Source organism: Perna viridis, chromosome 10, assembly GCF_037379345.1.
Source record: "Perna viridis isolate PV_CMFRI_1.1 ecotype Kerala chromosome 10, ASM3737934v1, whole genome shotgun sequence".
Lineage (NCBI taxonomy): Eukaryota > Metazoa > Mollusca > Bivalvia > Mytilida > Mytilidae > Perna > Perna viridis.
Genome location: NC_142454.1, coordinates 5,441,358 through 5,557,640, shown reverse-complemented (window position 1 = coordinate 5,557,640; position 116,283 = coordinate 5,441,358). Strand labels below are relative to the sequence as shown.

The window sequence follows — 116,283 nt, the reverse complement described above, 5'->3', positions numbered from 1 at the left end:
GGCAAAAGCTATTTGATTTTACTGTACCCCTAAACAAACGATTTGAATTCAATATCTATCCATCTATCTATCTATCTATCTATCTATCTATCTATCTAAAGATATTGAATTCAAATCGTCAAATATATATATCAATTTGATTTCACTACACCACTAAAACAAGCGATTTGATTTCCCTACATTCCTGAAATAAACTATTAGATTTCAGTAATCCCAGAACCAAAAGAACAAACTAACATCACACCCTAATTTTTTGTTTCACTATATGCTGAAATAAGCATTTATCCCGCTTTTGTGCTTTAAATTGACACACTCCTTATACCTGACTTGCCTCATGGTAAATACCAGTTTTGCTAAGTGAACTCTTCTGCTGAATTTTGTATGTATGATTTTAGTTCCTTTATGTTCTTTGTTGTGTATGTCTGTTTCCATGTTTGGTGTTTGTCCCTGGATTGCATTCTTTTGATTGCAGCTATAACCTTGGTGCCCTTGATTACTCTTTTTAACAATAAAGTTTAATTTCTGTGATCATAAAATAGAAGCTTTCATTTATACATAAAGTACTGTCCACGATAAGTCTTGAATAAATGATACGGATAACATGTTTAACTATTTCTCAATAATTAAAGACACTGTGCAAAGTTTGAATAATACTGGTTCTATGTTTGTTGAGTTACAGATTATATAGTTAATCCTCACCTATTACAGATTATATAGTTAATCCTCACCTATTACAGATTATGTAGTTAATTCCCCACGTATTACAGATTATGTAGTTAATTCCCCACGTATTACAGATTATATAGTTAATCCTCACCTATTACAGATTATATAGTTAATCATCACGTATTACATATTATGTAGTTAATTCCCCACGTATTACAGATTATATAGTTAATCCACAGGTATTACAGATTATAAAATTAATCCTCACGTATTACAGACAGGTAGAATCAAGCAGCTTCCAGACCTGCTTTCACCAGTTGTGACACTGGTAAAAATGAATGAAGAACAAAGATAGTTTTAAGAATTTTATTTTTCTCATTTTTATTACAAAGTATAAAATAAGGAGAAGTATTTACATAATACAATGAATGGATGGATTATTTCCTCCTAACAAACAACCGCTATTCTCTAAATATAAACAATATTGCAACTTCATAAAAAAAAAATACTAATTCAGCAGGGGAAAAATGTTAACAGTCTATTTATTGATAGACTGTATCATTATGGTATAAAGCAAAAACTTTACAAAATTAGTCACAGATAAAATATGATGTTGATTGGTAAAACACGCAGGTTTATGAATGTTTAGCTGTGACCCCAACATCATATTAACATTCACAAAGGGCACTACTAGTGTTCAATCTTTTTATATATGATTTCTCAGACTTTGTAGAAGAAGTAAATTCATTATTTGCATAATTCAAGGATTTTTTTTATCTAATATAACTTCAATCACTCTGTATAGTCGGCGTCACATAAATAACATACTGTTAAAATTTGAATAAAAATATTTTCTACGACTTTATTGACACCTACCGTCGTTTAAATTGTCTTAAATGACTTGCTCATTCGTTTAGCCAAACGGCTTCTCCCTAAACATTGAATCGTTAAATTCCGGTCAGATTTTAATTCTGGGTGCCAATATTTACATTGTAAAAAGTCGGCCATGTTTACAGTGATCGGGTTGCTAGGAGATGTTGTTTACGTTTAAATGGTTTGTCCAAAAACCGAAGAACCCAGAATGCACTTCGGCGTTATTTCGGATATCTCGGATTTATTTTACGCGAACAACGTACAATACCGAGAAGTTGATCAAGCAGACGATTGTCACCGGAGTTCGACAGGAACTTACGAACTTCGTTTGTAAACAAATCGTCCCGTAAAAACCAACATGGCGGATATTAGTATGGGATTTTCCCGTAAGGATTTGTTACGCATGATTTAAGCTTATAAGCGACTTGTTTTTGAGAAGCTGTTTGGCTAAACGAATGAGCAAGTCATTTAAGACAATTTAAACAACGGTTGGTGTCAATAAAGTCGTAGAAAATATTTTTATTCAAATTTTAACAGTATGTTATTTATGTGACGCCGAGTATAGTAATGTGAAAGGTTACTGGAATTTCAGGTCTTACATGTTTGGAATACATTTCTACACATTTAAAAAACTGAAATGAACAGACCATTAGACAAGGAAATCATGTCATTTTTGAAATGCTTAATCCCCTTCTCAATGGGGATAACTTAACCTGCCTTTGCCACTGGCCAATAATGAGCTTTACAGTTCATACAACAATGATGTTAAGGCAATAGAATTGGTCTTCTCATGTTCAGATAATAATCATCTGATGAACTTCCTTTGGCAGTCAACTGAACAAAGACAAAATGTATACTTTCTTTCTGACACAGATTTTAAAAACCTATTCTATAGAATGAAAGAAAGAAAGTTTTAACACCCTTATTAATACCCGAGATAGCCCATCAGGTGATAACCATCTAAGCAAGGGTAGACTTTCCCCAGAACATTATCATTGCTTGAACTATCATATACTCATAAATCATTTCAAAAGAAGAGAAAAGATTATTTATGTAATCTTTTGAATTTATCAAATGACACTAGATTTTTACCTGAATAGTTGGGGTATATGTGTTATTAAAAAAAATCTTCAAAAATTACATTGGAAATCTCACTTTCCAGAACATTTATAACAAAAAAAATATCTTTTATACCCAAAATATATCAATAATCTCTGTAACTTCTACAACTTTTAAAAGAAAACTTGTAACATTAATACAGAAATTATGTCAACTAAGGCAACAAGTAAATTTTTTGCTTCACACACAGGCAACTTACCATAAAAAAGCAATTAAAAAAGGAGAGATATTTTATATATTTTGTAATCATCGTAAAGTTCTTGCATTTTTTATATTCAAGGAGTAAACTCTCATCTCCACATTAGAACCAAAAACAAAGGAAGTTTACATTTGAACACATCTGGTTATTCCTTGAAACAAGTGTTCAGCATTCAAAAATTTGAAATAACTAAATAATGCAAAATAATTAATGATGAAATATGTGCTTGGTCTGAATTGACTTGGTTATGCAGAACGGGAAAGCCTGAGAAACAAAGAACGTTTTTTTCTGGCCTTAATAACCATTACCTTAACAGTACAAAACACTGGACTACAGGAAGTATGAAACACTATGACACCACTTTGTACATTTAATTAATCCTACTTGCAATGGAAAAATAATTTACTATTTATGTACAATATATACAATTGTTTTGGTGGAAGACTTACATTAATTTGAATGCTAATGCTTTCAATCTTGCACAAATTATTAATAGAATTCTAGTGTACATAGTTTACAGGTTTCACAAACTATAATTAAAGTTTGCCTACAAAAACTTATGTCTTCACCCATTCAAAGGGGTATCATAAATCATAAATTCATGCACAACTGTATATCATGTCCTAACTACCTACATAGTTTCATGAAATTTGGTGAAATAGTTTCCACGGAGTTGCACTTATAATAATGTAAGACAGAAAGAAGGATAGTAAAAACAACATGACCATAACCCAACTAAGAGGAAAAAATAACCCAACAAAGAGGGAGACATAACCCACCTAAGAGGGAAAAATAACCCAACAAAGAGGGAGGCAAAACCCACCTAAGAGGGAGAAATAACCCAACAGAGGAAGACATAACCAACCAAATAGGGAGAAATAGCCCACCTAAGGGGGAGACATAACCCACCTAAGAGGGAAAAATAACCCAACTAAGAGAGAGACATAATTTGACTAGTAGATGTAAATTACACGAAGATGGCAACAATTCTCCTTAATTATTACTTAAATTACATTTCCAACATGTTTCAGGGTAAATTACTGACATGGCATAAGATTTCTCACAAATTTGGTAATCTCAAAAATACTTAAAACTTTTCCCATAAAATTCCTCAGATATTTAACAAATTCAATAATAATGAACTTTTTGTGATGTGTTGTTAGAAGAAAAACTTAAAAAAAAATTCTATACACTTATAAAACAATATTTACATTTCCCAATGCCACACAAATCACTAGTTCTTTTACAGAAAAATCAGTTCTATATGCACACTGATACATGTACATGTACCATAATTTACAAATTAGTAATTTAATACAAAAAATGGTAATCAAGCCTTTGAAGTACAAATCTGTGCATTAATACCATTGATATGATTACTCCAGGTATGATTCGATGTTACAAATGATATGTTGAAAGTGTAACAAGCAAACTCACTTTGAGCAAGATTTTAAGCATCTTGAAGATCTCTCTAGATAAGCACCTTCAATGTGAAAGAAATACATGTACATTGATTGAAAGACTTGAAATGATGTCACTTTGAAACTATTATTTACAGAATTATATTAATAGAATTTGGATGATCCTAAGCTTTTCCCGGAACTTATATAAACTGGATTAGCGGAAGATGACTACTTGGAGAAATGTAGTTCAATAGTCAACAATCAATGAAAAACAAGATTGGAAAAGAAAAAAACATTAATACTGAATTTTAGGTTTAAAAACCTTTGTATTCTGTTACTAATCTGAAGCTGTCATGTATCATGTATCACTGACAACTTTGACACTTCTTGACCAAAATATTTAACAGCTCTGGAAAAAATCCTTAAGAAAAATATGGAAATAATATCTACAGATGAAGTTAATGATCATTGCACATAATAACTAAACTAATAATTTGTCAAACAACAAATGTAAACATTGATTAAAATGTGACAAGTAAAATTTAAATACACAACTTCTACAACTTTAAATCCCAAAGTTTTAAGATACAACATTTTGGTCCCAACAAAGAAAAGTGTGAGTTGGTGAACTCTTGTCTATTTTACAACACAACAAATGTTTAAACAATAAAGGCACTAAGTCTCAAAAGGCACTGAGAATATAGTTATATATTGGGAAAATACAGGAGAAAAGAAAAGAAAAGAAAAGAAAGAAATGAAAACAAAATAAAACAAAACAAAACAAATAATATTGTTTTTAATGAGAATTCATCAAATACAACCAAAATTTTCTTATCAGACATGATCTTATGAGAGCAACAAAAATGTTGAAATTTGTAAAATTGCAAGAAAACTAAAGACTATCACGTTTAGATTGAAGAACATAAAAAAAAACAGGAACAACTACCATTATGCCTTTAAGACTAAAATAACAAGTTAGCACTTACATTTTATAGCACTAAAGACTGGATTAAAAGAAAAAAAAAAAAAAAAAAAACACAAATAGCATAGCAATGTGCTTATCACATGCACCACAAGTGTAAAATCAAAATTATCTCCCTTACCATATAATCAATTACATAAAATTTACATATCATAACTATCAGCCTACTTTGAAATTGGTAACAATAATATGAAGGTATTTTTTAATTAGTTTTTTTTAATTTTAATTAACACTAAACATTAGTGTTTTAATTAGTTAAATTATTTCATTGAACTGAGCATGTGCTTATCTTTAAAAACAAATGGAAAATAAATTGTATTCACCAACAGAAAATGATACTCTGTTTAATGATTTTAATGTAGTGCTATCCAAAGTTATTTAAAGTAACAAAACAATACCAGTCACTGGATATTTTTTTTCTATATTAAAATCTCTATTAATACAATGGTAAGCTAATAATTTACATAAACACTTCTCATAATACTGAGTTTATACCTAGCTGTAAAAAAACTTGATGAGGGTGTTTTTTTTCTATATTAAAATCTCTATTAATACAATGGTAAGCTAATAATTTACATAAACACTTCTCATAATACTGAGTTTATACCTAGCTGTAAAAAAACTTGATGAGGGTGTATAGTTACCACAGTCCCAATATACAGGTCAATCACAATTATTAGGTGTTTAGTAAATTTGTCTTTTAAATCTTTAATTGGCAAGTGGCATGGTATTATCTAAGTTAAATTTGCATTGACAGCTGCTTTTAAAAAATACTTTTAAAAATGAAGATAAAAATGAATAACAAGCAACTTAGTGATCATGATTTGAAAATTATAAAAACAGTGAAAACCCTGGTAAATTCAAAACAATTCAACATAATTACCTCACCATGTAACAGAGACCTCAACAAATACATACGCAGTATAGTATGATTGTTATTGAACAGTAATTTTATACTGCATTAAAATCATACAAACTCTAGGGCATGGAAACATTGACCTGTTGTTAGTCCTTAAGACATATGATTTATAAAGTGAATCAGTTTCATTCTGTCACTATAACATACTGTGAAAGTATCATTGTTCCTGATATACCAATTTTTGTGCTTTTCTTTGGGTTTGGTAAAAAAAGAAATTTGGTGCCCAATGAAAATGAAATTTTCCATTTCATGGTATGACAGAGTTGTCAAATCCATGAATGCAAGAATCTACAAACTGATATTTTTTTTCCTTAACCATGAAAATTTGTACCCACAAATTAAAGTACTTTCACAGTATTCGAAACTAATCATTGATTCCCACCATACAATAAAATACCACTAATATAGACCTTACCATCTTTATATCATTCACATTTCAAAGCACAAAAACATGATGCACAGTTTTCTACAGTATCATGTCTTGAAACATGCATTTAATTAATCTTTATGGGTATTTTCTTTTTTTTTTTAAATTATACGCTGTTCCACTTAAAAATTTGTCAGACCAAAACAAGATTCATTCCCCCACCTCCAGATTTTTTTCCCTGATTTTAGAACTTCCTTTGCTTATTAATCAAAATGCAAATTAAAAGCTATAAAAAAATTCAACTATAACATTTATGTATCGAAAAGGGTAAGAAGTTGACAAATATATATATATTCAGGTCAGGTTTTAAGATAGCATAGTGTGGGGTATTACAGTAACAAGCTCAAAATTAAAATTTTCTTCATAACATAATCACAATGGTTTGAACAATTTCCTAAGCCCAACCAAAGTTTTACTAGCTTGGCTATCAGACTGTTGAACAACAACCAATGGTAAAATCTATATTTTTTGTATTAGAAATGCTTAAATCTTAGACATATACTATCACAAGTATAATATTAAAATGACTCATCTCTTCATGTCACCAGGAATAAACTGTCTGTGGTCAATTCAACTGCGCTAGTTATCAGTAGCAACAAAATGTTGTAAATTTGACTACTTTTAAAAGTTGACTGTAACCAAATTAAGTTCATAACGCATCATGGTGTTGAGTCCTGTGGTGAGATTTATGCTTCCTTCCTCTGAAGAACCCTGATGGCCACTTCTTCAATGAAGATAGTGACCATTTCCGCTCTAGTCATCTGTGCGGTACATGGACAACACAAGCACCTGCTCGTCCAGTACACAGTGGTGCCATCTGAAATATATGAAAAGATTGTTATTTTAAATGTATTTATTCTTTTAAAATAGTAACACAATTCATACAATAATTGAAACTAGATTTGCTGGAGTAGGTGTCGATTATTGATTTATATTAAAGTTGACAACTCTTACGTTTTTTATATTTAAATTAGTAATTAGAGAAAAGTTTTGTTTTTCAAAAATATTCAAAATGCAAGGCATTGTATCTCTGGCATTAATCAGTGTTAGCAAGTACTGCATAATCTTTTGTTTGTTTTTTTTTAAAAACTTTATTGGACTCTAAAAAATGTGTAACTTTTTTCATACAGCATGTGCATTTATTTTAATGAAATTTAATACAGTGGAGAATATCCAATACTATATTCCAACCTTCTCCCATTCATTAGTAACAGGATCATAGCACTCTACATCCTGGAGATAGGACTGTCCATCATATCCACCAACAGCAAACACCTTGTCTCCTAATACACATAGTCCTACAGCATCCCTTGGGGAACTGATTGGGGAAACCATTGTCCATTGATCACATGTTGGGTCATATCTGAAAAGGAGAACTTTTTACACAACTGAAACCTAAACTTAAAGTATTAAGCCACAACCTCCCAATAATTGATAGAAAATTTGAGCATTCAATTACAAAATATTTTTCTACTTCTATGATCTATTACAATACATGGATATAATACTTAACTCAAACTGAAAATAAATCAAATATGTGTTTCGTTCAAGATAAAAGAAAAATTGTTAGTTAGAGTACTGCACAATATATATATATATATATATATATATAAAGATATGGACAGAAATCTAACATAATACACTATATCAGTTGATTTACATACATTTTTAGCATCCTTTAAATACCTTGAACTATCTAACAGAAAGATAAAATCAAGGTCTCAATACTTTGAATGTCATCAGATAAAATTTACAGTTTAGGTAACAACACAAAGCGTTTTCTTGTATCACTGTCATTATAGGACATGAATTCATTGTTACAGATACATTTTTTTGTATCACCATCACTGTAGGATGTGCCCCATTCTTACACAGATTTTTTTTTGTATCACCATCACTGAAGAATGTGCCCCATTCTTACATAGATGTTTTTGTATCACCAACACTGTAGGATGTGCCCATTCTTACAAAGATTTTTTTGTATCACCATCACTGTAGGATCTGCCCCATTCTTACAAAGATTTTTTTTTGTATCACCATCACTGTAGGATGTGCCCCATTCTTACAAAGATTTTTTTGTATCACCAACACTGTAGGATGTGCCCCATTCTTACACAGATTGTTTTGTATCACCAACACTGTAGGATGTGCCCCATTCTTACACAGATTGTTTTGTATCACCAACACAGTAGGATGTGCCCCATTCTTACACAGATTGTTTTGTATCACCAACACTGTAGGATGTGCCCCATTCTTACACAGATTGTTTTGTATCACCAACACAGTAGGATGTGCCCCATTCTTACACAGATTTTTTTGTATCACCATCACTGTAGGATGTGCCCCATTCTTACACAGATATTTTTGTATCACCAACACTGTAGGATGTGCCCCATTCTTACAAAGATTTTTTTGTATCACCAACACTGTAGGATGTGCCCCATTCTTACACAGATTTTTTTGTATCACCAACACTGTAGGGTCTGCCCCATTCTTACACAGATTGTTTTGTATCACCAACACTGTAGGATGTGCCCCATTCTTACAGATTTTTTTGTATCACCATCACTGTAGGATGTGCCCCATTCTTACACAGATATTTTTGTACCACCAACACTGTAGGATGTGCCCCATTCTTACAAAGATTTTTTTGTATCACCAACACTGTAGGATGTGCCCCATTCTTACAAAGATCTATACTATAGAATAATGAGACAAATCAACAAACCTTTCAGCACACTCAAATCTACTACATGTAGGATTAGTAGCAGGTGCCTCATGTCCTCCTACAGCATACAGGTATCCACCACATGTGGCTACACCCACTCCACCACGTCGCTTAGACATCGATGTACAAGGCAGCCATTTATTGGTGTGTGGGTCGAAACATTCAACTGTCTTCAGACATGAACTGCCGTCTCTTCCTCCCACTGCATACAATCTGTAATATAAAGGAAGATTTAGATACTGTATCTGTGTGTAAATATAATTAAAAGTAACATTTCAAATTATTGGCAATTAAATTCAAAGCAGTTGTGTACACTTTTATTTGATTTTCAATATGTAACTATTAATTAGTTTCCTTTGACCAATGACTTGGTGTTTCTGGTTATTAGAGAAAACAGGAATAAATCATACTGACCCTAACCTAATACTTCATGTTGATGTGGGCACCATATACCTTTACATTATGCAAACTAACTACATCAAGTATATTGTAAATTACTGGTCTTGGCTTTTGTGAAAACCAAATTTAGAATTAGTAATATCTAATAGACAGTAATATTACATATACAGGTATTGATTTCCAGTGATAATATCAGAACTACTTATCTCTTTCAAAAATGCCAATTATATCAACAAGCCATATGTCCCCACATAGGGTTGCAAATGAAGTTGAAGTGTGGAAGCCCCATAACCCATATAAATTTAAAATTGGTCGAAATAAAATATCTGGGCATTATGATGAACTACACTCCTCCAAAATTCCACAAATATCCATTGAGCAGTTTCCAAGAGTTGCGTCCACAAAGTGTCCCTATAGTGTACAATGTACAAAAGTCCTGTAACTCCTGTAAAATTTGTCGAATCAAAATGGCAGCCCAATATGATCAACTACATATGGTAATGAACAATTCTAAAATCTGCCCACAAGTGTAGAAGACAGACACTGGCATTTCTATGTCCCTTTCTGGGAAGCGACAGGGTACAATAATACATGAAGTTGCAAGCATTGTTGTGCTTGGTATACCCTCACTTGTACAGAAAGTTGATAATGTACAGCACCCAAAGTTGCTGTAAACATATGCCCTATCTTTATAGTCACATATCACAACTCATAGGAAACATTTTTGTGACAAAAGTTTTTTCTATCATTTTAAATAGTAAAAAAAGCAAATTTCTATAAAATAGAAGTTGATATCAGAGAGCACCCAAAATAGTTTTCAACATATTTATCTATATAAAGCCACATATCATTTTTGAAATAAATCCACCCATTGGGAGCAAATAAAGTTGTGATGTAATTTGCATAGACAAGGTGATTCCAAAATACCACCCATATGTTGAGTGGAGGTATAATTTGTCTTGAACTTGTGCTATTCAGTAAAATATGAGGTAGCATTGGTTCTTGAGACAAATGTGTAATTTTCTCTGAAACAAAAATCCAAAATTTAATTTTATATCCTAACAGCTTAAAATCATGACTTAACTATGGCATATCTTACTTTCCCAGAAGAACAGCCACTCCCACTGTACTCCTTGAGGTAGACATAGGTGCTACATAACTCCACTGCCTGGCCTGTGGATCCCATCTCTCAACTGTGTTCAGGTAAGACCAGCCATCATGGCCTCCAACAGCATACATTGGTCCCTCCAGCACACCAACTCCTGAAATTATCAGACAGAATAATTTAAATATTAAGTGATGAAGCAATAACTATAAACTTTCAACTTCTTTTAAGAAAATGTAAATAATAGTATTTTAACTAATCAGTGATAAAGTTAACCCAAAAGGACAGACATTACATGACAAGGGAATTAACTCTAAAATAAAAAAAATCAAAACATTATGAGTAGGGAAAGAATATATACATGTTTTAATAATAGATGTAATGAAATATGTTTCCTAAAAATCAAATATATCAAAAGTGGTCATTGATAACTCTGAATATACTCATAAGCATTAGCTTTGTCTGGTTATTTAAATCACACATTACACTCCAATAACTTTCCTTACCTAAGCCATGCCTGTGAGTTGACATAGGTGGCATAAGTGTCCAAGATTTATTTTTAGGATTATAACATTCAACTGTATTTAGTGTTTTAAGACCATCCCTGCCTCCAACTATATACAACTTATCCTCTATGACAGCTACCCCAAACTGAAGTCTTCTGCCATTCATATTTGCTACCTGAGTCCATGTATTGGTTCTGAGATCATATTTTTCAATAGTAGTTGCACCTGGATGTAAATTATTACTGTTAATAGTTATACACCAAATAAACTTTGATTGGGATAAAGAACAGGATACCTATAATCTACGGATAGAAGCACACAAAATGAAATAAATAACACAAAACTTAAAGATAAAACATAGAAACTTAATAATAAAAGAGCAACCTAGACTCCATTAAAAACTGGGAGTACGGACCAGGTGTATCTGAAAGGTATACAACCTCTGCTTTAAAAAAAAAAACACTCCTTAAGTTGCATGTATGATGTCAAATCATGGTGAAGATGGCCCTACTAAAACTACAAACAAATTCATGATGGTGACTGTAAAACTTGTGAAATATGACAATAGTCTTGTGGCGCCATATCTAATAGCTTATAAGCTATTTTCTTTGTAAGGAAATTTATTGAGAGTTCCACGTAGCTTAGACAGGCTCTGGCAAAATGTATGAGGTTTAGTTTAAAAATCCAATGCAGGACCTGAAGGAATGTTGCCACGGAAAAATGACAATTTAAAATTATGTTTTACATAATACTGTAAACCAAACATTATTTCACATTTCATTATGTTGATTCAATTTTAAAGTTTTTTTAACTTTTAGATTAACATTTCTTTATTTCATGAACTCCAAACAGAGCAACTTATTCTCTCTTTTTGGCCCCTTTACCCCTGAACCCCTAGAACCCTAAGTGACAGGCCAGTGAGAAATTGATGTAACTAATAAATCCTTTAGCCAAGTCAATTAACTGGTTATATATTTCCACTACAATGCAAGCAGATCATCCTGCCACACTAGCATTAAAAAATATCACATATGACATTTTTGTTTTTTGCATAATGGTCAACTAACACAGCTAACTAGGGTACTCAAAAGAAATTAAAATTTAAAACCACTTCTTACTATTCAACTATCTTACTTCAAAGTGAAAACTGCCTACATCCTGTAACCATACATTAAATGTATTGTATTAACATTTTTCTGATGCAGTTGGTATATTTTCAATTTTTACCCTTTGATCTTTAGACGCTCTTCCATGGAAACACAAGTCACCTGATCGCAATTCTGTTCCACAATATGCCAAATACTGATAACATAGTGGGTTAAAAAAAAAAAAATGTATCGAAATTGTGTGCCATGTGTTATTTCCTGAATGAAATGAAGAAAATTAAAAGTAGAAAGAAAAAAATTTTACCATGTGAGCTATCTTTTTTTTAAAGATAGTACTTGTTAGGAATACCGACCTTTAGTACAATCAATGCCTCCAACAGCATACATAATGCCTACAGTAGATTTACGAGGTTTTGTCCTGGGACTTTGGAATGATGAGCGTCGCTCTGGTAGTAAGTGGTACTTTAAAGCCTCCATAATCAGAGCTTGACATTCTTTGTCCTCGTGGAAAAATGGATTACATTCCACATTGTCAGCAATGAACTATAAAATACAAATGAACACAATTATAAATCAGATATGGAATCTAAAAAATATCACTGTTGATAAGTTTTTGTTGATCAAAAGAAGCTGAGAAATACTACACTAGATGACTGCACTGATATGAAATATAATTATAGAAATGCCTCTTCAGTAACAGCACAAGTGACCTAATACCCACTTCACATATACAAATCTTTCTTACTATTCCTTATGAATAATCAATTTATAATCCTTCACAAGCAATCTTATTTAACTCATTTGCATCTGTAAATATATCTTAACAACTAGTACATTTGCAGACATTTGTATAGATCCGCGAAAGAAGAAAAAAAATTTATACATGTAAAACTTTTTACATGAATGTCCACTAATCTTTTATTGATTACTTAATATGTAAATGATTCGAAAGGCATCATTAACCGATCACACTAACTCATAAAGCATTCCCAAGAACTTATTGGTTTGCTATTCTATATGATTGTTTTACAATCCATTTACAAATGATTGTGAGTAGTTTATGGTATGTTTTCGATAGATAAACAGATAAACAAAAATTCACACAAACACTTTACAAATATATACAAATTCTTTGCCTACGAGAAAGAAGGTTAGCCTACCGTGCTAGTTGGAGAAGAAATTGTAAGAAGGTTTGGTATAATTTGAAATTTAAAAACATGTCAAATCTTTATGAATGTTCAATCGAAGAATGCTTGTGGCTGTATGGCTGAAATTAATATGAGTAAATGCAACCCTACTGAAAAATTATTACAGTTCATAAAACACTTAAATCCAAATATTCGTAAAAACTTGTAAGTTTATTGTAAACCATTCGTTAATTTTCCGTTAAAGCTTTGACAGAATTGTACTGGCAATTATTCTTAACAATATTGTATGCATTTGTAAATTGTTGAATTTAAAACTGCAATGAATTGTGAGAACAAATGCATTGCATTCATTCTATGTATATTCATACTTGTAACCAATCATAAAGCACTCGTAAATCATTCGTAAAAGTAGATTATAAGTATAAGTTTTACCAGTCTTGTAAATTTTGGAGAATCGTAAGGACTGGTAAGAATAATTCCTGTATGTGAAAGGGGTATTAAGGAAACAGGTAAACTTTTTATCATTTGTTTTCTTTACACAATCTAAAAAGATAATCTTTTATTGATAAATTCAATTTCTGGGGAAAAAAAACACAAATGAAAATCTATTAAAAAAAATTTGGTATATTTAAGACGCTAGTATTTTTAGCGACTTCTTACACTCGTAATTTAAGTACTTTGTATAGGCATATGATTTGCATGATTATATATTTATACTCTATGTAATGCTGCAGATCTGTTAAGTGTTAACTGCCATAGCATCATAGTTCTAGCTTCATACGAGATAAAAATGTAACTCTTGTATATCATACATGTGTGTTCTACGAGTGTTTCTTGCTTGTATTAGAAGGGAAAGTGTTCATGAAATGATTGGTTAGCATTGAAAATCCCATTCAGGCACAGGGGCTTGTTACTAGACTGTACATGTCATATACATTTATCCCGGCCCTGATATCTATGAATATTCATTGCCAGTTGTTCAATCTGGTTCCTAATCTGGTTCCATGGTCAATATCATAAGCGACCCAAAGATGGCTTCAACATACCTCTTTTGAAATATCATACACATGTCTATGTGGTTTTTTTTTGCTAGTATGAGAACAAGGTTTACATTAAAAGATGAAATGATCGGTTAGCATTGTATTTATGTAATATTACTCAGTTTCTAATTCAAACACAGGGGTTCATTACAATGTACAATACATAGGTCATATATATTATCTGGCCCCTGATATCTATATATAGCCATTGCCAGTTGTTCAATCAGATTCTGGGTAACTAAAAACATTCGGGTCATCACGGTTATGAAAGAGTACGCAATCATAACAAGGAAACCAAGATTTTAGCTGAAGTCACCTGATTTTAGAGCACATTGCTTTTGTGCCATTTCAGATGTTGAAAGTAAGCCAAAATCAGTGACAGAGAATATTTGAAGATTAGCGATTTTGATTTACTCCTAGAGATGTTAGAGGGTTTCATATGAGCCAGTCATTAGGACAGGCATTTCTTGCCTATGGAGACATAAGAGGTATTTTCATATGAGCCAGTCATTAGGACTGGTATTTCTTGCCTATGGAGACATAAGAGGTATTTTCATATGAGCCAGTCATTAGGACTGGTATTTCTTGCCTATGGAGACATAAGAGGTATTTTCATATGAGCCGGTCATTTGGACAGGTACTTCATGCCTATGGAGACATAGGAAGTAGTTTCATATCAGCAACTCATTGGGACAGGTATTTTTTAACTGTGCAGACATAAGATGAGATTTTACATAAGCCTGTATTTTTTACATGTATTTCTTACCTGTGGAGACATAAGAGGTAGTTTTATATGAGCCAATAATTTGGACAGGTATTTCTTACCTGTGGAGACATAAGAGGTAGTTTTATATGAGCCAGTAATTTGGACAGATATTTCTTCCTGTTTGCATTGTCATGTTTGGTCCACATCATCAGAGCATGAAATATTGTCTCCTCATCTGGGACATTTAAGTCATCGCTGGCAAGAAGACGGCATACTTCATCTGATGGCAGTAATAAGTATTCCTGATTCTGTATTACTTGTACGAAGTTCTCCTGAAATAAGCAAATATCATTCAAATTCCACTACATGTAAAATTTCTAACAAAAACCAACTGATGAAGAATTTGAAGTTGCTTCATCACTATTTATTTAGAAATTTTTGTTGAACTTAAATTTCTGATTAGTTATAAAATCAAGGTACACATAGCTGCAATTTTCAAGAATTTGTCTTATATTTTAAATTTAAAATTTTGTGATTTTACTTTTATAAAAATTTCTCACATTACTGTGAAACCTGTCCCTTTGGTGTGCCTGGGTTCAGTTCAACAGATCATAATTAACATATTATGATAGATAAATTAAGTTAAAAGTTGAATTGAGTCAGGTTAAACTGTATTTGAAAATTTTGATAAATATTTAAAAAAAAAAAGATGAGTTAAAACATAGTGGTTCTCATGGTATGGATGGATGATCTGGGACCATGAGTAGTAATACAAGACAACTTCACCATGAAATGTGACTTAATGTCTTAACTTAGACAGTTCATGCACAAAGGAAAATAAGTAATTAAATTTTTTTTTTTTTACTACAGGTTCATCTGAAACTCATGAAAAGGGCAACAAGTTCACATTTTTGTATGTAAATGAATCAAGTATGTCCCAAAAGTGAACTAAGAACTAAGAAATTGGGAAAGTGGTAATAAAAACTCACTTGATAAATAGTGTTCTGTAGAGAAAAAAATGGCAGGAAATTTTTTTTAACAGAATGAAACAAAACTGTTTTGATTAATTACATTACTGTTCTAACCTGAGATACAATTCTTAGAGGTATTTTTATTACAAAAATAAGTTTTTGAAAGATTTTAGGTTACTGTGCAAGTATTTATATTCATGAGTATCAATTGTCATAGTTTAAGGGAAAAGCACAAGTTCGTGGATTCTTGAATTCATGGTTTTGATGATCCTGCCATACAAATTAAGTAAATAATCCTTTCTGAAATCAAATTTTGTGATCTACCTTATCCACAAAATCCACAAAAATTGGTACTCAATGAACAATAGAACTTTCAGTATTTAGAAACTGACTCCAAAAAGTGTCATATTAATTAGTTCCTTATTTGCACGATTCTTAGATGAGGTTGTACTTGAAACAGAGATCTATAAAGATTTTTATGCTTATCGTTGATCCTGTTACATAAAATCCATTAATTCTAAAATAGTAAGAGACAAATGGAAATTTAATGAGCCATGTCCTACAATGCTTTCAACAATGTTGATGAATCTATCCAGGATCCATCTATAAATGTCTTATCTTCAGAGAAAATACATCCCTGATTCAACTTCTTTTGAAATGATGGTGGTAATTTTCACATGGACTTACAAGTAATGCCATATTGAGTCATGATAATAATTTGACCTTTGGCATATAATGCTAATTTTTAATCAAGTATTTGACTTCTGAAATTAAAGTGAACTACTGAACACCCACTATCATGTAATTACGTAATATAATGTTTTACACAAAAGGAAGCTTCATACCATTCTATAAACTAATTATTATTACTCAATAAAAATAAAGAAGCCAATTTTATAGTACGCTTGTCTCATTTTAGAATTATATAATAAGAACTGCTATAAACTGCTATTAAATTAATATGAATTACATAACATTATTTCATTTTCTGGGTACAACATTAATTATCTTTGCATGAATTGCCTGAATGTAGCTGAAATATTGCTGCTCGGGCGTTAAACCCCAACAATCAATCAATCTTTGCATGAATGCATAAATGGCATTGACTGTTTACTATTGCAATAGGTAGGTAGATGATCTATCAAATTTCAAACCATTTTTTTTTTCAGGGCATTGACAAGATTCAGGAATAGTCAGCCATAAATACCAGGTTAAGTGGCTTCCTCCTCATACTGTAAGGCAGGTTATTTTGGCTAGTGTAAAATTTGACAATTTTGATGCAAAAAGATTAATGAAAAATTTGACAGATTCTAATTGGGGCACTGAGTACTTAAGCACAGTGTAAATGTCATATGGAACTTATTTTGGAGTTTTTAGACAGACCACTAAAATATGCCAAATTTACCCACCATATGGTATTCTTCAATGCAGAATACTGTATAGTAGGGGAAATCACCTACTTTTGAAAGCATTGTTTTTTTGTGAAATACTTTATAAAATGGTGTGCACCAAGATACAAGAATTTTGGACTAGAACATATTGATTGTGAACTTTAGGATCATTAGAACATGTCATTGCCCTATAATAGTACATTGCCTTTCTGTCCAGGCTTTTTCTCAAGGTTTCGACAATTTGATTCTGTGCATGCTCTCTATAAAAGACATATGCTCCAGGAAGAGTTGTAAATGCTTATAAGCATTAGCTATTACAACAACAAAAAATTCTGACATCTCATTTTGAATGATTGCAGGGAAATTGCTCCATTCATAAAGCAATGCATTAAATGTCAAATTTTATTGGAGTTACCGAATTACAAAATGTGCAATATGCACATAATATGAAGTGCATGTGGCATGTAAGATCTCATTGGGAGATAAGGGCTTCACTTACATACTAAAGTCTCATTCATTGAATTACTTCATGTCATTATTGTTAAGAGTGCTTTAATCGCTGAAGAAATTCATCAAGCAAACACATGCTATGGTGAATTTTACTATGTTTTTTATTAGAAACACATATTGGTGTAAATACCAACAAGATATGACATTCAAATGTGACACATGGCCTGAAACTTACTTTGATTGTCCCATTGTGAAAGTTATATGCAGATATACAGACAAAATCTGCAAGGAATCAAGGTTATTTCATGTCTCACAAATGTACAGAATTGGCCATTCCAAACAATCTTATCCAAAAGCTTTAAAGACCCGAAGTATGTACGATAGAACAATCTAACAGCCTTTGAGACCCGAAGTATAGTGATTGATATGAAACAAAGATTAAAAATATTTAATTCATGAATACCCTACCGGTGCACCTGGTCCATGCTACCAGTTTTAAGTGGAGACCGAGTTGCTCATTTGCTTTTGTTACTTTGTATGATTTTAGTTATTTTATGTTCTTTGTTGTGCATGTTTGTTTTCCTTGTCTGGTCTTTGTCCCTGGATTACATTCTTATGATTACCGCTATAACCTTGGTTCCCTTGATTACTCTTTCTATGACAATAAAAAGAATATTAATGGGTACAAGAACATGCTCCATTGTATATTAAGTTGGTAGTGTGTCCGCCAGTAAGGGTGGATTCCTGGCTGATTCTGTTTTTTTTCTCTCTTTTTTTTTTGAGTGCATGGTCCTTTTACTGTTACACGTCATTCTTATTTGACAATGAAAGTATTTATGTGCCAGTCTCTGTAAGAATCAGGCAGTGGGTGAAACATGGTAGGAAAAAAAAACACTGTTTTGAATGTTTGATTTGACTATTTGCACCATCAGAATCAAGGAAGACAGACAAGATTTTCCACATTACTTTGGTGAATTGAGTTATAATTTCATTAAATACATTATAAATGAGCATTTCAAGGGCATATACCTCAATGGAAAACTCCATTTTCCTAACATGCTATTGAAAAATTTCTAAGCAAATCCAGTAATGTAGAGAGCAAATACTGATTTTTTTTTCAAATAGAGAAAGCATCCTTGAGTTAAATGGGGTTTTGAAACCAATGCATGTTTGTGATTTTCCCATTTTGCCTGATTCTTACAAAAACTCACATATGTATACAAACCTTACCATAACATAGTTATTTGCAACTTTATACAAATCTGTACAACATTGGATTTCAGCAAACTGTCGTATTCCAATACAGTTTGATGGGTGAAGCTGTTTCATAAGAAAGCTGCAGCAAGCCTCTACAACCTCTGATAACTGTAATAAACAGGCAGTGGATAGCAAACTCTCTACTGTATCTTCTTGAAGACCTATCTTTCCTATAAAAGACAAAATAAGATTCATAGAATTTTCAAGTGGTTGAATATTTACATTTCAACAAAAAAGTTTCAAAGTCTTGGTAATTATCTAGTCATGACTACCCTTTAACCAGGTAGCTAAACAATACCATTAACTAAGGTGTATTCCAAATAAACATGACCTTGGTGAGTATTGGTCAAAAAAGGATTGTCTCAGTTCTCTCAGTATCAAACTAGAAGACTTAACAAGAAACATGAAGTTTCCATCCGTAACACATGTCATAATGAATTTCTAAATAGCTTTTTTTTTTGTTTTATATTTAATAGGTTGCTGATACTGCTGATAAGGCAAATTATCTAAATTTTTATTTCATTACCTTCCAGCAAGTTGCCTCATTACAGAAAGACATGTACTACCAATCTTTAACAGTTTCAGATTTGCAATAATCAAAATTTAAACACAAATTATCAAATTATATAAGCACTCCCACAGCTCAAGCTTCTACAATATTGGACAAATTTAATGAAGTCTAAAAACACATCTTTTCAATTTCTCCTGTTAACAACTGAATTCCATATAATTCCATATTTAACCTGACCTGAATCAATTCTCTTTACTTCAGCATCAATAATTCCTTGACGTCACCAATCAATTAATTCAATGAAAATAGTAATACCTGGCAGACCTATTCAAAATCTTTCTCAGAAAGTATTTCTGTGTCAGGAACAAATATACCTGAATGATTATTTTGGAAGTAAATTGGAAAAACGCAGACATTTCTTAACAAGATAAAATGGATATAAAAGTCTAACATACATAATTATGAAAATCTAAATTTACAAATAGTAAGAATTTTCAAAGCTGATTTGTTATACAGAATTTCCTTTTGACTACTGCCTAAATTTTATCATTTCGGTAAATTTGTTATTACTCTTCACTGGTTCAAGTCCCTAAGTTTTCACTACAATGCGACTACCTAGTATATATAATCCAAATTTTTCCTTGACCACAAACACTTTCAGACCTTGTTGGTGATCTGATTGAGATTAATATCACCATGGAAGACTTTTTAATCCACAATTAATCAGCACTTAAGGATATACCGGCTCATATTAAAAAAAAATGTTCAAGTCTAATCCCTTTTGGGATTTGGGGCTGGAGATATGTAGAACAAAAACAAAAAACACAGAAACAATTATGGCTTTCCATTTGTCAAGACCAACATGGCAACACAATTAATATTCTTCATAGCTTTTTTAGATAACCAAAGATACTTGGAGGAGCAGACAGAGAAGCAGTAGTAGTACATGTACATATTACTGCCAAAAGAGAGACGAATAAAAAGTGGACAAAACATCTTTTATAATCTCAACAAATTAAATAGTCTGTCTATATGAAAATACACAAAGCTCTTCTTAGTTACTGTAACCTTTTTATATCTCAGCCAATTCATTATCAAGATATTTACAATCTTTATATTGGAAAAACCAGACAAAATATTTGTTTTATTACCATAAGAACATCAAACCTAGCACCATAAGCAATCCATTATAAACATGTCAATACAAAAAACAGACAAGGATGAAGAAACTTACAGCAAAAACAGATTATCTATACATTGACTGCTGACATATATATTAGTTGTTTTGATGTAGAAAATAATTCCTTATATCATGATGTTTTTGTTTTCAGTTAATACTATAAAGACAGAGAAACATCTATCAAAATATCAGCATCAATAAATAGGTCTAAGATCAGCATTAATCCTCCACTAATGACAAGTTATGATGAAGCATCCATCAAAGTATTAACAGCTAATTAGAAAAGATATCAAATTTTTGTTCCTGTCAGTCCATATAAAATATTGAAAGCAACTTTTAAGTCATAATTGGTATCAACATTTTATGGATATTCTTAGGGTTAAAAACTGAAGTGTTACTGTCTGCAAACCAATTTAACAGTGTTATAAGGGTAATATGAAGCATAGCATAACCTTACAATATAAACATTACAGACCTTTTGTTCTAAATAATAAAAAGTGCTTCATATTTTCTTTATGACTATCAGTATGTAAGAACTATAGACCAAGTATATTTAAGGAATGAATGTTATATTTTTCAGTCTATGAAGAAATAACCTCAATTTCATGGTACACACTAAATAACATGCATAGCAGACTATTTTTAAGTGTACACCAATGGGCATCCAGGTTATTTCAAATGCACAGAAGAAAACTAAAAGTCATTCCTTATAATATATAATAGTTTATAAAAATTTAAGGAATAAAACAACAAAAGGTTGATGATGTCACAGTCACATTACAAAATTTGGTCTATGTGAAGATGGACAAAGTTTTTAATCCCATTTGAAAGTGTGTTACATCTGAAATTAAATTATTACATGATGTCTTTGGTGTTTTACAAACATGTTACAGATTGACTGACAGACAAGAATATATCCCTGGCAAAACTTCGGGTGGCAAGGGATAACGAAGCTTAATCAGGGGTGAATCAAGAGATTTACAAAAGGACGGCAACCTTTTCTTTCTCCACGAACAAGTGAAAAAAATGAGAATTTTTATAATTCAATACTTAGTAAATAATACACATATGTGTATGAATTGAATTATTATTCCTTTTTAGGTATAAGATTACAAGATTACAAGATTATTACAATTCTAAAATTTGCTACTTTATACCACAACAAGACCAAAAGGGGGACCTGATATAAATTTTTTTTCCAGGATTGGTGCAGAAAAGAGCTGACAGAATATGGAAACTTGCTAATTAATAATAAACCACTTTACAATTTTATAAAGCAGGAGTTTGATATTACCATTATAATCCACAGAAGAGTCAATCTAAGTAATGTTTTACCCACAGCTATGAACCTATCAGAATGTAGGATTTTTTAAAGATTGATAAATTCATCTTTATTCATTTTAGAAACTAATTCATAAGCCATTCCCACAGGTAATGTTGGCTTAGCCATTTGTAGAAAAAAACAAATATACATGATGTAACATAGAAATTTATGGACAGAAATCTTTATTTGATTTCAATCCTTCAGAATTGTCTGCCAACCTAAAACTATCTCATGATTTATTCATGACCTCAGACAGAAATCTAAACAAATTATCTTCACAATTGCTTTAAATTCAATCTGTCCTACAATTCAGGACTAAAGACTTTACCGTAATGTTCATAAATTCAGCATTTACCGTGCTATGGTCCTATACTGATTGGTGATTGGAGAGTAGTTCTCACAAAAAGTAGTACTGAAGGATGAAGATCTAAAACATACAAGATAACTGTACATTGACAAGTTCGAAATACTGGTTTTCCTAAGTCAACATAGAAGGTGGGGAATATGAATATTAACACATTGCCCCAACAATCTTACAAATTTTCGTCAAAATTCAACCAATACAATGAGAGGAGATGCATCCCCTGAAATGCATAATATTCCAACTTCAGTGCGTTTAATGTAAATTATGGGTCTGTGACATGTCAATTATGTGATTGTGACATGTAGGTCACGTGCCTGTGAAGTTAATCATGTGTTTGTGACATTATCAGTCACATTGCCTGTGAAGTGTCAGTCATCTGCTTGTGACATGGTCTCTCATGCATAAGCACAATGTACACATCTTTTATATTGTTTTTGATGTAGTACAGATAGTTTTTATCAATTAAAAAAATAATGAAAAGCGTAAAAAATTGAACATATATCCCTTTACTATAATGTTTCATAGGATGCAATGTATGTGCACGGAATGGGGAACTTTGTACATTTCATGATGTGTAATACCTAGTGACAGGTGTAGAGTACTGCTATGAGCAATACTGAGTATGTTGTGAAAAGAACATGAAGGGATAAGTAACGAGAAACAAGAACCAGGAAAAATACATCAAACCACATGATTTCATTAGTATGATTCTTTTTGATCAGTAACTTACCAAATACAAGAAAAGTTCAAACTCATTTGAGCTATAAACATTCCAAATTAAAAACCTGATGAGCCATAAAGCCTCATACATACCATAACAAGGCTGTGATCACAGACAAATTAGTTTACCCTTCTATCAAAGGTCTTAGCAATCAGTGAAACAACCATTAAACATGAGATGGTCTGAGAACTCATATAACCTGTGCCCTAATGAGCCAGCTGATAACTATTACCTAATGAAGCTTACAGTAGTGTCTGGAACTAATAAAGAATCACCATGGCATAGGTATGATTTATTGACGTGAGGGAATAAAGAAATCTAATCACTCAAAGATATACCAATTAAAAACAAAATGGACATACATGTGATATAATTAGAAACTCTATAAAATTATTCTGAAATTCTGGTTAGGAGTTAGGTTGTGAACTCAGTACAGGAGGTTTTAAAAATGCCAATTTTTTTTTTTGCAGCTCCACTCAATAATCACCTGTCAATTGTTATACTGATTAAGTGTTAAAGTAAAATTATTAGCCCTAAAGTTCTGGGTTGTGTAATGTCAAATATAAACACATGATATCAAACACTTGACATTTCCCAGAATTTCCATTTCTTTAAAGTAGTTGGAGGATGGGATATGAAAAAGGGAGACATGTACCCTCCCAGAGTGACTGAGAAATCAAGGGCACCAAGATTCCATCAGAAATCATAAGAATGAAATCCAGGGACAAAGACAAGACATGGAAAATAGACACACACAACAAAGAACATAAAATAACCAAAATAATACTGGTACATACTAAGTAACAAAAGTAAATGAGCAACTCAGACCACTAAAAATGTGTTTTAAAGTGTTTCTACTTTTTTGCTTGTGTGTCAAAGAAAACAATTTTTTAAGAAGACCAATGACAACTTGATAATTATGGAAAAAACATAAATGCCCTCTTTGAGAGGTTATGACATGGTGTGTCAACAACATATTAGAACATCATAACTTATCTTGATCTTTACATTAAGTCATTCTCAAATATGGTACGGATCAGACAAACATTCTGAATTTGTCTTAAGTCTTTGAGTAAAATAAGGAATGTGTATAAATATACCAATCTATTTGTTTAACAAAAAATGCTGCTGTTACCCAGTATTGTCCTATAACACTTTAGTAACTCTGTGTCATTGAATAATCTGTATACAATAGAGAACAGAAGTTTCAAAATTTTATCTTTTTTAAAAACTTTTTAAAAAAAAAGGTCATAGAATTTCCAACAAGAGAAATGATTCATCCATTTAGTGGCTTCTGGCAGATACTTTTTACTATAGTGATGTAATTCCCACTTTTAAAGCAGCATGTAACTAGATATTGTCTCTCATCACAACAGGACTAATTCACATTGAACATTATCCTTGCTTTAGTTCCATTTGAAGCTGACTGAGAGAAAATCAAACTTACTTCAATAAATCTCATTTTGTAGTCAACAACTGATGTACTGAAATTTTCTTTTTACTAGAATCAAGAAAAGCAAGACTTGTACTTATTTTGTTTATTTTATGTTCTTTGTTGTGTTTGTCTGTTTTCCATGTTTGTCCCTGGCTTACATTCTTTTGATTTCCCCTAGAATCTTGGTTCCCTTGATTACTCTTTCCTAAGCCAAAACATTTGCTCCTGTGTTGTACTTCTACTGAAGAGTTTTCTGCACTGTTAAAGGCACATATAGCCTTTACACTATTCATATTAACTCTGAAAAAGACTTGAGTTCCTTATTGAACTTAATGGTCAAACTCAGGAGCTTATAACAGTTGTCAAAAGGACAACAATATAACGAAGAAGAGTAAGACACAAATGTTTGTGAAAAATTAAGATTTCATAAAGATAAAAAAAAATAATCTTATTTTTTTGTGGATTGCTAGATGTGTCCCCCATTGCCCTTATCAGTGACTTTTTATTCCAACAAAGAAGCAAAAAGAATTATTTGAGTTCCCTGGAAATAACAAACAGCTGTACGTCATAAAATTTTCCTCAACCATAATGAATCATTTTTGTGATTTTCTTCAAAACAGAGTATTTTTAACCACAATGATGTAATTCTGCATTTGAATATGAGCAAAAATATTACATTTTTGGGTCTTTCTACTAGCATTTCTCACCTTGGAAAGCAATGAGATTGTCATTCTTTAGACAAAAAAATGTTCTTTTTGATTTTTATAAATGTACGGTAGCAAAAGTTTAAGGAAAAACACTATTCTGTAACAAACAGTTGAATTATTTAGTTTATTAAGGAACAGCAAAAAGTTGTCTGTAAAATTGAAAACAGAAATAAAGAGAGTAAATGAATTTTCTGTAAGCTGAAATAGAATTAGTATGAGTATTTATTTTTTTGTAATCTATTTTATATTAGTGTATTATACTGTAAACATGTATTTTCAGACACACTACAGTCAATAGAGTGACAAAAAGAAATAATTATTTTTCTTGAATTGTTTAAATGGATATTATAAAAACTTAAATGTGGCACATATGTATAGGAGGACATAGAAAAAAGTACTATTAAAATTGTTTATCCGTAGGTAAATTACCCAGTAAATTAACATCCCTAAAACACTAGGATGATTCATCAATTTGGAAACCTAACAGAATTTTACTGAATTATGTAATCAAGTCCTTGTAACTGCTCTGAACAATATTATGCCGTCTCCCACAAATTTATTTTATATCACGAAAGATAAGAAATTTGATTTTTTTTTTCTCAATCTATGTGACATCTGACAAGAATCTCTCAACTTGTTTTTCCAATTTTCATTCTCGTTAACTGAAGTAGAAATTTCTTGACAAGCACTATAAAAACGACCATGGTCCTTAGCATTAAAAAAAATCTGAACAAATACTTGAGAACATTGAATTCCCTGAAAGACTAGAATTATTCAAAAGAGCAAAAATCTAATTACAAAAGAGATGGAAATTTCTTAATCTCTAGATAATGTGATTTGATTTGGGGAAAGCTACTTTCAGATCAAATTTAACCTTATTTATAATGTCCAATGACACATTAACTGTAGAGGAAACAAGACAACAGGTTACTGACAAATTGGGAAAACCCATCATCAACATTCTATCTCTGTATTACTATCAATCTTTAATTTTATCACAGGTGAATTTTAAAGGTACCAGTAAATATCACTTAGCCATCAATAAACTGGTCAATAACCAACTGATTTTCTGAGTTGCGTAAGTTGATAAGCATGCTTGAATGACTTAGAGGAATACTCAGAAAGTTTGGGTAATTCACCCATATTAGGGAGGCATTATATTGAGAGAAATATTTTGTGAACATTTCACTCTTTATACAAAAACATTATTGAAATACAGACCCATAGCCAGAAATCTTTTAAGGGGGCTTAAAAGTGGTTTATTTGGACAAAACTTTCTTGACATTAATAGTTCTTGAACATTTTAAAGCTATGGTTTTAACAGTCTTTAATGGTCTATTACTTATAAGGGTGGTTTTGCTGAAACCCTTAACCCCTGGGCTACAGTTCTGTAATCAATGGAATGCAATAGTGAAGACTTGAAAATTTCATTGTTCATTTCAATGCAAGAGCAGTAAAGAAAAGAAACCTCATATAAGGTGAACTATTTTCTTCTGCCACAGTAAATCAAATGCTTGATCATATGTTCTAGTTCTTCATTTTTTTCCTAATTGAAGGTGGTACATTTGATGTCGTAAGTTGATGTTGAATTTGAAGTTTTCTTGTTACTGTTTTAATAAAACTATCTGAATTTTTTTGTTAATAACTTGTTAAAACAGGTTCCTGTATATATTTTAGGGTATATAAACTAGATATTGATATTTTTTTTTATTAAAACATTGTTGTTATAACAACTTGCCTGACTAACTATTTCATAGACTACAAAACAACTCATGAAATATTCCCTTCATGGAAACGATTTATCAATTTGGTGGCATGGAGCAAAAACTAAATTTTAACTTTTTTTTGAGTGATGTAACTCAGATTTGGTATCAGCAAAGAAATAACATCGTATTATTATGTTTCACATCCTACTCAAGGAAGCCTGACATCAGAGATGAAGTCTTATTCCCTGATGAATTCTCCAGGAAAATTTCAAATTTGTTTCTATCAGTTTTATCTTTGTTATGCCAGAAATTAAATAAAAACTTGTTGACATTAGTAAGGAGGAAAAACCACTTATAGAAAGCTCATCAATTACCTTTAATGAGGAAATGTTTACAGACAGTAAATTCATGACAAAAAATATCCAACTTTTTCTTAAAAGGAAAAACCTAATTGTGAAAGAGGAGAAAATTGTGTAGAGCCATGATTTATTCTTCATTGAACAAGGCTTACAGAAGATCTACATCTTTATCTTGACAACAATATCTTAACTAACAAGCATGCATTTGAAAGACAAATTGTGACAAAACATGCAACACAAGTAGTCACTAGTACATTGACATTTTGTTTTCTATTTTCTAATATTACAAATCCAAAAGCCTTGTAGCTAACAGATTCATATCAAATGCTTATTTTCCCTGTTTGGTAGTCCTTGGACACTTAACTTCTCAGATATTTGTCATATAAAGGTGTTTGTTTTCTTAACAAGGTAGAACCAAACCAATATGGCCTGATTGCATTGTCACAGTAAAGCTTAGAACTATTTCTATTTCCATTGCCTTTATCTCCCTGAAGAAATATCCTGAATCAATTTATCCACTGTCCACGCCAAGAAAACAACAGTAAAACCTGTCTAACACAAACTCTGGATAAACTGGAAACCTGTGTAAACCAGAAATCTTCTCAAGTTCAGACAGGTCAGTTTAAATACTTTTTAAACCTGTGTAAATGGAACACTTGCCTTAATGGATCAAATCTCTCAGTCCAGAAGGCGTTCACCTTAGCCAGGTTTCACTGTTTACATTCATACCAATTCATTAGGTACACATCTATCAAATTCTTAATCTAACACATCTTGTACTATGTTAAGTTATTCCAAGGAAACAATTTCCTTACCAAAATAATCTCTATTTGTATATTGAGTTGTCCAGCTTTTCAATTTACAACTGTTTTCTATATAGAATGCAATGACTCTAATTACCTAACCACAGGACCTAGACTAATATTGTTTCACACAATACAAATGAATCCGAGGACTAAAATTGCCTAGACAAATTGAGCTTAACATTGGGACAAGGAAAATATTTGAAATGAAAAATCAAATTTCCTTTCAAAGCATCAGATGAATGGTCTAAACATCTTCAGACAAATTAGTAGAAATTCTTTAACAAAGAATTGAAACAATTTGTCCTAAGAATTACATTATGGAAAAAAATCGCTAAAATCAAAAGGCAGGATAGTAGTCATTGCTGAGGTATACTCAAAGACCAGGGTCTATTTGTTAAAAAAAAATAAATATCAGTTTGACTAAAGTTATCCACTGAATAAATCTAGTGCAATCTATATCTATGTCTAAATAACAAGGAATGTGCTGTATTTGCCACCAATGCCTGATCTGAAACTCAAAATGCAAAATGCTCATCCAAAATAACACCTTGATATATATGTGTACAACATTTCATGATGTTTGAATCAATATTACAATGTTAATCAATATTACAATGTGTACAATGAGGATATTCTCATTGTATATATACCCAATAAAAGTTAAACACATTTAGCGATAAATGTAATTTACAGACAGACAGATACCTACAAGTGGAAGTAAAGGACATCACCCTTTTCTGCATGGATTTTCCTAATCTAGTAAATGTCTCTTTACAGACTGATGGCTCATCAACCAATCACATAGAAAAATTTCACTAAAATCTATCAAACACAAATATTAGAAGATTGAATAATAATTGATTAGAACAGACTGCATCAAATAATGACAGTGTCAATACACCGTCTGCTTTTATCATATATCTAATGGTCTCAGATGAAATTACGATAATTCTAAATACACGTAATGCATGTACAAAGGAAGAAACCATGCACAGTCTGTCACATAATCAATGATGTAAAATTAATAATAATCAAAAGGATTAATTTTGAAAACAGACATAATAATCCTGGTTTAATATTGATGGTATCTCTCCATCTAACAATCAACCATGTTGTCTGATATTGTTCTCCTTTCTAGCTGTACATTGTAATAAAGGCTGTTTATATCTAGAACCAATCTCCGGGTGGTTCTTAATGAATAGGAAACATTGTTTTTAACATTACTTATAGCAGAAACAAAGAAATATGAACATTTAATTTCTAGAGACTAAAAGCAAGATAAGAAAAGCATCTTTTCATCCATTGTTCCATGGCAAAGAATTTAAAAAAAGAAGTAGACTCTAGGGAGCCAAGATTTCATAAAATGATACCTCAATGTAATCTTTAGACAATTGTTTCACTTTATGGCAACACCCATTATATTGTACAACTAGTTTATAAAGTGTTTTAATGGTATATAATTAGTACTGGCAATAGTGGGTTGTAGATTTTTAAAATGTTTGATTTCTGATTCAACTGCTGGTTAAAATATTTACTGTAATAACCATGCACAGTCAAATATAACTAAAGCAAACAAATTATTTCTAGATATTTAATGTCTAAGTCAACCAAAATAGAATTGACATAGGCATTTTTTGACTTACTCAACCAAAACAAGTGTTGACATAGCCAAATATTGTATAACTAAACAAATATTTTGTTAAGATCGACAAAAAATGACTGATACAACTCTTTTTTCGGCTGTGTTAGACAAAATGTATTTCTCATTGGCAGATAATGCATTGATTGAGATATTTCTTGTCTGTATCAGTCATTAAATGACTATGAATGGTCGTATCAGTCATTATTTTGTTGAGTAGTATTCATTCCTTATCCAGAGATTTTCAATTTTAGATATCATTTTCTCATATGCTTTGGAAAATATTGAATTCATGACTTTTTTTGTTTGTTGTTGTTTGTTTGATGGTATCTTTAATAAAGATTTGTAGAGAAAAACTTCTTTTTGCAAAAAGTTAACTTTTAACATCTGCATATGGAAAGCAAGAACCAAAGATTTGTCTATGTTTTACACTGACAACCAGTTCATCCAATTCAACCACCAATGATTGTACCTAGTGATCAGTGTTTGTATCTCATCAATTTTTAAGACTGTCATGGTCTTATTTGGTCAAACTAAGATTCCATTTCTTTATGAAATGTTATCTTGTATATCTTGCATATCATGCAAATATATTTTTAGAATCTCCAAAAATCTCAGATGGAAAACAAAATACAAGGTACACACTGGCATCATGTGATAGAGAATGTATGATAGTTTAACAGAATTATGTTGAGTAGTCTTCAAAGAGATGCTGCTCATGGCATAAGACAATGGTACCCCCTGGATGAACAATGACTAAGACCATGTTTTGACAAGTCATTCAGATAGAAAAACAAAATAGAAGGCCGACAGTAAATAAATAAATGCACAGCAGTTCAGAACAAGAAATTTTTTTTTTTAACAATTTATAATATATGCTATCATATTAGTATTAGTCATATTATGTGATGGGTAAAAATATTTAATGACTGATCGACTAGAGGCATGATTCAAGTTGATTTAAAGCCAAAAAATAATTATGGATGCCTGTGACCAACTTGTTGATTCACCCTATGAATTGAAAATCCTGAGTAATTCTGACAGGCTAATTCCATGTACCAATTTCGTAATGAAATTTACCCCATCAATCATTTGAATAAATCATTCCCTCAGTGTCTCATGGCTGCACATTTTGAGCAGCATACATTTAATTACGGAAAGACCAATATCCGCTATTTCCCCCACAGAAAGTTTAAAGCAAATTTCCACTATCATCAACAATAATGATGAATTTACATCATGAACAATTCATGTTTAATTTAGGCTAGATTTTTTGAATGCACATTTTGTGCATCGTTCATTTAAATATTGATAAATTAATATCCATTCCTTTCAAAACTAATGAGCTTATATAGAAGATTTATTACAACAATTCAGATGGCTTTGCAGCTCTAAAATGTCACTTAGAGGTGCACATTCTAACAAGTCACACAGCAAATAATTATCTGGTATGCTATATTTGTCAACATCATTAAAGTTTCAAAAACTTTTTAAAAAAGCCTACCAAACTAGTACATTGTAATTTTTTCATAAACGTAGGTAATATTTTATATATTATATTTTTCACAGTTTAATTTGTACAGCTGTTACACCATATCTTATTGCAACAACGATGCATTGATCAGAAAAACAAAGATATGTTTTATTTTGGTCTATTTTAATAGAACTCTGAAGTCAATAACAACTATAGGTACTAAAATAATAAAATCATATAACAAGTCTTGCATTCCACTCATAAAAGTCTACACAAGGGAAATAACTCCTGATTACATTACTATAAAGATTTTTCATTGCATGACAAACAATAGTGTATAATGTTACAAAGGGATGCACACAGACAAAACAATATCCTGTTGTTATAGACATAAAGATGCAAAGAGAATACAATGAAAATTTGTATTGTTCTCTGTACTTTATATCTTTTATTAAAATGTTTTTATCTATATAGAGTATATATGATCATGGAGCATGCTAATGTGTAGATATCTGAGTATAATGAAGCTCATTAAGTCAGCTGATAATTGTGAGAAAATAGTATTATAAATGTTTGATTGACTGGTTGTAACTTAAAGCCCACTTAACTATATCTGTTAAAGACAGTAGCTCAGAAAAGATACAACATCAAACTACGACACATTATTCTGACCCCTTAGTTAACCAACTTAGTATGATAGAAAGGCATTAATTACAAATTTCATTCTCTTACATTACTTGGCTAGGGGTAGAACCAAATGGTTTACCATACAAAAGATTTATATATGATCACATACACCAGCATAATCAAATAGTGACGGAAAGGCTTTTAAGACTGATTAGTTGAAGATGGTTTCTTAATTTTCTCCTTCATCTAATTTCAAAATAGTTTCTTTCCACAAAATAACAGTTGTTCCAAAATTTATTCACAAGACTGAAAAGATGAAAGACTACAGTTATTTTCACTTGATCTGTCTGTGATGGGGAAATGATCTGTTACCAATTAGAAGGGTAACAGACTGTACCAAATGTGCTTAACCCCACAGCATTCTTTGTCCTTCTCCATTTGCTTTATATCACCCCCCTTACACAAATCATATTAATTATTAATACAGGTAACTCATCAGTCAGCAGAACAGCTTCAGATTCACAGAGCATGTCAGAAACATCTTGAAGATTTTCAGCCATAATGGAGAAAACCATTAAAATCTCAGCTTATGCATTAAATTAAGGGAGAAATGTGATTTTCTAAAAAGTTTTTGAAGTTTACAAAGCTAATAGGTTCAAATTGCTGGGATCCTCACATACAAATCATAAGTTAATAGATTAACAGTACACAAACTTATTGTTTTTCGTGTATCTTAGCAAAAACCATAATTAAGATCCACAAGTTTACTTTGCATTAGAAATATTTATATAATATCATCCAAACTTCTAAAAATCTTCACCAGCTGTTGGGTGTAAGCCTGAGCAAACTTAGAATAAAATCTAATGTAAAAATAATGATTGTCTTTCAGAGTTAATGAGGGGGAAAAAGGGATGAAGCCCCTTTCTCTTTTGAAGTTGTCTCTAGGTGGTCAAAGTCTATTTCAAGTTCTATATCCAGTTGTCATTTAAAGTATTTTTGAAATTTCCCATGTACCAAGAAAGAGTGGTCGTATCAAGTTTATAACACCATCTCAAACCTTTAACAAAACTGTTTATCCAAAACAACTAATATTCTGTACTTTTGTTCATAAACCTGTCCTAACCAAACCCTGAAAAATCTGGACTTGTTTAAACCAGGCACTATTTAAAGCCCTCTATCCAAGTTTTAATGTGTTTCGAATAGTAGATTTATATATCTATATGAGTGAAAGCACATCATAATGGGTTTAACTGTCAGTCCTATTTCATTATACAGGCCTACCATTTCCGCTGTCTAAACCAAACCAAGTCATAAAGGGATTCAGTCAAACAGGTTTCATTACATACATGTACCATTGATTCTTAAACTTAGTGATTCTCTATACTTATAAGAACTTCCTATTCAGACACACAATGTGTATTTGATTATTTGCAGTAAATATCCACACAAATTACAGAAAATCCTTAAAATAAAACACCACTTCATTAAGAGGCAGTTTATAGTTATTATTGATCCTTGTAAAGTCAAGGTCATTACAAGCTAATACAATGAGTTTTGCTCTGAAAAGAATGTTTTAGGTTTTTAGACTAATCTTGACAAAATGCTATAAGACCTGTCATCGAGTCATTTTGTAAATATTCAATGTAGACAAACCTGTATAAGCATAGTTAATAATAGCTGCCAAAGATTCGGGGTCCACATCCTTCATGACTATTTCTTCCATCTTGGCTTCCCGTACATCACTAGTAAACATAGCAGAAAAATAATCTGAAGCCGCACTAAGCACCAGTCTGTGGGCCGGAATTCTTTTGTTGCCTGCAATAATGATGACATCACAGAGCTGCCGTTTCCCAGCATACCCTTCAATCTTTTTCATCATCCTCTCGGCATGGTTCATGGACGTGAATGAATCTGGGATGTCCTCCATCCTTGGAGTGTGGTAGTTAGAGGCATAGGTAGGCTGCTGCGCTAGGTACCTGAAAACACAATGAAATGTAGAATTTTTTAAATTAATTTTCTCATATTCAATTTTTTCATGTAATAATATTTTATTCTGTTCAGTCTGTCGTTTACATTAAATATTTGGACCGTCTTTTTTTCCCGTTTTCATGTTCTGCTTATGTCTTAAGATACTAATGTATCTGTATTGTCCTTTTGCTTTATTACTACTGCTGAAATTGTTTACCATCACCATTAAATAAGGAAAATGAAGAGCATATTCCCACTCAGTGTTTTTATTCATCTAATCTAATCTAATCAAAAATAGGTCGTGTTAAGTTATATATCTCCACATATTCATATTGCATACTTGTAAACCTACCAAATTTTAATTTCAGGTTACAATTCAATTTCACTGCTATTCATTTTTGCAACTTACACAATGTCTAACATTTTTTTTCATAATGAAGGAACTTGTGGTGATTTATTTTCACATTTTTCTTGATATACAAAGCTAGCAAAATAAGTATACGCTAACCTACATTGTATTGTGAAAACTATAGATTTCATGTATATATATATTTTCTTAAAATCTTTGATGGGCTGCTTCCTATTTAAATACATCTAACTATGCTGAGATATTAATTTAAAAAGGTAGCATATTTTCAGATTTACTCGCATATCCCTGGTCAACAAAAAGTATATGTATGGTCCCATTATGTTATGACTAAATAGATCTAAACTGAGCATGTGTACAGTTTTTTGGTTGTGTGAAAAAGATGTTTTGTATGTATAAAAAAAAACCCAAAAAAACTTAATCATCTTTCAACACTTTTAAATGGTGTAGCAAGCAAATCCCTGGTATAAGGGTCAACCTCCGACAATCCTGTTAAATTAACTTAGACAGAAAAAAGTTTACATCATCCATTATTATTAAGGACATAAGGGGTGTTCAATTATTAAATCTTGTCTTGGAATAAAGTATTAAGGTCTTGTAGCAGATTCTATGATTACTTGAAACAAATTATGATCAATTATTCATTAAGTGAGATATTTTCATCAGAATCAGTTAAATCAGATCTGTTCTTAATAACAATCGTATCAACATATTGTTTTTAGAAATATCATTGACAACTTGTATCCATAAGTTACAGGTCAGGCCTAAAATGACACTTACTAGACACAATATCATAAGAGATATCAGGACTGGTTGCTACTGGGAGAACAAACTTCAGAAACTACCAATACTTTCTGGGGTAAAGGCATTTTTGTCTTTGTAACAGAAATGATCATAAATATCAATTCAGTATCATGATAAATACTTTTCAAATACAAACTGACATAAAATTTTAAAAAAGAATAGCCTACCAATGTCCACTGCAAAAAAAAGTGTGGAAAACTTTAAATTCACTGATATTTCCTAAATTCAAGGGCTGTCGCTTCCATAAAAATCATTCAACCGTAACCACAGTCAACATTAATCCGTAACTTATAACAGTGAGACTACATACAAAATATGAAATCAATTGGTAAAAGCATTACAAAAAAGGTGTGGAAAACTGAAAATTCACTGAAATTTTCTAAATCCAAGGGCAATAACTTCTGTAAAAATCATTCAACCGTACACAAATTCGAACTTAATCTGTAACTCTTCATAATAAAGCCACACACCAAAAACAAACTTATTTGGTAAAAGCATTACAAAAACATAAATGGATGGATGGACGGACTCCTAGCATTTCCAAATATTAAAACTGGCATTTATAGGGGAAATTAATGTAACTAATGCAGCATTTTTAAAATTTCTTTTTTTTAATAAGGTATGTAAGTCTCGTCACATGACTCCGTGATTTCATGAGAATGGGTCCTCATCTCCCATTCAAATGCATAGAGATTCGTCATTAACATAGCATTGAGTTCAATGTTAAAAGCAAAATATATTTTTGTGAAAAAAATACTGATAAAAAATGACAAATATCTAGTTCTACTGAATAAAAAATGTTAAGAAAAGCATAGAAATAGAAGATTTTGCATAGTGATACAGCGTGTTCATTTCCCTGAAGGGAACAATAAAATGCAGACCGGCCTTCGTATTTCAATATGTTCTACATCTAAAATTCCGGAAGGAAAACTGAAACTAGAACGAGACTTACAAACCCTATTGTTTTTTTGACAAAAATGACAACATTCCAATAATATATGCATGCAATAATTTCTGAATTTACAGTATCAAGAAATAAAATTGATGTTTGACTACAATATATGCTTTAAGAGGATGTGTAAATCTTCAATGATACATACACAAGAGTAGAGGGTGGGAGTGGTAGGAACACACCCATTTTAAAAATTAATAAGATTCTTAAAAAAGTTAGATCTTATCATTAACAATAATGATTTAATTTAGAATATAATTCATTTGAAAATACCCGAGTACAAGCCTAACAACTTGAACAATATGAGCAATCACCAGAATTTCCTATATTCACAAACACACCCATGAGGTTACCTAGTCATATAGTTACTGTGTTGATATGGCATAAAAAATAATTCTATCAAGTGATGTATTTCCAAGAAGCATTATTCTCATGGGAAATCATTTCCCTGTTTATATGGGGAAAAACACAGCTGAACCAAGTTCTAATATAATCATACCCTATAATCAACATAAAAAACAAATCAGCTGTCCAGAATGAACTGGTATAGTCTATGTTTATTTTGATATATCACAATATTAGCTAACAGTATTTAAGTTCATAAAATTCCACACCGCCTCTAAAAGTTATTGAAAAAATACATGTAATCAAATTGTACTAATGACATGACCAAGTGAAGTATACCCAAACATATGTACAATCTGATATTGCCGTAGTCCAAGGTTTGGGACCAACAATATTTAACATAAGACTTTTGAAATTTCATTCAGCTGGGCCCAAGACCTTTATCTGTCTCCATTGAAACTTTATTAAGAACTTAAGTGGACCATTGACTTTAAAGTTGAAAATATTCAAGACCTTCCACTTTCAAAAGTAAATTTGGACCCTGGATATATTTCCCCCTCTCTTCCTCTAACACCACCTACACTTCACGCTCTTTAGACCACAATTGACTTCTGACATTTGATCATAAAAACATATTACATAATTGACACCAAACAAATATAACTTTCTAGATACAGATGAACCATAGCTATCAAAGAAACCTTTTAATCATTTTCTTCTCACAGTGTGAAAGGACAAACACTTGATAACAACAATCACAGAAATAATGACATTCACCATCGATTTTATTACCACAAATTAAAGAAAACTGCAAGTTCAGGTAAAAAATCTTCTAAGTTATCTCGGTCAATGATCAGTAAAAATCGGGAAATTGAGATGATTCACCAAGAAAAGCTGTTGCACGCACTGTTAGGATAAATTTTTCCGATTACTTCATCCTGTGTCACACAGCCAGATAACATTGATCAACTGTTCCCTTTCATTTGTTGAATAGTTTCTCCATGACTTGAATTATTAAGTCATTTTCTCACAACAAAACAATTGACAATGGTAGAAAATCCAATCAAAGATGCATTTAGCACTGAAATATGTAATGACAGACTAAAATAGGAATAACAGTGTCAAACTGTAATGTGACAATGTAATGAACAGTGGCATTGACTCTTGGACAGCAACTCATGACAGAATTTAAAACAAAACTCTCCCTTCCTCAATTAACATATGCCCTTTTAGCCTTATATTTTATCTATATTTGTAAATTTAAGTCATCTATTCTGCAATAACAATAATAAATACATGTAATTCAAGATTTCAATAAGTCAGTTTTCGATGAAGTCTGATTAAATTTGACAAGACTTCATTCTTGTGTTCATTAATTTATTGTTCTTGAATTTTGCAAAATCTTTCCTTCAGAATAAAATTTGAGAATGGAATAGGGATGATATGGAACAACCTAATTGTTCAAAATACTTCTTTTTAAGAGAAAAATGAATATAAAATTACAATACATGACTAGCATAAGTTAATTTTTTCCCATATTTACATGACAAAAATTGAAATATTTTTCCAATACAAAAATTAAATTGATATAGGGTAGGTATGAGGTTTCATTTCAACATTAAACAAAGATATATACCCAGGTTGGTTATGACTCCATCACATTCTTTTTTCAAGGGAAGTAAAGGAAATGCTGATTAGAAAATTCAGATCCATTACAAAAATGTATATTAGTTCTACATATTAATTATGTTCCTGCCACTAAAGATGGAATGATGGGAACCTTTTAAACACTCCCTCAATTCTCTTTCAACATGTCCCCCTTGTCAAACAGTGCTTACAGGCTTTTTGTAGAAATTATTAAGGTAATGTCGAGACAAACAGCATGCCCACAATACAGTTCTCATTAATGAAACATATATAATTAACTCCTCAGAAAAAGAAAATATACTTTTAGAATGACAAACTTTGATGGGTTCAAATCAGTGGTGTGTGTATTCAGATACTGTGAAAGCACTTTAATTTGTGGTTGCCAATTTTCGTGGATTAGGGAAGAAACACTAGCTAGAAGATTCTTGAATTCGTGGTTTTGAGGTTTCCAATATACACATCAATGAAAATTCCTTTTTTCTTCTATCCATGAAAACCACGAAAATTGGTACCCCACGATCAATAATGCTTTCACAGTAACTAACAAAAAAAGGAGGACCAGAAATGGGGCGTAAACTTTTTTCTAAAGAAAAATACGACAAAAACAGGAATCATATTCACTTGTGTTAATAATAAATCTTGCATTATTATTTATTGAGCTACATTTATTTCAGAGTATTTTTCATGCTTTACAAAAATATTATACATTTTTAGAAATTTGCAAGTTCATCAGCAGAAGGAGGCACGCTGGCCCCCTGGCTTGAGTCCTCCAATGCAAATTACATGTAATTACCAGTAACTTCCAAATGCTATGTTGAGAAGTGTATAAAACTTTTATAAATAGACTGCGTCATATATCTTCATAACTGGATTACAACAACCTCACAATTTAATCATACAAATAGTAAATACGCTAATAAACTTAAAGATAAATACAATAAACAACTGATATCTCATAACAAAATTAAAACAATGTTACAGTTTAAACTGTGCCCATTCTTTTTAACATATTATGTAATTCAATTTTTGAGGAACTACCAACAATAAGTTAATATGTAAGTCCTAACTGTATGATTTGTCATCAATTTTTTGTGAAAATGAATACCCATGAAAATGAATACCCATAACTAAAAATGTCATGCTGTGACAAACTTGAGAAATATTTTATATAACTTATATGCCAGTCCTAACCACGCTAACTGTATGATTTGTCATCAAATTTTTGTGAAAATAAATACCCAAAACTAGAAATGTCCCATACTGTGACAAACTTCTGAAATATTTTATCTATATACATAACTCCCATTATGGATTACCTAATAGTACACCTCCTATAGCCAAATAATTTGTCACCCAAATTCCATTAAAATATCTATATAACCATCTCTATTTCTCAGATAAAGTTAAGAAATTGAATTATCTATCCATTTACATACAAACGTCATGTATAGTTCCATTATCTAAAGGTTATTAAATATGGAACCTCTGATATACATATAATATGAAATAGTATATTAGTCCATTACTAAAAGCTTCATAATGATTCAATTACAAAGCAGTTAAACCTTTCGTCAACTGCCTAATAAAAAAAAATTCATACCTCTGATAAAGTTTGGAAATTGTATATTTATCCATATTACAAAGTTTTCCAATAAATTTCCATTACTAAGCAATTATCCACGTCCTAATACAAATCCCATATCCGTAGAACTTGTCATCCAGATTCCGTTACACTCCAACCCTACAGGTGATTTGAGAGCAGCATGGTTTCAACAGCTACTTTTAATGGATAGGTAATACAACCATTGATTTTCAATATAGACAAGAAACTCATCTGTTGCTATTTGTTATGGTAACATTTCTCCTTCAGGGGCATTTTATGAAGAATATTTTTCCATGGACATTTTTGGAATTCTTTTAAGATTGCCCCAGTGCCTTCAGTAGACTAGTAAAGCACACTTTAATATCATCAATATGAAGTCGGTTCAATACACAGAAGATGAAAAGTGCTTTTTCATACATTTAGAAGAATACTTTACGAGACTAATAGGAGTTTTAGGTATGTTATAAAATGGAAATATAAAGATCGTAATATTAATAACATGAATATTTTGAAGTGGGAAAGTTTTCTTATGGTATAATTTTACATTAAAGAAATTTGATTAACTTTTCTTATATCCAAAATTTGTTCCATGAAACTCTTTATTTCAGGGTTGTTAATTAATTTAATAACTCTACCAAAATAATTTATTATTTATTCTTTTTCCTGTCAGAAGACTTGAAAGAAATGTTAGACAAATTTGTCACATAAAAATTCTGCATAAGATGGAAAATATCTATTAAAAACACCCGTACAACTTTATTTTGTGGAGAACATCTCTATACCTTGGAATAGAATAATGCCTAGTTATTCCAGCACAGGAAAACACATATCTTTCCATAATCCTGTCAAATTTGTCACCAGAATTCCTAGAGCACTGACACCTAGTCCAAGACAAAGCACACCATCAGCAACTCATTATTACTTAATTTGTCAACTGTTGATTACATTAAAGCAACACTTTATGGTAGAGACAACCTCAGCAGCCAATCAGAAGGTAGGTGTTCCTTGTTTGCATATGACAGATGTTTTTCATAACATAATGTTTTTTTCCCTTTGTTGATATTAAGAAAGTATGTAATAATATTGTATTGATTTTGAAAACCATCCTTTGAAAAATTCATAATGAAATTGACTACATGAATAAAACCATATGTTGAAATTGAATGGAATCTATAAAGTAGAAAATTTACGCCATAAAACTTTCTATTTTAGCAGAATATAATCTTTCATCGATTGTAATCCCTCTTAAAATTGATAGTTGTCTTTGGAAATTGGCAATGGTCATGATGTAAAACTATCTTTTTTCATTACAATAGTACCATTACATCGTGCAGAGTTCCAAATTAGCAAAGCAGCAACTTAGATTTTTCAATGGGTTTTAAGTCCTTATGCAAAGATGTAAACACTCAATGTCATGGTAAACTTTTTGCAATCCTATATTAAAAAATAATATTTCAAAATTATCATAGCATTGTAACACCTAGTTCTGTGCTCTTGCAAGTGATGTAGGCCTTGCATTAATATAAAACAATACTTGGTTTTAAAGATGATAAAATATTTGTTTTGTTTCAGATATGCTTATATTAAAATATTTTCCATATATACATCATCTCTCAATTGATGGCTATACAATAAAATGTCACTTATTTATTTAAAAAGAGGTAATTAACCAGTCTTACAAATCCAATACTTTAGTACACAATATGTTATTCTTGCAGCCTCCTCCCATCCTGAAAGCATAAAGACTACACCCTAATGAAGCACAACAACAAGCCAATCTAAAGTTTATATTTAATGGCGCTTAACATCAAGCCAATCTCAAGTTCATATTTTATGGACATTAACATCAAGCCAATATCAAGTTTATATTTTATGGAGCACAAAATCAAGCCAAACTCAAGTATAAACTAACAGCTAATGACTGTCAAAGAACTGACAATTTTATCAAAACACAGACACTGGAAACATGGCCTAGGATCATTGAACCAAAATAAAATTCTCTACATCTCCCATCTGTTCAACTACTACTGTCAGCCAAAGGAGCACCACAATTATATGCCAAAGTTTATATAAGGATTGCTTCCCATGCCAAGCTAATTCTCTTCAAAATATCAGCATCAAACTAAAGATAAGTCATGAAGTAATCGATGGGAAAGAATCAAAAATAATATTATCATGACATGAACAAGTAAGGAACACCATAACCTTATCACCAGATAAATTGGAGCCATGTGGAGAAGCCATTTTCCCACACATACCTTCATTATATTCTAATCACGAAGCAAAGAATTATTGAGAAAAAAGTTACATCATATTTCTGTTGGGAAACAGTTGCTTTTGACATAGAGTTATTTAAGTGCAGTTTTGTATTCTTTCAAAGGTCTCCTGTTTTAAAGTACTTGGACACCCAGTCTCTCCTCTGTTTCTCTTACTTTGATGTTTCATTTAAATCTGTATATACAGTTAAGTAGGATTTACACAATGTAAAAAGCCATTGAAAATTTGTGTACAAGGTTTAAATCAAGGTCTCATCAAACTTCTCTGTAAAATGGTCTTGACAGCACTGGTTACTGGGTACACATTTACATCTTTCTCCAGTAATGACCTTATTACCTGTAGTCAACAGACGGAACAATAAGCTGTTCTTTTCCCAAAGTCTTTGTATATTTCTTTCCTGTTGATATTCAAACCAAAGAATATGTGATGCCTCTAAAACCTGGCTGTATCTTTACACTCTGTGAACTTAGAACAATGCTATCCCTTCTTTCTCTACTTGCAAATCAGTCACCAGACCTAATAACTACTTGCTGATTTACTCACTATATCCAACAGACTCAATAACGACTCGTTGATTACTGTGAACTTTGAGCTGTTGGATACTGTGAGTAAACCAGCAAGTAGTTATTTGGTCTGATGGGTAGAGTGATTTACACCAGACTTACTCACTGTACCCACCAGCACTAATAATTACCTGTCTGATTTACTCAGTGTACCCACCAGCTCTAATAACCAATTGTTGATTTACTCACTGTAGCCCCCTCCCCCCCCCCCCCCCGCCACAATTACTACTTGCTAATTTACTAACTGTACCCTCCAGACCCAGTAACTACTTGCTGATTTACCAACTGTACCCACCACCTCTAGAAACCACTTGCTTATTTACTCACTGTACCCACCAGACCTTAAAACCACTTTCTTATTTACTCACTGTACCACCTAATAACAACTTGCTGATTCACTCAATGTATTCACCAAACTCAATAATCACTTACTGATTCACTCACTGTACCTACCAGCCCCAATAACTACTTGTTGACTTACTCACTGTGATACATATCACTCCATTCACTCCATTCCATACATAAAACCTTTATGCCACCAAACTTGAAAAATTAATGAAGTCTGAAAATCTTTGTGGATTTCATAATTTTTTTAAAAGCATAAGCACTACTTATCATAAACCTATGATGCTCTTTCATAGCAAGCATATTTTTTTTAATTCTCAAATCTGTGAAAAAGTTTAAAGGAGGGACGTCTACATAACTAATTGCATTAAGAGGTTAGGATCAGTATTGAGTGTGGCAGAGACGTAAAACTAAGCAGGAGCTTGAAGCAAAACCCTAAAATTGTAATTTGATTTAATCAATTGAACAGTTTAAGAGGAAAAAAGGTTACAAGAAATTACTCACAAACTGAAAAAAAAAACATTATGACTACATTCCCTCAGTTTTACCAGGATATCAGTATAACCATATCAAAAGAAATTCACAGGAGTTGTTTCTCAGTTTGCCAAACTTCTAAAATGAGTAATAAGTAATGTTTAACATTACAACCTTACACATGTTCATTTTAATGACCAATAATTGGGAAATTCAGTTTATGGGTTAAACATCTTGAGGCTCTTGTTATAGTTCTAAGGAATGCTTTTAAACTTCTTCAAGTCAATTAAGCTCCTTCAGTAGCCAGAAATTAAGATTGTAAAAAGACAAAAGAGAAAATATCTGGTAGTAAGTCATTGAAGTGGATAATAAGCAGCATAACGATGGCTACTTAGTACCAGTCACTGAACTGAGACATAAATCATTATGTACTTCTGATCAAGAGGATTCTATTGGAATATCCGGTTTTTTCACAATATAGACTCCATAAATTGAAGAAATAAGAATTTATTTAAGGTTTTTAGGTGGCAACTTGTTGTTTTTTTTTCAACAGAAGAGAAAGAAGTTTATCTAATACTGTTTGAGGCCATACATCAACCAGATAAACTTTCTATCAAAGCTCCATTTCAGATTTAAGGATTATCAGGGTTTGTTTACACTTGTTTTAATGTACATGATTGCAAGAAATTTAAAAGTTGTAAGAGAGTAACTAAAAAAGCAGGAGTCACCTTAAAGAGTATAGGTCAAGTTATTTTCCCAAACCATAGTGATGTCAATGGAAACTCAACCTGATTTCTCCCTCCTATGGCTGACTTTTCCATAAAATTTTGACTGAACAATTCTTGTTTGTTGTTTATACAATGAAACCTGTCACATTTTAAACTTATGTCAAGGATTTGAAAAGTGTTTCGTTTAGACAGGTTTTCTGATTATAGAAAGGTTTCACAGAATTATATACCATGATACCTGCCTATACTGAACCCTAACAAATTCCAATACCTGTCTTAACCAGACACTTTTTAAAGTCCATTTTTATCAATTTATTTTGAACCTTGATAAACTAAACACTTGCCTAAACTGAACCAATTTGAATTCCATAAAAAGGTTCCATTTAGACAGATTTCACTGTAGTATCAGAAAATTGGAAGGCTTTGCGAGATGTTCGTAACTACAGTTCTTTTCTTATATGCAGTTTTGTTTTTCTTTATGAAAAATCTTATTAAATCATTTTATATCAAAAGATATATCTCTAATGATATTACTACTGGAGATCATATGAAAATATCCTACATGTTTGTCAACCTCTTTAATGATAAGTATGTATCTTATGTGCTACATAATATTGTACAGCCAGAATAGATCCTTCATTTAACTAAACCACTAAGAATCATGCTATGATTCCAAGACCACCCATTTTCATTTGGGGAGAGCCAAGAATATGTTGATTTTCTCCTGTTTGTACTGCTAAGTGATTTATGTAGACCAACATTGAAGGTTTTAAGTCAGCTGGTTTTTCTAATTGTTTCATACAAAAATAAAGCATTCGATCCATATTTGACATGAAGTAAGCAAACTAGAATTTTTCTTAGAAGCTATGCCAGCTTTTAATTTAAAAATCAAAATGTGACTTTGGTGAAATGATACAAATTTTGGATGAAATTCTTAAAATTTGTATTATACTTTTTAAACTATGATGGGATTGTACTACTGTTTTACTCTATGAAATTACTGCCCTTGTATGTAAATACCCTGCATAAAAAACAAGCATGAAAGTAATAGAAAGCAGGCTAGACGGACAGAAAATGAAAGAAAAAACTCACCATTGTAAACAGATATCTCCATATCAGACTTACGTGTACATGTATGTGATAATGCTATTAACAAAAGACACAACCTGATACACAATACATGTACTTAAAAATCTTAATCATTAAACATATCTTAAGCCCTTTAAGTACATCATTATAAGAATAAGGACATGAGTAGAGTATACATAGTCAAATGTATTGATCCTCAACTCTACAAGTCATCATGACAATCTGATATAGCGGTAATTACATTGTGTAATACCATATCAGTTACTTTTTAACATAGGGAGGACATAAGTAGTGCATTGTGGCCATTAACAACTGTAAACAGATCACACAGAAAATACCTTAATCATGATCATTTACACACAAAATTTGAAAAATAACATTCAATTTCCAAGGGTGATAACTCAAAATATTAGCCAGTCATGGTTGATTTTTTTACTTGTCCAAAAGGCTCATGGTAGTAGCAACATTTGGTATAAAGAGCATTTTTAAGTTCCCATGTCACTTTGTGTATGGAGAAAAACATGAGTAGAACCATGAGTGAGCTCATTGAGTATTACATCGTGGTTGTGACATGATGAACCTTAAATTAAATGCTCCAGCATTCCAAGCACCTGCCAATAATCAACTTCCTTCATACATTACATATGATGCCCAACCTTCAAATACATGAACTTGTTTAGAATGAGATAAATACAATGTACATGTACAAGACCACGCAATTCTTCCATATCGTTTGGTATAATGAAGTAATGGCTACCCCTATTGTGTACCATTTCCTAAAATTAAACAAATGAATATACAAAACTGCTATACTTTGTGGTAACTAAATAATATGACTTATTTTTCTTGTAATACAAAATATTTTTTAAACTTTATCACAATTCAACTTCACTTTGGGTGTTAAAGTTCAAAGGCAAGGAAAGAACATGTGGAGAACAGCCAGGTACACTTCAATGAGACCTAAATCATATGTAATCTTAAATACTGTTTCTATAATCAAAAAACAATAAATGATCCTTACTTATAATTTCCTTGTAAATCACAACATATATTGGCCTAACATGACCTCAAAAGGAGAATCACAAAAAGATACAAAAGCCTACCTGATATACAGTGTATGTTAATGAACTTCTATAGAATGCACAGTAAAAAGATAAATGTTATCACATTGACACCAAAATCTATTTAATAATCTGAACAGCCACTAGAACTTATCTATTATCTATCATATGTATTAAACAAAGAAAACAAACCTAGATTACATCATAGTATTGTTTACATAGTGTGTAAAGGTACAACATAACAATAAAAGTATGAAAGGTAAACCATTTACATGTAAACAAATAAACAATGCATAGTAAAATGTAAACAATTTACCTGTTACTTATTTCACTACTAACAGATCTTGACAATCTCAAATAACGAGCACGAGAAGGGGGAGGTAGATTCAGGTCGTCCCCCATGACATGCATAAAAGTTCTATTTCAATCCACAACTCAGGAAAATTTTCAAAAGTTATATATGTCCACCATTATTATTTAAACTGATTCACCTCACTTCCCATATTAAGAAATTGATCGCATACTTGAACGATTTTCACCTTGTTCAATGGGTCAAAACATTGAAGTCACATGATCAGATATAACAATAAACTGCCTCAGGCAAAAGGTAGGTAGATTTGCACCTGCAGTTTTATTGATTTCACTTCATAATACACAAACATCAAAAGATCTACACCTCTGTCTAAGGGAGATAACTGATAAAAATCAATATTGTCTGTCACCCCAAGATATAGAGAGACCTTGACAAGAGCTAAGAAAGAATTATTCATAGTTATAGGAAGAAATATTGACTTTTTATTACATATCCTTAAAGGCCTTTAAAGATGATTTTTGTCAATAAATTGACCATTGTCTGAAACAGGCACAACGACAGTCCAAGTTAGCAAGATAGAAGAAGCTACTTAGGAATGCTAATCACACAATTAAGGATTGAATTAATAAACTAAAACCAAGATATCAAGATGACGACATAGATCTATCACTAAGTGATAAAATACATCAACTATTCCTTGGATGCATTGAAAGGTACTTTATCATTGTCATCTAACTTGATCACAGGGACATGGGTTGATGAGATTGAACCCCCAAATTACAATAAATTGTGAGTGATCTTTTACTGCTTTTTAAGGCATACTGAGTTGATAAAAAGTGTTCAATCTAAATACTTTTAACGAAATCAATGACATATCAATTATCAAACAATTAAACTCAAAATGACTAAATAAGGAAATAAATTATTATATACCAGAATGATGTAACACAAGGAATTAATATCAGTGACAGGAAAATAAAGACCCAAGAGAAAATGAAATGAATTTAGAGTAACTGAACAACTGTCAAAGGAAACATCAAGTGATACCCTGCCATGTAAAAGTGGAAAAAGGGGGATGTCAAAATATTCAAAATGGCCCAACTCTACAATTTGGATTTTGCTGAAAATAAAACTCCACCTGTATTTTATGGTACCAAACAACTGTGCAAAGTTATAAACAAATTCATTGATATGTTCTCAAGATTTTATCTGGAAATTGTCAGGGGACAGACAGATGGACATGAAACATACTGAAGGATATCACATAATACCTCTTGACTTTGTGTGGCAGGCTATAAAATGAATTTTTCAAGACCTTGATATCAACCACTATGTAAAGTTTTAGGCAATTCCAATAAGGCAATCTCAAATAATTTTGGTGTGATTCCCATTTTTATTGTGTTTAAGTTCCTTTTAAATGGGAAACAAAAATACAAATTTTCATCCAAAATGAGTCTAGAAATATAGTATGGCATGTTCAAGAACACACTTTTTTTTAAAAGAAAAGTTCAATGACTCCAGAACAAAACAATATGCAGATAAATTGTATTTACTTAAAAGTATACATATTTAGACACAGTCATAGCAAACACTTGTGAAAAGTTTGAAGCAATTTTGATAATTTATTAATTAATTACAAATTTATTTTCAAGATAAAACACACCTTTTTCCAGTGTTAAAAGTTCCACAAAGTGCCTGGTATTAACTATTTTGAAATATTTATATAACCAATGAAAAAAATAAAGGGTTGACTATCATTTGAAAATAGAAGATTTTACATTTTCAGTAAAACAGGTATAAAAGAAATTGTTCCTTTCTCCATTGTATTCTGGTAATCAAGCCTCTGTAATCTATTTTTAGCAAACTCACAGAAATAATGGTCATTCAGGTCTGGCATCAATTTTCTTTCGCCAGAATCAACATATTTAAGTTATTTTTCAAAATTGAAAAGTCATGTAAGCAATAAGCTCTAAGTTAAATGGTAATTTTCAGTATCGAACATCAAAAAAGAAATCGAAATTTTTTACAGGCACAAGTATAGCCTTCATTGGGCACATTTTGTACTTGCTCTCCTTAAATTCAAAAAATCAAATTTTTATTTTCAACAAAAATGGAAGCACTTGATATATTGTTAAAAGAGGGATAACTCTAATTTCTACAGAAGGCTGTACAATTTTATTAACAGTTTAGTAAAATAGAGAGATTTCACCAAAAATCACTATAAATGTAATATGACCACCATCTCATTTAATGGAGTGTAATCATTATTGACTTCTGAGTTGTTACAATACAGTTTTTTGGCAACTGGTTACTATCTGAAACTAATTAGTAAACTATTATTGTTGGAAAGATATTGAAGATAAGCACTTTGACCACCTAATGAGCTGGCAACAAAACATGTTTCCAGCATTTCAAACAAATTAAGAAACTTGGAATATCTTCAAACTTAGTAGAATAACAGTGATTTTTAAACAAATGATCTAGAGTTCAAATGAGCATCCAGGTTTTGCCTTCAATTAAACAAGGAAAACCTTGCATCTGTTTCTTATGTTATGGATGCAACAATAGTTTTGATGAAAACAGTAAAATGCTTTGCAGGGCACAGCTTGATATGACTAAAAAGGTCAAACCCTGAAAATGTAGGACAAGAATGGACATAGCATTGAATGTCTGAATATGGAGACTAAATGTAAAACCAGAATGAAAGTGTTCAAAGAACTTCATAACTGTCTGTGAGACATAAGGAGTTTATACTAATTTAAAGAAAATTCTTGTTTTTTACCAAATTTTAGCACTTAATTTCTGCCACCTTTTAAATCTGTCAAACCTTCCTTTTCTGTATGAAACCTAGTATTCAGATTTTGATGAGATCCATACACTTTTACTCAAGTTTCTGCCAGAAAAGCATAAAAGTTTTGATCCTCTCATTCCTTCATGGACATAATTTTCACCTCAAAATTGTCCCCAGCATAACATAAATGGTGTGAATATTGAGATCCCTACAAATATTATTCATAAGTTGCATAGTTTAAGCTTTATAAAATGCTTGCTTCTGATCCCAGTTTTGACCCCTATTCCTAAACAGTTAGGGTGATAACTCCAAACATGAAACAAAACCTTCCTTTTGTGGACCAAAACCTTATGGTATAATTTTCAAAGATATCAATTAACTTTTACTAATGCTATAATTTGGAGAAAAAAAAAGATGTGCTTTTTACTCTTTTGAGTCCCTAATTCCTCAAATTTTCTAAAAGCCAGTTAGATAATAACCACCAAAATCATTCCCAGTCTGACCCTTACAGTATAGAACATTATGGTAAGATTCCAGAGAGATAATATGCTTAAACTTGAATTAAACAAATTAAAATCATGAAACTTCTATGAAACTCTTGTTTTTTTTGCCCTTAATTCCAAAGTGGTTAGGTCCACAACCTCCTAAATCCATAATAACCTTTCTTTTCTTGTTTAGATTACCTTGTTTTAAGATCCACCAACTGATTTTCTAATTATCACACAACAGGCCTCAACAACAACAAGGATGAAGCAACAGACAAAACAGACAATGACAGTATCATACTATAATTTGACCACAAATATTTTGTGATAGGATAAAAGTCTCATTTATTTCTTCCTATCCCATAATGATCAAGAATTAACACAAATTAGAGGTACTGACTAGTAAATTATATGAGAGGAAATAAACCTTTCACTAACCACTTGTGGTATTTTGAAAATCCTAATTCACACAAGGAGGGAGTAAAGATGGACCTTGACTTGGAAAAGATTGACAATTAAAAGAATCAAGGGAAAAAAATCAACAAACATCTTAAGCTCAAGTATTATAGAAAAGACAAACAGACCTACAAACTAAAAATATATGATGCATTGGGGTAAAAATGGACTAGAGAGATTATCTTCTGAGGGATCAAGCAATTCTTATAAACAATATGATTTAAAAACTGAATCAAATTATATCAATGTATCTAAATTTAATATGGCTTGACATTTGGTATGCAGCTTTTCTACTATGTACATGTATTAGGTTGTGCTAATTATTATCTCTACACATTATATCATACTCATTACTGAATTTACTCACCCCTAAACCAAATATAATGTCAAAAGGAATGACCTTATAAATATAAACTGATTTCAGGGGTTAGGAAGGCAGTGGGCGGCCCAGCCATGAACTATTTGCCCCTTCTGACAGAAAATGGCCCCTTCACATAAAAGAAATTGATATCATTTGTTAACAAAAGGCTCCTTCAATTTTGATAATTTGATTAAAATTAGAAAATGGCCACTTCTCAAAATTTTCTTGCCAAATTTATGTGATTTTTGGGTATTTATAGTAAAACAACAATGGTCTTTGGGTAGTTTTCAGGTGAAGTTTCCATGAGACTGGACCTGATGTTCATAGCAAGTTGAAAAAAAACATTTTTTAAGTTCAATAGAACACCTTTTTCATTTTAGAAGCAGTCCAGTCTTCCTAATAAATCCATTAGCATACTAGCTTAAACCAAATGACAGAAGTTCAAAGCCAAACAGCTATCAAATATCAATACAGAACATAAAGATATCACTCTTGAAATTTAACCTCTGCATTTAACAAAGATAAAACAAAAACAAAGACTCATTTGAATACCAGTTTTTCTTGCTTTCTTTCCCTTTTCCCAGGGATAGGTATAGGATACGAAGTTAGAGGATACAAGTTAGATATGCAGTCTGCAGAGCACTGAGAATATTTTTCAAAAACAATTCTTGATCAGTTGCAAAATTCCAAAATGATTATAAGGATGCTTAAATATAAACAGTGTCAACTCAATGATTAAATGAACAGAGGGTGCAGTCTTTCTTAGGTTTTCTTCTCCAAAACAAAAACAAAAAAACAAAACAAATAAAAAAAAAAACTACAAAACAGAGGACCTACCTTTACTAAGAAATTTGCCATATCCATGTACAAGTATTGGTAAAAAAATGAGACAAAAATAAACACCAGGCTCAGTAATAACAAATATATAAAGCTCTACACAGCTCTACACAAAGATAAAATAGTAAGGATTGCCAAAAGATAAATTTAGTGATTCTACATCAACAGATTCACAGGTGATGGGTGATGGGTAATTAGGAACAAAGTACATAACCTTGACCTACTTAAGAATACAGAATCCTGGGAATTGAAACAGGGGAGGTAAGTTGTTGAATTGTGATAAACCATTAAGTAATTTTAAATTAAAGAAAGGAACAAACATGCTTAAACACTGTTACAAGTAAGACCATCAGTAACCAGCAACAAGTCCTGTCATCTATTTGAGAAAGCTGAGGTTCTGGTTACTGGGAGAAATTATCTATAAAAAGTTATGCAAAATTGAATATAAAACAATTATAAAAGTAAGTTATTTATGGACTCTATCAACTCAGCCACAGGTATTTACACAGATAGGTGATGAGTAATCAATTATATAAGTGCACAACCATGACCCACTTCGGTGGGATGCCAGGCTATCTCTGTTCAAATCTATGGAAAGGGAGATAACTTAATATGATTATCAGTCAAATATATTGCAAGGGAGATAACTTAATATAATTATCAGTAAAATCTACAATTGGAACATCACTTGGCCTTCTCCTAAAAAAAAAAAAAACAAAAAACAAAAAAAAAACAAAAAAAAACAGAAAAAGCCTAATGATGTTATGATTGAAAAATCTAATGCACGGGAGATAACTTAATTCAATCACCAGTAAAATGAAATAAAGGTGAGAAACACTTTCTTGGTGCTTCACAGGTGTCATGAAGTTTTATCCATAAAATAATTATTCATAGATTTTTCTTCTATATTTGCTATGTCTTTAGCATCTGATTATTTTCGGATTATGTGTGGGTTACAAATGGTCCTAGGGCATATACCAGCAACAGAACACATTAAAAAAATTGAAAAAAAACATGATATTATTAAACTCTTGAGACACTAAAAAATTCATAGGTGCTATTTCACTCTTAATAGTTAAAGTCCCTTCAAGCATCAATCCCTATGGCATGAGGACAGATACCATTATACATTTGTTCAATGATTCACTTAAAAAAGTTACAAACATTCAAATTAGATATGGTTATCTAAAATATACTGAAAATAGTTCCTAATCAGCAGAATACATACAAAAACAGATAATTAGCACCAGAAGAATGTACCCTTCACCTTAATTACTGAAATGCCAAAATAGTGTATTTGTAGCAGGAAAAAGATAAATAGCAATTGAATGTGACCCTGTGTTAAAAATATGTACATCCTCTATCTTTTCAGAATTAGATTTTTGTTCATCAACAAAAGCATGTGAACAAATTGTATAAAGATGTGGTCCTGTTATTGAAAGAGTAATCAAGTGAACCAGGATTCTAGTGGAAATCAAAAGAATGTAGTCTTGTGTTTCTTCCCTACTCCACAAAAATTGGTATCCACATTTTAAGTACTTTAACAGTAATAAAAACCTATATAACTTATATACAGTATTGTAGTTATTAAATGCCTATACATTTTAAACATTTTTAAAGCAAATAACAGGCTTAGTTTAAGAATTATTTTTAGTATGTGAATTAAGTTCTCATCTCCTGCATACTGTTGGGAGTTACCTCCCATTGTTTCATACAAGAGTAATCAAGGGAAAAAAGATTCTGGTGGAAATCAAAAGAACGTAATCCAGGGACAAAGACCAGACAGTGAAAACAGACACAAACAGCATAAAATAACTAAAATAACACATACAAAGTAACAAAATTAAATGAGCAACTCCAACTCCACTAAAAACTGAGAGCATGGACAAAGTGTACCAGTATGATCAGCATCCTCTGCTTTTCTAGAAACACTTGCCGAGTTGCTCACAAAAAGTCAAGTCTCAGGTAGATAAAAGAAGAAGGAAAATAATGAGCTTTGCTTAAAAATGTGATATACCTGTCCCATTTTTCTTTTGTGCTTAAATCCAAAACTGCATTACTACAGAAATGTTTTGATGTGACAGTAACATATTTTCATCACATGATAAGCACATATAAACTTAAGGTTTACATTATAGTAGACCATAAATAATGGCAACAAACTGGTGCATTCTGGGAGATCAATAACAAAACGAACATGTGTTCTTCTTTTTATTTGACTTAACCATAGAAAAAACTTAAACAAACTAGAGGCTCTAAAGGGCATGAATAGCTCCACTGGAAAAAAAATCAAAATCTAGTAGCCATACTATTTTATCAACCAAGCAAAACAATGTACACATTAAACATATTCAGGATGGTGTTGGCCACATTTGAACCTAAAAGTTTCATGGGTTTCAGAAGAGAAGATTTTCTTGTAAACTTTACAACACCAAATGTCACACACCAAGCTGAAATGGACCTTGGTTTAGGTGAGCTGAAAACCTAAAATTTGAAAAATGGCATTAAAACAAGCAGAAAATCAACCCTCTCCCTATTTAGTGGGCATACAATGATCTAATTGGATAAAGAATTACAAAGCAATGACAATGACTAGTAAGTACAAATTATTTTGTTTATCCAGTCTATTTAAGTAGACCACTGTTTAAAGGAACCTAAAATATTAGTAGTTACTAGTAAGTGGACTGGATTTTGTTTTTGAAGCAACCAAGTACATGTGGCTTTTTACTTTATCAAAATTACAAACTGCAACCCTCAGAAAATCCACAGCAGCCTCACCTTGTACTGATAAGAAGACTCAGTAGTATGATGAATAACACTGCTACTGTATTGAGTTACTCCCCTTTGTTCATCTATTCAAATTGCTGTTTTAAGATAATTTTTAAGAGAAATTAAACAGCAAGAGAAGCTCATCTACTATCTAAATGGCTTACATGCACTTGCAAAATGCACAATGCAAGCCAAAATTTCCATGTCTTGATCATATCAATTTAAGAAGGAATTTTAAAATAATTTAATGTGATTAAATAACCAATATTGTGTTAGGTACCTGCACCTGCAGTGCATCTCATAAGATAACTCAGTGCATATGATTTAAATTAATAATAAGTTAATACAGAAAAAAAAACTATAAAATGGTTTTACAATAATTATTTGGCTAACATTTCTTATTAAAGAAAAGTGATGAAATTGATAAAGAAATTCTGGCATACAAATCACATAAGTTAGAAAGAGCTCTACTAACTAATGATTTTTTATAACTGAAAGACTCACAAGGCTACAAGGCAAGAGAATAAAGGAGGGGCTGGCAACCACCTGAAGGTAAACCATAGATACTGAGCTCAGAACATATCAGCTAATGTGGAAAGCCGAAAGATCAACTATGGACAAATACAGATGGTAGGCAGTCGTGAAGGCCCTATGTATTTCCAGGAGATAACAAGATAAAAACAGATGGTAGAGTTGTGGAGGCCCTAGTCCCTCCTGGAGATCATAAACTGGACAAAGACAGATGGAAGACTGTAGTGGAGGCCCTAGTCCCTCCAGGAGATAACAAGATAAAAACAGATGGTAGAGTTGTGGAGGCCCTAGTCCCTCCTGGAGATCAAAAACAGGACAAAGACAGATGGAAGACTGTAGTGTAGACCCTAGTCCATCCAGGGGATACCGGTAACAGGACAAAGAAAGATGGAGGACTGTAGTGGAGGCCCTATGTCCCTCCAAGAGATAACAGGACAAAGACAGATGGCAGACAGTTGTGGAGGCCCTAATACCTCCAGGGGGTACCAGGACAAAGAAAGATGGAAGACTGTAGTGGAGGCCCTTTTTCTTCCACACCAAAGTAAATACCACTGACTTCAGGTAACAAACCTAAGTCATTACAGGCATTATGAGAAATTTGATTTAGCCATGCTTGAGTTCCACCTTATTTTTGGTTTGCTCCACATTCTACATTGAAATAATACCATCAAACATACATGTGTACATCTTTATAACATGGTGTATTTATCATTTCATATGCCAGTTGAAGACTCTGGATGTAGGAAATTTCTCACTGTTCATTGAAAGCTTTTTTCACTGTATAGTAGGGTTGTTATCTCTTTAACTCCAATTTCTAAGTTCTTTATAATTTTACCTGTCAATAACCTAACCTTTATATTCCTTTGTGGTAATTGAATTCTTTATTGTGTATGAATCAGCAACTTTGATGATACAGCCAGTCATTTGTTCAATAAATCATTAATCTGTTCATCCATAGTGATACTGTACCCATGAATCATAGATAGATCACATTGATCCCACATATCAAAACATTTCACATCAACTCAAGTTGATCTGACACACAAGATACATCACAAGGTCATAACAAACTTGACACCCCAAAATGATTGATGCATGCTACTATGGCAACTTTTTACGTTTGCATCAATAACCAGAAAGTGCATGAACTTTGCAACTGAACAAATACTCCTCAGATAAAATATTAGTGACCTTTACTGATCTGACTGAAACCATTCCAGTGTAACATTGTGGCAGAGGTAACATTTAATGTTTACCATATCAACAATCCAAAAGCCAATAAACTGTGCATCCTGAACAAAGACTTCAGTTCTCTAAACCTAAGACACAGTAAAACTGAACCATGCTCAATCAGATAGACTTGCTACTAGTCTCTTTTGTTAATATGTTAAGATGTATAGTGAAAATGGTGAATGAATGTTTGAGAGTAAAATGATAACAATGTATTGCAGAGAGACTTGTAGCAAGTCTATCAAATCAGACAGAGTTTAAAAAATAGAACCATATAGAGATAAACACTAACAGTAGTCTGGTAGTCCTGTGCCACCCTAATTTTGGAGAGGACTACTTGAAAAATGTTCATAGTAGTCCATTGGACTATCTAGATTTTGCCTCATTTTTTTTATAAGATCTAAGAACAGAACCGTCATTACCGTCTAAAGAATACCTGTTTTACCTCTGAAGTAGTCCTGCCGACCACCAAACAAATGAAGTTAGTGTCAAATCCTGCCATACATAAAACAATTCATGGTTAGTGGACCATGAAACTCAAATATACTCATAAAGCAAACTTTTTCTGAATCTTGCTAAACATATCAGTATTTTGTTGGGTTTGAAGGAAGAAGCTAGAAAAATTGGGAACAATGCTCAATAAATAGATTTTGTTTGTTTGTTGGGGTTTAACGTCCGAGCAGCAATATTTCAGCTATATTCAGACGATCAATAAATTGATATCCCTGCTCTATTTGAAAAACAAGCACCTTTTGGTCAATGACCTTCGAAATAAATAGTGTTCCCAGATACCTGTGAACCATATTTGATCAAAAACCATTGAAGGATGTTAAGTATGATGATGATGAAAGCCTTATTATACATCAATTGTCCCATAAAACCAGTGTTGTGAGGCCTGGAATCTGGCTAATTTTACTAAGTGTTTTTCAGTCATACTGATTTTTAATAGGTTGTATCATGTGGTAAATGTTAGTTACAAATTTTGTGAAACTGTATACAGAAAAGAAGAGGGACTAGACATAGACCCTAATGGGACTAATACCCCCACAGCCTGTTGAACCCTGTATACTTGAGGACTAATATGGACACATGATTCATATTGGATGAAATTTTTATGGGGGATGAACTAAGCACTTTTGACACACAATTTTGCTGCCATCTCTAAAACACCCAACTCAAAATCCCAATTCCTAATAATATGCACATCATATGGTAATCTAACACTGCATTAAGTTTCATAACGATTCTGCAAGTTGTTAAGAGGGAGTTGCAGACAACACATCAGATCAATTTTTGTAAAAACATAAACATTGTTTGTGGGTGTATACTGTGAAAGTACTATTGTTCATAGGGTACCATTTTTCGTGGTTTTCGTGGATAAGCCAAACCACAAAATTTGGTTCCCAATGAACAGATTTCCATAGATGTGTAAACTGAAAAGCTAAAAACCATGAACTCAAGAATCTATGGACTTGTGTTTCTTCCCTATTCCACAAAAATTGATATCCACAAATTAAGTACTTTAACAGTAATAAAAACCTATATAACCTACATACAATATTGTAGTTATTAAATGCCTATACATTTTAAACATTTTTAAAGCAAATAACAGCCTTAGTTTAAGAATTATTTTTAATATGTGAATTTAGTTCTCATCTCCTGCATACTGTTGGGAGTTACCTCCCATTGTTTCATACAAGAGTAATCAAGGGAAAAAAGATTCTGGTGGAAATCAAAAGAATGTAATCCAGGGACAAAGACCAGACATGGAAAACAGATACTTTCACACATAACAAAGAACATAAAATAACCAAAATAATACAGACAAAGTAACAAAAGTAAATGAGCAACTCGGACACCACTAAAAACTGGGAGCATGGGCCAGGTGCACAGGTGGGGTAAGGGTTTTCTGCTTTTTTAGAAACACCTGCCCAGGTGCTCAAAAAGAGTGAAGGAAAACTATGACATGTTGAACAAATCAGTTTTAATGGTACAAATAGATACACCATAACGATTCATGAGACCATAAAACTTCTGTAGTGTACAACTACTCATCACTACTGACTGAGAGAGAATCTAATCAAGGTATGCCCTACATAACCTCACAGTACTAATTTAAGTGAGCCAATTAAAGATAATTAATGACTATAAGGTGGCCAGAAATGTTGTGGTGTGAATTAAGATTGAACAGGTTCTACCTTTATTACTCTTACAACAGGCAGGGGACCAGTAGATTAGCTCACTAACCAAAAATTTAACTTGTTTGAGGTACATTTGTATCAACTTACTCAAATGTACTCAATACTTTATACCAAGTAGCAAGGTCTAGTTTACTGACTATTTAACTCATAAGTATGAAACAAAGGTTGGTAACTCCCAACACTGTGCAGGAGATGAGAACTAGCTTCACATATTAAAAGTAATTCTTTAATAAGCCAGTTATCTGCTTATTGTACATGAATTTAAAGTTCGCTAAAATATAATTGTCCTTCTGATAAAACATTTAGCATGTGTTGAAAAAACCACCGGAGATAACTCCTAAGGGACATATAGAAGAAATACTCTGTTAACATAATACTTTGTATCAGTAACTACAAAATAAAAAATGCAAACTGTTTTTAACAACAATTATGTCATAACACTGTAGTAATACAGATATATACTGGTAAGCAACGACACAAAAATATAAATTATATGTTTCTATGAAAAATAACTTTTGTGAAATCAGACAAATCATTTCCATGTACAGTAAGAGTGACAGGAATGAAATATGACCTTTATTTTAAGAATTGAGAATGAGAAATGTCCACTTTAGAATACAAAATGAAAATACACAATCCCTTAATCATAACAATGCATTATGATATATTTGTAGGCTGCCTTTGTAAACTTAACCTCAGTAAAATGCACACAAACTAAATTCTTTAACAGGGAATAGTAAAAAAAGTACCAAACTTACGGGCTGTAACAATGGCCTTGTATGCAATGAAATGAAGTTGATCAGAGCCCATGATTTTAACATTTTTGACATAACATAACAATTCCCAAAAATTGTTAACTGCCATACACAGTTTTCCAGCCATCCAGTAAGGTACTGTCTAGTAATTGTCTATTTGAACATTTAGACAACTGTTTCTCTATGTTTGTTATCCACTTCCAAGATAAATCTAAACAAAACAGTAAAAAACATCTCCCTATCTGATACTGAGAGGACAAATACACCTCTGTTATATGAATCATCACAGATATGGTGGTTTAATATTTAGTCTATTTCAAACATTACAGGATATAAAATCACATCAGTAATTGTTCTATAAAAAAATACAGATTTTGTCTTGCTCAGAATACCCCCACTCCCGAAAATTGTACATGAAAAATTCTTATCTAGTGGTATTTATTAGTTAATAATTTTTCGTTATCTGCTATTATTTTTTGAATTTTGAACCATTTTGGAAAACTGTAAGAAGAATGGAAAAAAAAACTGTAGTCATGGTATATATTAAGTAAGACCATTCAGATTGATTGAAAAATTTTTTAGATCATTAATGTTGTCCACCTTGAAAATTAATCCTCTGCATGCTGTAAATAGGAGACAGTTTCATATAAAAAATGAGTCACTGTGCTGGACTTGATGTACCTATAGCAACCATGTTTTTTCCACTTTAAGTATTCAATATCTTAGGTATCTTACATCTTTCAAGTTTTATTCATATTTTTAGTAAACATAAAACCAATTAAAAGGCAATTTATCTTTGTTTTTTTTTTTTAGTTAAATAGAGGTAATTCATTACTCACCATGCCTTTTTCTGTACAGATTTTCTAGGTACAGTAGCAAAGTTCATTCTATTGTACAGAGGTACCTTGACAGTTCCTACTGGATCTTCCCACATTCTTTTGTAATGCTCACCCATCATTCAAACACATATGTCCAAGGGTTTCAAATATGATCTCAAATTTATTGCCTGTGAAAATTTCTTTCCACCACAGCAAGATAAAATCCAAACTCACAATCTGAGTTAACACCAGTAAAATTTCATTTCATCAGATCACAATAAAATCCATATGGGGCCTAGGGTTCTGTCAGATGTTTAGTCTTGAAATTCCTTCATTTATCAAAATCAATAAATTCTGAAATTCTTGCTAAAATCAACACTTGAAATCTCTCTTCATATATCTGATCATTCCTATTTTGCAATTCACATCTAAACTGTCTCACTATCTACAATATGTTGATCTATATACAATTGGTGATAAGCACCATCAGGGAGAAATCAAACAAAGAAAAAAAGGCATATAATACTCCAATCTTTTTATCTTGTATTACAGATCAGTAGATAATTCTCTACACTGTAGTGAAAATTTAGTCAAATCAAGTTCCAGTTAATACACAACTTAAGTGTTAATCCATCACGAAAGTTTTCCCCAATTAAATAATACTCAGTGAAGCATGTATATTTATCAATGACAGTGAAGATTTTGAGAAATGCACACACCACACGAATCACACATTGATCTCATTACCTCACGTCAGACTCACGATCTTGTACCACAACACCTATGCACATGTCTGCAGGTGTTGGCCAAACAATCTATTTAACTATGTTAGCTGTAGCGAAGCAAATGCATTTGCTTATCAATTAGCAATGTGCAGAAATTTCTGGATCATTAGAAATTTTATCTAATTAATCCATGACTAGGATATAATGGAATTTCATAACTCAATTAACTATAAAACCATCAGACTCCATGGAACCAGAATTATATTAGACTTTATGTAAGACTCGAATATAGATATATATGCAGAACATTTTAGATTCTAGTATAATTTGCCTTAAAAAACATCTAAGCCTCACGCTGAGGTCCAGCCATGCATCAGACTTCCAAAATATGAAACTAGTGCACCCACAACCAGCCATGCTTAGTCAAGAAGAACCTTTGTGCACTGGACATTTCTACATGTACACAGACATTGTACCAAGAAAAACTCCAATAAAAAGAAAATAAGCAATCAATCAAAACAAAAAAAGAGCCAAAATGTCAAATAGTAAGATAAGATAAGTAGAATCCTTCAAAGCTAATTAGTACTATCTCAATGAAATAATAACTGGGAAATACATGTACTAAGAGCAGAAACCTATAATGTAAAATCACTTAATGTCTAAATCTGTTGCAATATTCATAAAGTTATCAATTTTTTCCTCCATCTTATCAACTGCATCTTTTGAATGAGTTTCCATTCATCAATACAGAAAGTACAGTTTTATGTAAACATCAGGTCATGTAACTTTAATTACAAAATATTTTAAACATAACTCTTAGCTTGATTTTCATTTTAATTTCCCAACAAGAATTTTGGGAAGTTGAAGTACTCTGATAATACAATTTGTTTACGTTACTTGTGATAGATTGATTAAATGATCGAAGTATAATATCCAATTGACACTAGAATTTCATGCATCTGAGGGTACCAGTAAGTCATTCACAATTCGATTTTTAATAGAAATTGACCAATTTATGCACAATGACCGGCACTACTATAACAGACTGACTAATGTAAAATGAAAATGATTGATTAAATAAATTGTAAACCAAATGTGTTTTCTTACTAGAAGTTCAAGTAAAGCATGGTAAGTGGAAGAGTTGTTGCACTTCTTTTCACATTTTGTTTAATGCTGGAAATCTAACAGTATATAACTACTCTAACAGTAGAACTATTAGACAAAGATTATTTTATAAACCCAGATATATAGGGTATACAGAAAACAATATGTCTTGTGAATAGACAATGGGAAATGGCAACATTCTTGCATCAAAGAAGACTATACAGCACATTCACACACTAATGAAGTTTTATCATATGTAGAGTAGGTTAAGAGGTGTTGGACTGACAGACAGGGTAATTCTTATTAACTTATTCAACTCTTTTTTGCAAATAATAACCACAGTCTGTGCCATATACTTTTTTCAGCTACTAGCTCGTACATTCAATTTCAGTAATTTTTCTAAAGAAGGCAACTGAAATTCTCGGATTCATTAGCCCAAATCACTTTTTACTAGTCTCAAGCTTGGGGCTAGTGGCTTAAGGCACAAACTGTAACCAGAAACATATCAATACATAGCTAAAAATCTGCATGGTATTTACAAGAACATCTGAATTCTAGAAAAGCAACTTCCTTATTCCTACATCATATTCCTGCATTCCCAAATGCCTTCAAACCAATCAATTATGTATCTACATGAGCAATGTTTTACATATCGCCCTATTTAGGTTCAAATATCTACATACTGGTAAGTTTTACAGTCTAACACAAAGAAGGTTAGGTATAAGAAGTACATGTATTAAGATAAATTTTGTCAAGTGCCACAATAATGATTTTTTTAAGGGGGGTGGGTTTGTTGGTAAAACAAAATGAAATGGAACTTTCAATTTTCCATTCACATATATACTACCCTTTTCTAAAAGAAAAATTGACCAACGGAAAATGAGCTGCCTACTGTAGTTTGATAAGATTAGTGTATGGACTGACATACTATGTAAGTCAAAAGATGGGACTATAAAACTGTCTGTATTGAAAGTCTCATAACCACACAAAAACCGCACATACCATATTGATATTCAGGGAATAGAGCTGGTCTTCTCTTGGTTAAATAACAGTCACCTGATGGATTGTTTTAGATAATTAACTGGACAATTAAGTTTTCTCCTACTCATCATCAAGTCAGCCAGTTGTTAAAGAGAAGACCAACTCTGTTCCCTGAACATCATTTATATATACATGTGCTTTAAAAATGTTGTTTGTAGGAAACATTTTGTTAACCTCTGACCCTATAACTGAACTGGTTACTCATTACACATAACTCTTAACTTATGGCTGATTAGCCAACTCTAAATTCTTCAAGAATCAGCAATAAGACAGATACAGATTTATCTAACAACATGAACTGAAAATGATTGGAATATGTTTTTTGTAGATTATTTTTTTTTTGTAAAATCAAAGGTTTGAATTAACCTGCCAATTCAATTCTAATTCTAACTGAACCAAAACACTACTAGCATCTGTAAACACATGCAAGTTTTCCTGTCTTGATTAATGTGTGTACTTTTGATACAAGCACAAAAAAATGCTATCCTACAATGGTATGGCACTGTAATCTGAATCATTTTCATCCATTTCATCATCTGTAGATACTTGGTTTTTGTTTGATAGCATGAATATTAGAAAGTTGATCTCCATAAAATTTTATGATAATTAAGGTTCAAAACTATAAAAGGATAATTCATATTGATTTTGGGGGTTAAGGCCCAATTAGTCTTTGAATCAGGGGCCATAAACAAACACTTCTGATTTCATAGAATTTAAATATATAACTCCAATAAAAAAATGTGGACAGATTTCTTTTAAATTGTACAAGATGCTATACCTCATAAGGAGACTGTGATTGTTTTTTGAGGTTGTGACTTTGGCCAATTAATAAAGGGCCACAACAGGGCAAGAAACAAGAATTTATCTGAATTCTGGGTGATATCTTGATTAAAGTGAATGGATCTCTTTGAAATTCTACTACAATGTACCATGCCAACATAGGAAGGTTGGGATTGATTTTGGAGGTTGAAATTGGAACCAGTGAGGAATTTGGGGCCAGAAAAGGTCAAATTGGTATCATGAGTCAAATGTATAATCACAATAAAAATTAATTAAAGATGTATCAAGTCTGAATGGTGTCCCCATACTTGCCCCAAATGTTCAGGGTTCAACCTCTGCAATCATATCAAGCTGCACCCCATGACACATTTTATTTTAAAAATGAAGATGTACATACATTAATATTAGAGGAAATGAATCCATAGAATGAGGACAAGAATACCCCAACACTACTTCAAGATGTTCAGCAAACAGTATTAAAAGTTTGACCTGAATGACAGCAACACACATACCACATTTACCTTCATCAAATTTCAGATCACCCCAATTTATGGCTCCCATGTTAAAGCTCACAAAAACTGACAGAGGACAACAGCAATTAAAGCCTAAAATGCCACTTAAGATAGGTATATAAAAAATTTCCATCTCAAACAAGATTATGGAAAGGTTTGCTCATATGTTTCTGAAGATTTTCATAATTATTGATAAATTTTCCTACAAGCACTTTGATTTACAGGCTTTCTATTCAGTCTTGATTTCCAAACTATGTTTTCAATTTTTTTTTGTTTTCTTCCATAACATAAGACACCCACAGGGTACTATAAGCAGCTGTTATCACCTGAGTAAGTGAGTCATGGACTGGATGATGATTCCTCCTCAGGAATGCATTTATTAGCATTAAAATCAATTTTCAATGATTATATACAAATGTTTTTTTTCTTTACATAGGTTTTAAGATAAGAGGAAGAGAAATGACATTACTGTTGATACTAATGTTCAAGGTTAAAAGTCAGCAGAAGTTGGGCAACAATCAAACCATTGATCTTCTACATCTTATCTACTTACTTTGTTAATCATCATTGTTTTTTTTTACATTTTGTAACCTTTTTTAACATTTTTTATTCATGACTGTGAGATTTTTGGGGTTACTCAAATCAGATAACAACAGTGAGTCTTTAGTACTTCATAAAATTTGGAAGAATCTTTCTTCACGCAATACTAATTAAAAAACTGTCCTCTTGCTTTACTATACAACAAGAAACACCTTGGTATGCAAAAAATAAGGTTACATTTCATGATGTCTTACAAAGTATCAAGACAGCAAATTGAGAAAATCCATCAAAAAGCCTGCTTGTGGTGGATGGACAGACTGACAGACATCGTACCAAGATAGCAAAGTAAAAAAATTGGTGTGTTCCCATTCCGCCTCAGCTCTGAATTACAGGTGATAAAAGGTAAAAAAGTACTAAGGCGAAATGGGAATTTATATATTTTTCTGTTGTAAAAACAAAGTTAGGTGTTCTCACAATGATTAAGATAAAACAATTAAATCAATTTTTATCATTTTTTTCTTCTTCTTAAGCTATAAATTTTAAGTTTTTGAATACTTTTCAATATAAAAAAAATACTTTTAAAATATATGCAATTTTATTTTTCGTGTATGAGTACATACAATTCAGGGACCAATAAAGAAAAAAAAACAGAACAAAAATTAAGTTCAAAAATGAAATATGATATTTTAAAAATAAATTTAATGAGTGAATATGCACATAGGATTGGATTAAACTAATGAAGTTATTATCAAAGTACTTATTACGAACATGTCATCTTCACATTCTTTATTTATTCGCAAATTCAATAACAATAAATTGACATTATTTATTGGGGAGCATAAATAATTGTTAATTAAATGAAATAAGCTAACCATCATTTAACTAAAGGTTAATTTGCTTATACTTAAAGCTTTGTAACTTGTTGCAATTTTGTCCTTAAAAATTCTATAACAATTCTAACCATTCAAGTACATGTATGCTAGTGTCACAACCAGATATTGTCGCCATCTCGAGTCTTACATATGTACTACTGCAGTGAGAAGAACTGCATCTACTTTGGAGATGCAACCTCGCCATCTTGAAGCTTCATTGAATATTATATATGGCCTATGAACCTTCACAACTGTGCTGCTGTGCTCAGTCTGAAACTGTCTTCCGCTGTTGTTTTTAATTTTGTTCTGCTGGAATCATGATTTATAACGATTTTTCTCAATTTTGTCGTATGTTAATGAAGATTTTAATTTGCCTCTTTATTTCTGTGTATTCAAAAACATAGGACGTGTCAAGATATTATGAAAGTGCTCATTCATATCATATTTTCATATTTAATTTGAATTTTGTTATTCACACTTATTATTGATAGAATCTACCAAATAAAAAAGAGGGGGTAAAGTCCATTCTTAAAAAAAAATGACCAAAAAAACCCAACAAATTCCACTTAATATTTCACAGAATAAATAATAAATGAAATAACCAAAAAAAAAAAAAAACCCATCAAACAATATAAAGATCTACCTATCCATTCTTGTAATATGTGTATATAAAGTTTAATTGTTACAAAAAACACAAAGTAGCACTTAATTACATGTTTACATAAGTTCCCATTTCGCCTTAGTTTACACCAATTTTACTAAGGCGAAATGTGAAAAAAATTATCTACAAAATTTGACAGCTAAGGCGAAATGGGAACAAGCCAAAAAATCCATCAAAAAGCCTACTTGTGGTTAGATGGACAGATTGACAGACACATGGTACCAACACCATAAATCATTCTAACAACAGGCATAGATAAAAAGGACTTCATACTAAGGCATAGGGGCATTAGGCTATAAATATTGACTAAAAATATTAGTTGTATTAACATAGAAATTATTCATCACATAGTTAAATACATTAATGTTAATAAAAAGAATGTTATGTGGCATTTCTTCATTCTACTGATGTCATAACGGTGCCACAATTATAAGTCTTTTAACAAGAACTGCTGAGAATAATAAATTTTGTTGTTTTTTCAGACATAAACACATCCAGAAAACTTTGTCTATACCCAAGAAACATCTTTATATTTTCAGATATATGATAAACTCAGTACAATGTAATAATAAATGTATTCCCTAAATATAAAATTGTTTCTAAGGTGTGGATACCATTTAATCCTTTGACAAAATTGAAGGCATATCTTAATTTTGGTAAATTTATAGCAATTCTTTTGTCCTTTTAATGCTATCATAATCAGAAGTTTTTATATTTTCTCTGATTTGTGATGAATTCAAATTCACAATTAAATCTTTCAACACTTTATGATTAATTTTCAGTTGTATTTAAGGCCAGCTGTATTTTGAGAGCCTTTATCACCTCTTCCCTTTTGCATTCAAATACTTGCAATAAGAAACTTATGACTACAGATACTTAAAACTTCAAGTATCTATTGAAAAATTCTGTAAATTGCTACATAAATCCAGGAAAATTGGAATGACATATGTAAATCCATGACTAGTGTCTCAAAATCTTCTAATACAATACAGTTATTTAAGAAATCCACTATAAATTACATTTGATGGAATACAGATGCACAAGTTTTGCTTCTCAAAATATCAATTTTTCACAGTTTTTTTAGAATTCTTATTAATTTCCAGATTGGCTGACATTTTTTTTTTTTGAGAATCTTTGACAAAATAAATATTTTGTCTAATGATAGAAATACCAGCATTTAAGTTGTCCAGTCATGGGGCATACATACCTTGCATCAAATATGTCGTAAATTTTTTTTTGCCAAATTGCCAAATGGCTCATTTTTAATTCAGTTTGGCCATCAGTTTTCCACTTAAATTCTGTTGTCAAGGAAAGGACCCATTTAACAAAAGAATTTATGATTTGAAAAAATAAAAAAAAACAAATTTGGTATTTAAAACCAGCAAGGGGCTTTCAAGAGCCTGAATCACTCATCTTGTTTAATAGCTTTAGAAGTTATGCAAAACCTAAATATGGTCAAACACCTTTGACAAAACTTGTCATGATACTGAACATTCAAACTTAAATCATCATTCTTCTTAAGTTAATTGAATAACGTGCTAAAAGTGCAAAAAATCATTAAAATTGCAACCAACAGATTTTTTCATAGATCTTTTACATATATATTTTTAAAATATACCTTAATCATCAATCTGCTATTGTTTTGTTAACAACAGGCAAAAAACGGGAAAATGGTCAAAACGACACTTTCTGGGGCCACAATTCCAAGAAGTGTCGATAGATGTTTTTGAAATTTGCACCAAATAATAGATTGAAATACTGCACATTTTATCAGCTTACAATTATCATCAATATGCTTTCATTTTCTAAATAATAGGAAAAACTGATAAAGACGTTAAAAATGACACTTTCAAGGGCCATAACTCCAAGAAGGGTCAACAACAGTTTTTCCCCAAATTTGCACCAAAAATAGATTTTTAAGATACTGAACATTTTATAAATTTACATTAATCATCAATCTGCTTTTGTTTTCTAAATAATTGGCAAAAACTGATAAAAATGTCAAAAATGACACTTTCAAGGGCCTTAACTCCAAGAAAGATCAACAGATAATTCTGAAATTTTTCACCAATAATAGCTATTGAAATATTGAACATTTTAACAATATACATAAATCATTAAGCTGCTTTTGTTTTCTAAATAAAAGGCAAAAACTGCCAAAAATAGGGCTATAACTCCAAGATTAGATTCAGGGTAGATAGATTTCTGTGAGCCAAAGAACCAAAGATGTCTCAGATTTCTCCTATCCGTTATGGTTTTTGAGATATATAGGAAATATATGGTGATACCCCCATGTTCTATTTTTAGTAACAGCAGCCATGTTTTTTGGCGAGGGACCTTAATGGATACAATTTTGGGAGTAGACAATTTGCCAAGGATGATGGTCACCAAGTTTTATCATATTCTGTTTGGTGGTTTCTGAGGAGAAGATTTTTAAAGAAAAGTTAAGGACAGACAGCAACGATGATGGACACCAAGTGATAAGAAAAACTCGGGCCAGCAGAGCTAAAAATGGTGGGTCTTGTAGGTTCTGACTGACTGAATTTCATTATACTTGTTCAAGGCTGGCAATATTTGTGAATTCTGCAATAGAGATGTAAGATGGGACAGACAAGATTTCTTGAAGGGTCACCTAGGGCTTATCAGTTTTCACCAACTACAAGATAATATATACCTCTATGTATTGGAGAATAGTCAACATCAATGTTTACTCTGATATAAAAAAACAATAATATGGTACTAAATGACACAATCTTAAATTACAAAATGTGCAATGCAGACAGGGAAGTAATCGAATACTTATGACAAGTTAATGAAGCAGCAATTATTATATTATCAATATAGTTATTTACTTAATTCTAATAACTTCCATTTTATCAGCAAGTTCAAAGACTTGTAATAGGACCTCATACTGTAATTCTCAGGGATTATCAATTTTAGTAGCCAGACATCATAATTGGTAAGGAGCATAGAGACAATACTATTATATGTGCATGCATGGATGTCGTTTAAATCATTTCCTCCAATTATCTAATGCACATGTAGTTTTGAAGCTGAACAGTATAACTATACAATATTCCATTACTCAATTTTTATTGATTAATAAATGCACATGTAATATATATCCTCTGAAACAAGTCTTGTAATATTGTTATTGTTGTATTGGTGGAATGGAAAAAAAATTGGAGATTAACAATTTTTGTATAACCTTACATTGGATTATCTCCCTTTGCAGGCACCAGACAATAACTACCTTCTTTCACATCTACATACAGTACCTAACCTCCCATTAAATGTCATCAAAGTCAATGGCATGGTTACTGTTTAGGAAGAATTGGGCATAATACAAACAGAGAAAGAGTGTGATACCCAAATACCCCTCCTTAACATTGTTTGTCAGGGGTATAGTAAATAATACCCAAAGTTATCAGTAGTAATAATACAACATAAGTACTTCATCTAAAACTTAATCATATTGCTAAGATAAAGATAACTCAAAAATTAAAACTGCCTCCTAATGTTTCAGTTGTCATTGTGAAATGGATTAACCAAAATTAAAGTTTATTCATATGATAAATTCTAAAATCCAAAAGAAAATTTCATTCATAATAATCCTACAAAATTTATATATTTATCGCCAAGCAGTAAGTTACTGATGATAAAATATGTGCATCTCTGTTTTTTTAAAAATTCCCCAAAACTAGTGTAGTCATGCGTAAAAAAGATTCAATCTTGGTAAAAGAAGTGGCTGAAATTTGTGAAATTTTGCAACTTCAAACTCATTTTGGAAAACAGTTCTAAAAGATCAAATTTAGAAAGTTTGGTTAATTCTATTTCCTTTTTCAGTACAGAATTTTTTTTATATACAATGTAATATTAAAGGGTGTCTTTTTCAATCATTGAAGATGCACTTAAATTCAACCATTATTGGGGACATTATATAGCAGTGTTTTCAATAGTAGCTGGCAGCTGGTAAAATCAGCCGCCTATCGCTGAGTTTTTTCTGGCTATGAAATTTCCGATCAAAAAAATTATTGGTCAATGTTAGTAAAAACTGAATTTGAATCCAGATACAGATCAGTGTTTATTCAGGCATGCGTCTCAGCCATTTTGTCTGGCATGGATGGTAATAACTGATGAGTTTGAATGTCAATTGTCTTGTCGTTTGTGCTGCCCTGGACCCACTGGAGGGGGGGGGTGAGAGGCCCCCAGACCCCTCGCCATAATTTGGGTTTCATCATATCCACTTTTATCATTTTTACTTGAGTAAGTATGAATATTCAAGAACTACATGCTTCATCTTTCTTTTGATTTAAAATATAGCAGTTATGATACTCTCTAGACTTACTCACATAGTCAAAATCCTTAGCAAACAGCAGCACTATGATATCTTTTAATTTCAAATTGTCATTATTTTTGCAATTTATAAAAAACATACCAGTATTAGCTATTCACGGAATTTTTACCTTTAAAAAAATGGTAAATTATAGAAATTTTAGTTTCATCGTCAAAAACCCCTTCCTCATATGAGCATTGCCAGTTATATTTTGAGCTATTCCACTTTGTAATCCACTTCTTAAATTTAGCATGGTAAAAAATCAACTTAAAAATAGTCATACATAAATTGTCATAATGCAGTTTTCTTCAGACAATGAGTCATGAACCCTCAATTGACAGTGGGTGGCAAGATCAGGAAATAGTTTTTGGCACTGAAACCCAAAGGGATTAATGGTATGCAATTTGCAAGTAATACAATACAGTGTCAATTTAACCCAACCCCTTTGGGACTTTAAAATTGGTACAGTTTAGACAGGTGTTCAAAATGCATTTCAACTGAAAGGGGGACTTTTTAAAGTAGGTGGTAACCTGTATGAGGACAAAGTTAAATATATACATATATACATGCACTTCTAATTTTAGATTAATCATGTTTATACAGTTTTACATCAACTAGGATTTATCTTTCTGCATAATTTAACAAAATTTCAAAATGTGAGCTATTAACAGAAACTGGTCAGAGATTTCGTTGGGCCTGCCAGTCCTGACTGTTAAAATATGAGTTTGTCTGATATTTTCATCACGAGCGCATACCTATTAACCTAGTCAAACCTAATTGTGGGAGATCTCCTGCAATCGATCATAAAATTGCAGGAGATTTTGCTGACGACATTACTGCCTTATTTGTTTATGTCATAAATTAAATAAAACAGAGCATTTCAAATATTTTTTTTCAAACCATTAATAGATGATATATACAAATGAATACATGAATTATACATGTATTCACAGAAGCGATGCTTGGTATGGCATGAAATAGATTTTGCCCTGTTCCAATGTTCATCACTGTCAAGTCAATGAATCTGGCTTTGATGGACCTGCTTCCATTTTTAAAAATGTGAACAAGAGTAGCAAAGAACTTTTTGGCACCCCTTCCATTGCTTTCATCACATAAAATACTGAATGGTTTCTGTTTACAGTTTTCAATCACTGTACATTAACCCCAAGACATGGTACAATAACCTGCTTTATGATTTGGGTGCATTTAGTCCTTTTACATAAAATTTCTTTGCAATTTTATTGTCAGGGAATTTTTTTTTTACAAGGTCAGTAAAATGATCAGCCATACAGAACAGCAAGTTGTGTTCTGCAAAAAGGTTTGTAAAAGCTTGACTTAACTATCCATTTGAAATTGTAAATCATTCTAATTGTTGATATGAAAGAAGATAATTCTAGAGAGACTTGTATATCGATCAGCTGTTCCAAGTGTTTTGACAATAGAGTGCTTTCGTGACCCATGTGGTTGTAGACATAAACAAAAATGGTGGACAAAAATTGACGAAAATTGATAAATTCAATTATGGGAGGTTTTTACAGGAGGGGTTAACAGCTATGTGAGCAACGGTCCAAGGACCACCAGTAAAAAATGGTCGTCACAGTGCTTTGTTCATTTGATTTTTTGTTTGGTTATTAGACGTTGACTGGTTTGCATAATTCCATTTCCAGTTTAACATCGGGTACCAGATTATTGACAAAGTCCTAATGTAGTCTATTCAACACTTTTACTGTCCGTTCCTGGCAAACGGTCAGCTATAAGCAACTGTCACATATTCAGACTAATGATATTAATATAACGCTTATAAAAGATGATGATCATGGGGAATAGCTGTGAAAAGTAGCTGTAACTATTTTTTTGGTGATTTTAATGTTAGATCGCAAAATCAGAAAAAAGAAAAAGACCAAGAGCTATGATTTCACAGATAATGGGGAAATGAACATTGGTTATGAGTTTGACTTTGAGCAGACTGAAGCAGAAAACTTTTCATGGATTATAAAATTGATGTTGAAGAATTATCATGATAACATAAAATTGTTGATATTCAGATAATTATATTGATACAAACTAGTTACTAAACTAATCACATGCAAAATGGGAAATAAATAAAACTGTATTAATAGGCATTTCTGAAAACAGATTGAAAAAAAAAACTCCACCAGGTCATACTCCAAAAAACTAAAAGGATCCCATAAAGTCATTAAAGAATTTTAAATCGCTAACAGTAAATTAACGAAAATGAGTGGTACTGGCTAAATATCTGTGTGACTGAATGAACAATCTATCCAGCCAGTCCCATGACTTGACAGGCAAAACAAGTTTTCGCGGACTGTGCCTGTGGAAATTCTCGCCAATCTGCTCACCAAAATTGAATTCAATCATCAATGAAAATCATTTCACGATAATTTTAAGCCAGCCATTCTTACGTGTATAAAACAATCTGAGTTCATCAGCTTTTCTAAAACTTGCCTGCCCTTTGTTCTTTTAAAAATTCGTCTGCAATAACAAAATATAGTTTCTACTGGAACCAAATCTACTTGGAGATTTTATACCAATAGAAAAGTAATACAGGCATCCAGTTTGAGGTTCCATTCTATAGTGAGGTGTTCGTTTCATACATAAATCCTATCAGTTCCGTTTTCTAAGTGTTAAAGGTAAAACATTTTATAGATAATAAAATATTAGTATTGAGTTTAAAGTATATTAATATGGTCAGTGTTATTGATCCAAGGTTGCCTGGTTAAATCGAAACCTAATGGCGTTTAGTCCTGTCGAAAATAGAATTAACACTTCACTGTAAGTCAAAATGTCGATGGCATCAGGAGTTGTGGTGAAGACGAAAAGAAAAGGGAAATTTGCTGGTAAACGATGTGCTGAAAATGATTTTTTTTTCATAAACCTCTAAAACAATTTTATTTTGGTGTTGGAATTACAGTATATTCTCTCTCCCTTGCATGTAAAACTCAGGATCATGATCCATTACTGGCATTAGGATTAGCATCAACTACCGGTACACCTGGTCCGTGCTTCCAGTTTTCAGTGGAGTCCGAGTTGCTCATTTACTTTTGTTACTTTGTATGTATTATTTTGGTAATTTTACCTGCTTTGTTGTGTGTATGTGGTCTTAGTCCCTGGATTACATTTGATTCTGCTAGAATCTTGGTTCCTTTGATAATTGATTACTCCTTCGCGTCTTCAGTGGTCCCTAACTACCTTTTAGGAATTTTGGTGTTGAAGATTTTTTTTTGGTGGTGGCAATTTCAGGTGCGTGTACACTGTGTACAGCTATAGCTAACTAAGTGACTTCTATGTGATTCAATTACAAAATGTAGGTTAACTAACAGTATCGAGTATCAGGTATGTTTGCCCTGTGCCCTGGGTTCATTAACCCTTGGAGTCTGTTAGCCCTTTATACAAAATGTATATTTTGAAAAAGTCCTTGTTTTACTTGGTAAAATTAAAGAAAAGCAATGAAGACAATATTGAAAATGGTTATATAATTTCAACGAAACGTTGGGTGCAGTGCATACAGAATATTGGTGCCAGCAGGGAGTATTATATAAAGTCCCTGGTGCCAGTGAATTAGAAATCCTATATAAATTTTGAATAATTAAAATGTGTTTTTAGCTGAATTTTGACTACCATGTTAACAATAAGTTTTAACAAACTATTCATAAAGGTTTTTTTAATCAAAATTTTGACATGTATACATTTGTAATGTGTGTAAAAGTACAAAGTGCTCCTATACAGTATTCAGCTGATTTTCAATATTTTGATAATAATATGCTATGTTTAACCCTGCCACATACATGTACTTCTTATGTCTGTCTTTAGTCTAGTGGTTGTCGTCGTTTTTTTATGTTTATTGTTATTTGTTTTACAATTTTTTTAAATAGATTACAATGTAGGTTGATTTTCGTCTTTATTGAATAGTTTCACATCATTTGTTTTGGGGCCTTGCTGTATTGTATAGGTTTTGTCCATCACTGAAGACCGTGTGGTGACCTGTAAAAGTTTGTTGCTTGGCATTTGGTGGATGACTATCTCATTGGCAATCATACCACATCTCCTATTTTTATATTTAAATTCATAACATATGAACCCTAAAAAATAAACATATATATCTCGTTGCCACAGTTAGGCCAAATAAAAAAAATATGTGTGGTTCCGGTCAACTCCAGGAATAAAATAGGGTTGGTAGGTTGAATTTTGTTTTTCTCTTTTAAATGACTGGCAAGATTGGTTTGAAATGTTGCTATATCCTGAAAAAGATGAAAGTAGAGTTAAATCCAAAGGAAAGTAGTATGGGGTGGCCCCCATGCCCATTATTCAGAACACCTTTTTTCAGGACGCCATACCCCTTTTCCAACACGCCAAATGCCCTTTTCAGTCGTGAAAATGTGCCCTTGTTAGAATTTTTGTTGTTTACTATTTTAAGGTCAAATTTGACACAAAACCTGATTTTGTCAAAATTACATAAAAACTCGGAAATCAAACCCCTACTTCGCATTTCAAATTTATTTCTTTAATTAAAAGAGTCATTAATCTGACAAAAGATCTTAATTGCTGTCTAAACAGGTAAGGGTACTTTTTATTACAGGTAAATAATCTCCAAGGAGCAATAAAACAGCTGATCAGGGTTTAACAACTAGAAAAAGAATCCCAATTGGATCTACCGCTATTTTATGAACATCCAATCATTTTCTAAAGATTAAATTCTACTCAACAATTAATTTGACAATACTGTCATTTTAACAGGTCTTAAATTTGTAGAACCACGCATGTTAACAAATTTTAAAATTATCATTGTTTGGTCTCACTAACTACCTCTGACATTTCCATTACTTTACATGTTAAAAAAGTAATTTTCAAAGTTTCACTGTGAATTCCTAGGACAAATGTCATCTTAAAGTTGCATACCATTGCGAAGCTTGGAAATCTTCACAAAATTTATTTGAATAAATAATACTGAAACTCCACATGTTAACCTTTTCTGCCAACTGACAGCATGGAGGCAAATTACTCACACATGTAAACAATATTCATACACTGTTGTAGTAAATTAGAAATGTGATTTTAATGTACACTTTCTTAGCTTTTGATCAGAATACACACAAATGATGCACTTACAATACATAGATCTAGTATCAGTGTGTTTTTGGTACTACATAAGGGGGGTGGGGGGTGGCCATTTGACCCAGAAGTGGTTAGGTCTCACTAACCACTTCTAACATTTCCATTACTTTACATGTTAAAAAAGTAATTTTCAAAGTCTCACTGTGAATTCCCAGGACAAATGACATCTTAAAGTTGCATACCGGTGCGAAGCTTGGAAAAAAAGGCTTCCAAAATCATTATGCTAACGGTACGATGATTGTAGAAATTCTTCACAAAATTAACTTGAATAAATAATACTGAAAATCCACATTTTTACCTGTTCTGCTAACTGACAACATGTAGGCAAATTACTCACACATGTAAACAATATTCATACACTTTTGTAGTTAATTACATAAATGATTTTAAAGTACACATTCTCAGCTTTATTTTGACTACTTTTAATAATAATACACACAAATAATGTACTTACAATGCATATGTCTAGGTTCAGTGTGTTTTTGGTACTACGTAGGGGGGTGGCCATTTGACCCGGAAGTGGTTAGTGAGACCTTAGCGAGACCTTTATACCATATGAGTTACCTCCCCTACACTCTTCACATTTCCTTTAATTTTAATTATGCAGAATTTTTCCCCAAAAGCGTTGTTTGCAATAGTTAAAAGAAATACTATTCCTTTCAAATAGAGATAATTTTGGAAATTCGATATCAACATTTTTGAATATTTGTTACATTGCCTCATATACTGGTTCTCATGATATGTATTTAATGAAAAGTAAGAGTTGCCCAAGCTTCCCTCCATCAGTACTCATGAAACTATACTGTATCAAGCTGTCAAACATTCCACCTGAGACTTATTAAGGCCCTAAGACACTTGCTGAACTGTAAAACTTCAAGTTCACAACATGAATACTAACTCCCCTTCAACTGACATAAATGGAAAGAAGGAAACATGAGTTCAATGTATAAATTTTCAAATAGTACTAATAGTAGAAATTAATTTGAATGTAAGTTTTCTCATTTATTTATTTTTTTTTTTTTTTTTTTTGGAATTTGAAAAAAAACTTCGGAATTTTAATTGGTTTGGAGGAATCCAACACAAAAGGGGGCTTACAAACTTCAATTTATTATAGTGCATGCACATATTATTCAACTGAAAAAGGCCCTTAATGCTATAGTGATTGTCTCATTCATACATTACTACATTACAGTAAAACCCATGCAGTTTGCAAAATATGTTCCGAAAGTGTTGATTCACACGTTGTCCCACTTAAAAACTGCCATGGGGATTTTCAAAAGTTGGCAGGTATGTGACTCTCAAATTAAGTTTAGTTCAAATAAAAAGGTTTTAATTTAGAAGTGGGTAGGGTCGGTTGATTTATTTTTTATGACTTTTTTTTCATTTTTCCAAAAAAAAGTCTAGGGTCATTGGTAAAAACTATGTTTAATTCAGTTGGACGACTAGAACCAAGCATATTTTTTTACTTGGTCATATAAATTGATAATCTTACTTATTTTGCAGGGCAAATGGACCCTGATTCTTAAATAACCACTTGGCTTTTCCCTAAAGATGTTAAAAAGTTGGCTTTCAGACTAAACATTCAGACATTTGTAATTCTCATTTATATATTTTTTTTAATTCTTGTGAAAGGTATTGGTTCATACAGGGCCTCAGCCTGTTTATAACTTTGGAGTAGACATTGTCTATGTGAGCTCTGTGAACTTAAAAATACAATGTACTTGTAATCTCATATTTACCCTTATGTTAAGCTTCAGTCGTATCAGAGTTAAAAATGGTAGCATGCCCGCCAGCCTGAGACTGGCTATTTGTTGGCAGGGCTAATTTTAGTAAAAATTTACATAGCCATATAGTAAATATATTGAAAAATTGTATTCAGGACTGGCTAGAATTTGAGTGAGTTTCGTACCCTGGTCGTATCCTTTTTAGTTTTAGTTGGTCTTGTGTTTTCTTTTTTAAAAAAATTCTTATTTTTTTGCATTTCACTTTATGTTCATTTTTCCTTTGTCACAGTATTGATAACAAATGTGAATTTGCACAACTGTTTACTACATCAGTGCACACATTTGAGACAATGAAATCTTCATTTTAAAGGGTTCCCTCTAGACAAAAAAAATGATAATAATTTTGCATGCGGCAGCCAGCATTATGCTAGTTGATAGATAATAAGTATGTGTACAACATCTTTATGATATTTAAGTTAAAATAATAGTAAATATTGCAATATATATGTATTAAGTACAGTGTACATTAATTGAGTACTTATTGATTTGAATTTTTGTTAAAGCCGTTGTCTCCATTCAAAATTGAAGATTGTTTTTTTTTTGTTTGTTGGGGTTTAACGCCTGAGCATCAATATGTCAGCTATATTCAGGCGCTAAACATGAAGTAGATGATAAAATGAACATGAAATAAAAAATGGGATGGGACACAAGGACAATGGGGTTAACAAATTTTGATTGCCACTGGAAATAGGGAGAGGTGGGTAGGGTCAGGCAATTTAGCCTCCTGTGGTGGAGCCCTATGATTCCTATTACGGGAGAATACCAAAGTAGGGGTTTTAATGTGCGAGGAACGTGGCATCTTTCCCAACACAGTGCACCACTATGGTTTGCGGTCAGGTTTTTAGTATTATAGCCTGACAACCCCAGCATGCAACACACCAGGGGTATTCCATTCCACCACCTGGGGCACACAACCCAGTTGCTCTGTGGGCAGTGTGCCCTAGCCCCTGGCAAAGGTTCTGAGCACTATTTAGTCGCCTTTTACGACAAGCTTAGCTCTGCTGCAGGCCTATTCTTTTGGCACCCGGACCTGCCATTGTATTGATAAAAAAAATTAAATCTATTATACAGTTTTTTGTGATTTATATGATTATACATTGTATGAAACATATTTTTTACATATATGTTTGTTTTTCTTTTATATGGTAGATAATACGGTGAGGTACAATGAGATGAGCTTGCGACAAAATGCAGCAATACTAGACTACTGTAGAACATCAATGTCATCTTTGGCTGGTGGAGCAGCAGGGATTCTGGGGTTGACTGGATTACAAGGATTTGCATTCTACTTCATTACAGCTTTTGTATTATCGGTATTGTATTTTGTAATATACAGGAATATTATAGGTATAAATATAGTAAATATTCATGGCGTCACAAGGACCACCCCTTTTGGGGAGAACAATCAGTCATGAAGAGAAGGCTAGTGGCCATGGGATTGACTAATATTTTTTCAATTTAATATATTTTGAAAGAAATTTCATTTTTGCACTTCAGAAAGTGCCAGTTCTTTATTTTGCTGTTCAAATTCTTTTTCAGAGCACTTTAAACAGTGGTGGGGGGCTAGGGTAAAAAATTAGCACATTTTCAAATTGTACATTGTATGTAAAGAAGCCATGGAAATGGCCAAAAAAAAAGGCCACATGACCATATGTTTTGAAAGTTGCTAAAGATAACTTGGCTCATGAACGTTAAAGAGTGATACATAAAACTGCTTGATTTCTAAAGGTTTATTCACAAGGGGCATCACTTAAAATATGGGTTTGCATTGGAAGTAATGGGAGTTTTTTAACTGAATTTATTCCTATAGGCTATTGCAATCAAAATTTCAAAATCTTCAAAAATTGCTTTTTGAGGTGAGTTCTAATTACTTACAGAGAAAGTCAAACACATTAGGTTAAAATTTTGGTATTGTTACCATAAAAGGAGATGTTAGGCTGAAAATGCTATGAATAAGCAGTTTTTTGATAATTTGTCATTGCTACAGGTGAAAAATGCCAGAAGTAAATAGATTTGGTAGGAAAACTTATAGTTTGGATCAAAATTTTCAAAGTCATGCTTATTGTAAGTTTTCGCAAGAAAAGAAGTATAAGATTTTAACTTTTTTTCTGTTGTGCATTTTGACATTCGTTTGAATTTTTTCATGCCTGATTTGTGATAGACATATTATAGTATTCAGTATACATATCCTTAGAAAAAGAAACAGTGAGTGAAATGCAACATTAACCCTTGTCCACTTTGCCTTTCACACTTCATATTATGGTAACTCAATAAAACAAATAGAGATTTTATTTTAGTAATGAAATACAATATTTGTATTTAAAAGTTCAAAGTTTGTTCATAAAAAAAACATGAAACATATACATTTAGATTAAAAGATTCATGGTTAACATTTGTTTAATTTACTATGGTGCCTTTTTCAGGTGATGCTTATGTTCAAGGCTGGAGCTTCATGGAACAAGTACTTTATGTCAAGGAGAGACCTGTTCCTGAATGGATTATTTGGTGGAATATTTGTATCCTTTTATTCAAAATAACTTTCAACAGCTTCCAATCTCTAAAATTTTAATTTGGTTGTTTTATACTTTATGTTTGTACTTTTTAAGCTTTGGAAGTTAAAGGACATTGTATGATAACTTTTAAGGGTTATTTACAAAAGAATGGAAATCTAAAGCAACTGACAAAAAAACTATGCACAGTTTATAGTAGGATGCTTATTTTGTTATGTCTTAACCAAAGTGACCCAGGGATAACTGAAATGATTTAGATGTTCATCAAAGAAGCATGCATTTATAAATCATAAATAGCAATTCTGGGTTCTAGTTAACAGAGGAACTCAGAATTTTAACCAAAAAATTGCTTAGTTTTGGCATATGATAGAAGTTTATTTGATAGAAAATTGCAGATTTGCCAAATATAGAAAACCATATTTTCAATCATTTAATAATGATATTTTTGAATGGAATTGATCAAGTTTATTCAGTTGATTTAAAAAAAAAACAGCAGAAGACTTTCCCATATCAAATTATTAATTTCCAGTCATGGTTTGGGGCAAATATATGTACTGTGCCCTTGGTATGGAAACTACAAAAGAAAAAAAAATAATTTGGGCTCTCGTTGTGAATTTAATATTTGGTAGAGTTAAGTTGTAGCTGTGGTTAGCAATTATCTTCTCCCCAACCTCATTTAATTTATTCTCCCTAGTTTTCCTCAATTTCTACATCTTTCTTAAGTTTTTTTTTATATAAAAAATAGCAAATATATACAACAAAATTTGTAATGTAAGATTTTATATTCATTTGAGTTGTAATTGTACAACTTTGCCAATTAAACGATACATGCAGAACTTACTATACTGCAAACACATGTAATACATGTGGAAGTCATTCACAATACATTCCTCCATTAACTTTATTATTGCAGGTGTTTTGATTTTCCTTAATCATATTTCAGACATATATATTATTTTGGACGTATCCTTTTTAATGAAAGACTTATTCAAGCATATCAGTTGCTAGGAGAAGTTATGGAAGTAGTGTAGCAGACCATCTAGTGAGGTTTTTTAGCTCACCTGGCTTTAGGCTATGTGAGCCATTGCCACTATTTTGTGACCATCATTTGTAAACGTTTTCAAACACCACTGAAAGAACTGGACAGATTGTAACCAGACTTTGCTTGAATGTTCCTTAGGGTATCTTTAACAATCCATATGTGGTGATTTGGATCTTGTAAAAAAAGGCTGCTGTGACTAAAAATAAACAATAGGGGTCAAATGTTTTGGTTATTGGTACTGAAATGGATTTTTTTCCCAAATTTTACATTTCCAAGTTGAAAATCATCTCTGAAACTACTGGATGGATTGAAACAAAACTAAGGACGAATGTTTCTTAGGATATACTTAACAATCTGTGTGTGGGGAATTTTTTTAATTTGCAAAAAAAATTGGCCACCATTACCCGAAATAGACCATAGGCTCAAATTACAGAATTTTGCAAACAACTCAAAAACAGTTGAGTTAAGCTAGAATCTGGCAGGGTGTAAAATTGTTTAGCCTGATAATGTCAGAATTTACAGAAAGATTCATTGTTAGATGTTTGAGTAACAGGTCCTGAAACGGATTTTTTTTTCAGAATTTCTTTTTTTCCAACCTTGATAATCTTCCTCAGAGACTTCTGGATGGATTGTTACCAAACATGGCATGAATGTTTGTTAGGATATCCTTAACATACTGTGTCAGGAGATTTTTTATCTGTAGAAAAAATGGCCCCCATGACTAAAAATTGAGGGTTTTTGAAAATAACTTCAAAATCCAATGGGTTTGTGAAAATAACTTCAAAATCCAATGGGTTTCACCAAATTTTCAAGGATTAAATTCATCAGTATGTTGCAACAAACATATGACAAAATTAATTTTCATAAAGATCTGTTTATTGATGTTTGAGTTGTTGCTCTTGAAGTGTCAAAAATGTCTTTGAGGGATTTATTTTATAACATGAAAACAGGCTGGGTAACTAAGATGCTTTCTATTGATTAAATGATTCTTCTGACAGTAGTACAGTAGGTTTAAGAGTCCAGCTTTTGAAGGCTAAAAAGACTATTTTTTACCATGTGAACCATTCAGGCTCTCTAGTGCCTCGTTTTTAATGGGAGGTTTATATGTCTAGCTTCATAAAATATCACAAGTGAAAGTATCAGCAATTGTGAAAGTCTTTATTGATGCTGAACATTTTTGCAGATTGTTTTATCAAAATATTTATGGACAATTTTTATTGGACCACAAAAAAATTGTGGTTGTATTATGGTCTTATGATGTCATCATTGTTGTTGTCTGTAGACACTTGTTTTCCTATGATATATCATAAATATTTTGGTCAGTTGATCTTGATAAAATTTTGTAGCAAGGTTCAAAACCACAAAAGGAAGATTGGTAGTGATTTTGGGAGTTACGGCCCCAACCGCTTTGGAATTAAAGGCCAAAAACAAGTATTTCATAGAAATAACTATGCAAATCCAGTTTGCTCCACAACACACTGTACCATAAAGGTCACATTGGGATAAATTTATGGGGATCAAATTTAAAATTGTACCACAAGGTTTGTATTACCGGAGAAAGGCTTTGATTAGTTTTGGAGGCTATGACTTGTACAAATTAGAAATTATGGGCCTAAAAGGGACCAGAAACAAGTATTTTCCTGATGTCCAGGTGATAAATTGAGGAAAAAGTGAAAGGATCTCTTATAAATAGTTCTACAAGAAAGTAGATTGGAGTATTGTTAAATCCTACATGCAGTGACTGAATGGTACAATTTATAGGTCTAATTCAGGTAAAAATTCAAAGTATTTTGTGGTACAACAAATGTGTGTCAATTATTGGTTCATCTGTCTTAAATTATAATTCAATTGTTGGAAGAACAACACTATCCCTTAAACACCATCATGTATGTACATTAATGAGTCAATAAATGCAAGTGGTGAATTACCTGTATTTAGAATTGCAGTTGATTTGCATTATTCATTAGTTAGAAATCAGATAAATATAGAATATACAAAATATTGATCAAATTTTAAGTATCAAAGTTTTGTGTTTATGCATGAGCATACAAACCTGTAAAAATATACCAAGCAAGTTATAATGATTACCAAAGAAAACGAAATATAGATAATTTCTTAACATGTTCTCAGATTTTTATATGGAATGGTACATGTGTATTGATATGTAGTAGAATCTGATGGTGATCAGAATCTAGTCAAGAATGTTTCCTGGCTTGGTAAAAAGACCATCGCCAATAGTAAAGCTATGAATGGTTTCTGAGGACAGTTCATGAAGATTTGAAGTATAGAAATTTCTATGGACTTGACTCAGTAGAAGTCATGTTGTTGTAATCATGCTGTTATTGTTAAGTACCAAATAAATATGATTTTGTTTTTTGTTTTTTTTTTTGTTCTATGCCCTCTTGTTATTGGCTTACATGACCTAGATACTGAGATCTATTTCACTCACTATATATGGTACACTAGGGCCAACTTTACTCACCTAGGTACTTCTTGCAGTCAAGCAACACATCATGCTATTGGTTGTTTGCAACATATCTTTCCTATTAAAAGTATCAGGTCATACATTGATCTAAGACAATGCGTAATAGAAATGCACAGAACAATATGACCGTGAGTGCTTTCCATTTGCACAACTACCAACTAAAATGAGATATGTTTTAAATTGTAGCATCAGATGCAATTGACTCATTTTATAGTTACTCCATAATGATTTTGTCATTTCTAGAGTTTGTGAGGGAAGGTTTTAATTTGCCTGTGATATATTATTAATAGGATAACGATAGGATAATTAATTGAAAGAGTGAATAACCAGAATATTATCACGAGTGCCGAAGAACGCCTAGATTTAATGAGTGTGCGAACTTGTTCCGCGCACGAGTTAAATCCTCTACTCCAGCAATGCTTGAGGTTGTCTGGCAAGTTATTTTCTGACTTGGTGCCATTCTACCCTCTAGCATCTGACAAAGTGAATTAAGTTAAACTTGTGTTTTAAAATATTTTAAGTCATTTATTTGCATAAAAGAAGTTTAACCTACCGGAAATCGAGCGATGAAAATCCTAAGTATTTGTTATACCTAGAAAACATTTGTAATGAAGACAGTTGTCAAAAGGACAAGATATTTTGAATTAGGTCACTAAATTTACGGAATACAATATTTTTTTGACAAAACGAACTTAAATGTTGGTAAAGGCAATTCGTTGGTTAATTTGATATGTTCGTTTCGCAAATTTTCAAATACGTGCACACTCAAAAATCTAAAAACCAAATATGAAGGTCATTTTAACTGCTTTTACACAGGATTTCTGGATTTTCTCATCAGGTGGGTCATTCGTTTTTCTTCAGTTAAGCCACATTTTCCCATGTTATGGTCAAGAAACTGTATAAAACGTTTTAAATGGAAAATAGTTTACTATAATTCTGCCGCTTTCAAAGAACGGCGGAACGAGCGTTATGCAATATCGCGCTCAGAAGTAAGAGGTTGGAGTATTTGAGGAACGGAATTCCAACCTCTTACGTTGTAGGAGTATAAATCCTCAAGCGTTCTTGGCGCGAGTGCCTGCCATATTATTACTAAAAGGTTTGTAAGGATTTTCCCCATACAAAAATAGTATTTTACAAAAACAAGAACTGCTTTACAGTGCGTATGTAATAACATTAAAAGTCGGGCCAATGAAAATTTGAGTCCTACCATATCCCCCAAAAAGGAACCTTGCCGAAAATATGTGTACTGTACATGATCATCAGTCTTGTCAATAGCTATCATAAGAAAGATTGCCACAATGATTAAAAAACATGATTTAAGTGACTTTTAATATACATTTTGTATAATAACGAAAGCAAAATAAACTTTATTGAGCACAATGAAGTAAAAATATGAAAATATAAATATATTTCGAAAATTAAATCAGAGCCTCATCACAAACAGTCAAATGCAGCCTATAACATCATAAACATCAGTATCGAAAATAGAATTATAACAGTGAACACTTTCAACCACATAGTGCTATCCATGTGTTTAAGCATAGATCTATCAATGGGTTATTACTTAAGGTCATAAGTTAACAAGTCGACTCCCTTAAAGTTTGAAAATCCTCAAGATGGTGAAAATGATTTCAAAAATACATCCGTGAATTTCGTATCTCTGTTTAAAATGTTTTGAATGGAAAATCGGTTGCCTTTAGAACTCCGAAATGATTAACATTAATCTCACTGCTGAAAACGATTATTTTTTTTCTTCTTCGTCCTCTTGCCATATTGTTCCTAATTTAGCACGTATTACATTTGCGGTTTTCCCATCGTGTTTGATTATAAATCCTCTCTCCAAGTCCTTTTCATATTCTGCTATAGGTTTTTGTACAAGTGCATCGGCTTTAGGATCTGGCGGGAAAACTGACACGATTGCCGCCCCTTCCATATGGGGTGTACATCTTGCTTCATGAGACGGAATCCTAATACTTATGTTTTTACTGTCTTTGGAAGTTAACACTATTTCTAATGTTTCGTCTGTAGTGTTTGCAATATGCGTACCTTGTTGCTGACCCATGACTACTGTTAAAAAAAAGAGTAACAATGTTAAGTTGCGGAATATGACGTTCTGTCGGATTAAATAGCTGCTGCTAAACAGCGTGAGTATCAATTTTTGACCAAAAAAAACATATATGTCGACTTCTGTTGTCATGTAAAACAGGCGGCAGTAGAAGGTTTTAAAGCTTATCTATAACAACTTGTTTTTTTTTTAATACGTTACATTTTATAAAAGCGCGAACATATTACGGTTATGGCACTGTCGCCGTCCTTCATGTGGTCGTCCGTAGACGATAACTTTTGGTTGGTTGATATTTGTTTAAGTTTGCAACAACTTCAAACAGAAGACTAGTATTACTTTTTGTTTTTGAGTTACGGACCGGAATGCTGCAAAACAACCATTTCACTGAATTTTACTAGTATATATTAATAAAACTCGGATAAAAACACTTGGATGTCACATGGTTTTACAATATTCTGTGTCAGGAGGGACAGACGGGGAGTGATATTTTGGGTTATGATTTGAAATAGATAGGAGAAAGGGGCAAAAAAGGCAAGGAGCAAGCATTTTCCCGATGTCCTGGCAATAGTTACGATATAAGTAAATGGATCACTTTGATAGTTTAAAACAAGGTGCAGTGTCACCAAAGAAAGCCTTGCATTAATTTTGAGGATTGCGACTTGAACCTGTTCGGAACAAAGGGACAGGAAAGGCATTTTCCTGATCTGATGTCTAAATGATAACTTGGTCTAGTAAAAGGGAATGGATCTCTTTTGGAGTTGTTAATGTACTATACCCCTCAAAGAAGAGTTTGGATTGTTTTCGGGGATTGTGACAGGAACCATTTAGAAACTAGGCGGGGGGACCACTTCAAATTGAGTCTAAGTAAATGTATAATCGCAATCGAGATTTAAAGTTGTTATCAAGTTTGAATGCTGTGTTCATACTTGACCCAACTGTTTAGGGTTCGACTTCTGCGTTTGTATCGTGTTGCGACCTTTCGAAGCATTTCATTCCGACTGAAATATCTTCACTATTATTATATGCAATTAGCACTTTCAGAAGTTGTTTCTGATTAATTGCTAAGTTCATTAAAACTGTTAAGTGAATATTTATTCATTGTTCTGTGGGATTGGAATCTTTTACTCACATATATACTCGGTTGGTGAAACAAACTAGCGAAAGTGCAGGATTCACGATCAAATCTCAATAAATATCTTAATAGTATACTGTAGATAGTGTGGCGAACTGCTTTTTTTTGTGACAGCAAGAATGGCTTGAAATCGGACGTTTTTTTCAGCGTATAGAATTGCGGAATGTTTATTTGCTACGCAACCTCTCTGGTTGAACTCAAATTTGGGCGACTTACTTTGAGAAATGCATCATAATGTATTACAAAAAGTGTCATATGCATGTATATATACCTTTGTATAATATGTTTAAACATTTTTAATTTTTGATAAAGGTTACAGACCACCAATTCAACCAATGAGCATTTGGAACGTACGCAAAAATAGTCCTACGCAGAAATTACCCCTGTTCCTCATAGTGCTGTGAAAAAAGTTCTCATCTTATTTTAAAAATTTAAACAGTTTCTGAAAGGAAAAACATTTCTGTACATTTTATAGGTGCATTTTGCTTCTTGTGATGTGAAGCCTAATCTCCATAATGATTTTTAAATATACCCCTATCTTGTGAAAACACTGGGATTTCCCATGCTATTTATAGACCCTTCACTTCCGGTGACCAGTACTGCACTGCAAGTCTGCTAACCCCACATGCCATTCTGAGGATTGTGAGCTGACATATGTAGAATCATGCTGATATATAGTCATCTGCAGGTTAAAGTTAAGGTAAAGTCCAGAGAAGCCATTGAATATTGTGAAATTAGCATAGAAGCCTATGGGAAGTGGAATTAGTGGTTTTTAGCCTCAAGCTGAAGCCATGGCAAAATGAAAAGTTTCTTGAAATAGCTTTAAACTACTTGAAGATCTTGTTAACTTTGCCATGAGAGGAATACACTACAAAAATCCTTCAAAATATGCATTTTTTTAAGTTATAGGTCCAAATTATGGAAAATTGGTCTTTTTGGCTGATTTTTATGTCCTATCTTGTAAAAAGTGTAGAAAATTTAGTAAAAATATCAAATATTAAACTTTGAGGGCTATATTTACCTAAATATGGTAGTAATAAGCACTTGAAATCAAGTTTTGTGTAGATTTGAGCAAAAATTAGGTTAGAAATGAGGAAAAACTCACTTTCATTACTGCGGTTAAGGCCATATAAGCATTCCCCTATGGCAACATGGAAAATCCATTATTGAGCACTTTTTTTGCTTTAGGTGCCCTTTACTGGTCATGTTTTAATGTGAAAACACTGTATTTACAAATTTAAAGCCAAATATATCACCTTTTGTGAAAATTTAAAGATTTAGGATTTTTGACATGTGATCAAGAAAAAGGGGGAGGCATGTCAGAAATAAATTTTTAAAAATAGACCAATTTCTCAGAAAATGATTACTTTTAAAACTATTTCTTCATTAATATTGTTAAAAAACAAGTTGTGATTGATATTTTTTATTTGAAAAGTCAGAAAAAGTTCTTTGCAAATATTTAATGCATTTCAGTATGGTAGAATATTTTCACTTTTTTGCTCGCACAACTTGGTTACCCTATATTTAAAAATCAAATATTTAAAAAAGTGCTTGTCACATTTCACTGAAACTTTGCAAATGCATTCAGTATGTTTGTAGGAAGATACCTGTATAGTTATTTATTTTTTCTAAGACAAAAAGTGACTGTTTAGGTTACAGACCACCAATTCAACCAATGAGCATTTGGAACGTACGCAAAAATAGTCCTACGCAGAAATTACCCCTGTTCCTCATAGTGCTGTGAAAAAAGTTCTCATCTTATTTTAAAAATTTAAACAGTTTCTGAAAGGAAAAACATTTCTGTACATTTTATAGGTGCATTTTGCTTCTTGTGATGTGAAGCCTAATCTCCATAATGATTTTTAAATATACCCCTATCTTGTGAAAACACTGGGATTTCCCATGCTATTTATAGACCCTTCACTTCCGGTGACCAGTACTGCACTGCAAGTCTGCTAACCCCACATGCCATTCTGAGGATTGTGAGCTGACATATGTAGAATCATGCTGATATATAGTCATCTGCAGGTTAAAGTTAAGGTAAAGTCCAGAGAAGCCATTGAATATTGTGAAATTAGCATAGAAGCCTATGGGAAGTGGAATTAGTGGTTTTTAGCCTCAAGCTGAAGCCATGGCAAAATGAAAAGTTTCTTGAAATAGCTTTAAACTACTTGAAGATCTTGTTAACTTTGCCATGAGAGGAATACACTACAAAAATCCTTCAAAATATGCATTTTTTTAAGTTATAGGTCCAAATTATGGAAAATTGGTCTTTTTGGCTGATTTTTATGTCCTATCTTGTAAAAAGTGTAGAAAATTTAGTAAAAATATCAAATATTAAACTTTGAGGGCTATATTTACCTAAATATGGTAGTAATAAGCACTTGAAATCAAGTTTTGTGTAGATTTGAGCAAAAATTAGGTTAGAAATGAGGAAAAACTCACTTTCATTACTGCGGTTAAGGCCATATAAGCATTCCCCTATGGCAACATGGAAAATCCATTATTGAGCACTTTTTTTGCTTTAGGTGCCCTTTACTGGTCATGTTTTAATGTGAAAACACTGTATTTACAAATTTAAAGCCAAATATATCACCTTTTGTGAAAATTTAAAGATTTAGGATTTTTGACATGTGATCAAGAAAAAGGGGGAGGCATGTCAGAAATAAATTTTTAAAAATAGACCAATTTCTCAGAAAATGATTACTTTTAAAACTATTTCTTCATTAATATTGTTAAAAAACAAGTTGTGATTGATATTTTTTATTTGAAAAGTCAGAAAAAGTTCTTTGCAAATATTTAATGCATTTCAGTATGGTAGAATATTTTCACTTTTTTGCTCGCACAACTTGGTTACCCTATATTTAAAAATCAAATATTTAAAAAAGTGCTTGTCACATTTCACTGAAACTTTGCAAATGCATTCAGTATGTTTGTAGGAAGATACCTGTATAGTTATTTATTTTTTCTAAGACAAAAAGTGACTGTTTAGGTTACAGACCACCAATTCAACCAATGAGCATTTGGAACGTACGCAAAAATAGTCCTACGCAGAAATTACCCCTGTTCCTCATAGTGCTGTGAAAAAAGTTCTCATCTTATTTTAAAAATTTAAACAGTTTCTGAAAGGAAAAACATTTCTGTACATTTTATAGGTGCATTTTGCTTCTTGTGATGTGAAGCCTAATCTCCATAATGATTTTTAAATATACCCCTATCTTGTGAAAACACTGGGATTTCCCATGCTATTTATAGACCCTTCACTTCCGGTGACCAGTACTGCACTGCAAGTCTGCTAACCCCACATGCCATTCTGAGGATTGTGAGCTGACATATGTAGAATCATGCTGATATATAGTCATCTGCAGGTTAAAGTTAAGGTAAAGTCCAGAGAAGCCATTGAATATTGTGAAATTAGCATAGAAGCCTATGGGAAGTGGAATTAGTGGTTTTTAGCCTAAAAGATTATACAAAAATATACACAATACTCCAAGATAAAAATCTACACAATACTCTAAGATCAGTGTAAAACTATGTAACATTCTATTTTTGTTTGATTTTAGTCTAGTTCTGTCATGGTTTTGTGTGGTTTATTGTTCTTTTTGTGCATGTATATATGTTAATATGTTATTACATGCACGCTTAGTTTGCTCCGAATTTGTTCTTTTGCCCACAATTTGTAATCAACAAAAATTATATGTAAAACACAAGTTTATTAATGACAGATTCATTTGCATAGCATTCTTCCAAGTATTTCACATGCTAGTTGCTACTTTGCACTAAAAGCCAAACAGGTTTACACATATTATTTATTTCGATTATAGCAGTACTTTTTAAAACAGTGACGGACGCGAGGGGAGGGTTCCATGGTTGAGAAGGGCAAATTATAGTCTAGAACCCCACTTTCATAACTTTCGGGATCAAAACATTACCACCCCCTCTTTGAAAATTATAGAATCTAGCATGGTCATCTCTATTTGTCTTGATGTCAGTACCTGGAAACATTTATCTTGATTATTTCTTTTCGTATCAAAGAATAAAAGCAGTTTATGTAATTTTTGAAGTCCGTGGTAGAATGTATTATCTCATGTTATTGCAGGCTGATCATAAATACTTCCTCTTCATCATTTATTCCATCTTATCTTGGCAAAATGGCAAGTCATTAATGACGTGTGGGTGTCTGGTTCCTCACAACATGACATGCTCAGCACTACACATGGCTTTGTTTTCTGTAGTGCAGAATTATTGGGTAAATATCGCATAACCGTGAAATGTTTGTTAATTACAAAGTTATAACTTTGACATTACTTTGGTATTTTTATTTAAATACATTATTTAACTGCAAATATTCAGATGAAATATTGGCAAGTTTTCCAGCACAGAACACAACTTTTCAATGAATCGAATACAGATGTGTTATTGTCAAATGCTGATTTGCAGACGTGCCTACGTTCCATCAATAATATCTCTTGAACAAGCCTGAAGCCTGCATGCATGGATAGAAGTTGTTCAGCATCTAATAATTACTGTCACCGAAGGAGTATTTTTTAATCTTAATTCAAACGTCAAGTGTACATGACCATTCCTACTTGCACAGATGAGACATGCATTATGATTAAAAAAACCGAAGTTTTCCAATAAATATGGATCATTAATCATTTCATGCTTTTTTTTTAATATTCTTTGCATTTTTTTGTATGCTAAATATATTGGCTGTGATGCAAAGCCAGCAATGGATCTCGTTTTCAGTGTCGTAAAAAGTAGTAAAGAGGCTTCAAGGGAACCAAGATTCAAGCGGAAATGAAAAGAATGTAATCCAGGGACAAAGACTAGATATGGAAAACAGTCAAACACAACAATGAACATGAAGTAACTAAAATAGTATATACTAAGTAACAAAAGTTAATGAGAAAATTGAACTCCACGAAAAGCTTGGAGCATGGACTAGGTGCACCGGTAAGGTAAGGGTCCTCTGCTTTTCTAGAAATACCAGCCGAGTTTTTCATAAAAAAAGTCAAGTGCGGGTGACGAAAGAGGACAGCTAGTAAGAAACAACAGCTAGTAACTCTTCATACTATTCGATTGAAAAATCTAGTCACACTTTCCTTTAGCTGAGTTAAAGAAGACACCTATAATTGACTTATGCAAAACAATTTCCCATTAATTCCTAGTAAGAGACAACTGTAGAGTGAACATGGATTGTCAAATTGTACCATTTATTTTCATTGAAATATACTTTCTTATGCATTGCATTCGACAGGTAAAAATGAACTACATGTATACGCACATCTACCGATATATATTGTTTCGGCCTTTCTTAAATTGTTTTGCACGTCCTGTTTGGCCTCGAAATCCACATCCAGAATTTCAAATGTCGGTAAATGCATAAATCATCAAATATAAATGCTTAACAACACACACACACACACACACACACACACACACACACACACACATATATATATATCTGAACTAAGCCAGACGTTCCGGTGTGTTAAGTTTACAAAGTTGCAACATTTTGTGTTTTTTTCGAAACAGAACTTTTTTTTACTCTTTTTAAACGATATATCTTACCTCACTACAGCTTTGAATCCTAAATATAGTCCTCTGTATACTTCCTCATCAGTTATTTGCCCTAGTGATAGCTACAGTAGTGAGAGTTTACAGAATGGCAAATGCATTGTGGGTAGCCATGGATACCTAGTAACTATTTACTTAATAATTAACATTGACGGAAGAAAATGATTGCTTTACCATTTCACAGGTGTACACATACATGTAGATGTAGATCTAGATAGGAAGCTTTATAATATCATGATTGGGTTGTTGATCATTCTTCAACTATACGATGATCTTCATCACAAGATAATAAGGTAAATGAGAAGTGACTCTTAATGGAATTTACAAATTGCTGGAACAGAATAATGTTTTTTCTCTAGCCAGTAGCCAGGGTGTGGATTTACGACTGAGAAAGGTGACACTGTTTTACTAAGATTTGTTGCTGAATCCAGTATTAACGAAAACCACGTTTACCACAACAACCATTTTGAACTTCACTGAACAAAGCACAAATATAAAAAAAGTTAGTAAATTCACTATCTTTGTAGAGATTTAAAAAGCAGGAACACACAATATTGCAAGGACATATATAGATGGGCAATGAATCAAATGCACATCGAATTTATTCCAAGGAATACGAAATTCTCGGACGCGCAGGCTAGTGTGTGTATAATGTATGATATTATATATAATAATGCATAATTTTGCTGGTGTTCGTAATAAACAAGACTTAAGTCATAAAAAACAAGTTCTTAATTTCAGTATGTGTTGTACATGTACCTATATTGTTCATTTTAGTTAGTTGTCCATTCAATATGTGGATAGATAGCAGTCCGGGAGGAGCACTCGCTAGCCCAATGGGGTTGCTCCATTGATATTTCAGGTTTTTTCTGTGTAATCAATCAAACTCTACGAGCTTAAGGATAGACCCCGCCTTGATCCACCAATGAATAGCACGACCAGTTATGGTGAGACATCTAAATCTCAGAATTTTTCCCAGCATTGTATGTATTTCAGTATTCGACCAGTCCTAAAGTATGTCGCTTCTCCTTTTGATGTTAACATTTTTGAAGATGAATGCAGATATTCATTCATAGTAATTCGCCCCTTTTTCACGATTTATGTCAATCTCCTCCACAAACTTTTTAATTTACTACCGCGTTAGCTTATAGGGTCTACAACACAAGACGTGCATAATATCTGAAGGCATTTATAATTAGCGCAATTCGCATTATTGTACACGTTCTTCTATATCATTTGCACAATGAGATGGGTTAAATATTGGGGTGTAGCTTTGAAGTAGCCGCACCCCAATGCGTAGGATAATAACACTGAATCCAATATACGTTGCACGAGACTTTCCCCCTACGAAAGTGCTGCCTCGACCTATTGTTTTTTTTTTTTATTTTCGGTCACTTAGATATGACTTCACATTTTCTTTGGTTCTTTATTTAAATTAATTATATTCATTTGAAAACTTACTTTGCACAATAGTAACTCCAGTGTAAGCAGACAAATAGTTAAAAACACAAGAAAAGAAGGTTTACCTCTGTCGATGAGATTGGAATGTAATGCAAGATAACAAGAGTTTTGCAAAAAAAGTTTAGGCTACATTTTTGTCTATGTATTTACTGCATATCGTTGGTAATGGCTTGAAAATCATTATCTCCCCTTTTGATCTTTTTCTGTAAGAATAAAATAAAACATGACGTAAAACACAATCAAACCATGCAATAATGACACGTGACATTTGATTTTCTTTGGATAGGAATTTGTTTAAAATGCTAGTCCTAATTTTTGTCCACAGAATATTGCCATTATTTGGAGAGAGAGAAAAAAATCTGGCCCAATTAGTACATGGTCATATTAGCTAACTTTAAAAACATTAACATACAAAAAAACAATATGCTTATGTGGAGTATATATTAACGGTATGAACCATTTACGTAAAATGAATCGATGCTTCATAACTTTTGAAAGCATGAAATGCAATTTAGACAGATTTATTTCTACTCACCTCAATTCGTTTTTCAAAGAAAATTTCACACACTAATGCAACAACGCTGAATATCAAACCAACAGCGAGAAATATGAATACACTACCAACTTTCTGCATTGATAAGCTGTAGGCATTAAAGTAGACACCAGATTCAGCCTTTTTACTTTCATAGGCGTTGACATATTGTATATACGCATCTTCAAATTGAGTATCACATTGAGTTTTGAACCATTTCTCTTTAAGTGCTTGCATTTCACCATCTTGAATAAGCTGAAGAATAGCAACGTTGAGACTACGACAAATTTCGTTGGATGCACATCCAAATGCATATGTTCTTCTAATGAAGGAGTGAGTAATCAACATAAGATCACAAGGCGTTTTCCCTGCAATGTTTCTAGCATCGAATTCCTCCATGATAAAAGCGTAGTTTCCTGACCTTACTCGTTTTATTCCATCATTGGTCGATTTCACAAGTTCATCGGGATAGTCTTCAAAATGTTTTCCGATAGCTTTGTCTACTTCGTCTTTTGCATTTTTGAAGTAGAAACGGGTCTGTCCCATAGTCGTTGTACCATACTTAATTTCCGTTTGCTTTGACAAATCTTTAAATGACGTAATCGGTGTCAGTAAACGGGAACCGTCTCCTTTCTCTAAAAGCGTTGCAAGTGACGTAATGTAAGTTGCAAATAGGAAGATAACAAATACACACCAAAAGCTGAGTAATATACGTGCTGCTCGAGAACTACAGGCTGTTGGTGCTAAGCTACCTAAAAATACATGAACCAGATATGTCACTATCAAAACGACACGCAAATAGAAAACTCACAAGCAAAGTAAACCTTTTTTAAAATATTGCAATTTACTAAACAATGTATACTAAACTGTTGAACATGTTGGCTGTGCTTGAACGTCCAATGTCAGATTGTATTTCATGTATAATTCATGTGCAGGATAGACAAAATCAATTACAAGAGTAGACCAAGGAGTTAAATATAGACTACGTTCCTAGTAATATACAAATTTGTAATTTTAAGAAACGGAATACTATTAAAGACAAAACATCTTACTTGAATTTGAATTCCTCAGTTTCTACGTGGTAGAGTTCTGAATTCGTTCGAGGCGGTTTCAGTATATATTGATATCGGTCAAATATACAAACGTAATATTACCTTGAAAGCAAAGTCTATAGAACATTATAGGAAAACCGCTCAGCGTATTTTTAAGTAAAGAATCGCTTCCTTCCTCTTCGATTGGATCAAAACTAGAATGAGAAAAAAGGCTTTGATGATCAATGTCACATTTTTCATATTGAAAGTTAAAGCATTTGAAACAACGACAAGAATAATATATAGAAAATCAAAATTAAGAGTACTGGTAGAGATAGCGCCTTTTGATTCTCGCTGACTTTTATAGCGAGTAAAATAATTAATTTCTAGGGAAATAGTTCGACATATTTTGATTCAAGCTACTACATTTTTTTCTCAATTTCAAGTTAACTCCCTTAAGTATTTCACCTAATCTTCCCCCACCATGAACGACATCCCTGTTTGCGCTATAATGTCATATTCGGTGCTAAGCTGAAGAGGACAGCTGCGAAGAATGTTTTCTTTGTGACCGTCTACATAATCAGTGTGCCAGTGAGTATCATCCATTGCCTCTATCACTAAAGATTAACTATAATGAGATGTTTCTAAATTGGACAATAATTGATTACTAGTATCATATCTTAATTTGCGTTATTTTTTCTAATTTTAAGATAATAAATTGCAAGCACAGACGTTTCCCTAAACTAGTGCATTGTTTAACTAAACTGGGTTACCATCGTCAGAATGACACCATCATATTCATAAAAATGACGGCGTTAAGTTCATGTGCATTTTTTTTTCAAAAATCAAGTAAAATTTATTTTGCAACAAGTATTTTCCACTTTGTTCGCTCTCTTTAATTTCACATAGGAACTGTTTTATAAATATTTGTATATATGCCAAGTCGGAAACGATATCCTATCGGATACCATCTTCACCGCAGACCCATGATCGCTTCCTGATTTAAGTTTTTTAAACTTTACTTTGTCAATCATTTATTTATTTTTTTTAAACTTTACTTTGTCAATCATTTATGTATTTTTTAAACTTTACCTTGTCATTCATTTATTTGTTAACTTACTGTAGAATGAGACCATACAACACTGATGCAATAATATAAGCCAAGACGACAGCTACCCATGTATCCACGGAAAAAGGTTGTAAAAAGCTGAAGAAACCTTTCACAGTGCTCCATCCACCAGCCGATAACTTCTTTATTACAATTACCATACCAGTTTCCATAACAGGATGAGAAAAATATACTGCACTGTTACGCTCAGCCGTCACCGTCAGTGCTGCGGCGGCTATGTCTGATTTCTACAAACACGAGTATGAAAAAACTCGAATGGCTAATATTTTTATATGTTTAAGTTTTCAAAATAATTTCTTGTAGATGGATATTGCTCTAGAAACCCTTTTAACACTTAGGGCAACTGCGATTTATTAATTGTAGTTAAAAGTCCTACCTGCATGGTAGGCATTTTATGCATTCAAGACGAGAATGATTTACCAAGTCTATCACACCCAGCATTGTACCGACTCTCTGAGCAGGAATTTAATTGTTGCCACAAACAGAAAGACGCAACAGACAGTAGGAAGACTCATTTTCCAAAAGGGAGATCAAGTAAACCAGGATTCAAACGATAACTAGCAGACCCAAGGATAACGGTTATACTATACACATGGAAAGAATAGACACACAGACACACACAACACAAATATAACAAGATATAAGCAAAATAACACTTACGAAGAAACAAAAGTAAATGAGTAACCCATATTCCACTAAAAACTGGGGGCATGAACCAGTTCACAGGTAGGGCAAACATCACCCGCCATGTTGCCATACTATCACGCTCTGGTAGACGATATGGGAAATGAAAACTATATGGCACGGTGAACAATCCGGTTCTCATGGTGCTGATGTATACACCATAACGATCCAAGAGTCCATGATGGCGACCAAAAACTTTTGTAGCAATGTAGTGATAACTTTAATATGTTAGCAACATATCCCTATTCCAGAAACCTAATTGTAAAATGTCTCAGTACGGTATATAGTCCGAATAGTTTCGGCAAGCTCTGGCATAACATATCAGTTGTGATATGAAAACTCCATACGCAAGCACGGAAGGAATGTTCCCACAAAATGAAAGAAAAGTTAACGATACGAAATAAGAAGTCATCACGCTTGTCGTATAGTTTGGTCAAGAGTTTAACTTACAACTCAGTCTAGTGATTACAAATGTCAAAGAAATTGGTATAACCCGGCCGGGGTTTGAACCGACAACCAGTCGTGAAATTAAAAGATATGCAACGCAAATTCAAGCACTTAAAAGTCAAGGGGCCTATACAGTGCGCACATCATATATTTTGTTCGCTCAATATATTTATTAAATGCGCACGAAATTTATATGATGTGAGCACAACATTAAAAAATGACTTCGTACTATAGGGGTTGTATAACGGAATCATCTAATTCTTTTGGTCAACAAATATACTAGTTAGCTATTTCTTTACATGAAGTCTTGCATGAGTAAGGCCATATTTTTTGCCATTCGTGTTCCTACTCCTTATTATGAACTTTTGTAAAGTGTCTGTTGTATCAGCGTTTTGCTAATGAAATAATTTGGTAACTTTCATATCGAGGATAATCAGATTTGATATATTCGTAGTTATATATACGCAATAAACCTAATACCATGCTTACATTTGTTGTGAGTTCTCCAATCATTCCAGTCCAGTTTCCCCATTCTGTTTTTGCTCCATACCGGTTGTCTTGAACATGGTTGATGTCGAAAGTGACATTAGAAACAATGCTAATTTTCTTCAGGAGATCAGGAATAAAACCAATGAATCCAGATTTAGTTGAATCAGAGTACATCATCATTGGTTCATGCTATAAAAGATCATTTAGATGTATTATCTGTATGAGAAAGTAGACTGTTTAAAGCATAGGCATGTACCAGGTTACTGATTAAACTTAGTACTCTTCCGTGTGCAATTGATAACGAAGAGTAAGTGCATTTAATCAGTCTTTTTATTTTCTAGTCCAATTTGGCATTTTTACAATTTGGATTTTATTTATTATTTTAGACAGCACTTCTTTAAGTTTGATAACTTGACAATCCAGTATGATAATTTATAACAGAAATTTACTTACTATGATTGTCGTTACTCTGTAAGTAGTCATTCTCTAAAAAATGCAAATAAAGCAATAGTTATTATAGGGTTAAACAAACCACCAAGTAAAACAAATTAAAACAGTGTATTTATATCTTTTGAAAATAATCAAGGGAACCAGGATTCTAGCGGAAATCAATAGAATGTAATCCAGGTACAAAGACCAGACATGGAAAACATACAAATACAACAAAGAACATAAAGTTACTAAAATAATACAAACAAAGTAACAAAAGTTAATGAGCAACTCGGACTCTACTAAAAACTGGGAGCACGGACCAGGTGCACCGGTAGGATAAGCGTTCTCTGCTTTTCTAGAAACACCCGCCGATTTGCTTATAAAATGTCAAGTCCGGGGTAGACGAAAGAGGAAAGGAAAACTATAAAACGTTGGCCAGTTTACTCCAAAAGAAATACGAAGTTCTCTAGGTACAAGCTTAAAGTGTCCCGAAGTTGGTTATGTAGACTTAACGTGATCAGAAATAAAAAAAAAATCAATTGTTATGATTTAATTTTTAGAGTGGTACATTTAAGACACACAAAGTTTAAATGTGCTTTTAAATATGTGGATATAACGACTTTTTATGTCGAGTGCTCGGCAAGTCGTGATCTCGACATCTTAATTTCTGGTTAACCACTTTATATAAGGTCAGTTCCTCTTGTTTTAATAGTATATCAACTTAAAAATTAAACGGAATTTAGTCTTAAGAAACAAACTGGCGTCTGTTGGTTGCACAATATTTCGTGACCTTAAGTGACCTGTTTTGACAAGCTTGTTTGAAGAACTAATAATAAAAAGTTGAAAACCATGCAACGAAGTTAATCATAATTTAAATCATCCTTAACACGCATTTCAAGTAACCAAAACTTACCCCATTTACGCAACCGCAAAATACAAACAAAAATACATATAGTGCATACATGTACATATCCATACTTCGGTGCGACTGTTTATATCTGCAGTGACGCACATAAATGATTTTACAATTTTACATTTATGCATGGTGATTTAAATTATGTACGTAAGGTGTAGACGGTTTTATGTTTCAATTAAATATCTCAGTCATTGGACATGTATAGTAGGGACGGTTCATTTCATTTCAGGGATGTTTCGTCTACTATCTTGTTAAAAGTACCCCATCAAGAAATATCACAGTGTATTTTATTAGGGGTATTAATCATTTTGGAAGACCGTCCCTCTTGAATGGTTTGAAAGGAAATAAGCATGAATTTGAAAGAAAAATGTGTGGGGTGAACTATAATTGTGCATGTGGAAAATGGGAAAACTATCTTTATTCGATGGAATTTTCTGCATGTAACAAAACATTGATGCAATACAATTGAAGATTAAGTAACCATGAGATAGTTCTAATAATCGAATGAAAAAAAAAAAACTGACTAGTTTAAATTCATATGATCGACAGAAAAAAGCTGTATGCATGGCATGAATATTTTTATTTTTATATCATGACAAGTCCAGTCGACCTATGTATACTAAATCCTCGATCCAGCTTTCGTGGCTCGAAGTCAATTTGCTATTATATATATAGCAAAGTAAACAACTTTGACATTAGAGCATTATTAAACACGTCCTTGAGTTACTGCCTCTTTCCAAACCATGAAAAATAAAACGAGCAAGCAACGAAAGCCTAACCGATCAAAACTTATGCAAAAAATTAAATTATTGATAATTTATCAATATGCACCTTATTCTTAACTTTAAGTTAACGGAGAGATAACAGAAGTAAAAATAAGTTAGTCGATACAATTAGTCGAGAATTTTGCTTTTTCAATGAAGTCAGATCGACCATGTATTTTTCGCCATCTCGACTACAAAAGTATTCGATTTAATTAATTTCTAAACTCTGCAATCATTCAGCTACAAAATTTTATATTATAAAAATGCAGCAAAAAGTACATACTTTTGTATAATTTTGCATTTTTGTGCATAAAGTTCTAGAAGACAGAAGTGTGAAAAAAGTAAAAAGTCAAGTAAACTTTACTTAAAGTCGATATATCAAACAAGAAAACATAAACTCTGTCGAGTTTTTAAAATCCACATAAATAAACACAAGACATACACATAAACTTAAAACACACGTGACATACAACTTATAAATAACATGCAAGTAATCAAGCACACAAATAAAGCACTAAAAATAAAAGTAATGCAAGCTTGATATGAAAGCAGATGCTATTAAGCAGTAAAAAACATTAAAAATAACATGCCCACAAAATTAAAATAATAAATGAAAAAATTTAAGGAGATTAATTTGCATCTGTCAGTTGGGTAAGCCAAAGGAAAAGGAGAAAGAGCATCCCTCCCCATCCCACTTATTTATCAAACACATACCAGCCTGTGTTTACTCTTGGGATGTTCACCAAGTTTGTATACCAAAAAGAATAAGTACTTTCTTTATCATACCATGTAATTGTTAATTACTTTATATACATGTATAGCTAAAAATCTTAATCGTCTAACTCTTAAGGATGGCATCTTAGACTTTGTTAACAACTCTTCATATGTACTGTTTTGTACAGCTCTCATTACAAATATTCCATTCTACTGGACAATAGTTGAAATTTGCTAGTAAAAAAGAAAAAGATATTGTAAATTTACCAAAGTTACTGAGGTGATTACCGATTCTTTTTGACACATTTAATTATTTATTAAAGTTCAATTTAAAATCAAATGTTATACCAAGTGCATTTACCTCATCCTCACAGAGGATATCATTACCATCTAAATTAAAAGTAATGTTCTATTTTTGAGTGTTACTGCCAATTGCAATAGCCTGAAACTTGTCAGGACTTGCTTTCATATGAGTGTCTGAGAACCATTTGATTAAAACACCACTCTTCTGTTCCAGAGTGTTAACAATATCTTGTAGATCATTAACCCGAATAATATCAGTCATGTAATTCCGCCGATCTACGATTGCTCCTTTGGGTGGAGAGAATCGGAGATGGAAAGGGCTTAAATGATTCGAGTAAGTAGATCATTGCTGTTATATATGATAATGTATTGTCATCAGCATAGTTATATAAGTCACTTTCGAAATAAAGTGATACATGTCGTTAATAAAGATAGTTAAAAGGACCGGTTCCAAAATTAACACCTGTGAAACCCCTTTATGAATGTCCAAAAGGGACTTAATATAGAACCAATTTTAGCACATTGCTTCCTGTTTTAAGCCCCGTGCAGGTCCGGGTGTTAAAAGAATAGGCCTGCAGCAGCGCTAAGCTTGTCGTAAAAAGCGACTAAATAGTGCTCAGAATTTGTCGACCCCATTGTCCCTGTGTCCCATCCCTTTTTCATTTCATCATCATTTCATATTCATTTTATCATCAATTTCATGTTCACTGTCTGAATATAGCTGAAATATTGCTGCTCGGACGTTAAACCCCAACAAACAAACAAACATGTTTTAAGATAACTATTTAATAAAGATAGACCATGTTCAGACAAACCATAGCTTTTCAATTTCAACAGTAGCAGATCATTCGCGGTAGACAATCAAAATCCATCAATATAGCAGCAGTGAACTTACACATTTTTATCTGAAGATTTACGCCAGTCTTCAATAATTTTGATGAAAATATCTTGACAACTGTAGCCAGGTCTAAAGCAGATAAGAAAATGTTAAATGTAGTTTATAAAAAAAAATCACATATCCGAGATTCAATAGCTCTTTCATAAAGTTTTGAGAAGGTTGGTTAGTACACTAACTTGTCTGTAGTTTCCTTTTTTCTAGTGTGCTGTTTGCACAGCTAGGGTTAAAATGTGAAAAAACAAACAAACAAACAAAAACAAACAAACAAACAAACAACCCCCCCCAAAAAAAACAACAAAAAAACAAAAAAACAAAACAAAACAAAAACAAAAACAAAAACAAAAACAAAACAAAACAAAACAAAACAAAACAAAATAATAAACATATTAAAAAAATACAAATACCAAATGATTCAAATTAGATAAGTGAACAAATGTGCGTCCAACGGATTACGTTTTAAACAACCGCCCGGCTATGTATATACTAAATTCATTAGTGCATACGACCAGACGACTCTTTTTTTTAAATAAAAAAATATGAAAAGAAAATCAGAGATAATTTCTTGAACATTTGCTTTAAAACTGATTGTACCATTTCGCCCAAAATAGGAGACAACGGAAATGACCGAATGGTTCCGATTGCATAAAAAATATAATGCTCCACTGTAGTCCTCTACGGACTTTTATTATCTCATTATTTTGATAATTTTCAAATCTTCTTGACAACCAAGATTATGGAAAGTTTTAAAATGTCAAATTAAAGCGAAAAACTATTTGATATCTAAATTCTAAATAATAATAATAATATTAGTTATTCACTGCTGAATATAATAACAAACCACTTCCACGTCACTTTCGACAAGTCAAAATCAACAGCATGTAGCTCTTTACAACAATAACTTTTAACTGAAAAGGATCTGATCTTTTCGAGATCAAGACCAAATGGCAAAAAAGTTTGTTTAGCAATCATGTAAGTGTATTGTAAAACAGATTTATTAAGTTACCTTAAGTTAAGTTAACTGGAAGAGTCAATTTTAGTATACTCAGTAGTGAATCTGTAGGCTAATATTTTGTAAATCAATGTTACTGTCATATTCAATAAACATACATTTATATAACTTTCTGCTACATACAGAGAGGATGGATTGTGATTTTCTTTGGTCATTGAAGTGAGTGAAGCCGATTTGCCTCAAGTGACCTAAGTTCCTAACGTTTGGCAACAATCCATATTGCATTTTTTGACTGCTCAAAAGGTAATACTAAAAGTTCCTGTAGACTCAATTTATCACATTAGCAATTGCTTACAAGAGAAAAAACACATTCTAAGAAATAAATATTTATACAGTAGGTATTATCCTAGGATGGGCCCTTTCAATTTTACAGGAAACTGTTGAGATGAAATAAAACTGGTCATTAATTTGGCTGGGTCCCTTAATAAGGCATTTTTTGGCAGTGGCTGCTCATTCACACATTCGAGGACGAGGCGCCTCTAGAGGATTTTCGTCCACACATCCGGTTTGCATCAATAATATATGGAATTGTGACGGCTATGGAAATATTTATTTATGACTTCGTGAACAATGTTTACAGAACAGTTTTCTAGTGAATTAATTTTTTACATTTTACATATTGTTTCTGTTGTGCTTACTACAAACAGACGGAATTTATGTTGGTGAGATATTTAATACTTTTGATAATTTGGAAAACTTTGTCAAAGGCTATGAAAGAAAGAACTACATGTACATCTACATATGTACTATGCAAAAGAAACTCTCTAACTATTGAAGGTGCTATCAAACGTGCAGCAGAGAAAAATATTGACAAACACTTAAAATATGAAAGACTTACATATTCATGTATTTATGGAGGCCGAAATTTTTCTTCGTTGTCCAGTGGAAGTAGACCAAATACAAGGTACTTGTTCAATCATTCTTTGCAAAAAAACTTAACCTTTTTAAAACCAAATTATAATAAGCTCCCTTATCCTTCATGGATATACATACAATTTTTTTTCTGAACTTTTTTGAGTACTTTCAAAATGTTCAAAATAGTCTTTCATGTTTTTATGTATTTTATTTTATTATTAGTTTAGTTAAAAAAAAAAATACAATTTTTAAAATACTCTTCCATATTTACATGTACCTTTTATTTCAGATTTACCATTTCTTATTTAATTCTACTTTAATTCATAATGATTTTTAATTGATATATGTTACATCAGATACGATTTTATAAGTTGTACTGAAAGTATCTTTTTGTATATATTGGTATATTTCTACAATAAAGAAATGAATTTCTCACAATTTTAACATTTATTCCGTAAATGAGGCATTTCTGTCACGATTCCGTATATTATTGGCGCAAACCAGATGTGTGGACGATTAGCCTCTAGAGGCTCCTCGTCCTCAAATGCGTGGAAGAGAAGCCACTGCCTTTTTTCAAATGCCCATTGAAATCCTGAATATTTCTATAGACGCCTATATAAAATGGACCCTTGGCCCACCTTATAAGCCCAAAATGGTCTGAAGCCAGGAAAACTCCTGCAACAAGTAATGTATTAACCCCATAAAAGTGAAGTACACATGTACCCCAAAATATTTATCTGTGACTATTGTATTTGATTTCTGACTCCAACTGTAAAGAATGAAAAATTAATATGAATTTAATGTCAGCGTTCTAGGATTAAAAAAATTTAGGTGCAGTGGGAAAACTTCAAATGAAAATTAACGTGCCCATAATTAAAATCTGCTTCCTGGACTTTACAATCAAGTTTTTTACTTCCCATATGGAAAAAGGAACATGCAGTAATGTTAAACATTGCCACACCAAAATTATCCTTGCCCTGGGTGTCGGAGAAAGTGGAATCCTGAACACTAAATCATGTTTATGTATGTGTAATTAGAAATTTGGCTTATATTTTCAACAATTTACAAAGGGGTTACTTTTAGTCAGTTAACATGGATATTAAGTGTTTTATGACTTAAAGGGAATATAATTTATGGAAATTAGACTGGAATTGTGGTATATTGAATAGAGAAAAATGTGTTTGGATGAAGGCTATATTTAGAAAGAAAATACAGAAAACATTTTTATTAGCAATAGTCTCTGTTTTCACGTTTTTTTGTCTTTTTTTTCATGTACATTAACTTTAAAAAATCACCCCTATTCAACCTTTGGTTATAAAAGTGTTGAAGTCCTTCAATGTCTATTTCAAACTTTTTTTCAGTACAATTTGTACAAAGTCTTGTCTGTACTTTTCATCATCAATGAGATTATAATAAAGTATTACAAATGTTATATATGTTTTTCAGCACCAACATTCTAGTTCTACCACCTCCACCTGTCATGTGAAGAATGGGACAGGCTTTATGGAAGGTCAACAATGTAGAAAGGAACAAAGACAGTGATGAACATAAAGCAGTTTCTAAATTCCTTGACTTGAGGAACCTACCACCAGAGATAGGACTCTCAGTCCTGTCACACCTTAACGCCACCGATTTATGTCTGGCAGCATGTGTTTGGGATAATTTGGCAAATGACGAAATACTTTGGATGGGGTGAGTTTATTCAGTAGGGTTGAAATAATACATCCTACTGGTATGTTATAATATGCATGTGTTTATTCATACATGTGCATGTGTATCCAACTCAGAAATAGGAAAAGGTACTCCATGAAGATATTTGTACGTCACACATATTGATAATTTTAAAATGTTGTTGGATAACCAATTACTAGTTTTTAGACATAACATCATGCTGAGTTGTTGCCTTAAAAGCCATACAAAGCCAAAAACAGTTTAGTATCAAATCTGCAATTATTCGTATCAAAACTGACAACTTCCAGTTTCATTTATTACTTCTTTTTAAAAGCAGCTGCATTAATGTTTAATTTTGTTTGCTGTCATATAATGAACTACATATTGTACTAATATAAAGAGAATGGAGATGGTGAAGATGTCAAAGATTCAACGACCCCACTGGAAAAATGTCAGTTGGCGTCTCCAATGAATGACTAGGAAACCCTCACACCTCAGGGCAGGCTGCAGCTTTTTAAAAGAGTTCTACTAAACAAGTTTGGATTTGAAACCCACTTGGTGGTCTCCTATGTATACTTCTTCTTTATTGCAGGTTGTGTAAAGATTCATGGGGGTATGTCAGCATTTATAGACATGTAAGAAATCAAAATGTGTCCTTCAAGAAATTGTACATGATTCTAGATGAAGCATCACTTACATTTAATGGTGACCCTTCTGAGGTAAGTATTAAAACCAATCCAGAGTTTTAACTCAGTCATTTTCATTACAGAATAGCAGAGGCATATATTTTTTAAGTTAAATTGTCTTGCTTTTAGAAATTTTATTATCAACTGCTTGCGGAGTAAGATTTTATGTTTACATAAGCTAATCATCTTGACATGCAATTAACATAAATTACATGTGAACTACATGTGAAGCTCATCAAGTGAATTTTGCCTCCGCTTATTTCTCATATGAAACTAACATGAAATTCTTCACATGATTTTTACGTAAATTTCAGGTAAAGCTTGCCTCGTGTGAAGAAGCTTTGCCTGTAAAATTTACTTCTATCCAATGCAAAGGAAGATAGGGTGTCATAGAAATGTACACAACTTATTCTTTTTGACTTTCAGGGTGAAACCTATTTGTTTACACATGGATTGGTTGCAGACGAACCGATGGAAATTGCTAAATTTTTACACTTTACTAAGAAGATCAAACCTACAAAGAAACGAGAGTACTTAAACAGAAGGTAAAATAGATGTAATTGTTATTGATTAATTTGTTAAGTCTGTGTACATTTATGAGTCTAGGGGGAAATGGTACCCCTAAAATTTTGCCAAAATTCTGATTCGCCTTCAATACACTTAGGATAGTGTAGGTAAGATGGTGGGGAAATGCTTTTGAGGAGACCATCCAAGTAATCACATTCAAATAGGAAAAAATAAAAAGAAGGTATAGTCTAGTCAGGAACCTATGAAGACATGAAGACAATTTTTTTTTCATGATTTCACATTTTTGAGTTTTGAGTAATTTCAACTTCTTGTTCCTGCATTTTCAACTTAGAAATTTCAGTTTAACCTTATAGAAATTGCAGATATAAAGTTGGCCATCATTAAATAGGGAACAAGTCCAATAGACTACATTGTATGTCCATTTGATCAGTTTCAAGATTATTAAACTTTCAAGTCTTTAACATGGTGTTTTTGGGTTTGTTGGTTCTTTCACTAACGCAACAAATACTAGTTAACTTACGCCTTCCTCATAGCTAATGTCGACATCAACAACACAAATACTCAAACTCATGGTATATGACACAAATGTCAAAGAGACAACAACCCTACTGGAATGAAAAGTGTGAGCACGAGGTCACCCACTGGTTTCCAGCACTCAAAATAGTATCTAACAAAAAAATTACAAATTAATCTATGCATTTTTTTATTTATATTTATTTAGACAAGTCAAGCACATATAATACAAACATAAAAAAAAACCAGTATACATATACACATAGATATAAACGTACACAGACAAAGACATTACATGAAAAAAAATTAGTGTTTATATGTAACCTTGAAACATGTCAAGGCCCATAAAGCCATACTTATAAAAAAGGCTTATTTCCAGTGGGGTCCTTAAAAAGAAAAGAATACACGAAAAGTACTTGAATCTACTCATGCAGCATTTCACATTTGCTAAAATATTAACATTTTATGTAAATACAATTAATTATGTTAAAAAGTGACATTTTGTAGTTAAAAATAAATAAATTCATTTTCTTCTTTCCTTTTGGCTCCTTCTTTTATAAAGAGTTTAACTTTGGTTTTGAAAGAATTTTTGTTTGTTATATTTTTAACAGTAAGTGGTAATTTGTTCCTAGGTTGTATAGCATGAAACTATCTTTACTACATAATTTACAATTAAGTATACTATAATTTAAATTTGAAGCACCCCTTGTATTTCCTTGATTCATATTGAAATTTTCACACAAATATTCAAGTGCAATACCATGGTAAATATTATAAACATGGTTAATTCTAAGTTGGTTCACTCTATCCGGCACCGAAAGCATATTGACACTGTCCAATTTTTCAAAATTTACGCTTGTTCCGGGTCCCAGGCTGAGAATAAACCTGACAACTTTGCAAGATTTGCAATTTTTTGGCTAATCCTGTCCCAAAACTACTGTACCATGAGGCACATGAATAATCAAAATAGCATTGTATCAAAGACATTGACAGTGTTATTTTCGATCTGGAATCAAGACATTTAGCATTTCTAAATAAAAATTTCAGTCTTCCATTGACCTAAGAAACAATATTTGACACTAATTTTTCAAAGTTCAAATTACTATCAATATAAACTGCAAGATATTTGACAACATCTGTGACTTTAATTACATGATCATAACATTTAACAGAAAAAATTGAGATTTGTTTGATTTTTCTTCTGGGACCAAGTAACATACATTCTGTTCTACCTAAATCCAATGATAATTTATTATCAATCAGTCAGTCTGAACACTGCTCTAACACACTTCCTAATGTGTTTGATATTACATTTGGATCTTTATGTCAAAATATTATTGCACTATGGTCTGGATATAAAATTTGTTTACATTTGTTATCTATGCTATTGTATATATTGTTTGTTCTCAGATAATCTAACAAATATATAAGACAGTATCCATCAAGTATATTTGCCTAAAGCTAGATTGTAAATTATATAATAAATTACTATCTTGTAAAAATTGTATGAGTTGTTTGTAAACACTATTTTCTAAAATTTTTGATACATTACTTAGAATGCTGACTGGCCTATAATTTCCAACTTCTAGTGGGCTATTTTTCTTATAGAGAGGTTTGACCCTTGCATATTTCATACTCAGGGGAACTTCCCCAGAAGATATAGATTTGTTTTTATTGATATAATTGGATACTTTAAACTCTAGCACCATCAGGTATAAATTTTCAGGGATTTTGTCTGATCCTGTATTTTTTTTAAGCATTTAAAGATCAAAGTTCTTTAAAAACGATATCCTCAGACACTGGTTGTAAAAATAGTTTTTTGTTATCTGGATTTCTCCTCATCTAAAAATAATTGAGAGGTGACACTGTATAAACCTTTTGCTTTAGCTAACTTTTTAACAAGTTCTGATGCAACAGTAGTGAAATAATTAATGTAGTCTGCAATAGTATTTGAGTTGTGACAAAGATCGTTTTCAATTTTAAGAACAATACTAGACTCTTGACTAAACTAACATTAAAAAAAGCTTAATTCTCAAATAAAGAAAAGTTTACCACATAACCAATAAGTGGCTATATTTTTTTTTTTTACAAAATTTGTTTTTTAATGTATTATTTATATTTTTAGGAGAGATGTTTTGGACAAGCTTGTACATTTACAGAATTTTGAGAAACAGTTTTTACCAAATGCTTTAAGGAACTTGTTTTGTACAATATCTGCACCTGAACAACGTGGCGATTTACTTACCGAAATGATAGAGAAATTTTCAGAGAGATTCTGCTCCTGCAATCCTAATCTTGGATTTACTCAAGGTATCTTACTTGAGTAGTGGTATTATTAAATATCAGACAGGATATATCGTGCATGCCAAAAACCCTTCTAATTCATGTTTATATTGTTATTCAGAAACATGTAAAACCGCACAACCAGTCTGTTTTTCATTTGGTTGTTGCATTTTCTTGATGAAAATTATAAAGATTGTACTTGAAATTGCACTTAGCAAGAGTTATTGTCCTTGATTTGTCAAGACATTAGGATAAATGGTTTTCTCCAAAATACAGAGCTGTAAGTTGTGTGCTGAAAGGACTATAGTTACCTAAAAAATGGTTTGCTGATATGAAAATTGAATAAATTTTGGTTTTCTGCACAATGAATCACCTTGACTATTAGTAGTGTTTTGATTTTATGTGGACAGGTATTAGAATAAAGACAATTTTTGAATGACCACTACAAACTTCTGCACACTAAGTGTATGGCAGATATGTTTTCTCAGAGGATATTGTAATATGTTGATATCATTTTGAAAAAAAAAAATTCTTGTTGTTTAGTAAAATCATAAAGAAATATAAATAAACAATTCTAACTAACTGACTGTTTGTTTCAGATACAGTATTTGTGTTGTGCTTCTCTCTGATCATGCTGTCAGTGGATCTTACCAGTCCTGCTGTGAAGAACAAAATGTCAAAAAGAGAATTTATCAAAAACACAAAAAGGGCAGCTCTTGGAGTTGATGAAGACTTTGCAGGTCATCTCTATGACAACATATACTTGATAGGTCACGTGGCCAGAGAAGAAAGCTGATTTGATTTTTTTTTTAAATGTTTGGGAGTGCTATTGAATAGAAGTGATTTTTTTCTCCATCCCTTTTCTCTGAAATCTTTAGAAACAATGTTGATTTATCAATGATCTTAGAATAATCTGGCTTTCAATGGTATGAAATATTTATTTTAAAAAATGAGAGGATTTTGTTTAACCATTCATTCATTTTGTTTTTATGCTTTTTAAACCTGTTTAACACCTAATAAGCCTCAACTTACATTACAGTAAAGTAAGTGTAGATAAAAATTTTTAAGAGGTTATCAAAAACCTTCAGTGTTTGACAAAATTTAGCAAGCTAGACATTTTTTGATAGTATGTGCATATCCTGAAAAGTATAGCTATGACTGTCAAATACAGACAGTGAAAAACGTGATAGAAATCCAATTTCTAAAGTTTTATGAAACCAGATTTATAGAGATATTAAGCAATTTTGTAAGTTTGAATCAGGTTTTGCAAAAAACTACCGAAAATTCAAAGTATTTGTCTCACAACACTCCATAAAAAAAGTTTAACTGTTGCAGTTAACTTTAACCTTTAGCTACATGTAAATAGAAATAAGGGGTATCCCAATTATTATTCACAAAATATGATGTACCATACAACTTCATGGTTTACAACAATCAAATTCCTTGCAAAGAACAAATAACATTAAAAATGTATTTTTTTAATTAGCAAGTTTCCATAGTTTAGTGAGAGTGTTTATAGCCCTGTAGTCAATTTATAAATGGACAAGATATTAAACACATAATTACTTTTATGACTGTTAACTTCAGAATGGAAGATAAATGTTAAAACAGTGCTTAAGTTCTTCTTAAATCTTTCCATTCCTTTTCTCCTTGTTTGACCCTAGATGTGTATTATAATTGTCGTTATAGAACACCCCTAAACACCATTATCAAATATCTGTGATATTAGTCTGAGTTTTTCCCACCTTTATAATGATGGGATATGTTTTTATTGATTTTTATATGTTGTTTTACTCTAGAATTTAATAGATTACTACTGATTAGGGCTTGTAAAATTAATCAATGTTCAAACTGCAGTGGTTTGGTATTTTTAATATTGCTTAAAAATATTGGAAAGAAAGAGGATTAAAATTAATCAAGATTATAAAACAGTTGAAATATCTAGCACAATCGTCTGTTGAAAAATGTGTATTTTGGATTGCTATATTTGTATACATGTTTACATCATGATAGTAGAACTACTAGAAAATAGACAGGTGTATAGATCATTTTAAATCTGCAGTAAATTGCTTGTATAATAGCTCCAATTAGGAATGCTTTTTTATTTTTGTTAAGCAGGTACATGTACAAGTATTTACAGGAATTTGGCTTAACGAGTAAAGTTTGAAGTAATCATTTGAATTCTAAGACCCTCTAATTTTTTCCACTTAGACTGGTGTATTCTATTTCAAATACCCACCAATTAATCTTTCAAACATTGCTGATTAGCAAATGTTTTGTAAATTTACGTATAAAAATAGTACAGAAAATTTGCATGAAAATTAACTCTCCTGTTAAACAAATGAATTAGGTTAATTTACAAGTATGACTACCCCTTGGCTAAATTTGATTTGCCAGGGGTAACAGGTATTCGGAATTCTAGATCCCAGCAAATGTGTAAAACAAACTGCCCGATTCTTACAGAAACTAGTACATGCACTTGGGAAGTGTTTGTTGTGTCAATGAAATCCTTATTTGAAGTATTGGAGATGACGTCTTTATTTTTTTTGCCAACTTCAATTCTCTAAAATCCACAGCAAAAATGTTATCATTTGATGATATTCCTAGATGTGTACTAACTTCTTGTAAATTTTGCCTACAAATGGGTTTCATGACATTTTTATTAAGTTTTCAATAGGATGTCAAGTTAATTTATATACAAGTATGTTTGCATACTTTTTATTTGGAAATTTTTTGATTATTCAAGTGCAAAAATAATTATTTTTATTTTGATATAAATCTCAGTGTTTTCCTTATTTGAACGATATTTTAAAAAAAATATTTTACCCATATAGCTGATTAATATAAATGAACAACTTTTTATTTTGTAACAATCAAATTGGAATCTTTATTCAAAATATTTTGACTTCACATAATTTTAGTATAATACCAAGTAATATATTATAGAAAAATCATGGTTACTGAACGATTTTTAATACACGTGTAACTTTTTATTCTTCCAAAATTGTTGTTTCAGTGTTGTTTAAGTTAGTTCTTATGTTATAATTACACTAAAGCTGAGAATTAGGTGCAGTGTTATTTTGTTATCATTTGTTGCTCATTAGTACCTTGGTTGTTTATATTTTTGTATGAAATAAATTAATTTATACAGTTGTTATTTCTTATCTTGTACTGCTATCCCACTGATGATACATTTTTATTGGTTAAAGTTGTCTGTCATCTTGTTATTTAGGCTGTCTGCCTGAAAGATTGTCTTAAAGAACATTTCTCTGGACCTACTAATTGAAGCTTGCTTCAGTCCAGTGTTTGATCCCCATATAGGTCATATCAAGACCTTAGTGAGTACCACAACTATGAAAATAAGCATTATCATAGTATATGCACCAACCAATGAATGCGAAGAAGCGAACAAAAGAGTTTTTTTCTTGATCAATTACTGGAATTCATTAGCAGCCCTCCAAAACATGATATCTTGTTAGTGATAGGAGATTTTTATGCAAAGTTTGACAGTTGCTACAAGGTCCATGAAAATGCAATGGGATAAGAAGGAATAGGAAAGCGAAATGAAAATTGAAAGAATTTAGTCCATGAGCCAGATAACGATCCCCCAGGAGGGAATTTTGCAGACCTATATAGGTTGATAGATATGTACATTGGAAACAAATCAGCTTGTTTGCCAAAAACTAAGTTCTGCTTTGTCATGGAACCATGGTCATTTCTAAGTATTCTTTTATGAAACTTTTTGCCTCCATCAAAGTAAAACAAATAATATAAATTGCATCAAAAGAAAGCCAAGATACTCTTCTTTACTATTAGGATATAATAAAGTTGCTTTTGAAAAATGGTAAAACAATCAAAATTAAACCAAAACCGCCGTAAAAATAGCCTAGTAGAGACCTATCAGTTCGATTTATTTAGCTAATATATGTTAAAAGTAAATAAATATGAATGATACATTTAGGTCTAACGAAAACTGTTAGAAAATACCCTTTTCCGTTAAAATATTTCTGACCTCAAAATCCTGAAAAATAGACTTTTAAAATTTTGCAATGAACCTATTTAATTTCTTTGTTATGCCACCAACTGTGTTTATTTTCATTAAGCACAAACACACTAAAACATATATATATATACACAACAAAGAAAATAAAGTAACAAAAATCATACATACAAAGTAACAAAAGCAAATGAGCAACTCGGACTCCACTAATAACTAGAAATTGTTAACGACATAATTATGTTTTCGACACAATATGGTGATTTTCGCAATTATACACGCCAACTTAATCAAACTCCTTTATTAATGGTTTTAAGAGTATTTCTGTATAGCTTTGAGGTAAAAACTTTATAATTAATCAGAATGTACTCTTTATCAGAATGGCAATTTCAGATTTTTGAAATTTTCAAAACATTCCTCAAACCAGATTTTCTTAGTTGGTCAACAGATTGCAAAGCAATAATTGAGAAAACATGCCTCATAAGGTTACAATCAAAATATCTGTTATGGATACTGAATACTTGGGAAAGTTAAATCGCATATAACAATGTATACCTTATGCCAAATCCCTGTTAGTTAACGCTTCGCTTCGTACCCATATGTTGAAACTAGAAATCCGTTTATCTCTATAAATGATAAAGAAGCATCTCAAAACCAACCAATTTCTTTGATGAATTTGTCTTTGAGTTGCGGATTAAATATTCAAAATTAAAAGCAAGATGATATGTATAAGCAGGGAAGACCTTTATTGCACACATATATGAAATATCTAATGTTTGGATTGATCATTATAAGTTTTCTTCTTTTCATGGATTAACAAAAAAATAAAAAACAAAACAAATAAAAATTAACAGTTCATGAATTTATCGTAAGTTACTATCAAAATACATCGAGAAATATTCGCAAAACAAATCCTTTTATATCAGTTTAACAGGTGCAACATGCACAATTGATTTATAAATTATTTGTGGCCAAACCCTGAGCCTTCTGCATCGCATAAAACTTCAGTTCTTTTCCAGAAGGCAGATTCCATATCAGAATATCTAGTCACCCCATGCAGAGAAAAGCATTGAAGCAAGTTTTTTGTAGGTTTCTGTGTTGCCAAAATGATGAAAGAGAAGTACAACTATTTAGAAATTTTATTACTTACTGAAAAGACCATTATACCATAAGGGAGGCTGCAGCTGGTCCCAAAACATCATTATACACAGGTACACCTAAGGAGATGCCCCTATGTACTGAAGTAACATCGACACAATATCTATTTTGTCAGATTTATTCTAGACTTGACTTGGATCGAATTAGGGTTCGGTAATTTTGTTGTTACCCTTATCCATTTATTTTTAGTGAAACTATGTTTTAACAGTGTTTTGCGAAGCCTGGGCCTAAGAAGATTACTCAAAGGGGTAAAATACATGTATATTAATATTTTATTGAACAATTTTTTCAAAGGGTGCAACATGCTGAAACCACCCGGTTATGGTTTTGAAACCTATTGGACGATCTTAACTTTCAAACAATCTTATAGCACTATTTATTGTGGGTAAAATAAACGACATTACTACCAAATTGTCCAGTATTGTAAAACAAAATTGAAATTAAGGCAAGTATAATTCTTCTCGCCTAATACTTTATTACAATTTTTATTTTCTGACATGTAATGTGTGGCAATCTTGTCAGTCTCCAATTGAATTCGTTTATATCAAGTCCTTGTCACAAGACAAATAATATACAATATTACAAATATTAGTTTATAGCCTATTTTAGACGAATAAATAAATCTTTGTTTGAGACTTAGTAATCTAGAAGAAAATGCAAGACTGAGCCAAACATTTTTCCAAGTTTCGAGCTGAGTGCTCCAAATTTTCAAAAAAATTGTACTGCATGTATATTTCAACTTGAATTGCTGTTCAAATCGGTTGCTATTTTTGTTTATGAAAGAACAGACAAAATGAAAACTTTGATACTCAATATATCATTAGCACGAGTTATAACCTCTATGGTTAATTTGGCGTGGAAAGCACGTACTAGTATTCGACTGATGCGAACGAAGGATAGCAGTTTCGGCACAACAAAAAAACGCATCATAACAAAAAAGATTGCTTTTAACAGTTTAATGCTTTAAACCATATTTATATAAATCTAGTTTTAATATTATACACAAAGATGACTTTACCTTTTCCGCCAATTCGTCCCAAGTTCGTCCATACATACGCTAAACGATTCAGAAAATTATACATGCAATGTGAGTGTAATGTGTACTGTCTACAAATGTTTATAAATAATGAAAACACGATATCATCTATAAACCGTTCATAGAGATAGACTTCTTGTTCAGTTATGTGTGTAAATGATGAGGAAAAAAGTTATGGTCAATATTATAGCGGATGAAAGACGTGTATAGCAAATGGAGGGGAGAATCTAAATCTTAGCACACAATGTCATCATATTTACGTTTTATACGGCGGTCTATTCTGTTATAGGCGTTACGAACTGAATAGCCTGCCTTCATTATCCCCTTTATAGTTGACCTCCTCCAGTAGTTCATTGGTCTTCATCTTTTCCTTGTGGATTCTATTAAAGTATTCCTGGATTTTTCTGACCTATCTACGTCCACTAGT

At 32.0% G+C, this 116,283-nt stretch overlaps 4 protein-coding genes and 2 long non-coding RNA genes across 18 annotated transcripts; 4 read left to right on the top strand and 2 right to left on the bottom strand.

Moving 5' to 3' along the window:
- Positions 1–1,018: 1,018 nt before the first annotated feature.
- LOC148604269 (kelch-like protein 5) lies at positions 1,019–73,120 on the bottom strand. 9 transcript variants are annotated; one of them, XM_088550277.1, is made up of 10 exons: positions 73,013–73,120; positions 33,902–34,224; positions 19,369–19,565; positions 15,446–15,658; positions 12,786–12,975; positions 11,327–11,551; positions 10,815–10,977; positions 9,317–9,529; positions 7,780–7,951; positions 1,019–7,405 (listed from the first exon to the last, which is right to left on the bottom strand). In XM_088550277.1, exons 2-10 carry the CDS (start codon positions 34,173–34,175, stop codon positions 7,346–7,348), a joined length of 1,707 nt encoding a protein of 568 aa, XP_088406403.1. In that variant the 5' UTR covers positions 34,176–34,224; positions 73,013–73,120; the 3' UTR covers positions 1,019–7,345. The 9 variants fall into 9 exon arrangements, with proteins under 9 accessions (XP_088406403.1, XP_088406396.1, XP_088406402.1 ...); XM_088550270.1 differs by lacking the exon at positions 73,013–73,120 and adding an exon at positions 60,040–60,808; XM_088550276.1 differs by lacking the exon at positions 73,013–73,120 and adding an exon at positions 51,715–51,847.
- On the top strand, positions 40,049–41,946 carry LOC148604271 (uncharacterized). Of its 3 annotated transcripts, none has more exons than XR_015916129.1 (3): positions 40,049–40,124; positions 40,796–40,928; positions 41,653–41,946. It is a non-coding gene; the product is annotated as an uncharacterized LOC148604271 (long non-coding RNA). The 3 variants fall into 3 exon arrangements; XR_015916130.1 differs by lacking the exon at positions 40,049–40,124 and adding an exon at positions 40,270–40,390; XR_015916128.1 differs by lacking the exon at positions 40,049–40,124 and having other exon boundaries at positions 40,708–40,928.
- Positions 46,984–53,283, top strand: LOC148604270 (uncharacterized). Its single transcript, XR_015916131.1, has 3 exons — positions 46,984–47,078; positions 47,334–51,975; positions 53,087–53,283. It is a non-coding gene; the product is annotated as an uncharacterized LOC148604270 (long non-coding RNA).
- Positions 73,121–73,311: 191 nt separating the features above from the next.
- Positions 73,312–83,431, top strand: LOC148604268 (ER membrane protein complex subunit 6-like). 2 transcript variants are annotated; one of them, XM_088550281.1, is made up of 5 exons: positions 73,312–73,447; positions 78,656–78,819; positions 79,930–80,022; positions 80,960–80,979; positions 83,189–83,431. In XM_088550281.1, exons 1-5 carry the CDS (start codon positions 73,393–73,395, stop codon positions 83,217–83,219), a joined length of 363 nt encoding a protein of 120 aa, XP_088406407.1. In that variant the 5' UTR covers positions 73,312–73,392; the 3' UTR covers positions 83,220–83,431. The 2 variants fall into 2 exon arrangements, with proteins under 2 accessions (XP_088406407.1, XP_088406408.1); XM_088550282.1 differs by lacking the exon at positions 80,960–80,979.
- Positions 83,432–84,858: 1,427 nt separating this feature from the next.
- On the bottom strand, positions 84,859–99,596 carry LOC148604267 (putative glutamate receptor). The gene is made up of 8 exons (XM_088550280.1): positions 99,439–99,596; positions 98,547–98,579; positions 98,094–98,282; positions 96,465–96,700; positions 95,468–95,559; positions 94,317–95,065; positions 92,315–93,984; positions 84,859–85,610 (listed from the first exon to the last, which is right to left on the bottom strand). Exons 1-7 carry the CDS (start codon positions 99,499–99,501, stop codon positions 93,928–93,930), a joined length of 1,419 nt encoding a protein of 472 aa, XP_088406406.1. The 5' UTR covers positions 99,502–99,596; the 3' UTR covers positions 84,859–85,610; positions 92,315–93,927.
- A 3,374-nt stretch (positions 99,597–102,970) lies between these two features.
- On the top strand, positions 102,971–112,818 carry LOC148604266 (F-box only protein 8-like). 2 transcript variants are annotated; one of them, XM_088550267.1, is made up of 6 exons: positions 102,971–103,089; positions 105,431–105,676; positions 106,248–106,374; positions 106,768–106,886; positions 109,508–109,692; positions 110,265–112,818. In XM_088550267.1, exons 2-6 carry the CDS (start codon positions 105,474–105,476, stop codon positions 110,459–110,461), a joined length of 831 nt encoding a protein of 276 aa, XP_088406393.1. In that variant the 5' UTR covers positions 102,971–103,089; positions 105,431–105,473; the 3' UTR covers positions 110,462–112,818. The 2 variants fall into 2 exon arrangements, with proteins under 2 accessions (XP_088406393.1, XP_088406394.1); XM_088550268.1 differs by lacking the exon at positions 102,971–103,089 and adding an exon at positions 104,011–104,033.
- The last annotated feature ends 3,465 nt before the right edge of the window (positions 112,819–116,283 follow it).

Bases quoted from the DNA above. Each gene is read 5' to 3' on its own strand.
- LOC148604269 (XM_088550270.1), bottom strand. From the start codon at position 60,158: ATGATGGGTGAGCATTACAAAAGAATGTGGGAAGATCCAGTAGGAACT. The intron at 12,976-15,445 runs GTAAGAAATACC...TGTATTTTATAG, and splicing joins TACCTCTTATGTCTCCACAG to TTCATTGCTGACAATGTGGA. The intron at 9,530-10,814 runs GTAAGATATGCC...TTTATATTACAG, and splicing joins GTGGCTGTTCTTCTGGGAAA to ATTGTATGCAGTGGGAGGAA.
- LOC148604268 (XM_088550281.1), top strand. From the start codon at position 73,393: ATGTCGATGGCATCAGGAGTTGTGGTGAAGACGAAAAGAAAAGGGAAA. The intron at 78,820-79,929 runs GTATTGTATTTT...TGCCTTTTTCAG, and splicing joins TTACAGCTTTTGTATTATCG to GTGATGCTTATGTTCAAGGC. The intron at 80,980-83,188 runs GTATCCTTTTTA...ACATGTTCTCAG, and splicing joins ACATATATATTATTTTGGAC to ATTTTTATATGGAATGGTAC.
- LOC148604267 (XM_088550280.1), bottom strand. From the start codon at position 99,501: ATGGATATGTACATGTATGCACTATATGTATTTTTGTTTGTATTTTGC. The intron at 95,066-95,467 runs GTAATATTACGT...ATGTATTTTTAG, and splicing joins CTATAGACTTTGCTTTCAAG to GTAGCTTAGCACCAACAGCC. The intron at 93,985-94,316 runs GTGAGTAGAAAT...TTATTCTTACAG, and splicing joins TCTTTGAAAAACGAATTGAG to AAAAAGATCAAAAGGGGAGA.
- LOC148604266 (XM_088550267.1), top strand. From the start codon at position 105,474: ATGGGACAGGCTTTATGGAAGGTCAACAATGTAGAAAGGAACAAAGAC. The intron at 106,887-109,507 runs GTAAAATAGATG...TTATATTTTTAG, and splicing joins CGAGAGTACTTAAACAGAAG to GAGAGATGTTTTGGACAAGC. The intron at 109,693-110,264 runs GTATCTTACTTG...TGTTTGTTTCAG, and splicing joins TAATCTTGGATTTACTCAAG to ATACAGTATTTGTGTTGTGC.